General features: G+C 41.8%; 5 protein-coding genes across 6 annotated transcripts; 2 read left to right on the top strand and 3 right to left on the bottom strand.

The window, feature by feature from the left end:
• The first annotated feature begins 686 nt into the window (after positions 1–686).
• On the top strand, positions 687–15,997 carry slc39a13 (solute carrier family 39 member 13). The gene is made up of 10 exons (XM_070968717.1): positions 687–942; positions 2,117–2,482; positions 5,316–5,423; positions 5,859–6,001; positions 7,754–7,873; positions 9,188–9,277; positions 11,224–11,274; positions 11,426–11,558; positions 11,657–11,756; positions 12,990–15,997. The coding sequence occupies exons 2-10, from the start codon at positions 2,155–2,157 to the stop codon at positions 13,063–13,065; spliced, it is 1,149 nt and encodes a 382-aa protein (XP_070824818.1). The 5' UTR covers positions 687–942; positions 2,117–2,154; the 3' UTR covers positions 13,066–15,997.
• A 376-nt stretch (positions 15,998–16,373) lies between these two features.
• On the top strand, positions 16,374–26,646 carry tmem276b (transmembrane protein 276b). Its single transcript, XM_070959379.1, has 4 exons — positions 16,374–17,131; positions 20,624–20,737; positions 22,502–22,639; positions 22,857–26,646. Exons 1-4 carry the CDS (start codon positions 16,735–16,737, stop codon positions 23,102–23,104), a joined length of 897 nt encoding a protein of 298 aa, XP_070815480.1. The 5' UTR covers positions 16,374–16,734; the 3' UTR covers positions 23,105–26,646.
• Positions 26,647–27,729: 1,083 nt separating this feature from the next.
• Positions 27,730–37,818, bottom strand: gas2b (growth arrest-specific 2b). Its single transcript, XM_070966011.1, has 9 exons — positions 37,608–37,818; positions 36,351–36,460; positions 35,850–35,991; positions 34,641–34,704; positions 33,599–33,661; positions 33,494–33,548; positions 33,097–33,132; positions 32,891–32,998; positions 27,730–28,027 (listed from the first exon to the last, which is right to left on the bottom strand). The coding sequence occupies exons 1-9, from the start codon at positions 37,807–37,809 to the stop codon at positions 27,818–27,820; spliced, it is 990 nt and encodes a 329-aa protein (XP_070822112.1). The 5' UTR covers positions 37,810–37,818; the 3' UTR covers positions 27,730–27,817.
• Positions 37,819–57,350: 19,532 nt separating this feature from the next.
• slc17a6b (solute carrier family 17 member 6b) lies at positions 57,351–72,322 on the bottom strand. Its single transcript, XM_070961545.1, has 12 exons — positions 71,688–72,322; positions 69,889–70,144; positions 68,963–69,081; positions 67,106–67,220; positions 65,507–65,594; positions 65,305–65,391; positions 64,737–64,879; positions 64,462–64,611; positions 63,564–63,696; positions 63,064–63,174; positions 61,385–61,512; positions 57,351–60,720 (listed from the first exon to the last, which is right to left on the bottom strand). Exons 1-12 carry the CDS (start codon positions 71,759–71,761, stop codon positions 60,379–60,381), a joined length of 1,746 nt encoding a protein of 581 aa, XP_070817646.1. The 5' UTR covers positions 71,762–72,322; the 3' UTR covers positions 57,351–60,378.
• A 1,701-nt stretch (positions 72,323–74,023) lies between these two features.
• Positions 74,024–99,399, bottom strand: ano5b (anoctamin 5b). Of its 2 annotated transcripts, XM_070961506.1 has the most exons (21): positions 99,094–99,399; positions 92,927–92,971; positions 88,358–88,419; positions 86,487–86,594; positions 84,809–84,877; positions 83,855–84,139; positions 83,469–83,588; positions 81,785–81,900; positions 81,563–81,697; positions 80,629–80,734; positions 80,344–80,404; positions 79,741–79,892; positions 79,076–79,150; positions 78,697–78,922; positions 78,406–78,584; positions 78,148–78,245; positions 77,705–77,835; positions 77,313–77,518; positions 76,972–77,159; positions 76,408–76,513; positions 74,024–76,310 (listed from the first exon to the last, which is right to left on the bottom strand). In XM_070961506.1, exons 1-21 carry the CDS (start codon positions 99,167–99,169, stop codon positions 76,086–76,088), a joined length of 2,769 nt encoding a protein of 922 aa, XP_070817607.1. In that variant the 5' UTR covers positions 99,170–99,399; the 3' UTR covers positions 74,024–76,085. The 2 variants fall into 2 exon arrangements, with proteins under 2 accessions (XP_070817607.1, XP_070817614.1); XM_070961513.1 differs by lacking the exon at positions 92,927–92,971 and having other exon boundaries at positions 99,094–99,372.
• Positions 99,400–101,723: the final 2,324 nt, after the last annotated feature.

Below are 101,723 nucleotides of genomic sequence, written 5' to 3' on the forward strand. Positions count from 1 at the left end.
CAATTAAAAAAGAGGTATATATCCTTATATATCCTTATCCTTAAGAAGTAATTTGTTATTTATTTTATTTTAGTTCATCTTATATTTAATCTTTTGGCTGTAATTCAATTACACTGTCCTTAAATTAAAAAATAAGGAATCCTTTCTGGACTTTGTGAAATATGGACATCAACCACTTTATTGTCAGCTTATTAAGATAAGATAAGATAAGATAAGATAAGATAAGATAAGATAAGATAAGATAAGATAAGAAAGACTTTATTAATCCCTCAATTGGGAAATTTGTGTTTTACAGGCAGCAGCAGTTGCATCAGAAGTATAAAAAGACAAAGAAAGGAATAAAACATAAAATAGAAAATTTAAAAAAATCAAAACTGTATACATTTTATAGATGAGAGTACAGTGTTTTTCAGTATTGCACATTGGATAAAGAAGTATGTGGCGGTATATAAGATATTCTTTCTAATGTAATAAATAAATAAATAAATAAATAAATAAATAAATAAATAAATAACAACTTTAAAAATGTATGTATGTAATGTTTGAGTTTGGTAGATTTGCTCATTCGGCTGATTATCTCCACTTTTTTCCCCACTATAGCAACGAATTTGATGACCTCCTCATATTTGTCTCCTGGCTGCTCCTTCATGTGGAAAAAGTTTGTGAATCCTTGGGGCAAAGCATCCAGTTACTTCCTGGTCCTCTGGTGGGGCGGGATCCACGTCCTGGCTCTCCTCTCCTGCTTGTCCCCCTCAGCCTCCAGGATCCTCATACGTGGCTGTTTGGGAACGCCGCGGTGACCGGCCGCCGCTCTGCGCTGCAGCTAGCGCTTCCTGCCCTCAGCAGCTGGGAGTCTGTGAAACTCTGCGGCGGAAGCCTGCCATCATCAAGTCGGCCTGGATGGCAGGGACATACTGGTGTAAAGACTGCCGAAATCACAAGGTATTTAAACACAAAATGTCCCACTCGTGCATTAATTTGATGTTTGCAGTTTGCCGAGGTGTCCCGGCCCGTAACGTTAGCACTAACTTACTCAAACTGACAGCCGTTTGCGTCGCTGTGATTGTAGCTAATCTCTTTAGCAAAGCGCGAGCGCCTGCACGGCTTTGAGTATGTTTGGCGGCTAACGTTAGCTTGCTAACTTTTATCCACAGATGTGAGAGTTAGCTAGTTCAGTATGTCGTTGTCAAAAACGCTGTTTTTCACGTAACGTTATTTTGCCGCATTGTTTCGTAGTTTAGCGGTGTGGCGTTTTAATTTTTTATTTTTTTGTGTGGATATTTTAACGTTATATCGCAGCGCAACTGTAGGGAGTTAACTGGTACTGCATCCGGTCGACTTGCTAACAATAATAATCAATAATGATGAGCAGCGTGTTTAGATGCTTTCCAGTACTAACAAATAGTCTGTTGCAACCTTTCCGTTAAAGATGTGCTACTTTTCGCTGCACCTCTTAAGAGCCACGGCCAAATATTCACAGACCGCTGTCTGCAGGAGGAAAACACAGGAGCCTGGTATTTCTAGAGTTTTCTTTCTCTGGCACAACTTCACTTTAAACACAGCTTCAGCTGAGGCAGGTCAGAGTACAAACATCTGCACCTAGTTTGAGTTTAAAAAGTAGCTTATTACTTTTTGATTTTTAGCTCGGCCGTTGAAGGGTATCTTGCTGCTCCAGAAAGGTTTTGCTATGTCCAGTTATTTCTGAATGTCTATAAGAGCCAGACAAATGGACTCACTAAATGAGATCACAGATCACAGTATTGACCTGTATGATGGTATGGCTTCATCACATAGTTTGTTCACCAGTTTCCAACCATTTGTTATTCATCTATAAAATGTTCCACTCATTAAATATAACTTCTTTAAAAGACTAATTTAAGTTTAGGATTTAAGATTACAGTTCTTTGCAACTGTAAAGATAATCTATTAACTGTTGAAGTCGTCTTTTTCAAGCAAAACTGATTCCAACTTTTAATTCTCGTTTGGATTTTCTGCTTTTCTTTGTCTTGTGTGACAGAAAACTGAATATGTTCAGTTTTTGGACTGCCAGTTTCATACATCGCTGAAAAGATGCAGCAGAAGCCTGTTTGTGTGAACGTGTGCTCCTCTCTTGCAGTGTTACTGGTTGCAAGTGCTTTTTGGACCGTGGGACGGATGAAAGGTGGACGCTGTAGGAAGCCCAGCTGGGCTGTAGCTGCTCTGTGTATCCCAATTATCCTGCTGATGCTGACCTCCAGGGGGGCATCAAGCAGCCAGAAGATGTCACAAACAGCAGTGGCTCATGCAACAGCCACGGCTGCAGGACCAGGTCCCAGCCTGTCAGATGACCTCCCAGGCCTCCGGGCAGTAGCAGACTTCTTAGTCAGTGAACATGCTCATGTTTGGCTTCTGTCCCTGGTGGGCTCTGTTGCTGTAGGCCTCAGTGGGATTTTCCCCCTGCTTGTCATTCCTATCGAAGCTGGAGCAGCCCTCAAAACAGAAGGTAAGAGATGGCAGTATGTAACCTACACATGCCTGTGAATCTCACTTCAGGCAATAATGATAACACCACATGGACACTGGAATTTGCAGTATTTGGCAAGACAGATATTAATGAGAAAAGATGACCTTTAAATGGTAATGTAATTTTTTTTGAGAGGCAGGAATCATTGTATCAGTGCCTTGCATTATGAAGAGCTAGTCATTGTAATAAGTTATTTTTTTTAATTTATTTCAGCATTAAAAATTGGTTTAGTAATTAGGTTTATTCATATCCGTCTGCTACGTCATCCACTATTCTCACAGTCACAAAACAACCCCAGTGCATGAGCAAGTAGTTCAGCCCAGACCCAGCTGCAGCTTGTTCATAGTTTAGAACTGCAGATTGTGCACATCTTTAAAATTCCTGTGAAATGGGCATGTGAACTTCCTGGAAAACTGCAGCCTGCTGGAACAAAACATCTAGTGACCTTTTTTTTCTAGTGACGTTTTTCGGCACAAAACCTAAACATGCCTGCAAACATGCCTGTAAATAGGACTAAGGGTTTTGAAAGCAGGCCGCCCAGTAAGTGGTGTAAATTTAAAGATGCTTCAAAACTTTATTTTGACATGACAAAATCAGTATCAGAACCTGTGTGGTAGTTAAAAGGTCACCCTGTTCACACCAAATCCAGATGAATGGAGAAAGAAAAACATAAAACTTCAAGTTCCCGTGTAATTAAAAGCATTTTGTGTACAGTTGGTAGCTTTAAACAACAATACAAGTCAGCAGCTGTGCCAGCGGCTGTGTGAGGCTGTACTGAGGCACAGTGGTGCTTTGACCTGAATACACACATCAGCATGTGTTTACTATTCCACCATCTTAGCCGAATGTGTTAGCATGCTAACATTTGCTTATTAGAATTAGATATCAAGTACAGCTGAGGCTGGTGGGAATGTCGTTAGTTTTGCAGGTATTTAGTCATAAAACAAAGTATGAACAAAACCACAAGATGCAGTGTTTCCTCTACATTCATTTAGGAGTGGCGGGCCGCCATTCCTAAATCCCAGCCGCCACTCCTTCAAAAAAAAATTTTCTCCTTTTTCTTTTTGTTTTGTTGTCGCAAATACACCACCTCCGCATGTCTCCACCTTCACAGCAGAGTTCGACGTTAATTACTCGCGAGACCACGGCCTTGAAAGTGACATCACGGCAAGCATCCAGGCACCAGGTCAGAGAGTCAGAGGAGTGTCGTCTCGGAAAATAGGGGCTAGCGACTTACCGGAGAAAAGGTAGACCTATTAGCTTAAGATAACTCCTAATAGATTTTACAAGTTAAATAGACATTCGCAAAATATTGATGGCCAGCTAACGTTACATAACATATCCGTAGCTTAAGTTAATTGGGCCTGGTGCCAACTCAGTGTCGCTAACATGTGTAAACTAATTGATAGCATTAAGCTAATATCTACACGCCATGATGTAACAGCTGACTGCATTTTCAGATGAGCTTGTTCAAATATTTCTCTAAGAAGAGAAAGACAGCTGATGAAGATAACGCTTGTCAGTCGCGAAGGAAACAGCTCTTGAGTGAATGATCGGGGCCTCCTGCCTGGGAGCCGGAGCGGGAGCCGTTCTGTTTTTTTTTGTTGTTGTTTTTTCTCGACTTTTTTTCTGTTGAAGCCGCACGTGATTGTCAACTACATGATGTGTGGTGGCGTCAGTGTGTACGCACTGAGCAGGAGGGGGAGGAGCGGGGGTTGCAGACACAGCGCACGTGCGCACGCACACACACACACACACACACACACACACACACACATCCAGTCTTTAAAAAGCAATTTTCAACTGGCCATTCAATAAATAGGTTGTAAAAATAAAATCTGCAGTCAAGTGTCATTTGTTTACGCCGCCACGGCTCCCCGAACAGCCTGCCCCCGCTGCTGAAAGAAATCCTAGAGGAAACACTGTGATGATGTGAGAGAAGCGGTCAAAAAATCAACAAAGTCAGTGGGAGACACTGTCAGTCAAATGTCTGATTAAATCCATGTGGTCAATGTTCAGACACAACTGGATACGTGACAATTTTTAACCTGCTGGTCACAGTAGATAAGAAGTCAACGACCACCAAACTTTGTAGTGCTCTTCCTTTGGAGACCATGAATGTCTTTACAAAATTTCATACCATTCCCTCCATTACAAGTGGTGGTCACACCAACAATGCATAAAGCAACATACACACATACAACACACACTGTGGCAGACAGTAATACTCACTGATTATGTCCATAACAAATACTGTATCTCCCGTATGTTAATAGCCGTTTCATTTGATTGATTGTGCCTTTACTTACAGTTTGCATGAAGTTCACACAATTTGTGTTTCAATCCACCTGTTTTATGTGCATTTTTAGTTTGCAAACAGTCTTGAGCAGAAACTCTTCAGTGGCGCGGCCTACGTTACTGTAGGTCAGGCTGAGGCCTCTTGAGCGGCCCCACCCACAGGAACGTGGCATTCCAGATGTATTTTAGTCCGTGGGTTTTCAAGTGCAGTCCTGACCGGAGGGTTAGTCATTACTGAGGGAGCTCCTGAAGCATAAAAAAAATTCTGTGGAAGCCATTAGTCACCACTTTGGTTATTCATAGCCTGAACCAGATACACTTGGATCAGTGTGTGTGTTTGTCATGTTTGACTTGTTAAAAAATATGTATTAATCAGTAGAAAAGTAGAAAAAAAAGAGGAGGGGTGATCTCAAGGTAAACTTACAGATCACATGAAATTACTGGACAGTTTATAACAGTGGACCACTGTACAGTAACTGTCACTCTTTTTGTCCCTTTCCTTGTGTTTTCTCAGCTGGATGCCAGAAGCTGAAGCAGCTCTTGAGCTTTGCTATTGGTGGTCTCCTTGGCGATGTATTCCTTCACCTACTTCCAGAGGCATGGGCACTCTCTGGCTCTGCAGGTGAGTCTCCTTTCCACCTGCACCACATCACCACCTTTGAATGTTGAAGTATTTATTACTTCTCTGAGCCATTCTTTCCTCTTATACATAAGAATGGGATCATTGTAGTAGAAATAGGCAAATGATCTGTTTATTACTGTAATCTAAAACATTATTATTACTGTTCTTTCTTTACTAATGTTGCTTCTCACATACAACAAGAACTGGTAAAGTTTTTTATATATGATAGAATTGTGAAATATATTATCATGCATTACATTGTTTTCAATGCAAATATTTAGCATTAATTTATGTTAATTTTATGTAACTCCTGGTTTCAGTGACTGATAAACAGTGTTGCTGGTAGCACTACCACTCACCCATGTTGCAGCTCAGTTGTCAAGTACTGTATTTGCTTCTTCACATTTATGTACAGTATCTCTGTTTCCATCCTAGCTGGTAAACAAAACCACTACATGACTCAGGGCCTGTGGGTGATCGTTGGCCTGTTGGCCTTCCTGCTCCTGGAGAAGATGTTCCCAGACCAAGACAGTCAGGAGGATCCCACCTCAGATTCAGACCTGAATTCTAACTCTGCTGTGAGTATTTCAGCTGAAATAGTGTGTTTTTAGATGAATCAGACATGTCAGTACAAGCCTTCACATATTTTGTTTTCATAGCTATGCTTAGTACAGACGCCTTGTAGTACTTGCTCTGCATATTTCTGTCAGTGTTTCGTATGCTTGTAGTAGCAGATGACCTACTGTACAACCAGCCTCAGTGATCTCCTCACAGTTTAAAGGAACAGTTTGACATTTTGGGAAATATTTCCTTTCTTGTCGAGAGATGGATGAGAAGATCAATATGAATCTGACATCTTGTCAACGCTGCGAGGCTGTCGTCTGTCATATTAATCAAGACCTCGTCCTAATATTTTTTGTGCGAATTTATGACTGAATGCAATGATCACACATGTGATTGCAGCAATTCATTTTTTTTTTTTTAATGGACTGCTCTGTTTCATATCAACACTAACTGCTGTTTTATGTTTTCATTACTTTCACCAAAATAACCGCTGATGTATGACTAGCATCATATATTACAGTTCTGTTATGGTTTGTAATAATAACACTATTGCTACTATTAACCTCTGCATGACTTTGTCTGTATGGGAACTTGAGTTTTGTGATTGCTTTTTACACTAATTTCGATTCTCACACAACAGATTTCTTTTTCAATCAGGGATGTAAAATGAGATGCTAACCAAAATCAACATCGAAGTTAACGTAGATTGTTATGAAGTTTTGCATCATAAATAATCAACTAAATAAACAACTCTCATCCTCCCTCTCGTCTTTGTTTTGCTGGTGAGGGAGAAGATTGGGAATCCATGGCTCAGCTCCTCCACTAGAGTCTATTTATAGTGCCGCAGTGAAGCAGCTGCTTTAGCCATTTCAGCTTCCACAGGAGAGCACTCAACTTTTAGACAGAGGCACAATAGACAGGGACAGATTGTGACAGTGTGTGCGAGAGGCAGAGAGGGAAGTCATATGTGTTTTGTTCTTTAAAATGCTGCATACGGGCTAATCTGGGTCAGTGTTTTTCATGGATACATCATATGAGTGGAGAGATTTTATCACTTTCCTATTTTAAGTCATTTCAAATTAATCTTAAGCAAAACTCAGAAGGGGACTAAATGACTATTTAGCTCCAATCTGTTTTACAGCAGGAGGAGATTAACAGCCCTGAAAATACATCACACTTTATTAGTCAGTCATGCTTCAATCATAGACACAGAGAAAATAGTTCTTTGCCACAACAAGAAGACGGCAAGCTATTTCCCTCTCACTTAATTTGATTATCAGCCTACATGGCAATGTAAGTGGTTTCTGATTGAGGGAACAAGGAAGTTGGCTGTTCTCGGAAAACAACGGCTATAGCCTGAGGTGAAGTGGCCTCTTCTTCTATATTCAAAAGATAGATATGTTTGAACAGTGTTGGGATATTTGGGTCATCTGTTATGTCTGAAAAATAAAGCAGAAGTACTTTTCTTTTTTCTTGCTACACACAAAGTTAGAAAAATAATAAGGGCAGTGTATGAACCTTTTGACACACAGTAGGAGCAACAATAAAATGGCTGTTTATTGTACAATGGAATTCAGGTAACCATTAACTCACTATTTTTAGTTAGTGGGCAAGGTGGGTAAGGTGGTTTCCTCAGGGGAGACAAGTGGGTAAATGGAACATACATTCTTTTAAATGAAAAACTAAGTAAAAGAGGATGAGGTTACGGTACAAGTGGGGACAGCATGTTCATTTCTGCTCTGTTTTTCTTTCAATTTTCTTCACAGACGCAGTCTAATTCAGTTTTCAGTGGAAAGGCGGTGGTATCACTCAGAAATGGACACCATGCTGAGTCATGGAAATCCTCCAAGCAACAGAGTCTGCAGGAAAGATCAGAGAAAATCAAGGTAATGCTGACAACCAAAACATTTTCCAGTTAACAAAAAAAAAAGGTGCCAAATGAAAGAAGGCGACACCGCTGGGGGTGACCTCTTGATATGGGTTGCTTATGTAAGAGGTGCATTTCTTTGTTTCTTCAGTCCTCCATGTACTTTGTCACTTTGGCCAGAAAGATCAACTTGACGCAGTTTATTGGCTTTTTGAAATTGTACAGTTCATCCAGCTTCTAAGACAGTTTTTCATACAACACAACAATGTTTTTCTTACTGAAGGACTTTGCCTTTAGATTGGGGCCCCTGTATACCCTCAGCCTTGTCGAGCACAGTCTTCAGCAAATTCTTTTCAATGTGTTGCACAGTACATATTTGCACTTGTGACATATGCAGATGTAACTTTTTTCATGTATTTATATTTTTTATTATGCATTTTTATCCTTTTCCTATTTCCTTTCCATCAGAAAAGTGTGTAGGTTACTAGTTACCAGCACATCTGAATGTGATTTAAGTACCAATCTATAATAAATAAACAGCCAATCGGGTAAGAGATAATTAAATCAGATTAACATTGTTAACATTAAGATTATTGAAAAATTTGTATGTATTTAAATATAATTTCCCCCAAATCTCCATAGTAAAATAAATGGCAAAATGTTGACAAGAAACATTCAGGGGATAAATTACATCTAGTTAGCAGTAAATTTGAGAGTCAAGTCTGCCAAGCTGCCAATCATGTCAGTACAACTTCAGGATTACTGCACAGAAGCAAATAAACATGTCAGTTTAGATCAAGTGGATCAGCTGCCACATAATACCAAATGGCATAGATTAAGCTAATGTTGTTCACTGAATTTAGACTTCCACTAAAAGAAAGATATTAAAAAAATTGTCCATGTACCTATCCACTTTCGTTACCTGCCTCTCCTGTTCAGGGCTGCAGTGGCCTGCAGCCTGTCCCAGCACGCAGCAACAATAAAATTGTCCCAGAAATTCATGGTACATCACCAGCAGCTGCACAATTGTTTTTGAGTTCCTTTGTCTCCTTACTGTACGCTGAACTCAGATTCCAGATTTCCTCATAGAGACAACATTTACAGCCTTATTTTAGTGGCATCGGACAACAAAACTGGGAGCAACTTCATCTGACATCCCAAGACCTATGAAAGACCTACAACCTATAAAAGCTTACATACCAGATATTGAAGTATGACTAATCCAATTTAACCAGAACTAAATGCTAAAAGAGAATGCTGTGACTAATCAATGCAGTTATGACTGATCAAAGGTTATTGTGAGTAACAGAGCATCGTGTTTTATGTTTCACAGACAAGTGGGTACCTAAACCTGCTGGCCAACTGCATTGACAACTTCACTCATGGACTGGCAGTCGCAGGGAGTTTTTTGGTTAGCAAGAAGGTAAGAAGCTAACCGTTCCTTCACCCTGTGCCACATTTAGAGTACTATGCATGTAGTACGGAGATAATGAAATTGCTTGTGTTCTTTTTTCTCTTGGGTAAAGTTACAGTGTGGGATTTGAGGTTGTTAAAACTTTGTTTTTGACAACCTGAGATTGCAGGATATTTAATTCATGCTATTTCATAGAGTCAGTCTTTGAAGCAGAAGTTCTAACAGTGAATTTCACAGTGAAGAAAATGTCTTACTGCCTTCCTTAAAAAAAAACAAGCCCACCAATGAGGAAATTGTAGAACAGAAAGTGTTCTGCAGTTATGGACCTGGGCCTTCAGTTCACTGTGTGTAAGTGGAGCTTGTGCTAAAAACGTGTCCACCTCTAACCACACTAGCTTAGCAAATTACTCATGTGAGAATGTGATTACATTCCTCACCATGCATATTTATACACGGACTGCTGGTTTTCAGAAAGTGTAATTTCAGGTGAAGTATCTGTAGACGAAATTGGCTCACAATCATGAAGTGACAATCATTGCCATAACGGTGCATAAAGTGACAGCAGGCTGTCTGGTAAGTCAACTTATAGGTCAATTAGGATACTTGAGGTATAGAACTTAGTGGCAGTTGGTGTCATCACAGATTGATCCCATAATTATCACTTCTTGTTCACCATCTGCTAAAAAAACACAAAATTCACTCAATCTGTAATGATGGAGAACTCTAATTGCACACAGAGGTTGAGGTTGCACATTTGTAACCCTACCAGATACAAATAATTGGTTCAGGGAAACTGAAATCTTGCCCCCAAAGAGACTTGCTAACAATGTCCAAGGCCATCTGAGACTGAATAAGAGTCTTGTCGTTAAATGTCCATCCAGTGCAAATATTAGGCTACATCTGCTATATTACCTGTGCAGATTCAGTTGCATGCACTTAAAAGGTTTAGTATTAAGTAAGAGAGCTGCAAAATCGCAGGGCAATTGGGATGTATAACACCTTCCTTGTTATTACAGTGCTTGGCGGCGTATACAGGCTCACTGGCAGAGCAGTAGACCTGTTGTACCTTTCCAACAGTCTTAAAGTGGACCACTCATGGACATTCATTACAGGCTACAACAGCCTTTTTCTGTTTGAAGCGTGTTCTTGTCATATTATCTTTCAGGCTTGTTGAAAGAGGTGCACTTTAAACTGCAGTACCATGTATTTGTGTTGCTTCAGTTATATTTGTGGCTGAGGGAAGGAGAGAGTCCAGCTGGAGAGACATAAGGCTAGCAGCATGAACTATGGATCAGTGTGCCAGAGAGGAAGTTCACTAGATGTCTCAAACATACACATACAAGATATCTCACCGGTGTTTTCTGTTTACGCTCATGCATATTTATCATAATGTGTTTTGCCACAATGAAATGTATCAAGGTCCACAGTTTAAATGCCGTTTGTTTTCAATCTTTGTTTTTTATCTCAAGCTTTTTTTTTTTTTTTAGCTTTTTTAAATGTAATTTAAGTTGGAAAAAATGTTATTTAAAAAAAAAGCTTTATTATGCCTCATTATTTTTCAATGTTCCTTCTTGGAGAAAAAAAATACTGTAGCTGTAATTGTTAATATTATCATTTTAACTATAACCGATTCCAGATTTGAGCTTTTCATTGTAAAAAGTTTGTGAACTCAAACCAAAACATGCCAACATCTGACAGCCTTGCACCCACATGTGATGTGTGTGAGTGTGTGTGTATACTGTCTAAACTTTTAAGAGCTTTGCAGCTCTTTAAGAAGCTCTTAAAGTTTTTACTTTGTCTTTTACATTTTCTCTCTCTGTTCTGTCCATTGCAAGCTGAACACTCAGAGCTTTGCACTCAGCTCAGATGTTTCATACGTTTTCCCTGTTGATACTACAGAGCACATCTCTTTTATGGGGCAAGACAAAGCAGTGTTAACAAGACTTTTCTTGCAGGTTGGGTTTCTCACCACCTTTGCCATCTTGCTCCATGAAATCCCCCACGAGGTGAGATTACAGAACTCTTGGTTAAATTATCATTTCTAAATTTAGAGGGATTACTTGAAGGTTTTACATTTGCATAGCTGACAGTGCATAGGATGAATCAGACTGCTGCAGTGGCCGTAAACACGCTTCTCTGCTGTGTCATCGTCTGCAGGTGGGAGATTTTGCCATTCTGCTGAGGGCCGGCTTTGACCGGTGGAGCGCCGCTCGCATGCAGCTCTCCACGGCACTGGTCGGAGTCGTGGGAGCTTGCTTCGCTCTGTATGCTCAGTCACCACAAGGCACGGGTAAGATTGGACCAATTCTCACTACACGTACAATCATTCTCATTATTATTAAGTGGACATCACTTTGCAGTTGCCGCAGTCTTTCCTACTGTTTCTAGAAAATGCCACTGCCTGGATATTGCCTTTCACGTCTGGAGGCTTCCTCTACATAGCCTTGGTGAATGTGGTGCCTGACCTGCTTGAGGAGTCCAGTTTAAGGTATGTTGGATGTTTTTATATACTCATGCTCTTAAAGCGGGCATTGGTAATGTTGGAGAAACCAGCAAGAATAAGACAGATTTTGAAATGAATCCAACTGAAAAATCCCATCCCCTCCCTTCAGACATCCCAAAGCCACTCACCCAAAACACATGAACACACACTGCCTTGGTATTCACAAGAGAGTGTTGGGGAGAGTGATGGACGAGCGGCTCTAAATACATAAATAAACAGCTCTGTTAAATGCCACAGTCAACACAGGCAAAATAGCCGACATGAATGTATCTTTCAGTCTGAATCGGCTACCCGGCCTGACAGTTACTGCTCACTGCTGTGGATGTGTGCTCTGTGCTGCTGCTGGTAGCTGCTGAACAGCAGTCTGTCAGCTCCGGGGGTGTTTACTGGAGCACAGCACATCACTGTCATCACTTACAGTATCCAAATACCTCATGTCTCTTTCACATGTAAGAAAAAACCAAACATTAACATAATGAACACTAACAATGAGCATGGCTTTTTGATGATCAGGACTCTGAAACACAGTCAGATAGCATGTTAGCATTGGCAAATTTTGGCTGCACTGTCTCTGCCATTCTTGAGCAACTAGCTCACTATAGCTTTAGCAGTATATCTGCATAGCCTTGTGGAAGACTCCGGTCATGTGGCAGCGTGTGTGGGTAGGCAGGTACATAGGTAGATAGGTGGACATTGAATTGTTTCATACGGGCCTATTGAAACGATTGGATGGGCTTATTCCAGGCCTGCAACAGCCACAGTGACCAGATTTTTCTTTCCTTCATTTTGGTTGTTGCATTTGATTTATTGATTGTTGTCAGGATATTAAGAGAATTTCAACAAATATTAGAAAAAATACTTCTAAAATACATTACCTACTCCAGCTTTAATGGTGCCCTGTGGAGTTTTCTGTAAAGAAACAAACGTTAAGTTTATCCTGGCACTTGTATTCGCATTACAAACAAAAGAGGGAACCACTTCAAAAATATGGCTCAGTAGCGCTGCCGGTGGCCAAAATCTCCACAGGGTACCTTTAACCTGGTCTGTATTGTTGGAGTTGAACCATAGTGGCAATGTAAGAAGGGGGTTTACTGCAAAACAAAACTTGTTGTATCTTGTGTGAAGTGAGTTCTGTGGTGTGAAAATGGGCAGATGGCGTGTTTCTTTAATGTCCGTGAATGGGTCTGAATCTGTCACCTTTGTTGTTGGTGTTTTCAGGCAGTCTGTGCTGCAGATCCTGCTCATTTTCTGTGGCGTGGCTGTCATGGCTCTGCTCTCTGCCATCGTTGACTGAACACGGAGGAAACTCCCCCTCTCGCCTTACCAAACAGTAAAACTCAGCACTGGAGAGAAATCGTGTTCTCCACCCACACCTCATGTCTGGAATCCCTCGTTCATGGAAACTTCATCTTGATTGAGAGATCATTATTATCATGATGTCACACGTAAACATCAGAAAGAACGGCACTTTATGGATGGATGACTGAAAGGAAGATGTGCTGACAGGACATTCGTGTCACCGTTTTGTCATTTGATGGACTTAAATATCGAGGAAATTCAGAGGGTTTCTTTGGATAGCTGTTACCAAATTGTCTTAAATTGTTGATCAGACAATCATGTTTTGCACATACATTTCCACAGGTCTACCTGATGTACCTGCTCAACAGAACCTTTGTTATTGGACCTTCACCAGGACCTCCTCCTTTAAAAAGTATTCAACCCTTGTATGTATTGTTACTGATGTGCATCTCCTGTTTCTGATCGAGTTGCTGCATATTTATTGAAAATGAGACGAGCAGCATACAGCTTCATCAGACATGCACCACCACCACTCCTTCATTTTGTCTCGTCAAGAAATAAGCTTCAAGAAGTCAGGATGGTCTGTTACACCAGTGTTTGCGTCTTCCTCACAGTACAGTCTGCAGCTCTGCTTGTGCGAAAGTTGAAAGAAGAAGATTGGTACTGTTAATACTCAGTTTTGACTTATATTTGTTGCCAAGAATTTTATAAGACTGAGAAAGTTACCCATGCATCAGCATGTTGTTGATACTCCTCTTGGTGAAGAAATACATGTATATATAACTATGGAGAAAACTGCAAACTTTCATAAATGTCTCTTGATGATTAACTTTTTTTTTTTTAGCCCTATTTGGTTTCAGGTAATATTGTTTGGACAAACACGTCCCTCCAATCGTCATAAGCTTTGTTTGCTGCAGAAAAGATTTGTAAGATTGGCAGCTCTCTCAAACTCTAACGAGACGTCTGCCGCCCCCCCCCCCCCCCCCCCCAAAAGCTGAGTAGCATAAACATTCATTATATATAAATATATGTTCTTGCTTTTATCTCTACCATCATCATTTACAACTTCTTCAAGTTTAAGTCTTAAATTTATTCAAATAGTACCAGACAGGTTGATCACCTTCACCTTCCTTTATACTAAATGAGACATGGTCAGTACTCTCTCAGTTATACTTTACAGATATGGAACTTCAAAGTACTCATTATCAAGAGCTTGTTCAGAAACTCATTAAGTCTAATTATTTATTGATGTGTATATACAGTATATTTGTTTTGTTTCTTCTTTTTTTCATGTATTTCTGTCCACTGATTGGTTAGTTTTTCTGCTCATTTTTTGTGCTTCTTGTCATTTTTCTAAGTTATGTTTTTTTTAAATTGTTTTTGGCCCTTTTTTTTCTGTTGCTTCTTGACCTCTGCTGACACATCTCTCATTTTTTCATTATCTGTATTTTATGCAGTCTTATGTGTGTGCAAATAAATAAAGCTCTGCTGTTTATTTTCAGCCTTATGACATAAAGACTACGCATACAGACCAGTATAATGAACTGGAACGCAGGGTTCACAGTGATCTCAGTGGGATTAAGATATCCTGATATTGACCTCGCTGCACAAATGTCCACCATGAGCATAGTTTACTGCAACAATCCTATGCCTAAGATGTCATACGGGAGTGGAGGGACGGGAGGTATTGATTGTGTGTTCGCAGTTGTCCAACACAGTCTGTTTGGCAAGCTTCTGTTGCCATAACGACTCCGCCGCAGGTTGCCTTCCTTAGTCATCAGCCTGCGAGCTGCCTATTGTCTGTGGGAGCCTTACTCAGTCACAGCACAGAAGGACAACAAACAACCGCGATGTACACTGTGGTGGACGACACTGAGCAGGAAACGGTGCAAACACAAGTGACAAATCTTTCATTGATACTCTGCTGAACTCGGTAACTTCGGAGCATCAGATTCCTGGAGTTTTGATTAAAATATCTGATTGATGTTGTGGACAACAAATGTAACTGCTGAGGATGAGAGTAACAGTTGTGTTGTGGTAAATATTAAAAAACCTTCAATTAATATGTAGAGGGAAGTTGACTTTGAACAGTGGCCATTTTTATAGTGGACTTCACTGATTCTTGCCCACAAAATACTGAAATTCTCCATCAGCTCTTTGATTTAATGCCTGCGCTGAAGTCAACATTGTGCCAAGATGTCACACGCCCAAACTGAACCTCTCCTACACACAGACGTTGCAAGTTAAACACGCATGAAAACAGTCAGGCATATCAGTGTTTTATGCTGTAACATGGTCCGGTGTATCAGGGATCAGTTCCAATAAGCTCAGTAACAGATGGTGCATCATCACAGTGGCCGAGTTTCATTTTAGTGTGAATTCAGTAGAAATAAGGGTTTAAATGTGCAGGTGTGTAAGGATTAGGCTTCATTTGTTAGACAACACAGGCATTTAATTCAATGCAAATTTGCTTTATTGACACAGTTGTAATTAATTACAGTATTGCCAGAGCAGGCTGTACAAGTTTTACAGTGTTATTATAACAAGTCCAAATACATTATAACACCAGGAACACACACAGCTATAGACTACACCATGTGGCATATATTCACATGATGGATATAGTGCTGTAAAGTGACTTTACAACATCTGAGTGCACATCTTTAAGGTTAGGTGAGCCTTTATTCCTTATTATTCAGACGTTTCATTGCTGGTTTGATGTCCCTCTGATCTTTTACCTTCACTTTGTGTGTGTGTGTGTGTGTGTGTGTGTGTGTGTGTGTGTGTGTGTGTGTGTGTGTGTGTGTGTGTGTGTGTGTGTAGATGTTAGTTTACTCTCTGTAACACTTTTTTCTTTTATTGGCCTGTTTGCTCAGGGCCCCCAGGATCATTGGACCACCCTGTATAAATAAAGGTAGAATGAACTGAATGAATTTGCAGTGTTTTTTATATGCTGACCCTCTGCATGGGTAATTTATTAATTCTGAAAATTGTTTTGAACATTCAAACTTATGAAAACATGTAAAAATTGACATTTTATTCATATGTAAAAGCCTAAACTGCCAATAATCTATTATCTATTAGTTGAATTGATTGAGTCATAAAATCCACAATAAAATCTCCAGTAAAATTAGAACAAGCTTTGTTTTGCAGCTGTTCAATAAATCACACCTCTGGGTCGGAAAATAAATAGCCATTGATTTAAAAGGTTAATTGCACATGATTTAATTCTCCCTCCCTCGCACCTGTGCTTTACATGTTTACCAAATCCAAAAGGTGACCATTCAAGCATCACAAATGATCACTCCCCCAGAGCGGAGCAGCACATTCCCGTCCTCCCCATCCCGCAGCAACCTGGAGGAGAGAGAGCGCAACTACATCACTGCCCCTGCCTCCTCCTCACAGCGTTGGTCGCCATCCATCCCCTCTCCTCCTCCTGTACCATAACAGATGGTGGGAACAACATTGCATCCACCGGGTACCACAACAATAGACCGCAGCATCCAGTCCAGACGACGCTGGCCTTGCACCATCATGCGCCCAGTGCAGGACTGCGTGAGGCTCTGAGTGCCGTCGTGATTCATTTCACGCGGTGCCGCCGCCACCACCACGGCCACGGAGGAACCTTCTTGCGACTGTTTGGGCTCTCCATCGAGCGGGGAAGATGGCCGCTATGAAAATATTAACAGGCACAGGGCTCTTCTTGGCGTTCTGTGCGCTGGGGCTGCTCGCCATGGCGATCTGCACCGATTACTGGTACGAGACCGACGCGAGGAGACATCGAGAGAGGTGTAAAAACTATGCCAACAAGCGAAACGACCCAGGGTACATTTACATTTCAAACCACAACCTCCCCCTCCAGATGCCTCCAAAGAGCCTGGAGAGGAAAGATAACGGCCCAGATGCTGGTGCTCTCATCAGGGGGAAGCGGCACTTCCTGGCCGCAGCTTCTGCCATGGAGTCTCACTGCAGTCGGCAGTTTAACTCCACCATCTCCGGCCTTTGGAGGAAGTGTCACCGGGAGGGCTTCGACCTGGAGACCGAGGACCTTATTTACAAAGGTAAACAGTCTGAAGGCTGGCTTTTCTCGTGCGCACCAGGCCGTGATGCTCAGCGATGAGCTCACACCACAAACGCAGGATGGTACCGAGGCGCACGCTCTCCTCCTCACAGAGCTACATTTAAGGGTGATAAAACTAGATCAGGATGTCTTTTTTAGAAGCTTATGTCTCTAGTCTTTATTTGTGAATTTGGCTGGCCATGATGGTACTGAGTGAACCTCCTCTTTCTCAGCCCCTCTCTGAGATAATAGCCGGGCTCCTTTGCATCGATAAGAGACTAAACAACGTCTCCTAAAGGTTGCTGTCCAAAGAAACTGTGATGTCATAGTGCAAAAGAAGCTGGATCACTGATGGATCTGGGCTGAATTTTGGGACACAGCAGGGGAAACACTCAGTAGCTACAGCCATCCTCATGGAACAACAATGAGAAGCCATATTTCAGGCCTCACTCATTTACTGAATGCATTACCTGGTCCAGACCCAAGTCCTGAAACTGACCAGACACAAAGAGGGGAACCTCCCTGCGTGTGTGTGTGTGTGTGTGTGTGTGTGTGTGTCACAAGTAGCAGATGACTAGATGAGTTTTTATACATCAGTATACCTCAAAAAAGGGGAAAAAAAAGACACATCACTGATGGTTTTCTCTTCCATACATCGACTGAAAACCGTCAACTACAAAAATCAAAATCCATCTACAGCTTAGCCTGCATCACTTTATCTGCTCTAGAGATAATGAAAAAAATGGCACTTCTTGTCAAGTTTAACCACTGAAATCTGAATCTCATGTCTTTTCTAAAACTCAGATTCCAGATTAAAATCCTCTACAGCGTAAACTTTCAGTTCTGCTTTTAATAAGTATGAAATCTGTTTTTATCCACACACACACACACACACACACGCACACACACACACACACACACACACACACTGCACATAATGGCATCACAGTTGTGTTTTGTTCAACTGGCTGTACCTCTCAGTCCTACAGAGCTAGACTTTATGGCATGAAGACATCACTCCTCTACCTCTGCAACACATGCTGCCTTAATGAAGTCTGTTATTTTACCACTTTTGTCTCAGAAAGGTGTTGATTTAGTCTTATTTATATTCCAAGCTTCACAAAGATTTTGCAGTCTGACTGTATGTGTGTGATATTATGTCCACACCTTGTACTGTACATGCTGATAAACAACTCCAAAATGATTGTGGTCATATGACTACACTGTCTTTTAGCTCCAGCTCTTCTGGGTTATTCAAGATTCTGAGCTTCAAGCAGCCAGAATAAAGGTGCAGATTGAAATTTAGCTGAATTTCAAGTAAAGTGAAATTTATTCACAATTTGTGTTAGGAGCCAGAGAAGTAAATACTGGTTCTTATCTACTGTAAGTGAAGACATGACAGGATGTCTTATTCTTACGGTCATATTTATTCCTTTTTTGTAATTGCACTTAGTGCCAAGATTGGCTTTGATATCTGAGCAATTTGACATTGTATATAATTCATGTTTTCACATGTTATTTACAATCTGCCACTGGGTTTAAAGAGCCGGCTTTAATGTAAGGACTAATACATGTGTGTAGGAGAACAAAGTGGGAAATAAAAGGCTAAATAGATAGAGCTTTTCTACGTTTCCCATGTTTACTACATAGGAAATACATTTTCATGAGCTGGTGCATGTGTCAATGTGACATTTAAAAGTCACAGAAATGGCTTAATTGTCCTGAAAAAAACGAAAAGAGCTATGACGGTGCATGCAAACTGATAGCTTAACAGTGATCGTGCTCATCAGTCTGAAAGCATGAGAGAGGTCAGACGTCAACCACCAGGCAGATTTTTGTGGGATTGCTTTGAATTATAGCATGTCAGTACACTTAACAGGCCAACGAGTGCAGCATTGAACAAAACAGTGTTCAGGAATGAACTTCTCCGGCAGTGCTAACTGTGAACTTTGTGCACAGGTGCATAGGTGTCTGATGTTTGTCGACCCAAAACAATTACAGTCTCGAAGATGACATTCATGTCTGGAAAATAATAGTTTCTGTGTTAGACAATTCCTGCCGGTGTGGACTCCTATGTACTGTTAAATAATACTTAGCGTTTTGAACACATGCTGGTGATCTGTGCTGCAAAGTGAGTGTTGATCTTCACATTTCATTAGGTGTTCAAAGGAGCACATTTTTGTTCATTCGTATAGCTGTCACGTTTTGGAGGATGTTTGCAATACACTATCATTTAACACTGCACAGTGTTTTTGCACCCCACCCCATTAAGTTTTCACGTATTTTGGCTGATTAGACCTTCAGAATAAAGCTGAGCAGCGATATGATGGGAATTACAGGAAGTCAACAAACTCAGTGTATTAATAAGGATTGTCCTGAGATGTCCTGAGAAGATGTCCAATCAGGCAAAACAACTACAATCACCTGTCTGGATCTACTACAGGTGTGCAGGGCCAGGTCGCCAGCATTTTGTCAGTTATTGTAATTATAACACACAATTCCTGAAGTAGTCTGAGTATTGACTGAAGCCAAATTATCTTAAATCCTAATAAACATGCTCATGCTTTGTAGATGTGAGGTACTGATGTTCAATGTAAAAGATGCTACATAGTTTTCAGTTTCAACAGTTTTGATGTGCACTACATGCTTTAGATGAACCACAGACACATTGGCTTTTCTTCATCACATATGTCCGTAAGGAAAACATTAAATATTTGGATGTAAGTGGCACCCTGATATATAAACCTCTTTCTTCAACAGTAGCTTTGGGTGTCTCAACAAAGAGCATTCAGATCAAAGACTGGAAGATCACAGATCTGACTCTCAAAGAGTCCAAAAATCAGAGATTAACAAAGCTTGACAAAAAGCTTTGGCAAAAGGTCTGGGAATGTCATTTAATTGTGTTATGAAAACACTGAACTCCCGTTACAAAAGGAAGTATGTCTGCTGTGGTTGTAGCCTTCAGAACTGTGCTGTAGAAATAAGCCTCTTCTTTCCTAAAATGTGAAATGACCTTAGTGATGACTTCCTGGGAAATAGAAACATAAAGCTGCTGTATGTCTTTATGTATGAGGTATGAGCTGGACTACATGCTAGTTATACCAGACTGTGAATGATTATTTTGAATGCAGTTCATTGCACTGACCATCAAGTCAGTGTGAAGAGATTCACTTAAAATGGGCACAATCAAGGTTCTTTATGCAGCCATCGGTAGAATAATCCATATTCCATATTGTTTCCTAATCCCCCTCTATAACAGTGGTTGGGAACACGAGGTTAATAAGTCCACCTCAGTAAATTAAAACTCAGTGAGTGTGTAAAATAAATATGAGGCTTTTCTATCGTGGATGTATATTATTTCATAATCCCACAAGTGGGGCAATAGTTCAGAATGAGATTTTTACTTCAGCTCCTTCTTCGTCGCCTCTCTCTGCTCACATTAAACATTTTTGTGCTCCAGCTCTAATTGTCTCCATCATTTTCTTTTTGCCAGGAATAATTCAAAGATGCACCCCAGTCAAGTATCACTACTCCTCGTCCATCCTACCACGAAATCTACCCATCAACATCACAAAGACCATACGACAGGATGAGTGGCATGCACTCCGTAAGTCCGAACGTGTCTGTCCGTCTTTGTGGAGTTCATTGAACTCGTTGGTTTGCTGGTTATCTGTCCTTTGCATCTTTTGTGTTTATCCACACTTATTATATTTCTTCTGCTCTCTGCTTCTACTGAATTGAGTTGGCAGACTGTTTGGGCAATAACAAAGAAAACGATAAACAGAAAAGGTTGAGAAAATCCATAATCTGCTGTCTGATAATGGCTTCATTTTAGTCTTTGTTCAGTCACTGTTTAAAGATTTTATCCTCCAGACAAGCTCTTTGCATTCAGACGGTTTAGTTGACTCAGTTTTCTGAGTAAATGTGAAATTTGGCGTCCCCCAAGGCACAGCTTTGGGCCCTATCTTATTTTCATTGTACATGCTTCTTTCACATCAGACATTTTAAGTATTTTAGAATAAATCAGTTCTTATGTCTTGATTTTTCCATTTCAAAAATATTTATAAGATATTGTGCTTCTGTGTACAGCTGAGCTAGTGAAAGAAATTATCTCCCTGTGCTTCAGTCCTCTATAAATCGCTTCCATCAGCAGTTGCAACAGTAACGTTATTAACGTTGACAGATGAGTGCATTCAACCATAAAGAAACTGGTAACCTGCTCATTTCTTAATTGTTTGAAAGATTACTCTCATCACGTTCGAGGCACAGCTGCCCGTCGCTTCCTGAATGTATCACTGACCTGATAAGCCCTTTTCCCCTCATCCAGAGTCATGACCAGAGGTTATCGGGTCATCACTGTTACACAGCCGCGGGCTTTTGACTGGTTTATCTGAGGACAGATCAGTGTCTTCTTCTAAATCCCTCCTTGAAACGCTCGGATTGGCTTGTATTTCTTACTTGATATCCTTGTTCAGAGAGATTGACTGAGGGAGCTGTTTGACCTTGGATTGCATCAGCAGTGATTTTCAGTTTAACTTTTTTTTTTTCTGTTTTAAATTCAGTGTTGTGGATGTGCTGTGAAACAATCTTTTTTGAACATATGTAGCAAAACATTGTCTAAAATATTATATTATATATCTCTTTTTTTATGCACCACCTATATTAAATACACCAGATATCTCCTATTACTGTTTATATCATTATCATCCATTGCTGTTTTATCCTCTATTGTAGCTTGTTGGCACTATAGGGTGAAAAGAGACATCTAGTACACTTCTGATTTATTTAATTGTTATTATAATCGAGACAACCTTTTAATAAGTCAGCAGCAGGTGACCTAAATATCCAAAAATCTGAACTTTATCTTCAGATAAGTGTACGTTTTAGCATACATGGAGAATAAAGTTTCTAATCTAGAAAAAAGATTATTTAGTTGGGTTTAATCAGAGGTTTTCCATTAGCAGTTAGGCTGCAGACACATCAACTAAAGCGTCAGCCTCACTGGTTTTCAGTAATTTTTTGACATTCTAATTAAAAAAAGAATAATATTGCTGCCTATGAAGCCTTAAACCAGGTCATTTGTCGGGTTGTTGCATCACTCTTTTTCTCATTGATAATATAATTGATAGAATAATTTTCAAACGACCTGTTTGAGTGACAGATTCCAGCGTAAACACAGTGTAGGATGTTTTCCTGTATTTGTTGACAAGTATGAAGACAGTATTTGAATTTTCCTGTTTCTTTAAGCATACTGTGATCATTTGGGCTTCTGCATTCGTCCATAACATTAAGCTTTTAGAGAAGCTGACATTTTAAAGAAGACTCTTCAGTTTCACTGTTGGCTCAGTGATGTTTTCACTTCTGCTTGCAGATCTAAGAAGAATGACGGCCGGCTTTGTTGGCATGGCCGTGTCCATCATTCTTTTTGGCTGGATCATTGGAGTGCTGGGATGCTGCCAGCAGCATGACCTCATGCAATATGTAGCTGGGCTACTCTTTCTCATGGGAGGTACTGTGAGAGCACATATGCCAACATCCACATACAAGCATGCAGACAGAATTCAGATTTATTCAGTTTCTGTATTCTTTTGGTGACAGCTGAGAGCATCTTTCGGTTTACATGAGACAGTAGATTAATGTCCTGCAGTAATATGCTTCCTGCCCTGCAGTAAGACACATGAACATGGCATCCTTAAAATCACAGCTTGTCTCTTCTGCTCTCACAGGAACATGCTGCATCATCTCCTTGTGCACATGTGTGGCAGGAATCAACTTTGAGTTATCCCGCTACCCTCGCTATATGTACGGCCTCCCTGAGGACATTAGCCATGGCTATGGCTGGTCCATGTTTTGTGCCTGGGGGGGCCTCGGTCTCACATTGCTGGCTGGCTTCCTCTGCACCTTGGCCCCCTCCCTGAGCACACCCGCTCGCACGACGACCCACAAGCCGAGGCAGGAGAATGGAACCGTGTGACAGAGGCGTCGTGAAGCGACTGAGCCACCGAACGCACAAACCGCACCCTTCCAACCTTGATGTTTAACTCTGAAACAGTTTCTGTCTGATCACCATCTCACACCACCCTCGACATGTCCATCCCCCATCAGTGTTCAGTGTGCCTCAGAAGGAGCAACAACGCAACGACAAACTTCACACACCTTATCTCCAAAATGCCCAGGGGACCTCCAGGAACGCCAAGAGTAACACCCACAGTGACGTACGCCTGGGTCATGGCTCTCATAGCACAAATAAGACTTTTTTGTTTTGGTTCAGATGTTTGACACACTGACTTTACGGCGATCTAAAGGTGACTGTTTTCTCTGAAGAGAATTTGTCTTAAAATGGTGCTCTCTTAAATACATCAAGCCACATACTCTCCCACATAGCACACACACACACACACACACACACACACACACACACGCACCAGCACCTTCTTTTCCACACACACTTCAAGATGAATCATGGGAGAAATCCTTGGAAAGGAACAAACACACAAACATCAAGCCAGAGCATCATGTCAGCGTTCCTCTTTCAGTCGAGTGATGTGTGCTGTGTTATTGTCCGTAATGAAAAAAAAAAAAAAATCTGGCGTTGACTGCCCATTGCTTATCTTTAGTGTAGCACACTAACTGATATCAAACGTGAGCCCCGGGGGTTACGCCTGCAGTCTCTGCAGAGCACAAAGTGCATCGAGCAGCGCGGTCAGTACGATAAAATACACAGAAGTAAATTTGCATTGAAAAGCAAATTGTCCGACACTTCTTTAAAGATTCTGTATGTACAAATGCATCTCTGTGTAAATCCAGATCATCGTTTGTGTAAAGTAGATTTTGAATAAGAATGTTTGTTTTCTGTTTGTTTAGAAGTAACAACGTAGAGCGGATAAAGAGTTACAGGACGGTGCTGGGAGCCTGAATCCATTATTGGATTGGGCAACATAAAGGTATTTTGTGGTACCAAACTGACAGACCCGACCCAGTTGTTAACTGACAGCTGAGTCATAAACTGAGAGGAGCAAAAACAAGAAACCAAACTGTGGAGGAAGTGTTTGATTGCTTCATTGTTTACCCTCAATATTGGTCAGCCTTTTTGCATAATTCAAGCAAGTGAAGCAATTTTAGAAGAACGCCAGTGATCGGACTAAACACGAAAGCACAAGCTGCATCCCAAATCCTTCACCTAGTACAGTAACATAGTAACATCACACATTAGTAGAGGGCCATCATGTCTTGGCTAAAATTCGGCATCTCTGTCCCACAATGCAATGCACAGTGGCAATGGAGGAGCTGTTCAGTCTGATAGTTGTGTTTAAAAGATACGGACATCAGTGCAGTGGAAAAAAAATCAAAACCAAAAATAAAAACAAACAAAAAAACGGGTAAAGATTAAATAATGAATCAATTGACAGTTAAATTCCAAATTCACAGTTTAACTGACGTGTGGATTCACACACATCTTGTATCATTTCTCAATCAGTAAGATGCGAATTACTGTGTACTGACTTAAAGAATAGCACAATGTATTTTTATGTAGTAAGCGTAGGGACATGGGAGTTATACCTTTTCTCTTTCGCTTTTGTGATTCAATCGTTAAATAAAAAAAATACCTCCAAATCTGGTGTCAAAAAAAAAAGCACAAATAATCATTTAGAAAGACTCTTGACTCCAGACATACGTTAGAAACTGTATTCCAAATACACACCGTGTGCTCATTTTGTGTTTGACAAACTGGACTAGTTAAAATCACAAGCATCCACACTTTAATGAACACCATTGCACAACAATTACAAAAGCTGATGTGTTTTTTCCTTTACATGGATGCAGCTGCGTCTTAGTAGCAGTGAAAATAAAGTAATAAATTCACAGAAAAACATTTGGGATTTAAAATTGGAAGTGCTCCTTCAAAATGAACAGGTAAACACCTTGAAGTGTGAGTTAATAGGATAAATCAGTGAAATACACCAGTATCTGTGTACTAACTCCTAAACTGTACACTTCATCGTGTGTAGTCTGGGACGGGGCCATGCAACAAGCTGGTATGACTTTAGTTTGTTCAATGGAAGAAGAGAAGCTATTCTCTTGGCGACACGTATGGATGATAATAACACAGCAGCCAGTTTTCTGTTACGTAAATCTATATTTTTCCCCTCCCGGTCATTCTAACTAGTTTATTTTGAAGCTTTCAAGCTCACTGCAACTTCATGATATGAGAATATTACAGCCATGTGTGATGAAGTTTTTATAAATGTTGATTGCTGGAGATAAGTCATGAGATATTCTATCAACTATGTCAAATAACTTTCTTAGAAAAAAAAAGTGTTATAACGTGTATTGACAACACTGTGTGTGATGTTCAGTCCTTTCACCATCACCATTAACCTCCTCATGAGGCTACCACTTTCAGAAGTCGAGGAAATTAACCAAGGCATGATTGAAAACAGTTTCTTCAGTGTCTTGTTGAATCTTTGCACTTTGCTGGGTCTCATAAAAGTCTGTGAACCGGAAGTCCGAGCAGGTGGAGTTCTACATTATATGTTTGCGAGGCCACACATGGGAGCAAAAGATGATCAGAGCATGTACTAAGCACCCTGTTTTACAAAGAGTTTGGGTTTATACCATGTTGTGTGTTTAGGGTCAGTCGGTCTAGGCTCTTATTGTGAAAATATTTATGCCAGAAACAAGGACATGCCATAAATATAAAAACATTTATATCTATGGTCATTACACTGACTCCTGAGTCAGTGTTTTTCTGATGTCCTGCGACTCACAGAATGCTGTTTGGTGTTTTGGTTCTATAAAGTTTTAGTTCACACCCAAACTGAAACACAGTAATATAAGTATTACTGTTAGCAGTAAACTGTAATGTATAAGTACATGGTGCAAGTATAATGTGTTGTTAGGACTGAAGCACAATTGCACACAACTGTTACAAGTTTTTTGTGTATAATAGGTGGGAAAATCTGTGCACATGTGCAGGACTTTGTCAAAAAAGTATTACAAGCAAAAAACTTAAAATGCCCCCACATCAGAAAAATAGTAAGGATGCGAACACACGATGATGTCTGAATTTTAAAAACAAAGATTTTGCATTGATTGGATTGAGTTTCAGTAAAAAGAGCAGTAGCACACAGTAGCAAAATTTACAAAACAGTAAGGATAATGTCCTTAAGAGAACTCATGAGGTCAGCATAGTGTAACAGTGTATTTGAAATTGTTGTAAAAACTCTCTCAAGTGGCAACTTCCTGTGTTTCATAAGGAACTTAGAAATGCACTCTGTGCAGTGAGAGATGCCCTGTGAAAACGCCACCATTTAGAGTGGCACTTGTTTCAGTAGCACAGCTATTATTTTCTACAAGTCATTTATACTGGTTCAAACCACTGCAGATGTTACGTGGGGACTAAAAAGACATTACAGTCTTGCATGATCTCATTACAGTTAGTTTCTTTCAATATATTAAAACTTGTGTCCATTTTTAATTAATTTATTTTACTGAAATAAAATATGTAATTACTAATGTGTTGTGACTTTCAGTGTTTGTGCCTGACTTAACACACTTGTCTGAGAAGCCCCCCCACCCCCCACCCCTCCATTAATGTAGCGAGTAACTGTCCAAATCCTGCTGATTAGGCAGCAGTATGTTGTGTACTGTTATGTCTGTTGGCATGAGGTAATTCTTGTCCACATTGGAGATGAACATCCACAAGAGGTAAGACACTCATAACAGGAGTGTTGACAGCATGGAGACGACGCCTGGCCTTTTGTCACTGAGGACATGGTGCCATCTAGAGGGAGGACTCCATGTTTCGTGTCTTTGCCTCTTTCAGGCTGAGGTGCTAGACTCGCTCTGCTACAGGTAAATGATGGAAAAGTAAACGAGAAACAAGAAACACACAAGTGGTTTTTGCATCTATGGTGTAATACAGAATATTAAATAAATGACAAAATTATGATACATACTATAAGATCAAAATATTGTAAGCTGTAGTTTAGGTTGTACAAGATTTTCCTTCTTTAAAACAGCATTCAGACATTAATTTTTTCTGAAGTTTATTCTGAACAGCAACGTTTTGTCCAGTAAAATCAGAAACATGCTAAAAATAATTGCATACATTAAAAGTCACTATGCATAGATCTTTAAAACTTCTACTCAAACTGCTGCTTGATCGGAGGCATTCAAAACACAAAAGCTCAAACATACATTTAAACTACAGTACCATGGTGCTAAACACATCACAGCTGTATGCTTTCTAACTAAAGAGTACAAACTCCAATGACGTTTCTGCATACAGTGCTACACAACGATTATTGTCATTATCAATTTAACCTGCAGTCTAAAGATATTCAGTTTACTGTCATGCATGACAAAGAAAATCAGCAAATCCCCACAACATAGCAGCTTGAAGCAAATGTTTGGTATTTTTTCTTGAAGACTGACTGAGACAATTATTTGATTAGTAAAATTCACTAATCGTTGCAGTCGTGCAGCTTCACTGCCAAGTTCTATCAGCAGGTTTGAGGTGTCACCTAAGAAAACGCTTAAAAAGAGTCGGATTTCTTATAAAACTTGAGGTAAAAGGGATTTGGGCTCTGTGTTGAATCATTAATCTTGTACCTTTTGGTCTGATTAAGTGAAATGTTCACAGCTGCTGCCCAGAGATGGAAGCGAAGGTGAGCATTATGTGAGTCTACTTCTTCCCATGGTAATGGGCACCGACCACCATGTAGCTGTCAGGTGAGATGTTCAAACTGGGCGGTTTCGCTTTGTGCCTGTAGACCCTGACCTCAGATCTGCTGACCGGTCCTGCTCCTCTGCAGGGGTCGTGTTTCTGCAGGTAACTTCTGAAGGTCTCCCAGCCTCCGCCTACACGAACCATCACATGACGCTCATTCAGCATCTGCAGAGGTGACACCAGACAGAACAGTCAAGGAGGGAAAGCCAGGAAGTAAAGAGTGCATATATTTTCTGGCTGATATATTGCCAAGATGTTTATGAATTCTCAATTATATGAAAAGCAATCACCCCTGCACACACACACACACACCAATCTAATATTTACAAGCTTCTTGTTCATGTGTAGCGCGAGCTATGAAAGGCAAATGATCTCCCAGATAGCTTTGTCAAAATCTCATTAAACCAAATGAAACAACACCTCGTGGCACCAGCTGAGCACACACACCGGACTAATCCACATATGAACACGCACACACACACACATATGCAGTGACACACAAAGGCACACCCACATGGATCTGCTCACAAACACAAACCACCTAATAAACAGCATTTTGAATAAAATGATGACTGTAAAGCCATCATCTTTCAGCAGAAGTTGCAGAATAGGTCAGTTGTGTCTGAATCAACACATCCTTCACAGAGAGCCGTGCTTACAGCTGAAAACCAACTGCTGCCATGGCAACTACAGCCACAATATAAAGCCTGGGAGGAAAAAATGAAAGGAGAAATTGAGATGAGTTCAGCGCAGACCCTCAACTCCCAGCGGACATTAACATTCCCAGGAGGCCTTGCAAAGCCATCCGTTGTCCTGTCAGCACCAGCCCAGCCCTTCTTGCCTTATCGCCAATAAACCCTTCATTACGGAGCCATTAAGAATGTGATAATACAAGCAGATCCACTCTTCTTATGTGTGTGTGTGTGTGTGTGTGTGTGTGTGTGTGTGTGTGTGTGTGTGTGTGTGTGTGTGTCATGGGTACAGGCTAAAGAAATCAATGGTACAAGCGCAGGCACACGCAGGCGGCGACAGAGGAAAGCCCAGACGTGGTCCATTTCAGCTGTCATCCTGCAGATTAAAATGTTGAGGTTGACAGGGGTCAAGTCTGACATCCTGAATAAACCACTCTCCTGTCACACACGGAGGGAATGTAATTCTGACTGATCTTCAGTCTCAAAAATTCAGTCAACATTCAAAGTTGATTTTCTAAAGAAATAAAACAAATCCATCCTAACAACTATTATTTTTTGTCAGTGTTTGCTCTAAATTTTTTGCTTGCATTTTAAACCTTTTATCTGATGTTTTTCTTCTCACTTGATTGCTGGTTAGATGGTTTTATATATGTTGTGTCTGATAAAATGAAGTTGGCATTTGTCTTTATACATCAGAACTGCTTCAAAGCAGGGACTCGTGTTGGCCACCAAATACCAACCTGACATTTAATGAAGAACATTCTGTATGTTACTGTGCTGTGACTCCTTTCTGTACTGTAATATTGAACACAAGCCCTCTTTGTCAGACAGACTCTTTATTTCTGTCTCTACTACTTCCCCCTCCCCCCTTTACGTCTCTGTACAAAGTGTGCTCCGTCTGCAGCCCATAAACTACCGTCTGGATTCCCCTGTGTCCTCCCTGGCAGCTCCATTGATTCCCTCTCTCCTTTCCTGCTGAAAGATGCATGAGTGTACTCAGGGAAGAGGAGTCATTCACACACCCGCCAGTAGGAGGCAGCCTTTAGCCACATCCACCGCCTTTGATGCTATTGCTGGGTACAGTCAGTCCTTGTAAAATTTACAGTAAAGGGACCATCTAAGCCACATTATGCTGTATGAGCTGATGCAGGAATATGCGTCTTATCTCTGTTCATGTTTGCTGCAAAAGAGGTCTTGATCTCAATGAGACCAAAGTTACACACAATACAGACCGTAAGCTGGGGCCTGTATGTTTGCAAGCCCCTGGTACAGCGCACTGATTAGTCTATAGACAAACAATCGAGTGTTATATTGTTATATTAAGAAAAATGACTTGACTCATCGTGAAGGTTGAGGACAAAGATTTAGACAGCCGTGCACCAGTTTCCATGAAATGCTGCACAGACATTCATGGTCCCCAGAGGATGCAGCCTAACAACTTCGATCCACTAATTTTTCCATGATGAGGCACATACTGTGATATGTCATGACATTTTGTAGGGCTGTTCATGGTCCCCTCAGGATAATTTGTTGTAACAGGTGAATATTTTAGAGAATGACGTTCCCATCAGTCTCAGCTGTAGTTTGTTTTAATGCTAATTAGCATAACTTAGCATAAACGTTGAACATGGTAAACATTATACCTGCTCACCTCGTTCACATGCTGACGTTTGCATTCCGCTCACCACAGTCCCTAAGCGCAGCCTCACAGAGGCTAGCATAGCTAGCATGGCTGCTCACTCTTAGTTTATTAACATCATACTTGATATTTAAAATGGTACCTATAAGCTCAGGAATAATAATTTTTCATCCATTTCTCTTATAAAATGAGGTCAAAGGTCACGTACAGAAAAAAGCCCCTGGAGCTTCTAAGGGGTTGATGTCTTGCTCAAGGACACTTGACAAAGGAGGAGGATGAGGCAAAATGCAAGACTGAAGGTGACACAAATAAAAATCATCCTGATTTTGGTCCTGATGTTTCTCAGATGAAACCACTATTCCAAAAAAGAAGTTTTAATTTTTCTTGTATTTATTTATTTATTTATTTATTTATTTATTTATTTATTTATTTATTTATTTATTTATTTATTTATTTATTTATTTATTTATTTATTCATTAATCTCTTACGTAGATAGCATGATAAGCTGAGAATTTATGTGGCATGATATTGTGAGGTATCTGAATGTCTTTTCCCTCCACTGACACAGACAGTATCCCTGATACAAAGCTGAAGGAGAGCCTAATTGGGCACAGAGAAGAAAGAAAAGCCTTCCTCTTTTCTAACACCAAAGAATGGCAGAGCACTCCAGGGCCAGCATGATTGAATAGCCTCCAGAGGGAAAAAGGGGGGGGGGGGGGGGGGGGGGGTAGAAAGTTTACATGTGAGGAGGGGCGGTCATGCTCAGCCGCTCATTAACAAGCTGTCTGATTAAACCCCTCACTAATGACTGTGTCTGGGTAATCAATAGTATCTGCTCTTTAAAAAGGTCTGTACACACTGAATGGCACGCTCTCCTAGGAGCTGCACAGGGGTTATCATGGTATATGGTAATTGAGGATTATGGTGCGTCTCCCTGCACATACGTAGGCAGCTGTGAGCTTCAAGGTAATGGATGGAGTCAGGGTCGATGGGCTGCGGCGCTCTATTCACACAGCTGAGATGTGTTTGCTTGTCAGCGGTGAGGCGAAAAGGGAATGGAGCGTCCACAAACTAGTAATTATAGCTTGAAACTGACAGATGGACACAGAGTTATGGTGAAACATTGCATCTGCAAGGCGTCATAGAGGTGATGAGCACAAAAGGTGAACAGTTGAGGTAGAAAAACAGATTTGTGATGTATTGAAATATGAAATAAATATTTTCTTTTCTCACAGAAGCTATTAGCATGCTTTAGTTATCACAGTTTTACTGCCTCAGTGTGTTGCGCTGTTCAAACACGTGCCCTCGTGTGCTGAGGAGAAACAGGTGTGTTCTGTGACTTGAAAGGGTGCATTACTTTCTAAATGGGCAGTAAAAGTATGTGGTCCATCAGTTAAAATGTAGCTGTAACTCCCTTGTAAGCAAACTGACACTGACAGCATTGATTACCAGTTTGGAGAGTGCTGGGTCAATACAATTAACACCTGTCACCTGTGTGATTCTATTTAACATAGAAGACACACATTGTCTGTTTGAAAGTACTTTTTTATCGCTTTATGGACAACACATTATTAAGTTAATATGCTATATACAGTGTGTACTAAACATACTCTGAAGCTGTTGTATTTTCTCTTTGGAAGGACAGATGCTTCTTTACAGACAGCAAACTAAAACCTTCTTATAATCAAAGCCCTCCCCGCTCATATGTGGGCTTGAACTCCCGAGTGGGCTGCCATTTGAACCGCACACAGCGGTCATATCTCCGCAAAATCATCCTGAAAGAGACGTGTTTGTTTTTCCGTCAGGTTTGAACTCTTTGCTGAAGGTCTATGTACTGAATAAAATCATTGTCAGCCCAGTCTTATCCTGACCATTGGTTGCCAAGCAACCCTGCCTCCCAGAAGGCCGTTCCTCGAGCCTTTGTACAGACGCGTACGTGTGGTGCACGACTCCGGGAGGCTGAAAAGCACCTACGACTCCATCCCAAATGACTGCAAATCAGTCGCTCTGACATGCAGCACTTGTTGCTGACTCAGCTGTTGATTAATAACCTGAAGGCCTTCACACCTCATATTATTATGCACAGCAGCGTCTATGACGCATCTTCATCAGTTTACATTCACAAGTGATGGTATTAAAGCATAAAGCCAGAATTGCACACACCAGATTCCACATTGGTGTTTCTAATTTTACCTCACAGCGGGTTTCATTTAATTATTTTGCAACTTTAATATCTTATTAAACAACACATCTGCAGTATTGTCAGAAGAAAACCAACCTTGTCCTGCAGGACATACATTGATACATTAGTTTGTTTACCATATTATGTTTTGATGGGAAACACATTCACTGCCTGGATAATGTTCAGTGGCAGTGCTTACTCAAGCGTAGGAAGCGCTAAATTTATCATTTACATACAGTGTATGTCCATATATTTTTGCACTGCACATGCAGGGAGGAGGTGAGGGTGGAAGGTGGTCAAACAAAGTGCAGCACTTTGATACAAGAGAACATGGTTCACAACCTGAGGGTCGTCTGTTGTTAGGTTTAGGAAACAGAAAGATTTTGGTATTATCAGTACGTTTTCTCATTATCTTGATAGTAATGAAGAATATTGTGTCTCTCATTAAATGTATTTAAAATAATAGTACATATAAATAAATTCTCAAAGACAGGATTAGTGTGAACACACTTACTCGTATGTACAGAACTTTATCCCCTACTCGATAGCAGCCTTTAGGTTGCTTCTCCACCAGGAATCTGTTAGGACAGCTGCAGGGGGGATTTTCGATAATGTTTCTCACCTGGAACACATCAGACAGAGAAAACCAAGTCCAAACGTACATACTCAGCTTTAACAGCAAGATTCAAAAGATTCATTTCCTGGAAATTTAATACATACAATATCATCCAAAATGTTGTTGGTGCCTGCGCTCCTCTGGCTCGTGGATTTGCTCAGGAAACGAGGAGTCAGGGCTGCAGGAGGGGAGGTGATGGGAGGCGCAGCTGTGGGAGTGTGTTTGTTTATTGTATTGGAGGAGACTTTGGCAGTGGATACCAGCGCTTGGCCTGGTGAGGGTGCTGCCAGTGGAGCTGAAGCAGATGTGTTAGTGGTGCAGGATGAAGAGAACAAAGGTGTTTGTGTTGAGGCTGTGGCGGTACAAGGGTTAGAGGCTGAGAGGGAGGACGGAGGTGGAAGTAAACATGTAGGCACTGGGTTTGTTGTGGCTGATGGAAGATCAGAGGCACAGGAGGCAGGGAGGGTTTCAGACACACATGTTGTGCTTGGAGTGAGGGGCACGGGTGGAGGAGGAGGAGGAGGGGAGGGGGCTGGGGGCAGGGATGAATACAATGCTGTAGGAGGAAAAAAAGAAAAGGGCAGACGGGATGATGGAGATAAGCACCCCGCCTCCTCCCTCTCGATCTCTCTCTCCAACTTCACCAGCCCTGGAGGCTCCACTCCGTACCTGAAAGAAAGGTTTAACAAAAACATATCAGAAAATGTGTGGATATATTAACAGTAAATCGCACAATAGAGAATAATGATTCCCAACCGCAGGTACCTGAATCCCATTTACTAGGGAGCATGTGGAAAGACTGTGGAGTAGGCTAATGACCCAGTAATTTTGGTTTCTAAATTTTGTTTCTTTTATCTTCTGATACCCTTCTGACCTAAACATTGTTAATTCAATTGTATGAAAAATATATTGTAATAATATAAACTTTTATATAAATGAGCATTAAAAAGCACCCAGTTTAAATTAATTTTGAATCAAATTAACACATCTGGAACATGGTGAGTGGTGTCGATGAAGTGTTACCTCAGCTCATCAGTAAGTGTGCGAGGAGGATAGAAAAGGCATTTAACAGGTTGAAAAACCGTCCAAAACTGCTGCTTTACTGATCTGCATTGGTTCAAATGTTGAAGCATTTTGCATCTTTGGACATTAAAACCTGTTTTTAGATATTTTGTCTTCATCAGTAGATGAAGGACACTTTCTTTGACGTTGTGCTTGTTGTGGCACAATCTGATGTCGCCAATCGTGATGTTACAGCTGTGCAACTCGGTCAGAGTCTATTTCAACTTAAACCATGATGTTAGCCAAAACTTAACCAAACTGTGACAGAAAACTGAGACTAAGAGACTAAAAATAATAGTCATAATAAAGTCAACAGTATAATAATAAGTTCCAGACGTTACAGGTGAAAATCCTGTGCTTGATCCATTCATCCACTGTGACCTGCTCCCTATGAGGACTTTCAGGTGCAATGGTGATCCTGGATCAGCATTAACTACGATGTTGTTGACACCAACATGGCCATACCAGATAAACCGACTGTTGTGTGGTGAAAATTTCAGCCCACAGTTTTCTGTCTTTCAGCTATGATTTCCGTTTCAGGAGTGGCACCATGGGTGGGGCAGTTCTTTTCTTTTTTTTTTGTTACCTGGCTGCAATCCTTCCAAGCTCCATCAGGCACAGGCACACCTCCCGAGGCTGTTTATGGAGGACTTCGCGCAGCACATGCATGGAGTACAAACAAAGAGAGCGGGGTGGAAATAAAAAACAGTCACTCGTATGAAAGGAAAGATGTTTCCGGAGATAAACATCTGTCTGTGTCAAAAGAAAACAGGGGCTGCAGTCTGAACAGAGAGGGCACATTTCAGGAGGTCTCTATTGTGAACCTCGATCTTTGAAGCTGAGCAGGAATTCCTGATGCAGCTGAGGGCATAAGGGCATGAAAGCTTCAACAAGTCAGCTTCTTACCTCCAGTCCACCATGCAACATTAAAAAAGGGGGCTCTGCTCTGACTGCTCTGCCCTTAGTTCATTTCTTAAGATGCCCGTTGGTTGAGCACGCAAAATTTTAAAAAAAGTAATAAGCAGAGAGAACATCAATATCAGCTGCGGTATTTTATTTCCATTCACCTGCATTTGAGATCCATCATTGCATCCTGGCGGCAGCGAGAAAAGGACACGAGAGAAAAGAAAAAGAATAACCATCTGCTTCTTCATGTCACTGAGGCAGTAACATGAAGCCTGTCAAAGCACAGTGAGCTCACTCTCCCCATCACTCAATTAGTAAAGTGGAGTAGGTTAGTCTGCCTCTGAGGGGCTGAGGGTGCGGGGCACTTATTGTTGGTGGGGATTAACTTGCACATTATCATTCTCACGCATCTGCCTCCTTGCGTGGACATGCCCGAGTAAGAAGTGCATAAAGAAGAGTGTGTTTAATGATACAGAACCATGGTAGCATGTTGACTGCAACTGGTGTTCCCCTCAGGCACACAGAGCATCATACACACAGAAGCTGTAGGTGAGATGTGATACAGGGAGTCTGAAACACATATTCATCACGAGTCTGTCGCATTTGGAAGGTGGAATGAAAGACTGAAGAGGAAACATGATGTTCTCACAGAGCAAATAGACAACAGCTGATGGCAGATAAGCGGTGTTGTGACTTGTTTTATTATTTCTGCCTCAGTGAGGTGAATCTCAAAAGTCTAAAGATTTGAATTTAATCACTAACACACAACAAAGTGCTGCATGACTTAATTCACTTCAGGTAAGCTTCATCACTTCAGGCCTTTATTGGTGAAAGAAAAAGAAGAATAGTCCCAAGCTCCTGAACTCTGCAATCTCCGGTCTTAACTCACCCAAATCCTCGGACTCAAAAAGGTAAGCCTCGTCAACGCCAATCTTTCGACACCAGTAGAGAAAGTTGGCGGTGTTGTCTCGGGCGAAAAATGACCCAGAAGTTGCATCAGCTCGCCAGTGGATCACTCTTCTCATGAAGGGCTGTGATTGTTTTCAACACACGCACACACATAAAAGTATATATCCGCAGACACACACACACACACACACACACACACACACAGACACACACACACACACACACACGCTTGTACCCAGTGTTTTGTGTGTATGGAAGACAAATCAGGAAGACAGTGTTTTCAAAAGGCGATCTCGTGCAAGGTGAGGCTAAGTAACAGGAAACATGAACAGACATGGACGACTGCTGACTACACCACCAGACACGACATCACCAACCTCAGTCCTGACCTGCTTTGACCATTTAAGTTAGTTTATTATGAAAAAACTAACATCCTCATGATGACTTCAACAGTCTGTGATGTGTTGTGTTGTTGCAGCACCTTTCCATTGCTGGTGTGGATCATCTTCTCCTGCAGCAGCTGTGCTAGCTGACAGAGGAGAACGCCGTCATCCAGTCTCTCCATCAGACTGTCCACTGTGAGGTCCACACCTGAAGACCCACAAACACTGAGTTAAACACAGTAATTCATAGTCGCCCTATAAGATACTCACAGCTAATCCTCACGCACACTTAAAATATCAAGATACTTGTACTAGCTCAAGTGCATCAGAAGGTCGTTGCATTTCTGCCCCACTACAGTTTTCAGTCTGCAAGGTTTTCTAAAAGTGAGGAAGTAATGAGGTGAAAATGCAAAGGAGCTGGTGATTATTGCTGCCAGGTGTCTCCCTGACTCATTAAGTAAAGGTGAAACCACACATTAGTAAATTCCCAGAAATCTTTTGACCGTACTGCTACCATATTTATTCATCTCATAACAGCACAGTCTTTGTTGTTGAGCTTATGCTGCATAAACACATATGTGCATAGAAAACCTTTATATCAAAAGGAAGACTTTTTCAATGTCCCTCTTTTTAATAGCTCTGCAAAATATCAAATGTACCCCCAAGAATTCTTAGTTTGAGAAAAGCTGTGAGGCTGCAAATATCGAGGAAATCAGCTTTAATGTATTCGTCCTCACACATCCAAAGCTCTTTTCTGATTGTATAGCTCTTCGTCCTGCAAGTGACTTTGACATGCTTTCCATTTTTTTGTAGTAGCATCAGTCAGAGACTCATTCTGTTTGAGTCTTGTCACTTTCCAGACGCCGTCCAACAGGTTGGGGCATGTGCAGACCCTTTATGTTTCCCCTTACAATCTAGTAAAGTGGGAAGAAACATCCCTTTCCCTGGAGTTCCAGCCACAGTTCCCCTCATGCAGAGGTATTTGAAGGATTTGGGATAATAAGTAGGTTAATGTGCCTCCGTGTTTAACGTGACTGCAGCTTTTTAACCAGTTCTTCAAAATAAAAGCCCCAGCTCCAAACTCCCAAAGGTCATTCATCTTTAGAAACCTGAAGTGATATTTTGATGTGTTGAATATCCCTTATGCTAAAGTTTTTAATTGGCATTCCCTCCTTTAATGTAGCTTCACAGTCAAAAACAGCAGTGGGTATATGGTAAAAGAAAAGGCATGTTTCCAGTTGTCTGTTTCATAGACTTTTACAATCAGGTAACTTCTTGTGTTGGGAATCTTTTTACTGTCGATGATGTCCAGACAGTGCAGTTAACATGAGTTTGGCATCAATGGACTGTCTCACCCAGGAGGGCGTTGAGCCAGAAGGCTAGGTCTTCTTTCATGGGCAGCAGGCTGGCGTCGTGGCGGAAAGGCAGCCACTGGCTGTACTCCTGAGGACTGGAGAGGCCCGGACCAGAGTGTCTATACTTTGGACTAAGAAGACAGCTCATCCCCAACCCGGTCAGGTGCATCGGGCTCAGAGAACCGTCAAGGCTGGTGTTCATCGCTTCCACCTCACTGTCCATGCTTCAGCTCTGATCGGTGTTTGACGGATCCTGGTGGGCCAAATAACACATGTTTCGTTAAGTTTCGATTCTGACATTTTACATTAGTCTGTCTCATCCACTGCAAAGGAGGCAGTCTATATAAAAGCTCAGGGAGACGTGTTTGCCAAATCAACTGTCCTGATCTTTGAATTCTTTTCTCTTGTAAAACTGAAAAACACTGTTTGAAAACACTTCAGATACAGTGCAAATCTCATCTTTGTGTCACTTGCTGAGGCTTGTGTTTGACTGTGATGTCTCATTGTTGTCAATTGTGATCATCAAGAGACACCATCAAACAAGTCCCAGAGGTGAGCCTGCCATGGCTAAGGTTAAATTAATTAAATCACAAATACAACATTAAGACACATAACATTTGAAATGACAAGTGAAACAATGTGTTACTGGTGTGTAAAGAAATGTAAGATAAATGCACAACCACAAAAAATACAAGGTTTCAGCAGTTTGAGTTCAATTAAAATTTAAAATTTAATGGGTGCAACTTCCCACTTTCAGTTTCAGACATGTTGCCTTGTTGAGCTGTGACGGTGGATATTTAGCTTGTTCAGGCTGATGTGAAAAAATGCGAGTCTATCCTTTAAGAAAGCAATAAATGAATAAAACTTAATGGTTTTTAGACTAAGAATAGTGGGACTGCAAACACAGAGCTGTCTTACACACATACAAAAACAACAATACACGCTGAAACAGATTTTGCACCAAGCAATCCACACAATCATTAATCAAAGGGATTAAACTGACTGACTGCAGGCTTAATAAGATGTATAGCTACAGCCCCGAGCCAGTCTTCTGGTGCCGCTACATGGCTCATTTGTCCTGTTCCCAGGACAGTCTCCATCATAAAGCTTAGCCCCATGCAGAGACATGCTCTGACTGCCAGTAATATTCGCTGCTAATCAGCTGGAATTAAGACAACAACACATGCAGTGGGTCACTGGGTCTGCTGGGTAATGTACAGTAGAGGCAGGGGCCCGCTTCGTGCCAGATGACTGACTTAAAGTTACATGACTAAGCAGACATTCAGACTGAAAACAGCCCTGCATTAAAACAATGCAGGGGGCTGCAATGGTCAATTTACTGATGAGACATTACTATAATACTATAAAGCTGAATTTTACACTGTTGGAAAGCTATGGGGGTGGCAGTTATTTTATCTTTTGTTGCAACAATCACAGGGTAAACAGTGTGTTCACATTACAAAGTAATCCACCAGGACTGTGAGCGTAGATGTATTTGATTGGCCAACACAGTGCCTTGCTGGGTCACATCATGTTGTGTTGCTACATCTGCTACGTCTGCTGCGTTTGCAGACTACAGGCCTGCAGTTTTCCATGTAGGGCTACTCTTCGCTCTGAACGTGGCTTGAGAGGTGTGCTTTGAGCTAAATGCTAACATGATTAACAGTGCAAACATGCTTATGTTTAGCAAGGAAATTGTTTTATACCACCTAAGTTCAGTGTTTAAGCCTGCTAACATTTTCTGATTCACAAAGACAATGCACAGCTGGGACTGATGAGAATGTAATTAGTTATGTAGTCTTGGATAAATAGTTGCAGAGGTATTTCACTCAAAACCACAAATATTAACCTCATGTTGGTGCTGGAGGAAAAGCCAGAGGATCTGCAAAGTCATTGGGATTCATCCTCTGGGCACCATGAATGTCATGTCCTTCCAGAAGTTCAAGACATTTCAGCCTGGAGTGGCGGACTGAACGAGAGATGGCCATCCCTACAGCCATGCCACTGCTATGGCTCACTAACAAAGACTTTATCTTTAGTAAAACACTCAAGTGAAAGCACATCTGGAGTTCAGATGTTTGGGAACCAGACAGGCAGCATCACACCCAGCCTTTTGTGCTCAGTTGTATACAGTACCACCTGTATTTTTGCCTTAGAGTAGCTGTGGCTCAGTGCTCATCATCATGACCGGTTCTAGAGGATAGAGAGTAGTTTACCGTAAAGCTTCCTTACATCAGCAAACACCTGACAACAAACCCCTCTCACATCGTTACAGAGGAAGTAGGGCAAAGACATACATACAGTATGTACACGTCAGTGAATTCTGGGCTCAGGCTGTGTGAGATAAATGCGAGGATGTTATAGACATACGATTCTGACTAGAACTAGTGAAAAGGGTCTTTTGTAAACACATCGTGCAGATGTGGGACAGGTATATGTGGAGGGGGCTGCCTGCCAAGTTGGAGGCTGGTTTACAGGTTGACCAGCAGGGCATGAGAGCCTCTGTCTCTAACTAAACATCCAGGTGCAATATTCACACCTCTGCTACAGGATGCCTCTGCTGGGAAGGGAAGGCAAAGGTCACCCACTGGCCTAGCTCTCAGACACTAGCAGCCTTTATACGCCTGTAGGGCTGAGGGTCCATGTCTGTAAACACATCACACACACACACACACACACACACACACACACACACACACACACAGGCCCGTGCATGTATCAGTGTTTCTATTGCAACTCACTTAATTTGCACAACCTTTAATGTCTCCAAAGTAAGACTTGCTTCAGTGGTACTTCACAGCCTTTAATTGTGTTTTCTCAATAAAAGCAAACAGCCTAACAGCCGGTTGTTAGCGGGAAACAGCTATAAATTACACACCAGCCACGTTGAAAAATGTGTGCAAAATGACGGATCTGAGCTGAAGCGTTGGCTTGAATACCTGACCGTGTGCTGCATGTATGTAAGATGACAGGGTGATTGATGATTTGGTGTTCGTCTAACGCTGGTGTCTCCTGAGAATGAAACCAAAGCTCCTGGCTGGTAAACAACTAACTTCACAACTAGCTAACAAAATCCAGTTTCCTTACATGACAGCTGCAGCTCTCATGTTTACTTTGGAAAAGGCGAAAAAAGAAAAGTTAAAGGAGGAGATCTATCAGTGGAAGAATCATCTCTTCAGTCAGGAACATGCTTTTTATGAATTTCAGCATTTGCCTTGAGTTTGCTGTTCTGGTATAACCTGCAGGCTTGTGCATTCTGCTTGTGTCTTCACAGCCCCTTGAAAAAAAAAAACTACTCATAAAATATCAAGATTAATAACTTCAAGTGGATGTCCAAAAGCACTGCTGCCAGCAGCAGCTTTGAGTCAGTGATCTGCTGTCTCAGGTGTCAGCTGTAGGATTGTTCCTGCTTAAAAGAGGTCATGTAAAACAAGTGAGAGAGTAACAGGGGTTGAATGGATACAACTGCATAGCGGAGGTATAGTTTTCAGCTATAGTGGCGCTCTCACCCCATGGCTTTCCTTCAGCTGCTTCTAGACTAAATAAACCTCATATCAACACAGGATGGAAAGGTCTGTCGCCTGCTGCTGTTCATGCACCCTGAACAGTGGGGAGTCGCTGCACCCCAGCCCCAGAGAAACACAATAAAACACAATTTTAGCAGCAAGATTTTAAAAAGAATCCATAAAAAGTCCAAGGATCAAACAAACAATGATCACCTCAGGACAGTCTGCCCATTGAGTTCTGACTTTTTGCTACCGAGGCTGTGAAGGGTCAGACACCACGAGCATGTCGGAGGATTCATTTCTGCACTGACATGCTGGACGCTCGTGTTTCAGAACTCACATTCAAACACGTGTTTTCTTCTGACCTCGTTGCAAAATGACCATGTTTTAAAAAACTGCTTATTCTAGATATCTCCAAATGAAAGAAAGAAAAAGAGAGCACTGTGAGTTCTTTTTATCGTTGTGATGTTAGATTATGAAAAGCATAATTTGACGAGTGCTAAATCCCCATATAAAAACATAGAAGAACTGACTTCATGAGTTGTTTTTGAATAATTTTAAACTAGTTTTTTTTTGTTTTGTTTTTTAATTATGTAAGCCTCTCATAAATGAAATGGATAATAACATTTTACATCATCTTATAATGAAAAATTATGCCTACCAACCTGCTTTCAAACACCATCAACATAAAGCAAACGTTTGTAGAAACAGTGAAATCATCCATATTAATGAGGGATATGCAGTTTAATATTCATGTGTTTCTATCATCATCATCATCATCATCATCATCATCATCAGCGTGAAGAGCAGCAGCAATTCAAACTCCTATCAACAAAAACACAAATCCGGAGTAACTTTATGATGCGAAATATACTCACAAACAGCAACAGCGGGATTCCTCAAAAGTTTATCTTTTTCCTAAAAGTTTCCTCTCCGGATCTTCTCTCTCGTGTTGTTTCCTGTCACGCGCGCACATCAGCTGGAGCCAGATGTTTATCAGGTTCTCCACGTGAAGGCAGCTCTGCAACAAGGAGAGGCCGCCGTCACTCTTTAACCACTCTCCTGTTCACGCCTGCGAGTTTGTGGTGTCAGTTTACAAAGTGGGTGACTGCCTGGACATCATGACAGCGGGCTGTTCCTCACAAGGTTTTTTTTTTTTTTTTTTTGAGGTGAAAACTTTGTCTGTAATTAGAACCAATAAAAACAGTGAGCACAAGTTAACTTAACGTGTTTCTTTTTGCAGTAACATGCTGATGCTGACAGCTAATAAAAACACGTACTTTATTCAGTATTATTTTTTTTTTTTTTAAATACTACCGTATTACTACCGTAATACCGTGATCTGTCTCGCACCACTGTGGTTATGTTTGCTGTCGTTTTTGTTCAATTACGTTTCAAAAAAATTTTTTTTTTATATAACATCTTAATCTGCCAATAATCTGACATCTAATAACTTTGAAAAGGTGCACCACTAAATTCTGGCTTGGAATGTAAAGATTGGGCTAAAAATTAAAATAAATTATATTACATGTTTTTTTTCTAAGTTGCTTTAATGACGTGCATGTATTTTTTGTACATTTATTTGAATATTGTCACAGAATTTACCGGATTGAGGGAATGAAAAGAGAGCACATCAAGCACATACAATGCAGTAATTTAAACTGGTCTGAAGTTTTTTAGGACGTCTTAAGTTTTTCTCTCAGATCTGAGTCAGACAGTTTCACAAAATTAAGAAAGACTTATTTTAGCTTCTGAAGTGTGCCGCTCTATGGCTAACTCAGCACAAAGAGATGCTTTTCAATACGGCTGTCACTTTTTGTTAGAAATCTGAATATTTGTTCAAATGCAGGGGGAAAAAAGTTGATTTTGGAGCTGTGTTAGCCTGTTCAGGTCTACAAGTGCAGGAGACCATTTGAAGTTGTTTGCCTTGTGCTCCAGCAGAGGACGGTCTAAAAATTCACTACTTTCCTATCAAAGATGGCTGTGAGACGACTGCAACAGGTAAATGCAGATACCTCTCTGAAGTCTGACTATTAGATCTAAGTAACAGTCAAAATCTGTTTTTGTGAAACTGGCCCTTGGAAAAAAAGAGACAAAAAACACACCTGTCACATGTTTCGACTCTTATGCCCCCTAGAGGACTGAGCTAACCAACACATGGCGAGTGGTGGTATATGTGCTGCATAGACTTAAGATGTGCAAAAAGCACATGACTGTAGGATCTCTAAGGCTATTGCTAGGGGAGAAGGAGGTATAGCGACATGCACGTTATCTGTTGCGGTCTCACGGTCAACACGACCACCGGATGGCACCAAAGTGGGACATTCTCAAATCCTGCACATAGTGGCTTTAAATTGAGGCTGTACAGACTGTGGTCAGACAATGAAATTTATAGTTACAATGCTAACTATATCTTCTCTGCTTACCAACAATCGCCTGAATTAGTTCACGGCAGCATTTATTTAAAAAAAAAAAATTGATTGTTCAATGGTATGCTTTCACAGGCAGTATTCCTTTCAAATCACAGAAATAAAAGGCAAAACACTTTCAGATCCATCTTGTTCAGACTGCGATAAAATGGCTCATTGTCAGCACTGACAACTAATATCTCCTCTGTGATTTCTTCTCATTAATATTACTTCTGCTAGGATGATGTGGGTGTTAATTACACTTCCTCAAAGGGATAAAGCTTTATCCCACTAGTGCTTTTCAACCCCCCCTTTTTTTAAGTAGTAGGAATGGTATAATAGTAGCTTCAGGGCCTCAATCAATCAGGTTTGGTGGTGGAGGCAGCCACAAGCCAACCCCAATTTTCTTACCTCCTCTGTGTGTGTGTGTGTGTGTGTGTGTGTAGTCCCAGGTGTGGCTGCTGGTTCATTTGCAGCCCTCTCCCAGGGGACGAGTCCCTCATGTCTCTACGTCTATCAGACACTCCCCTCTCCCTCCATCAGTACACTTCTCTGCTACCCTCCTGCTCATTTGCACTGGTTGACATTCATCGGACCAATGCCGTTGTGAATGTCAATGCGTGTGTCGGTGCATTCGTCTCACTTCATGCAACATGCATATAAGATTAGATATCATCAAAACATTTTCTAATTTTTGACCCCCACCTCCGTCCTAATACAAACCACAATCAGCCACTGGAGTGGACTGTTGTTGTAGAGAAGCTTCTCAGGCTTTGAGTGCTAAGCTGAGTCACATCCTGTCCCTGCTAAAGAGGCAGGGTGTCTTTGAGCAGGTACAGTATTGTACAGCGGACATACTGATGATGTTTTAAAGACTTGTTAAACCAATTTAATAATGACCCACGGAGTTAATAGATAGTCCCTCGGCGTCTGGAACGCAGCCTGGATCATAAAAGGAAGCCAGACAACATAGTCAGGTGCACAGGTTTATTTTTTTATTTGTTTATTTATTTTCACAAGGCACAACTTGAAGCAGAGGTGGGGAACATCCGGGATCCGAGTCGTATACGGCCCGCGAGACCGTTTTATCTGCCCCGCGAGTCAATTAATACATCCCAAAACGAAATTACTTATGATAACGACAATAACATTAAATTGTCGATTGACCGTTTTTCCGAGCGGTCCATGAACTCCACACACGCGTCGCAGTTACATTACGTAATTGCATCATGGCGGCTAGCAGGAAAACTTGGGTAGATGTTGAGTGTCATGTCAAAAGACATGGACAAACCACTATTTTTTTGTTGAAGTAAAAGGCAAACCAGTGTGCGGGATGAAAAATATTAACGTGGAGCGTCAGTACAGCTACTAACATGCTAACTGGACAAGCTACAGGGACATATGCGCCTGGATAAAGTTCACACTCTTCGGCGGAGTTTGGAGGCCCAACAGGCAGGTTTCACCGACATTCAGACAGAGACAGTGTTATACAGGCAAGATTTATGGTGAGCGAGCTAATTGCTAAGAAGCAGAAACCTTATACAGAAGGAGAATTTGTGACGGAGACCCTCGTTGCTGCTGTGGAGCTGCTAGCATCACACAAGGTAAAACTGTTTCAAAGTCAGTTTGTTTGGAATAATTCGTGGAGGCGCTGATGTGGAAACCCATTGAGCTGCAAAGCAAAGACCGACTACTGTGAGCAGCTCTTTGCAAAGCTGCCTCTTGCTAAGACTCAGTTCTGCTCAAGACTGACGGACCCAAACCAGGAAAACCAAATATGAGTATCGTCATCCTCACTACCATATGACAGCTGACGGTTCGCCGAAGGGAAGCAGTTCCAGCCATCACAGAGGTTAGTGTCATATATGTGTTTAATGATCTAGTATGCCGGCTGCACGATGGTGCAGCAGGTAGTACGCGTGCCTCACAGCAAGAAGGTTGCCGGTTCGATTCCCGGATCGGGCCTTTCTGTATGAATGTTCTATATCCCGTGCATGCGTGGGTTTTCTCCGGGCACTCCGGCTTCCGGCTTCCTCCCACAGAGGAAGGTTTAGGTTAATTGGTGGCTGTAAAATTGCCCATATGTGTGAATGGTTGTTTGTTTGTGCCCTGCGATCGACTGGCGACCGGTCCAGGGTGTATCCCGCCTCTCGCCCGTTGACGGCTCCAGCACCCCCCGCAACCCCGAAAGGGATACGCGGTATAGAAATTGGATGGATGGAATTTAGTATGCCACCAAGGGGTCGGGGTGGGGAACACAATCTGTTCAGAGCCTTCTATGACTCCACCCTTCTCGTTAAATACGAGCTGACATGAGCTCTTGTGTTTTCACAGGAGGTGTGTCTGGTAGTGAGAAAATGATTGAATTAAAACAGTGTCTCAGCTACACGATGTGGATCAGCACACACATGACAGATGGCATCTCAGGTTGCCAAGACAACTGAACCCTAATCCGCCTGCCTCTTATCCCCGCTGCAGTAGTGGTGGTGGTGGTGGGGAGGGGGGGGGGGTCGATAATTCAGCACAGGGCACCATGTGCTGTGTACCACTCAAATTGGTCCCCTGGGTCAGGAGGACCTGAGGCCCATCAGATGGGGACACACTTATTAGAGACTCACAAGTGTTTTATCATTCTGTCAGATTACAGCCAATCTCATTTTGAGGAGGAACAAGCTTCATTCAAGTGAGGGAACATTGTGTGTGTGTGTGTGTGTGTGTGTGTGTGTGTGTGTGTGTGTGTGTGTGTGTGTGTGTGTGTGTGTGTGTGTGTGTGTGTGCTGCTGTTACGTGCAAGTGTCCATTTTCTGAGCTGACTTGTCTTTTATAAAGTTAAACCACACATTAACATTCCTTCATAATGACTTTACATTCAGCTCAAATGTAAGGGTTTCAATGCTTTTTCTTCACCCTTGCGAATGTCAGACACGCTCACCTCACAATACTTGTGATCCACCAAGATCACACATAAAGATCAGGTTGCTCGTAAAACAGATTTATTAAAGAATGTCTGTTGGGCCTGAAGACAGGTAGAGTGGACGAAGACAATTGTACTGGTTCCCTTATGAGAGATGTCAGATCGAGTATATTTGGTGCTTGGTCCACAGTATCTTGGCCTTTGTTGCATCAAGTCTCTTTTGGGTCCAACTTCACAGATGTGCAGTACTGAACACTTTTTCATTAACTTGGACTGGACTGTGATTGCATTGCACTTTGTTCATTCTGTTTATTTGAACGTCACTTCTGTTTGAATCCCTGAATACGTCCACGACGTGGGTGGTGTTTCATAAATGTGGAAGAAGGCTAGTTTTTACATGATACTTAAAAAATCCCCAAAATTTCCTGAACTCACAGTTTTCAAACATCCAAATTGCTGTTATTCCTTTGCAAATATCACCAACAATAGTCACTCAAGGTCCTTTGTATTACATGAAATGCTTTTGGACCTGACAGAAATTCAATAAAATGTGATTTTAAAGCATTCAAACTGGCAGCAGACATTTCTGTGTGCTTTGTAGCTCATAATATGTGCGAGCATCATCACGTTGTGTGAGGAAAGCCTCCACTCTCCCTGTTTCATCTCAGAGGAATTTATTGTGACTTAAATCATGTCATTGCATCATCTTAATTACCACTGATTATTCCTGCAAAGCATTAAGCCTGTCTCACTGTCGCTGCCCGCTGGTGGCTGTGACCCATTCATATAAATGACTGATAAATAATATGTCAGCCTCTCCTGCACATGACAAATGAATACTAGCTACCTCGGCTCAGGCTGGCAGGCCAGGGGGTCAGTAGCTGCAGGGCAGACCTTTGCTTTAATTAAACTACCTGTCACACTGAGCGTCATTAAATGTGCAGCCAGTCTGGAGTCAGACTTGACTTTACCTTCAAGTCTATAGCAAGAATGTGGACATAAACACCTAAAGACAGAATTACTTACACTAATTTTCTGCATATTGTTCCAGCTCTTTAAACCGCATAAAGCCCAACCAACATGTAATGGCAAGAGCAAAATGGCTTCAATGTAGTGTCAACAAACGGCCACCAGAGGGCAGCATAGTAACTTACTCATCAGCCCTTGATGCCAGACTAAAAGGGGAAACGAGGAGCCATCTTTAATTTTAATGGAGTGGGGCGCAGCTATTGTGTAGTGACTTCATGCACCTGCTTTTAAATAAAAAGAGCAAAGAGAGAAAAATCATTCCCGCTCCGTGCAGCTCCTTCTCTCCATCCTAAAACCGCAAACAGGAAACAGATAGCCCTCCAATGGCAACCAAACCCGGCTTTCTAAGAGTGCATTTCAGTACCTGTGTGCCTATGCAGCTCCATGGTTACCTGACAAAAGCTTAATGCACTTCAAAACATTAAGTCAGACGAGGTGAGGGCTTGACTCCACAGGCGGCCCGCCTTGCTGTCATTTGTCTCTCTGTCACTGTGATTCCAATCACTGTGATTTTAACAAGATTACCGGGAGCGAGTGGAAGCAATGGACTGCCAGTGTAACATGATTATCAAGTGATGGAGTGCCTGAAACAGCTGTATTATCACTGGCCAGTCGCTTAACCCCTGTCAACACGTGAAGGATCGCGCCCCCGCTCCCTGCGAGGCGATCAACAACGGTTTATCAGCACATATGAACATTTTTGTGGGTTCATGTTTTTGTAAACTCAAACAGCAGAAGGGTGGATGGGTGAATGGCTGTCTCTGTGTCTGTATGTCTGTGGGTTTGTGTGAAGTGATGAGTTGAAATAGGAAAAAGAAGAAGAAATATGAATGTGCTTCATTGTTGAGAAAACCTGAACCACACAGTCCACACACACACACACACACACACACACACACACACACACACACACACACACACACACACACACACACACACACACACACACACACACACTGCAGGCTCACTCTTTTAGCTTCAACCTCGTGGTCCTAGAGTGTCTCCTGACAACCACATTTCTCTCTGTTGCCACTTCCTTTTTATACAAGTATCCCAGTCTCCATAGCAACTCCTCTCAGTTTTAGAAACATGGACAAAAGACGCAGAGAAAAAAGAAAAATAGGCAAGGACATGCACAAGTAATACATGTAGACACACATGAATCAATAGAACATGCACACAACTGCACACTGCGTCTGCTGGCAGAAACGTGCATGAGCAGACATGCAGACACACAAACATCGCTCCCATGCCTCCAGCTTTCAGCAGTGAGAAAGCATTAAAAACCCAGAGGGCACAGGTTTGGATCTGGATAAGCTGATTTAAAACATTGCGTTTTCTTGACGTCATTTCCCGAGTCACTGATCTAATATCAACATCGCTGAGACGTTTTTTTGTCAGAGTGACATCACTGCAGCCCGAAAGCGGCTTGATAAGGTGACTTTGCTTCTATCTGCCTCTCTAATGAAGGTGCTGTGTCATTTAAATAGTTCGGTCTCCCTCTGTTAATTTCTGCACACTCATCCAAGTTGAGTCCCTGACGAATGATGAGATGATTCATGTTTTACTGAGTCATTTCTCCCATCACCGTTCAACTTTTCGGGCGGTCTGCGATGGCGTGTGGAGCTGCATGTTTAATCAGACCTCATGGATGTGAACGAACTGAACTTCTAGGATCAGCGTCACCTTCAACCCGTGCCCTCATTTATTTATTTTACTCTACTGATTTAACATTGGACTACTATGAGACACTAGAAAAGTTGCAAAAATTCAAATTCTTGCATAATGTTGCCTTGATAAATGATTTTTAATACTAAAATGTAGTTAAAGGCACTTTTAAGGTGGCATGATGGAACGGTGGCAACACTGTCGCGTCACATCCGGAAGGTCCCGGTTCGATTCCTGCTGTGGGTGCTGGTGGCGTGTCCTCCACTATGCCTTCGGTGCCTGCTGCTCGAGGAAAAAAGGGCCTTTCTGTGTGGAGTTTGCATGTTCTCCCCGTGTTCACCTGGGGTACCCTCCATAAAAATACCCCCACTAAAAACATGCATGAAGATCACCACCTGACCAATGGTGACAAAGAGGAACTGGTCCCCGGGCGCCAGTCGGCTGGCAGCCCACCGCTCCTGGTCTGCCGTGGAGGAAGGACTAACCAAGGATGGGTTAAAAGTGGAGAAGGAATTTCACATGTGCATGGTGTGTGCAGTTTCCCCCCCAACTCTGTATGTTGTGTTCATCGTGACAAATAAAGGATGTTTCTTCTTCTTCTTCTTAAGGACTTTTTAAGTCACGTTACACCTGTGTTTTATTATATTGTCATTAATTATCACCAGTCTCCATTTATGGGCGCCCACAGGAGGAGCTACAGTTATACATACATTAATAAACACATTCTGTATATCTGCTACGTCACTACTAAGTTATAGTGCATTATAAGCTATTTATTAAACATGTGCATGCTGACTGTATTTGTATGGGGCAGTCTGAAGTGTTGAACTGTTGGCCAGTTTGCGTCATATTCTAAACTGACCAAATGATCTGAAAAGCAACTACAGCCGTCAGGTAAATGCACTTAAAAGTACATTATTTCCCTTTGAAATGTCTCAGAGAAGAAGTTTCAAGCAGCATAAAATGGAAATCGTCGAGTTGAGTGAACCCACCGCTGCTTGTAGGGAGTTGTTGAGCTTGACTGACTCGCTGAAGCCCCTGAAACAAAGACTTTGCGTGTGTTTGTGTGTGTGTGTCAGGGCAGACAGTAGGCTGCGCAAATGGTTTAAAACTTAAACACCAAGTCGAGGAACTGAGCAGACGGGAGGTCGACTGACAGATGGACGGAGAACGTGAGGGGATGAAGAAATGCCTTGCTCCTCTGTGGAGCAGTGGATTGACAGATTTGCTATGTGTGCGCGCGCGTGTGCGCATGTGTGTGTTTGTTGTGCAGCAGCGGTCAGGGCGGCGTGACGGGGCACCACTAGAATCGGCTTGTTTGTTTCGACAGGAGCGTAGGTGCAGAGGAGAGAGATAAGCTGTGATTGATGCGTCGATCATGGCAGCTCACTGTCTGCAGAGTCTGAGTGGACATAAGTGTGTGCAGTCTGTCAGAGGCTCTGCCAATGTGTCGAAAAAAAAAAAACTTTTCAGAGACGGCCAGTGTCCGATCGGTGCGTGACTCATCCGATATATCATTCAGATGTAGCATCTCTGCAGTGTCTGAGTCACCATGCAGCAGTGACAGAGTGAGGAGGAGCACCAGGGAGGGAGAGAGGAAGGAAAAGAAGCAGATAACAAAGGAAGCTGATATGATGAAAGAAAGATCATGACATTATCTTATCCTTTTCATGTGACTCTCCTCTGCAACCTTCGCCCGGCTTACTTCAGTCTGTCACAGGCGTTATCTCGTCGTAGCTTTGTCAATCAGGAGCTCACAGGCGGTGCAGCCTTCCTGGATGATGGGAAATTGAGGAGAAATCGACCTCTGATTTAAATCACACTGTAATATTACTACAGCAAGTGTTGTGACAGTAGTGTCTTTCTATGATTGATGAATATTTTAGAAGTTTCTATGACTGACATGAGTTCATTTTCCAGAGATAAATAACAAATGGCATCAAAAATAACACTAGATTTTAAGCAGTTGTGATCTAAAACTAATGGGACTTGTAGCTTTTGCTCCCTGTTTTCATATAAAGCATCAAGCTGCTCATTTTTCCATCATCTTTCCAAAGCAAATGTCATAGGCGGCGTCTCCTGTGTGTTTTATCCTATTTGTCTATTGTCTGTCCCTTCTCTCCCACACACTCGTCCCAAGGTGTCGCCTCTCACGGGCTCGGCTCTTAAAGGCGCCTCGCATCAATATTTTATCAGCGCATTGACACAAAGCAAAAATCCATTAGCTGAATGCAAATATGTGCTGTTAAGGAAGGCTGCAGGAAGTCTGTAACAAAGACCGAAATAGATTCGGCAATTGTTTTCAATTGAGGAGCTGTAGTGTGCGGTTGTGCTCTGGATGGGGAGTAATTGCCTGCAATTGCAAAGCAATTTCTAACCCTAATGTGGAAATTGCAGGGTGTGAAAAGGGGCTTGGTGTTGTGCCATTCTTACCGGCAATTACAACAAATGTTTTAACAGGCGGCGATAAAAGGCCCATTTTTTTTAGATTAAACTTGTGATTAATGTGCTTTTTTTTTTGTCATTTTTTAACACAAGTGAAAGTTGTAAAGAACTGATTCACGATGGTGGTCCCGGCAGCGAGCTGAGCCGTCTCTCTAAACGCAGAACAAAAGGCCAGACGGCGATAATGTCGTCCTTGTTGTGTCCTTCACTATCCGATGTGTCACGAATGAGATTAGACGGACAAGTGCTGGTGACAACATGAAATCAATAAGTTATCAAAGTGTTCGTGAATGTGTGCTGTTTACCTCTATAACGTGAGTCTATGTAGACAGATTTTCCTCATTCAATCATCATTAGCATATTTTATCTATATAATACTGAAATAGTAATTCAATTAATTAATTAATAAATTTATTTATTCATTAACATATAATGATAAAAGGTGAATGTCATCATGATCACTGTTGTAATTTAAATTCTAATTTGACACATTGCTTGAACCAAGTTGTTGTATTATTTGTTTCCTGCAGTCCCATCAGACATGGAGCCCTCCCCCCATCTCTCACTTTTTAATGAGATTTGGAGTGTGTGTGTCTCCCCACTGTGAGGCCATCGGTGACAGGCGAGAGGACAAAAGGAGGCCTGATGCTCGGGTTTTGGGAAATACCCCCCTCCAATCCAGACCCGCGCACACACACACCTACCGCTAGCTCCCATCTGGTGACAGGGCATTAAGAGGCGAGCTTGAATAAAGAAGTAAGGGCACACACACACATGCATGTCCATGCACAGACATACACACCTCAGTCCAGGTGCTGTAGCTGCATTAATTGAGGGAAAAATGCCTCCCTCTTCTTCCTCCCCCATGTTCCTAATGTTCTTCTCTGCAGCAATGACCTGCACTGGATATAGAGGCACAGCTGGTAGATTTTTAGCTGAAGAAGAAAAAATAAAGTCGTTTTTGTTTGTCTGAAAACCAAAATAAAACCAAACGAGAAATTCAGTTTGAAACCCTGAGAGGAACAGGTTATTTTTTCTTTCAGCTTCTATGAAAAACAGTCACCTGAGTGTACTATTAAAGTCAAAAAGGCCTCATTACCAGAGTTCTTCCTGGCATCCCTCCAAGATATCAAATGTGTGTTTTCCTGGAGGAATGTGCGATCAAACCAGCAGCATCCTGAAAATAGTTCAGGTCGACTGTTTGTGACTGTGATTCATCCTCTTGGGGAAAAAAACACATTATTTTTATTTCTTTATTCCTTTTTCTGTCTGTTTTGTCTTGGAATTCCTTCGCTTGGAAACAAGAGCTAAGGAAGATGATTGTGTCTGTGTGCATGTGAACTCTTCACATACATGGCTCCTTAAGTCTCCGTGCATCACACCGTCGTGTTTAAAGCGGCGTTCTCTGCGTGTGTGATCTTGACGGAGGCCTGATGAAGGAGAGTTTCTGCCTTCGTAATATCAGAGTGCCTCGCCCCAGAGGCTCCCCCTTGACAAGCCTATGACGCACTTCCTGTCCAGGTGGTAGGAGGCTGCGTGTAAGGGGAGGAGAAGGAGGAGGTGGCCGGTGTGTGTGTGTGGGGGGGGGGGTGGGGGGTGTTGGGGGGGCAGCTAAATATATACGAGCTGTGGTGATAATGCTGAAGGCTGGCATGTGCAATTAATCATGCTTCCTGACTCGTGCAGGAGGAGGATCCTGCTGCTGTTTTCCGAGCCAATGGCCGCCGAGTCAGAACCTGTTGTGGGGGGGGTTGTTACCCAGCGTTCAGGTAGAAGTGCGACATATAGAAGAGGATCATTTAAAGTCTTGAATACCATGATGCCGTGTGCTGTATTTTATCTGCATTCTGCATATCTACATAGAGCTCAGCGAGCGCGCCCGCGCTCTTGTTACACAGTGATCCTTCATCGAGCACCATGGACAGCTCACGTGTGGATGTATGTGACTGCAGAAAGCAGGAGAGGCTGCAGAAAGTTACAACTACTGTATTTAAACCCAAAACTCAAAGATATTTCTCAATTTGCAGTTATTTTTAATGGAGCAACTCCTAAAAATGCTGCTGAGTGATTCAGGAAATCTTTTATTATCGTCACACCTGACGTGATCTTCATGTGTCCTGCTTGGTCTTAAGTCGATAAATCATCTGAAGACACACACTTTCTCATCATCCTGTGACTCGCTGAGAGGGGCTGGGGGCACATAGTGCAAATCAGGAGCTTATTTATGAGCGACACGGGATCTCAGGGGCCCAAGCACAACATGAGCACAGCCCCCGAGTCATTAAAGAGTGATTTTGGCATCCACTTCCACCCCCCCCCGCCCCCCAAAAAAAGCCCTGCTCCCATGAGGTTGGAGTGGCACCTGCCCCCCACCCGCATTTGAACAGGCATTTAAGATGCTGAACATATGCGCCTGCATCCATGCTGTCAGACACACACGCCCACATGCTATATTTATATGTGTGCTGCAAAAGATTAAAACTGAAGAGAACATTTAAAGAGCTGCTGCATGACGCAGTTCTGCACAAAGACTTCATCAGTACGCACGCACCAAGGCTGATGTTACCTTTTTAACCTTTTCCGTGCTGACAGGCAGCGGCAAGTTTTGTGTTAATAGGCGGACTGATGGTCGTAAAGGGGTTATGGGTCACCTCCCTCACTTGCAGCGGGACAGGGTGACGGTTCTGGCTGGTTGACTGTGAGAAAATACCATTTAGGGGTGGCTGGTGACACGTTTATTGAGCCTGTCAGATTAGCAAAAGCAATGAGCTGAGCAGGGACAAGGGTCGCAATAACACACACACACACACACACGCACGAATGGATAAAGGTAGAGGGGAAGAGAGCATACTTTTAATATCGCCTGATTCAGAAGTTGTGCATCAATCAGACAGTGATGTCTGTGTCACCTTGGGCTTTTCAGAGCTCCTGCGGAGTTGTTTGACGTCAGCGATGCTGGGAACGAGAATGCGGTCTGAATATTAGTTCGCTAATTCTGCTCCATAAAGTGCAGGAATCCATGCAAAATGTGGTTTAAAGACAGACATCTCGGGTAAACTACGTCAGAAAGAACTGAGCAGATAACAGTGCATCGAATTAAAAGTGATGGTTTAGCAGATCCTGTGCCTTTTGCATTGTATTGTATGTGGCTAGCATTAATTATTATCTTGTGCACGTGGTCTGTTGTAGTTTCTATTTATGAATGATATATCTATAGCAGGGCTGCACGGTGGCGCAGCAGGTAGTGCGCGTGCCTCACAGCAAGAAGGTTGCCGGTTCGATCCCCGGGTCAGACGGGGCCTTTCTGTGTGAAGTTTGCATGTTCTTCCCGTGCATGCGTGGGTTCTCTCCGGGTACTCCGGCTTCCTCCCACAGACCAAAAACATGCTCATTAGGTTAATTGGTGACTCTAAATTGTCCGTAGGTGTGAGTGCGAGTGTGAATGTTTGTTTGTCCTTGTATGTGGCCCTGCAATCGGCTGGCGACCGGTTCAGGGTGTACCCCGCCTCTCGCCCATTGTAGCTGGGATAGGCTCCAGTCCCCCGCAACCCCGAAAGGGATAGGCGGTATAGATAATGGATGGATGGATGGATATCTATAGCAGTTTTTCAGTTACTTAAAGATCCTGTTTGCACATGCGCCTCTGCTTTGAACAGCAATGTGTGTCTGCTTTGGTTTTTACTTTTTAAAAAACTCCTAAAATTACATCTACGCTTCGGCCCTCATCACAAAATCCAGAATCTGTGTAGAAGCAAATATTTTACACTCAAACAATGAACTGACGCACGATTTCTCCTACTCCACTAAAAAGTCCTTTCTCTGTATTTGTGCACCGAAGTTTCCAAGTTTCCACATCACACTTGTGTAAGTCGAACACCGTACCGTGATTGGCTGCCAGACTGGTTGTCACAACATCCTGCTTGTACTCGCACGTCATCCTTAGCTCAGATTTAAGGTGAACACAGAAACTTTTCCTCCGCCAGCAGTTTAAGATGGAGGAAAGTGAGCCGTCTAGTGTCAAACTCTGCACAGTGAAGGTCAAACATCCAAGAGGAGCAACAATAAGCAAAACACATTATTGACAGGAAGGGGCCTTTAATATTTCAGAACCAGGCTAACAGTTTATGACTTTCTGTTTTTTTTTTTAGTAGATCTGACAACTTAATCAGGCATTAAAGACCTGACTTAGCCAAGTCTCTCCTTACAAGAAGACTTGCATCTCATTGAGACATCTACCTGAAAGAAACAAATCTCTCTCTGCTCAACCTCAGAGGTAGTTTTCTGTTTTTTGCTGCACAGTATCTCCTCTGATGATCGTCTGCGAGAACTGCGTGGCGAAGCGAGAGCAAGGGGTCGGCTCCTAAATCGAAATAACACCTCCAAATGGCTCAGTAAGTGCTCCTCCTCCCTCTCATCTCCATTAAAAGGTTAGAACAGTCAATAGGTCCAGCCGAGCACTGGGGACTGACCCTATTGATTTCTCCGACGGGGGAAGGAGGGCAGCCATTAACTGTGCACTTCCTGTGGCCTTGGTGGAACAGCTAAAACTCACTCTGCTGAAATCCCGACTGTATCACCCATGTTTTATTCATTTTTTGAAGTAAACTGAATTTAGTTGAATTGATCATTCCTTTAAAATCACTAAACGCAATATTTAGGTTTATATTAATGATATTATTCTTGTGTCTTGAAAGCAGTGGGAAATTTTTTTATTTTTCGGAATATTTCAATTTACCCATCATGCTCTGTCACAATATGTAACAGCGAATCGGCCAGACATAAAGCAGCATAGATCTACATGTGGCATTATATCCTACATATAAGTGCCATTTTAAATGTGACGTTTACCCCAAAACAGTGTGGTTAAATCAAACCTCCTAAAAGTACATTAAACAGGTTTGCACACCTGTGTGTTCCTTTTATTCATTTTTTATTCATTTTTTATTGTCAGGGATCTTCTTCAGTGAGCAATAGTCCTTCAGTTTAACAGCCGAGTCCTTCTAACTTTTCACCAGTAATAAGTGTCAGTCAACCGACAGGAGCACCAAATGACGACAAGCAAACATACATCCACAAAACTATGTCCTTCCACTCGAATTTTAAATGAAGTTCTGTGCGGCTGAACAGTGTTTGGCTGGTGTGACGCCCCTCCCACTGTCTCGGCAGGCCGTTGGCTGACGCGGGAGGGTCATCAGCTGATCTGGTTCACCTGGGCCTTGCAGGCTATAAAAGCTGCCCCATGTGCTCACATTGCCTCTCTGCCTCCCTACTGCTGACACCCACCCTGCATCACCTTCTTTTGCTTTGCACCTTCAGCAACTCCACAGCACACATTCATGCATTTGAAGTAAATTACAATGACTTTGTCTTGACTGACCTGCTGGTGGCTCACTAAAGCTCACCAGGTTGACTTCTGGCTGTAGAGCTTAAGATGTTTTTTTTAGACAGAGTATTGTCAGCATCCATAAATATTGTATGAGCTTCTGTTGAACTATATTATGTTAATAGTTTCCATTTGTTTCAATATTACTGTCTCCATTACAAAAACACTCTTTTAATTTATTAAAAATTCAATTTCCTAACATTTGCTCAAAATCATAACTGTAGCTTTTTTGGGCCACTAATAATGATCATGTTGTGTACTGTATACATCTGGCAGAGCATTTAGCAGCAGACACCCAGATTTGAAAAAACAATGCCTTCAACACTGTCTGACTGGTTTCATTATTTGATCTCCCTTGTTGTCAATACAAATACTCGAGACACACACAGATTTGTTTTCTTTTTTCTTCTTTCTTTTTTTTTTTACAAAAAGGATTATAGAGTATTTCATTTTGACATCAACAAACCTCTCAATTTACACAGCAACAGAAGCCATAGAATCACACTGTAACTTCAGAGGCACAAAACAGGAAACTTTTAACTACTTCAGGTTGCACATTTGTCATTTTTGAAAACGGAGAATCACCTGTTCAGGTTTCATCCTTAATGTCAATGAGTGTTGTGACAATGAAATCGGGGTCGTCGGGGGGGAAGGAGGAGGTACATGTGGTTAAGTAGGGCGACGGGGGTCCAGCCACTGAGTCAAGAACATGAATCAAACTAAAATGTGAGGAAAGAGAGACAGAGAGAGGGAGGACACAACAGCACACAGTCCACGTGGACCACAGCAAAACAAAAAGAGAAACATGAAGAAGACGAGCGGCTGCTTCTCAGGCGCAGCTCGTTTTATCATTCTCATCTGGTGAGCAGCCCTGACACAAACTCCTTGCACTTCTTTGTTGTCAAAGATGTTTGTGTAGGACTCTATTACTATGTTTTCATACATATATTTCTGTTTTTTTTTCTTTACAAGTGTATATTCTCTACATTTGTTATCACAAAAAACACAGATTTTAAACAAATGCATAAAAAGACAGTTACGTAATGACTGTTTATGACGTTTGACCAGAACTGTTACTATGGGTTTATTGCTTTGTACACTGAGTAATGTTTGGTGCCACCTGCACACTGGGGGTCCGTATGCTGGGACCTCGCTGCTGATGGTCTGTACTCCTTTACAAAAGCTTGACTTGCAGCTAAAACCCAGCTCTGCTCTTCACCTTTGGTTAATTGTGCAAAGAAATTGAAGCATCAGTAACAGTTTCTGAGACAAAGACAAATAAGTTTGAAAGAAAAGGAAACACTAAAAGAAAAAGACAAACTACAAATTTCACTTTGTTCCATGCATAAATACACATCCACACACATCTACATTGTGAAGTGCTGACTTAAGGTCTCCACAGACAAGTGACAAATTAAATAAAATTGGCCCCTTTCAGACCTTGTCAGTGTAAGTGCAGAATGAGGACACAACAGATTCTGGAGGTTTGTTTGTGCTCAGGCGCCTAAAACACTTTTCATTACTAGAATCCTATAAGCAAAGACAGTCATTACATTGTACAGTAATGCATAAAATGTCTCATCTCACCTCCTTTCTGCACTGGAAATGGACAAATGGCAGTTTGTCCAAATTGCACACCTGTGTGATTGCCCCTCGTGCTGCATCATCTCTGTGACCGTAGAGAGAAAGTACCTGTTGTGCTGAGCTTAATGCAAAGTATAGATTTATGTAAACATTCATATACTTGTTCAGAAATATTCAACTTCTCTAATGTTACTTGGAAAACTCTTCTCCCTTTTTAAAGACCCTGAAAACATTATTTTTCTCAACAGGCTTCTCACTTTAAACCAGTGGTTCTCAAATGCACAATAGCATCAGCAAACTACCCCCCCCCCCCCATAAATCATATTAATTCTGCTTTGTTGACATATTTTCCCCTGGTCAGCCACACCCCTCCATACACCCCCAGAGGGTCCCCACCCCCCAGTTTGAGAGTCACTGCTTTAAGCAATGGGATGCTACATGAATGCTCAAATTTCTGCTAAAGTTGGAGCAGTTTTGATTTCTGCTCTTCTCAATGGTTTGAAGTGGGCGGGGTTCAGGTACAAAAAGCTGATATCTCCCTGCAACAATCAGAGTTTAGCTACATTTGAATCTGATGACAGCTTTCAGTCAAATCTGATCAAACACCCACACCACCCCGATGAAGTGTGTGAACTGTCTGAGTGTTAAAACTCTACATAGATTATACATAAAGAAGCTTTTTTTAAAATTTGCTTTTTTAAGTCTGTTTGATACAATAGAGAAATTACTCATGTAAACCATCTAAATATCTATTTTAAATATTCATTTTTTACACTCCCATTAAAAATTATTAGGTTTGCTGCTCTAATATAGTAAGACTCTCATACTGATTTTGGCTAGTCTTCCCAAAATATGTCGTTGCACAAACCCTTCATAAGGACAAGACCAGGAATCTCTCGGTCTAACAAAGTCTAAATTTAACCTATAAACTCTTATGCATCTTTACTCTCTAGTTATCTCTGTCGTATATACGTCAACAATGCATTGGTACAGCTAGACTTCTGTTGGCTTGACTGAAGTGAAATATGACACTGAGCATGGCTTCAGTCCTGCACTCCTGCACTACACTGCTGAGATGTGATGGGTTGCAAAAGCTAAAATCAAACGCTCAACTGCAGTGGTATGGAGTTACAAAATGGTTCACGTGTAGCAAACATCTGACGTTTTTTTACCTTTTATGCAAGTGTAATCAAACACTCATCACAAGTCAATTTGTCACTCGTCAAATCTCTACATCAGGTCACATACATGTACACACACAGAAGCCGGTGATAAGAGAACAAAAGTCATCATATTGTGCATTAAAAGGACACACTACTCTGAGTGCATTCAGGAGAGATACAGTATAATCTAAATCAACAGAGTGTCTAGTTTCTGTTTACGACGCTGTGCAGTGACACATCTATACACTGTAACGGCTGGCTTGTTGGACGTTGTACTGTCACTTTGATGATAAGGGGTCGGTTCTGATGGGCAGCTTCTATGTAACCCTACAGGCTTCAGTGTGCTCAGGAAGCCTCGGCTGATGGCATGAAAATGTTCACATTTATACACAATTGCACTCCAAATAAATATATCTATTATCAATATGCATAATAATACATTTACAGACTGCCAATTTGATATGTGTTACACCTCTATTAATCGAATATCTTTAAATCTTTTACACATTTTAGTGATTTTTACATGGATTTATTTTTAGGATTTGTGCAAACATTACAACAATGGACTGTAGTTTTTCTGGTTTCTCATTTGCTATTTGATATTTTTCATGACTAAACTGATTAACACTCGGGAAAATGAGTCTACACACGTGTCGGTGAATGTGTTTGGTCTAGGAGTATCCCTCATCCCGCCTGTATCCGTAGCCTGCTCCCTGTGCTTCTTCCTGGACGTACTCCTCCGTCTTCTCCCAGCCTGAAGCCCAGCCTCCATTCACCTGTGTGGTTGCACCGTAAGACTTAGCCGGACCTCCAAAGGCACCATAATTTTGAGTGATGTCGCCCGTCTCTTCCGCCAGCTCGTCCTCATCTATGAAGCCACACTTTTCCTCGCTGGTCAGTTCTGGGTCGGCCCATGGCTGTTTTTCTCCCGATGCAAAGATCCCATAGAAGACCACACCCCCATAATGCACCATGGAGGCAATCAGGAACACGTACTGCCACTCCTCTCGAGTCTGAGGAGGAACGGAAAACAAGAAGCTGTTTCTTGCCCCGTAAAGGAAAAGTCTGGACGTTTTTTCCTTATTGTTAAGAGATCTCATGAAAATAACTAAAACCAACAATGAATTGATCCTACTAACAAGTATTTTGTGAGTGTCTGAGACGTGGCTGTCCAAAAACTATAAAAACACATTGCGTTACATGTTCCTCCATTACAGTGAACATACTGTAAACCATCCTGCTGCCACAAAGACTCACTAGCACAGCAAATGTGTATTAATCTGAAGCTGAAATTGTCCCCAACAAATGCACAATGTTTGAGTAATAGGTTTGAATATTTTACCCCATGTGAACATCATATGAAGAGCTGCAACAAGCTGCTGCAGAATATATATGATACATATATACATACTTTCATATGGTGCCACTAATTATTATTATAATGGCAGGAGTCAACTCATTATCTGTTTATACACAGCCTCCAATTATGGATGCTTCACAGGAGGAGTTATAGTTGTTGACAAATACATTAATAAGGGTGTGTGTACATATAGTATACCATGTTTTCGACATTTGCTGCATTTACGTATTTAGCTCTCCATTAAGTCTTATTGCACACACGAACTGGGAGGATCTTTATTACTGCCTTGTTTGGGGCCTGAAGGGAGAGGATCTTACCTTGTTCTTTGTCATAGTGCCAACAATCAGTGGACACACCATCCCAGACAGGGTACCCACACCATTAGAGATGCCCATTAGGATACTGGCATAGCGTGGAGCGATGTCCAGGTGATTTACATTAAAGCCTGATGGAGACAAAAAAGAATATGAAAATATCGTTTTCGTAAATTTTACTTTGTATTTGTGCTTTATGACAAGGCCAAGCAACAGCTGAATCCCAAATTGTTGGAAACATTGACAGCATATATGCAGTAATAAAAGCATCAGAAGCAGGACACAGTTGTAGATAAAAGGGGCACAAATGGTGACCATCTTGTTGCAGAAATAGGCAGCAAGTCGCCACACATCCGCCTCCTCCCCCACTCTGACTGGCTGAATGAGTAAGTGTCCTCGCGAGCTGCCTTACACTGCCTGCCTGGCAAATCCCCGGGGACAGCTAGCACTGAATTATTAAACACTCCAGGAGAGAGCTCAAGAACAACGGCCAAGAAACTGATTTTGCACGCAGTCACAGACCCCTGCATCCTCTGGAACTAAGCATATACATGACAAGATGTCGAATGAGAGGCTGAAGAAAGATGAGGGGTTCATTTTGCCAGTTAAATGTGTTGCAAATAATATCTGAAAGCTGAGGTTTGAAGGAAGCCCTTCAGTATGCAGCTGATATTGATAAAGATTAGTGATGGTATATACATCCTGTATTATCAGGTAACAGCAAACATACTACTGCTGGGATGTTTGTAATTTCAAAATCATCTCAGTGATGTTTTTATAGTATTTCATAATCCCCCAAATCATTACTGTATATCAAAGAGTCTGGAGAGAAAATAAAATCTGACTATCACAGCTTATGTCAGAGTTTTTTTCTTTTACATGCCCTCAGTTTGTACGGCAACCCAAATAGCACAACACAATAATAAACAAGTTACTAAATAAAAAATATATGATCTGTGCTCATCATAGGCATTAGAGGATAAATACCACTCTCATATCTGTATGGTAAATATAAAGCTACAGCTAGGGGACAGTTAGCTTAGCATTACGGCTGGGAGTAGAGGGAAACGGCTAGCTTAAACTGCTCCCAGCCAAGAAACAGCCGGGCACCTATCACCCTGTAAAATCACAACTCCCTATTTTCACACTTTACATTAATGAAATAAACAAGATATGATTCATTAATTCATGATCTTTAGAGGTGCTGCTGCTTTGCGCACAGCTAGCTTTTTCCCTGTTCTCAGCCTTTATGCTCTGCTAGCCACCGCCTGGCTTTAGCTTCGTACAGTTATGAGAGTGGTATCAATCTTCTTATCTAAAGCTCTGCAAGAAAGCAAATGAGCAGTGAACAGTTTCCTGAAAGTGTTCACTGAACTGCACTTTTCAATTTCATTGTTCACTTTTTTTTAACAGAATCCTGACATATTTTCAAAATCATGCAAAGAAACAGTTCAGCAACACTAACTCTTATTGTGAAAGGTATTCAAATCAAATATTCATCCTCTTCAATTGTGCCTTATTAGCCTTCTCATAGACTCCCCAGATCCTGTTGTGAAAGCCGTTCAACATTAGATCCAGTGAAACTACTACTACTACTAAACATCATTTTAACGACAGTACATTAAATCCTAAATTGTACATATATTGTGATTGAGCTTTAAGTGTATTTTACTCGCACTAACCTGATATAGCAAATCCACTGAAGCCCACTGCCAGCACCAGGAAGGAGATGGCCACCCCTTTGCTGTGGGAATATCCTACCACCAGCAGCAATGTGGCCTCCATGCCAAATCCTAACAGAGACAGACAGCAGGCCACACACACACACACACACACACACACACACACACACACACACACACACACACACACAGCGCCCACGGGCTGGTGGTCATCACAGTGCCAATTGAATTAAGCATGATACGTGGTCTGCACTCAATTACGTGCGTGACGGATATGAAATCAATGCACAGTCACAATCAGCGAGTGTGTGTAAGCATTGAGCAGATAGATTTTTTTTTTTTTACAAAAATATAAACACAACCAGCTCTTAAACCCATCTGGCAGCGATGAGCAACCGAACAGAGAGCAGTATGGATCCAACGCCGTGAAAGTAACACCCTGTAGCTGTGCAGAGAGAGGTGTGGAAAATGATATCTCATCCTCGGCTCAGGCTTCTCACCTCCACAGTTCATGATTTTCCTGACAGTGGTAGTTGTCAGGATGTTCTTGCTGCGTAGGTAGTCGGCCAGCTGGCCGCCGATGGGCACGATGATGGTCATCACCAAATGGGGCAGGGCAGACAGTATGCCGACCTACAACCACACACAGAAAATCAACCAAATCAGCTGCAGTATGATTCGTATGTACATGGTCATTCAGTGTCATCACTGACAAATGCATCATTCCCCAAGAGCTCATTTTTGCACTGTGGGATTGTTAGTCAGAAGTAGTGCATTATGGGAATGTTTGAAGACACTATGGGGGATACATATCACAGAAATTAGCTGAATTTCTGAGTGTTAATCTTTTACTAAATAATGACTAAAGATGATTTTTCCTGACCTTAATTTGTGATTGTTGTCGTGAATATTTAATGTCTTAAACCATGAAGGCATGAAATCAAGTTTTTCCAGTATCATGTACAATGTAATGCAGACATGTTGCCATTTGATGCATTAACATAAGTTATTTTACACCTTTTGTTGCATTTACATGTTAATTTTATTTTATCCCAAATTAATCACTTATTCTGTGGTTACTTATTCTCTCACTCTATTGCAGGAAGCCTTTGCCACTTGACCTAAAACAAACATCAGTGTCTAATCTGTGATGACAGTCACTTTGACTTTTTTTATCTTTGTGACCTGATGCCGCCTTGTTATGTAATATATCGGATCATGAAAATGAACCACAGGCCACCAGTTGCACAGACATTGATTCTGATAATGATTCGTTTCAAGAGCAAAGTGTCACAGGCTCAGTTCTGAAACACCAGGGCTGTGAATCCATCATATATTGATCACACAGTTCATGCTCCACGTTTGTCACTTGTCCACTGATCTGTATCTTGAGCTCACCTTGCTTATCTCAAAGCCAAACACTTCCTCAAAGTATGCAGGCTGGCTGATCAGCAGCAGGTAGAAGGTCCAGCTCCTGCAGAAGTTGGCCACAATGATTGCATAGACAGGCATAGAGGTGAAGAACTTCCTCCAGGGGGTCTTGAATTTCTGGAGCAGATTATGATTAAGGATTTAATATTACCAAGGCAAAGGAACGAAGAGTATTGGGTGGAGTGAACTATACTTATTGTCTGTCTGAAGTGTAGATTGTTATCTGGAAGGCATCCCCTCACCTCAGAAGGACCCATTAGCTTGGCACTCTCTCCAATGCTCTCCTCAATGTAGCAGCGCTCCTCGTCAGTGATGGTAGGATGTTCAGCGGGGCTCTCGTAGGAAACGAAGATCCAGAACATATACCAGAGGATGCCGAAACATCCTGCATATCACAGAGAGATTGCATGTCATGACTTTAGACAATTACAGATGGAATACTGCAGTTAATTTTGACCTCAGGAGTAAGTACACAGAGAGTTTGGCAGCCTGATCTTTCCAAAATGCCTGAGAGGAAAAAGACCCAGACAGGAAAGCTTACTGTATTCAGTCCAGAGAGAGAGATGGGGGTTATTTATTGACACACCCAAACATCGGAGGGAGGAAATCAATGCAGTCTGCCTGGATAAATCCATTTGACTTTCACTGGACTCTCTGGGTGTCAAACTCTTAAGGTTTCCACCAAGTTTAAAAACACTTCAGCCAAATATTTTTCAATTGATTTCACCTCAGAATTATATTTCATCTCCCTTTGCACCATGCAATGATACACACACACGCAACATGTAAGCTCTCATCAATGAGTCTTACCATAGACGTAGAACACAGAGGACCAGCCTGAGTACTGAACCAGGATCCCAGCCAGAGGCATGGCTATCACAGCACCAGCATAAGAGCCTGACAGACAGCAAGACAAAGGAGTCAAAGCGTGGAGGGTCAGGCTGCTTAACCGATACATGCAACACGTCAATTCATAAAAGCCAATAGTAGAGAGGGAGAAATAAGCATTTACCACAGAATGAGATGGTGGCCAGACGACTCCTCTCCAGCGGAGGAGCCCACTTACTCCAGATGCCATGACAGGCCGGGTAGGTCACTCCCTAAACATACCACACAGAAACAGTCTGCATTAATCCACGGTGAAGAAACATGCTGAAACTGTCCACAACCGACTGGAACTCCGTGTTCTTTAGCTGCCTATTTTGAGCATTCTGTCTTCCTGATATGAACATATATGGAAATGTATGGATTTAATAAGAGTGGCCGATGAGCTGTCAGCCATTTTTGGCATCCCAGGAGCAAGTAGGGGTTCTCTCAAGCGCAATGATTTAAATCCAACGTATTCATGTGTTAAATATATTCATTTGTACAATTAGCAAATAATAGGCTGCATGCTGCATTAGCTTGCACCCATTTTTGATGGATCTAACGCAGTATTGTTGCAGTCTCAAAAGCCATGTATAAGAAGAAACAAACTATTTTCCACAACCATTGTAATGGCATTGTACTGCTTTACCTTCAAGTTGTATTTGTGGATTATTTCAGTTTAGGATGCCATGTTAATCTAGGAGAAAATACCCTTTTAGATGCAAACATGAAGCAATAGATATCTGATATAATAACTAACAAACATTAACATTTTCACCCTCGTAATTATCATGAACAAACTGCACGAGGCCATGAGCAAAGAGTACTCGATGAGCTGTTCATGGAGCAAAGCGGCCCTGCAGCTATTAAATGTTCATCAGCCACTAATTTGAACAAAGTGTGTTGATGTGAAAATACAATCTGCCTGGACTTTCTTGGGCGGCCAGTGCAGTGCCTCCAGTCTTTAAGAGATGAAATATGAGCTCATAATGTTCAATTGCTTTTATTCATCCTCCGCAAATCTATCACGCAGCCTTTGATAAAGATGTTACGTGATGCTGTTATATGATTGATTGATGCCGTTTGTCCAAAAACACTAAAATCAAATGAAAAAACCATCAGCCAGCATTCCCAGTGATGTACAGTATACACAAACCTCGCCCAACAACAGCTTTATCTCTTCATTTCATAATGTCTCCTATATGCAAGAACTGTAGTATCAGCTTTTTGAATTTTTCACAAGATCAGCAAACAACTTTCATCAACATGCCAAAATTTACTACACAGCAGGCAAATATTTGTGTGTCATGTTTCACTGCAAAGCCAGAGGAATGACTTGCTTCTGCCTGTCAGCATTTTCCTTCTCGTCTCTCTGTGCACCAGCACTTTGCTGTTGCGTTTCCAGGATACAAAATGTGACAGCAAAAATAGGAGCTGCATCCCACAAACATTCAGCTGTAGTGAACTGGATCAATATAGCTCGTCTCCATTTCCTGTGGACGAATATCCCGTACATGTCTTCCTTTTGCTTTCTCATGGAGTAAAATTTGCAGGAAGCCCCTTTGTATAGAGCATTATTGCAAATCCACTGCTGTTTATAGCCACAGTAACAGAAACACAAATCAGCCATAATGCAACCTTTATGTTCTATTAATAGTGGAAATATTACAATCTTACTGAAGGAAAGAGATGTTAAAATACCTTGATACCTTGAGATATACCTTGTAGCATAGCATCCTCTTACCTCCACCAGTCCTTGTAATATCCTCACAAAGATGACACACCCATAATGGACTCGGGCAGCCGAGGGAATGAACATGTTGAGAGTCGAGGTCAGGACAATGGCTGCACCAAATACTCTGAAAATGGTCAAATGTACCTTAAATTAACATTTGACATAGGCCATAGTGACCCACCCACCCAGCCCCCCGAAATTATTTCCACTAAACAGAATGTTAAATAATAGAAAATAGGAAAATATCATAAAACATTATTGATCATGCAGGTTTTTTACACTTTGCACTAAAAATATCCTCGATTCACATTTTACAATGAAAAGGCCGTTTCCGGTCACTTTATTTCCTTGTGGAAAAAGAAGAGAAATCTGTCACATTTCAAACCTCTGAAATGTATTATCATTGCACTCGGCGAGCGCACGCGCCGGCGCTGATCGAACGCTGTGTCCTCCGTGATTGGCCCTGCACCACACGCGCTCTTTTGACGTCAGTGAGCTAAATATTTCAAGCAGCGACGCCCCGTTTAGCAGTCACATCGATGCGTAAGTGTTGCTTGGCAACCGTTTTCACTTCGGAAGGCTACGGAAGTATGATTTTCGTAAAGAGTGACGTTTTAATTTGACGTTGAAACAAGATTTATTGGTAATTATTTTTACAGCATGCGTAGTAGGCCTGTTACTTGCGTATTATGTGTATTAAGCACCCACCTTAGGTGTCTTCTTCGTTTTTGTTGTTAAATGTAGAAAAAACGAAGAAGAACATAAGGGGGGGTTTTGTTTTAGTTTTTTCTATTTTTACCGTGAGGGAGACGCTGAGCAGGTGAACCCGGGCGCAGGGAGGACCAGGCCAGCCGTAAACACCGAGCTATTTCTCATTTCTGTCACGTTCTCCCACCCCTCTCATCTGCAGGCGGGGGGCAAGCCCTAATCCGGTCGAGAGTACTGTTGGGCACGAGACCAATTGATTCGATTACATCCTCGTGTCAATCAACGGCACGAGGAAAATAGAGGTTTAAAAACGGGATGGGCCTACATTAAAATTAGGCTGCAGGTGGATTTATAGCTGCCTCCTCTGACTGCGCTGTATTATTAAGTAGCTAATATTAGGATTTTGTTCGCCTTTTATTTTAAACATTCATTGTCGTAGCGTACAAATATAGGCGTCTAATGTTTGTTTTGTCTTTATACTGGCGTTACTTTTAACTTTTTACAGCGGTGTGCATCAACATTAAATCCATAAAAAGTGCATGCTAATATTATATCGCCTATAGTGTCTGTCTAATATAACCTAATTATGATGGGTGGCGCGTTGGCAGTGTTCATGTGAATTAAAGCCTTTGGCGACAAGACCGGGTCTGGTCTCCATGCCCTGAGAGAGCGACAGATTAGACGCGGCTCCCCCCAGGGAGCTCATTAACAGGTGGCAGAGAGCCCTGACACCGGGAGCTGCAGGCCTGCCAGCCCGGTGCCCTCCCTGCAGCTCTGCATCACTTCAGAGCAGATGACTGTCTGCTGCCTTTATAGTGAGACCCAGCCTGTAACTGTGAATTGTTCATCCGATTCATAATTCAGACAGGACTGACGCCATTTTTTTTTTAAATATCTGCCTTGGATGTGTGTGTGTGGGTTTTTTATTAGCTGAATTTATTCCAGTCCCCGTGTGTTTATTTTCGTTTCCTCCGTATTTTAAAAATAACAAAGAAATAAAACAACAAAGAAAGGGAGTAAGAGGAACGGAGAGTCACGCCAAATTTGCAGTTATTTCGTTTAATAGGCCAGAAAATATTTAAAAAAAAAAACCCATCACACTTCATCTGCCAAATGAATGTGTTGTATCTGTGGTGATTCACGGAGAGAGCCGCCTACCTGTTTGCTGCCAGCCTGGAGGATATGTATCCTCCCGGGATTTGTGTCACGATGTAGCCCCAGAAAAACGATCCGTGAATCAGTCCCACCGTCTCTGGATCCCAGTTGAACTTGGCTTTCTGGTGGATAATACGGACAACAAACCCAGTTAAAAAAGAAAAAGCAACGCTGACTTTGAATTTTCTGATTGGCTTGATCTAAAGCCAGGTCTGATTATTTAAGGCCTGCAACGGTTTATTTCGATCAAATGTCATTGATCTGATCATCGGGATCATTCATCTGTCCTGCACTGTCAAAGGAAAAAGAAGCTGGATGTGTGAAACACAAATAGCCGCGCGTGTTGGATGCACTGTCCCATTATTAGGTTAACATCTGATATAACAAAGATATGCAGCCATTTTTACTCAATATATAGGCTATTGTGAACTCATATATACGTAAAAATGTATGTGCCTTTTAAATCTGCACATGTTGGCACCTTTATGCAAAAAGACGCTGTCCAGGAAAAGACTGAACGACGTCACATTAACGCTAATTGTTCATCTCTTGCATGTGTTGGGCTTTGCACACAGGCTCTGCACAGGTGAATCTGATCTTTGTAAAACTGCATCATATCAATCAAAGAGGTAACTATAAAAGCACTGGCTGACGTTATAAAAAGGCTCGTGTCCATGGCGCGTTAATGATTTTAAATAGGCTTACACACAAATATCCAGTCAAATTTGGAAAAAGACATGATTATTGGGACCGTTCATGGCATAGGGATTGATTTTATGGCCTAAGTAGGCCTTTTCTATTCTGCATCTCATGCGCGGAGGAATTATTTTCTCCTCTTCTTCCTTCCTGTGAAATAAAACCCAGGTGTCTGAGTCGTGAGCAGTCTACGCTGTCTGTACGTCAGAGGCGCGCGGGGCCCGTTGCCACACCTCTTTGATGATGATCTTGCCATTCTGGTGGATGGTGCTGTTGTTGACCATGCCCACTATGGCCACGCCCAGGTTACACCGGATCCCGAAGGAGATGCAGAAGCCCAGGCCGCTCAGGATGGCGATGATGTAGCGGCGGGGCAGACCGCAGCAGTTGCACTCGCACAGCGGGGGCTTCTTCTCCGCGGCCTCCCGGGGCCGCCCGTCCTCCGTCAGCTCGATCACATCCCCGGTTTTCTGTCTCCTCTCCATCGCCCTGCAACAGCCAGATGTGGACAGTGTCTACAGAGTGGCCCCGAGTGAAATAACATCACATGAGGTGGCACACCCTTCAAAGACGTAAAAATCCATTCTATAATGGAAAATATTTTCGAAGAGGCCCATTTTTATTTCTTTTTGGTGTGAATATATCATTATGGACCTGATGCAAAGGAGCATGGGGTGGTTTGTGGACCACCTAGATTTTTTAAATTAATTAATTTATTTATTTAGTCATTACGGTCGGCATCATGCAGTAGGCAAGTCTTGCAGAATCACCTCGATCATCAGCTGAGCGAGCGATGAGGCCTCCGCTCTGTATTCTCTGTATGACACACTAAGGAGCTTCATGTCTGTGAGGTTCAAGTCAGCTGACTCAAGAGAGACGCGAGCAACGAATTAAAATCAAACATTTGCGCTTAAGAAACTAAAATGAGAGGAAAATGAATAAACTTGGCCCGTGGGGCCGAAAAGAGGCGAACATGTCCGTGACTGTACCGCATTGCAGCAGCCCGCTCACTTTCACACTCATTAGCATTCACGGGACCGAGCAGCAGCTCCAGCCTCCAGACACACGTCTGTGGGCATCCCTCAAACTCTTTTTCCTCCCCCTCCACGAAAGTCACATTCAGTCCCCGCGCGCTCTTTGTCCAGATTCAGGGTGTAAAAATGAGAAAAATCCAAACATTTAAATCCCTGTGTTGTGCATACGGATGAAAAACAGCAGAGCCAAATAATTATGACAGAAAAGGAAACGAATACAATGCTGATGAATGGAGAGTGCGCCTGTAGTGAAACCAAAGGCCTGGTTTTTGTTGAGAGAAAATACAGATCAATCGCGTCTTCCTGAAAGACTCATTGAAACCAAACTTCAGCTCATCGTCAGTAAATTTACACATTTTTTTTAACTGGAATTCTTCAGATTTGAAGGAATCGAGAAAGGCAATGCCCCCAAAACAGGCATCAAAGCTGAATTTCCAATCTAAATGTAACTGGAGGTCTGCATTTTAATTTATTCCACCACAGATTGAGAAACAAGCATAACATGAATCCTGTCGGTTTGAACGGGCAAAGTCACTGCTTCCAATTACTATGAGACGCAGGCTGTCATGACGCGCGTGTCACTGTTTTAAAAGATAATATGAGATGAATTACAAATTATGAATGAATCCCCGAAAAATCGCGCGTGGCCTGCACGTCCCGTATAACCTGTCTGCTAATGAGATTCACGCACAGGCCCCGCATCAGGATGGACTGTCTGTGTGTGCACGCTTACACACACACACACACACACACACACACACACACACACACACACACACACACACACACACATCTGATTGCATAATTTTCTTCTCACTTCTAGAGGCGTGACTAGAGATCCCTGCAAGTTGTAAAACAATTTTCGGTGACCTGCAAACCTGCACGCCAACGCGACTCGTGTCTGGTTAAAATCAAGCATGCAAATAATCACACTTCAACGCGCGGAATTAGGCACGCGCCAGTCAAGATGAAAAAAAAAAAAAAAAGCCTGCTCTTACCTGTGCATATGACCCAAGGCCTTCCCCGCAAATTCCTTCACCCCCGCCGTGGCACTCGCCTTCATAGACTCCATATCCAGTTTCTGTGTTTCAGCCTATTTCTCGATATTATTTTTACTGCTTAATCGTCATGTTACGGCGCAGGATGGCCGACTGCTGCGGCTTCAAGGAAAACAACAAACGGAGTTAGAATCAGTCTGAGTCCAGGGAGGCGACGATCCCAAAGAGCGAGTCTAATTTTCACAATGAAAGCGCTGAAGCGCAAACACCCTCGCGTAAGGAAGGGCAATCAAACGAGCTGCGCGCCTTCATCCACCACCAGCTCATCTCCTGCCTGGCGCCCAGTAGCCGCGCCAAGTGCCATCACGACGAAAACAAAAAGGAGTGAAAGTGATGGCCAGCGTCGCAGAGCGAGATGGACCCGTGTCCGCAACAATAGAAAAGAGAGAGAGAGGGGGGAGAGAGAGAGAGAGGGTCTGAATGGAGAAATTAAAAAACAAAAGCTCAAAGTTTAGAAAGCAGAAGTGGGTGTTTGGAGTGGCTTCAATAAATCAAAGAGGGAGTGAGGCTGGATCGTGTCTCCTGTGGAGAGCGCAGGTTCATCTGACGTCGTGTTCAGCACCGAGGTCAGCGACAGCAGCTCCGCGTCCAACATCTGGCCAGCTGCTAGGCTCAAATGCAGGCCAGAGTCAAATGTAACACGCTAATGCATATATATATATAAATAACTATATACATATGTGTGTGTGAGTCTCTTTCATAAAACACCGAGGGGAGAAGAGGAGGAAATGTTTTCGATCCTCCGCTTCATGTCGCAGCCTAAATGGCGGGAGATACAAACACAACTCTATTTTATTTACATGTTTTTATTTGGTGGTTTTTTTTTTATGCTTAAAAGTATTTAAAAACCAAACAAACGAGGGCAGTAAAACCCCACATATGAAAGCTGCAGGTCTCCCGAGGGCGGTGCTATGGAAACCAAATGAGCAGGAGTGGATTTCCCCCCATCACACTCCTCTCCTCCTCTCCTCTCCCCTCCTCAACGCAGGAATCCATCAATAATTTAAGCGTCTCCCATATTTTCCACCACATCTTCCCACAGAGGCAGGAACACGTTTGTGTTTAGAAGTATTGTTTTTTAAAATACACATATATATACATAATCTGATAAATACACTTCTGCAGGATTTGCATACCATATTTAGTCAAATAATAAAAGGCTACAACTCCAAATGCATATAATAAAAACAAGAAAATGATATAATAAGAGAAGTTTAAGATAAATCTCTCAGATGTGTGATTAGAGGACGAAAGGAAAAAGGAGAAAAACGAGCAGTGTCTGTCTTGTCATTTGTTGGTATTGGGCGCCATCTGGTGGACAGTCAGGACACTGCACCCTGCTAACTGATGAGTGTTGAATTCTTTTCATTTTCTTTAAACATACTTGATATGTATTTCGCTAAATCATGATAGCTTAGTTTTTTTTGTCCTTTAAGTCCTTCTCCACTCAAAAAAGTGTGTTGATTAGTGTCAATTCACTCGGATGTCTGACCTTGCGTGCAGAATGATGCATGTGCAGACTTTGGTGCTTGAAGGCTGTTTTTATATTCATCTGTTGGAGGAAAAAGTCTCTCTGTGAGACTGAAGAGGACGTGCGGATACATGGATGATTTAATGAAATCACAACTGGTTTGGCAGCCAATCGTGGTCCTGTATACAACTTACACAAATGTGGCTACTGAAAAACTGAGAATGAACTTTACAGTGAAGTTGGAGGCAGTAGTTAAATAAGGCAGAAGGCATAGATGTCCCTTTAGAAAATGTCAGTATCATATGCATCTCTTTAGACTCTAAACCTTATTGGACACAAATGATTATTTAAAGCTATTTTTTCAGATGTGATCTTTAAGCTGGGGGAATTATATCATGGCTTTTTCTTGACCTTGTTTGTCACATCTGCTGCGCCAGGCAGGCGAACAAGAGGCAGAAGGGAAAGAACCCAAACACGAGAACAGTTCAGGGATTTATTGACAAAATGCAGTCACACAAGCTTGCTGGCATGGCCTGAATTGAATGTGACTGAGAATCCAGAGGTGAGCAGGAGTGAGGCAGATAAAAGATGCTGACGGGCAGCAGATAAGGGTTCAGGTACTGGTTTCAGACTGGAAAGCCTGATGAAAGGGGGAATATGGCTGAAAGGAGGGACAGAGAGGCAGGATGAGCACAACACACACAAGTTAGGCAGATACTGTGACGTACCTTGGTTATCTTGTTTTTTGCTGTTGTACCTAGAGGTCACAAGCAAATAAAGCTCACACCCAAAATAGTTTTTTATTCATTTATTGTGAATATTAATAGCTTTACGGCATTTCTGTACAGTCGGCTACAGCGAGCTTAGAATGTTTACAGACAAGATATTTACATAACAGACATCCATGCACATCAAACCAGACAAAACAGCTACTCTGCAATGGCTAGCAGCAGCAACACATGATACGAAACAGGTTTTGGATTCAGATAGGAAGCTTTGTCTTTACAAATTATACAAAAACAAGTAAACACAGACGTTTAAGGCATTTGTTTGTTGGGACATACATCATGCGCCTCGCAGGGTCATGCTCGAACCCCCTGTACACATCTGCATCAACAAGTGATGCTCAGCAAACATTAGCAGATGTTTAATCCTGAGATAGGAGAGCGCCAGGCTTAGCTTTTGACCGTCAGATATAATTTGCTGATAGCTGGAATCACAACTGCATCATTTACAGTGTTCATTACAAAAAGGTTTCGATACAAAGACAGAAAAATCTAAACGCATATTAAGCTTAACAGGATTTTACAAAAAGCCATACTGCATCTTATAAATGAAGTATTACATCAGATCTTTGTCTGCCACAGAGTCCGTCGCAGGAGTTTTTTACTTGTCTGGTCCCTTGAGAAAAGTAGTGACTTATAGCATAAAATGTACTAATGTACTGCTTGATGGCCGTTTATGAGGCGAAGGATAGTACAAAATATGATATCAGGTGCTGATAAGAAAGATCTACCGAGCAGAAGCAGATCCATAAATTAATTGCACTACAACCCATTTAAATAGATCACATTCTCTATTTACAGCAAATCTTGCAATTCTTTTCACTCAAATCCTCACTCACATGTCTCCCACCAGGGCACGAGCACTGAAATGACACTTACAGTTGTTTATGCCTACAGTACTGAATATGGAGACACCAGTAATGCGAAAAACAGATATATAGGTCATTTATTATCCACGAGTAACAGGAGAAGGAGTGATGCCAACACGATCAGCCTGAACTCGCGCACACAAACTGATTGTATTAAAACAGAAGATCTGTCGAGAGATCTTCCAACATCTTCTTCATGTAGTCTTTTCTTTTGATAGAAATCGTATAATTGGTCCCGCAGCAAGTTGGGAAAGCATTTGGAAGATGAGACATGAGCCTGCAGCTGCTGTCTCACCACATCACTGTAGCAGCCCCTCGCTCAGGGCGGAACGGGTGGAGTAACACCACGCGTCTGATCTCGCTGCTGTATGATGGAGGTACTTGGTTCTCAAATGCACAGTTTTTAAGAGCTTTTCTCTAAACATGAATACACTCAAATAACAGGAGCGCCAGTCTTATAGCCCAGCTATAGATCAGTGGAGCTAAACATTACGGAGCTACCAATTAAAAAAAAAAAAGATTTGAAAAGAAGCGTAGTGAAGCCGCAATAAGCACCGCATTATTAGATATATTTGAGACAATTTGACTGTTTTACATTCAGAGTTAAATGACAGTAAAATGATAAGTGATGTATTATAACATTCATCCCCAACATGATATGAATTTTTAACCACAATTACTATTCAAATGTTTCTTTTTTTTTACAACCTTTACATATCTCTTGCCTAAACAGTCCCTCATCTTTTATTCTCATTAGAAGAATCACATGCAGCAAATTAGACGGATGAGATCATAACTAACTCTTTAAGGGATAATTACACCCAATGTCACATGTTCAACAGCACAAACTTCAACTCTATCAGCACATACAGAGATTATAGTTCGCGGTCATGACTTTGAAGGCAGTACACGGGGAATGGTACAAAGCTGCCGTTAGTTTCCATCCCAGCACCTTCCAACACTTTTATGGCACAGAAATGTTTCTTCCACTCATGAAGCTCATTTCAAATGAAGTCAAACATCGCGCTGGACTTTTTTTTCTGATGCCTCATCTCAGATCCTAATATAGGAGCCCATTCAGCAAGAAAAGCAAATAGTGTTTTTATCCCAAAGACAGAAGCCCTTGTATATGGATGTCCTCAGTGAGGAGAAAACTCCCCGACCCTGTCATGTCCATCCTTGGCTTGGTTAGCTGGAGGTGTTTAGCGAGAAGCTACAGGCACTCGGACAACACTTCGTGCTTGTCTGTCATGGAGGACGTTTCTGTCTGTGGCTCGGTGATGAAACTGGCACTCAGCTGGAGTTTGAGCTTCTCCACCTCGTAGTTATGCAGATATTCTTGAATCAGGTAGCGCTCTCGTTTAATATGCGCCTTCACATCTGACGGGACGTCCGGGATCATCCACGCCACGAAGAACTTCACCACAAAGACCACGTGCTGATGGGGAAAAGTCAGTCATTAGGGGCAAGATGAAATCAGTTTCCTGCATTTATTCTTTGAGGGAGAAGTTGGGGAAAAGGCTGTAATGTCTTACTTCCATGATAATGATAAAGGCCATTTTGGCTGCCAGGATGTGCCAGAACTGCATGGTGTGTGTGTACTCCCTCTGGTGGCCTGGAGGGTAACGGTAGTCACGGTATCTGTACAGAACAACACGCACGGTGGTGTCAAACCGTCAGCTATGTTTCAGTAATGTAATCATTAAACAAAATGTTCTGGTATCCATACACATTAGTACATCATATACGGGAAAAATGATCTGAAACAACAGATATAAACACCTGTGATTCAAGTTCCTCAAATTCAAGCAAATTATACTTATTCAGATGATAAGTTGCCCCTTTCTGACCAACACTGATTAACATACTGGTTATAAAACTTTTTGATCTCCTCGAACTCTTAGTTAGCTGCTAAATGTTCCTCTAACTTCACTAACATCATCTGTCTGTAAATTTATTTTAGTGAACTCTGGGTTCATCAAGTCATTTGACCAGCTGTTCATATAAAAATATTGATGGTGCAGCTTTAAAGATCCTTAAAAATGTAAAAAATAATCAGCTCCAGCTGGATGCACAACAGGCCCTTTATGCTCCAATACCTGCAGGTGGTGGTCGAGTTATCAAACCAGTAGTCTTGTTCTTCTGGCATGTTGTCCTTGGGTATCTGTGAGATGTTGTATATCGACAGGCTGTTGTTCACGTAGCCCCTCATGCTGGTCCCATTACCGGAGGTATACAAGTAGACCATACGAGGGATCATGTCGGAGGTGAACGCCATTATGAAAGCCTGGGATGAAACAAGCACCAAAACCTTTCAGTGAATGTTTGCGTCTGAAGTGATGCTGCTGCAAAAAGGGATAGTTTGATTCATAGTGTCATGGCTGCTGAATGGGCTAAACAGCACTAAATACTCACACACCGCTCCACATATAACACTCACATTGGTAACAACAGACAAAATGGCCACTGCGTTGAGGATTTCCTGCCACGCGCCGATGTTTCGGGCCTTGGATGCCACTGGTCGTCTGAACTGGGTGGTGAATTTCCAGGCGTCCACCCTGATCTCCAGGATGTTGTTGAACAGAGCAAGGAGGGGAGCCAAGGGGAAAGACGCCACGAAGAGAGTGATGAAACCAAACTGGACCACTGAAACAACGGAGAAGACGGAGAGACTCAGTGATAAAGAGACAAGAGAGCGGATGACGGAGAAATGTAATGTAAGAATAGAAAAGAAGACTGTCTCATAAATTCATGCTGTATACAGTCCATCCAATAATCTTGCTCTCCTGTCCGGATGTGAACTCTGCGAACAAGGTGGGCGAAGTAGCTCACCCATCTCCAGGTACTCGTAGAACAACCCCAGCTGGCTGAAGTTCAGCAGGACGTGATCCTGCTCCCAGCGGCTGTAATGGTTCTCAGGATGGTGCCGTCCCTTTCTGCTACTCCACCAGTTACGCATCAACCTATCAAGAAACCCATGAAGAAGAAACAGATGTCAAACTGCCAAGAGCTTACAATAAGACACTGAAACGATCCTTCTCCTTCTCTCAATATTGTTTTAAACTGCTGCACATACTCTTGCTACCAAAATGAGGAAAAAACTCAAGGTACCTCTCACTTTATCTTCAACAACATGGCCGAGTTTATGGCAATAAATGAAGAAATGACCGAGAGAACCCAACTATTGATGAGCACTTGATTTTACACTGATTGGATGTGACTGGCACTTGCTCCTCTCTTGCTTGTTTACGAGGAAGAAGAGTGGATTGACTCACGGCAGCAGGGCCTCCTGAATGTTCCCCCACAGCTGTTTTCCTGCCATGACAATCACCAGCTGTGTGGTCAGCTCAATCAGACAGCCTCCGGGGTCACACTAGGACAGCAAGAGGTTTTTAGTTTATATAACACACTTTCATTTGACCCACTTTCTGCCAGCAGCGCCAGATTATGAACCTGAAGAGGCGTGGGGGTGTTTACATGAGGAAGAACACCTCCTATCAGTACACAAAGTAACTTTAATCACAAAAACTCACCTCCTCATTCCTCAGTTTGCTCCACTTGCCGAACATGTATCTGTAGTCACCAGGATACCCCACAAATTTGCCTTTGAAGAAGGCCACATAGAAGCAGGAGGAGTAATAGTTGACAAACTGGAACAGGAACATCTTCATGGTCAACCTATTCTCATACTCCAGGTGGGTCTTTGGGATTTCTGCAGGAAGCAGATGATGTCCTCAGGTTAAAATCAACGCCGCACCGAAGGCGAGTGTTTAATACGATGAGACTTTCTTTGATTCAGCAGATGTCAGATTTCATCTCTTTACCCATATCAGTGATCCAGACGGCCACCCTCTCATAAAAGAAGTTGAGGATCATGATGATGACAAAGTTGATGCAGGAGGCGGTGACGGACGTCGCTAGCTGCGGAGTGATGAATCTGCCCACCACCTGGATCTTCCTCATGGGGTCTTTAATGATACTTGCAAAGGCAGCATACACGGCCAGCCTGTATGCGATGACTCCAATAATACAGGCCACTATCAGTGAAATCTGTGGAGGAGCACACACACACGCACACACGTAAAGCTGCTGACAGTATGTGACATCACATGGAAAATGAATCGCTGTGTATTATTGTAAAGAGCACACACACACACACACACACACACACACACACACATGCACACAGAAACATTCAGTTACCCAGAATAAAACCGTGGTTGCAGAGAGGCAGAAGCGAGCACACTTGCTGGTGACGGGGAGGTACGGCTCCATTTCCTGAAAGAGTTTTTGTCAGTATCATTATTATTTATTGTTTTTCAAGTAGCCCAGGTCAAAAAGTAGTATACTTTAGTGTAGTAAGAATATAATTTAAGTGTAGAAAAGTCATTACAAGTACTTTTACTTTCCGTGCTTCATTTAAAGTATGTTTGACAAGTGTACTTCTAAATAGATGAATTCAAAATTAATATACTAATTCTGCAATACTTATAGTGGTATTTCAAGGTACTTATAAAAAGTGCAATTTATCATGTGTATTATAAATTGTACTTATACTTTTTTAAAAAGTGTACTAATTACAAATACTTTTCATAGTAATGAAGTGTACTTATGTAAACTATACTGATTTTCAAGTCCTCAGTATGCTTAATTAAAGTGTACTTTAATTTCAAGTATATTTAAGTAATATTTCAGATAGCATCCTGTTTACACTTCAAATATACTCATGTATATGCTTGAGAATACTTGGCTACAAAAAAATAAGTGTACTATTTTTTCCACCTGGGAGGCTCCATGTTTGTGAAGCAGAGTACACAGTATTTATTTGTGTGTGTGTGTTTGATTCCAGTTAGAAGGGTCTGGAGCACCTGAGTGATCTTGTTGAGTCTCCTGTTAGTGCATCGGATCTCAAACTCGGGCCGGATTTGGAGCTGCTGCTGCTCCTCCTCAAAGTCCACCAAGTCCCACTCGTACTCCAGCCGGGCTTGACGCCGTTTCCAGAACTCCAAAAACAGAGTTACTGCCAAGCAGATTGGATGAAAAAAATGTTTTGAAATCTTAGTTTGGGAGTCACCAAATAGATTTTGTTGTACAACTTCAGAGTCTTTGTGCAGATGTGTTAGTGTGTCTGTCCAGATTTTGTAAAATCTTTTATGAACTTCATCGTGTTGTGACTTCTTGACTAAAACAGAGTGTGTGTCTGCATTTGGTTTCAAGAGTTTAATGTGTTTCAGCTGTGCTATGACTCGCACCGCTTTACGGCTAACTGCTGTGCGCGAGGCCAGTTCTTAGGCACTCTTGGCTTACGCTGTGCTGGGCAAGCTATCCGACTGCTTGAAACAGTGTGGATAAAGGCTGGCGCTTCAGTGTGAAAAGGCTTTAACTGTGAAAATCTGTCTCATGAGAGGGGGGGGTGATTGGATCTCCTGCACAGGTTAAACACAGGGAGGGCGGCATTGACTGACACTTACCCCAAATCCCCATAAATATGGCAAAGAATATCGTCCCCTCATTATCAAACAGATGGGATTGCTGGAAGAGGGAATATGGAAAAGAATAAGTTCCTCAGAGAAGCCGGAGACACGCTGGGCATAAACAGGGTGACATACTGCTGACCCAGCAGGAGGCAATTCACTGCAGATATTTGACACTTATTTCACACACGTCTGTAGTACAACTCAAGCTTGTGATATATTTGTAGGTTATCGCACAATATAAAATGGTGTTGAATTAACATATGAAGCATAATATTTTACCCAGGATGAGAGACATGTAGAGTTGAGCTTCCAGAAAGGACATTTTTTATCACAAAGTGGACACATCACAATACTGCCTCCAACATTGGCGTCACATATTTCCTTGCTAGAAGAAGAAAAAAAGAGCATATAAAAAAAATTCATCAACAGGAGTTAAATTTAAGGCATAAGAGTTAATATATTATATGGCCAAAAGTATGTGGACACCTCTGTCAGCTCATACTTTAGTGTACTTTTGGTTTGAGGCTGTTTTTTGTGGTTTGGCCTCTTAGATGCAATTAATGGGAATTTCAATGCAACAGCATATGATGGTATTTGTAGCAATACTGTGATTAAAGCCAGTTAGTAAGACATCCCTAAACTGCTTACAAGTGGGTCAAAATGCTGCTGCCAAACCCTCCAAATGGTCTCACGTGGCACCATTCCTCATGTCTTTACACTGGCTTCCTATAAAATTCTGAATCCAGTTCAGGATTCTTATAATTTCGTTTATAGCATTGTGTGGTCAGACACCTGCCTAATTAAAGAGCCACTGCTGCCATATAACACCAGCTGGCATCTGAGGTCCTCTGATCATGGTTTGTTGGCTGTTTCTCGCTCCAGGCTCAAAACAAAAGAAGTGCTTTTGAAGTTGTAGCTCCGACACTTTGGAACTCTCTCCCATTGGATCTGTGATCTGTGGACACTGTTGACACCTTTAAAAAGCAGCTTTAGAGCCATTTGTTCAGACTTTTTTTTTTGTTTCTGCCTCTTTCTTTTGCTGGTTTCCTGCCTTTAATATCTGTTGCTCTGTCTCTCATTTGCTTTGTTTTTCTTCTTTCTTGTTTCGTGAAGCATTTTGTGATGTCTGTTCTTGACACAGACATTGTTATTACATCCATATACTTTTGGCCATATGGTTATCAGCTCTCTGATGCCCTCTGCTGGCTCTAACCTTGATATGTTGTCATCATAACTCAGCACTCCGTAGGTGAAACATATAACGCCCATGACGGCTGCAAAGAACAACATCTCTGTGTAGAAGCCCAGCCAGGCAAAGTAGATCCCAATCTTCTCCCCATAGTACTTCCTACAACCACACAATCAAACAGCACATTTATAAATACATCTTGTGTGAAAAAAGTGTGATGACAGCCTTCAGGTGCTGCTTGTTTACCTGATGAGGTTGAGAGGTTGCTCTTTGTAAAAGCAGAGAAATCTGGCCCAGTGCTTGTAAAGGTTGTAGCGTTCACTCTCACATTCGGCATTTCTTGCCCTTTTCCAGTATCGACACTGAAAGGAAGAGAAGCAATGCAGTATGTGATGCTGAGTCAGACATCTTTGGAAAGCAAACAAAATGTTAAGAAAGTGAATAAGCGTGTGTCTTTAAGCGTTTCTTAATGCTAACATTTTTGTAACAATAGGAGAAGTTTTGTGCTACATGTTGTCATTTGTTACTAACAAACTACCAACATCATGGAAAATAATCCCTTACGTCGGCACCATGCTGATCAGTGAGTGAGGCCAATTTCCTACTGCAGAACCTTTTTTTTTCAATAAAAATTACAGTAGTAGTCGTAGTAGCATTAACATTAAAATATTAATTAATTCTAGAGATCTGCTCCTGTCAGTGTGTTAATCATGTGCTAGAATTAGTGCTGTCAAAAATATCGTGTTATTAACGCGTTAACCCAAAACATATTATAACGGCGTCATTTTTTTTTATCCTGAGATTAATGTGCGTTGTGACCTAGTGCACTTGTAGTTTTTTATAAGCTGTGGCCACTGCTAGTAACATAAGAAAAACTACAGGATCCGATTGCAAACCGGAAACAAAACAATAGGCACGTCCCACGCACGTGTTTGGTCTTGCCTGCTCGCTCGCTGTAAAAGAGTAGGCTACCGGTTTGTGTGGATGTCAAGTGCAAAACGCCAAATTGGATGCGAACGAGTTTCTGAATGGAAAGTTTAGTTTCAAAAAGTTGCCAGATGGGTTGACTGACAACACCAAAGTTATCTGTGTGTACTGTTGGTGTGAAGTGAATTATCACCGTAGTGCATCCAGTCTGAAATACCACTTGATGGCCAAACATACGGTGAATTCTCCGCTGCCTCCTTGTCAAAACCAGGCGACAATGGATGGCTTTCAACAGAGGCATATGGATGCTATTATGCTCAAAGGAAACTTATGAAAGGAAAGTTTAAGCCATGGTTTAACTGCACTATAGCCTGAGTCCTAGTTTACAATGATGTGCACTTTGTAACTCTATCTTGTGTCACCCTGTTTTTATCCCTTAGAAAGGGTTGTTGAAGGGGCTTTTTTGTAACCAAGTATTTATTTTTTGTCATCTGTTTACTGACAGTGTTAAATTATGTGAGATTTGAGATCATTCAAATGTGAATGTTAGTGTGAAATATAACACTACACGTTGTTGTAGCCATTAAAAAACATTTGCACAAAGCAAGCCTATCCACTTTTCCATGCTGATAACAGTATTAAAATGATAATTCAAGGGACATTTAGATAAAAATGTAAGATTAATTTGCGATTAATTGTGAGTTAACTATGACATTCATGAGATTAATTGCGATGAAATATTTTAATCGATTGACAGCACTAGCTAGAATACAAGCAGCATTTTAATGTGTGCGGCCAAGTTCTTAATATGGAATTGGGTTACTCGTACTCCGTGTACTCATATCATAAATCCTGCATGTCGAATCTCAACATGTATGTAAGCACTGATAAAAGCGCCAGCTGGAAACTGAAGCGCCATCTAAAAGTTGTTTTTTACTTGAGTAAATGTACGTTGATATGTTTGACCTCTGCGTATTCGTGCTCTTCCTTCCATGTGTCTTACGTCATGTAGTGGAAAAGCTCCTGTGTACGTCCCATTGCTGAGCAGTCGCTTGATTCCCGTCTTGTCTTTATCTCTCTGACCCTCTTTGTAGTACGGACACCTGGCCAGGATGTAGAAGACCTGACAGCGAGGAAAGGGTTTAACACAGGATTAAGGGATTTGGATGAACTCTTTAGTAAAATGCTTTTTACATTTGGCTTCATTGTTGTGCAAGCTTTTACTAACACTGCAGAGTAAAACATAAAACTTCTCCTTTAAGTTCTCCAGGGTTAGCCTGTCCAGATGAACAGTGAGAGGTAAACTGGGTTAACCTGTAGAAGCACTTTTTCACTAAAATATTAGTCATTCTAACACATGAATTCTGATTTTAGAGACAAAATACTCACAATTCTGTTTCTTGTGGAAGGCGGGAAGAAGGTATCCTTATCGGTGATGAGGAAGAAGTCGGTCTTGGTCTTGTCGAATGGGGAGGTGAAGTAGTCGGGTTGAGGGTGCATAATGTGTTCTGGCAGGCGGAAAGGATGTGAGAGCCACTCCAGTGGGACGTCCTGACCGTGGGGGATATCGCTCGGCTTGAAGGGGACTTTGATCTTTAAGACATCGGCATAGGTGGCCAGCACATCCCATGGCGCGTGGATCTTCAAGAAATATGTCTTTTGGTCTTTGGAGTCCTGATGCAAGTCAGAATGGAGGAAAAGACAAAACAGTAGGCTTTATTGTAACTATGTGTGAAGAGTTTTTCGCAACTTCTTTAAAATACTTGAATGGATGGCTGTAACATGTGCCTACATCATGAGGTCATGCGATAATATTAGTCCAGTGCTAATCGGCATCTGGGTGATTTGTTTTTGTTGTTATGAAATTTGTCCCCTGGTCATAATAAGGTGAACAGCGGTCGACAGCTGTGCTGTGAGACTGATGTTCAAAGTGAGTGATGACAGAGAAGCAACACTTGATCTTGAATGAGCTGCTCACGTGTATTTATGCTTGTAACACATGCAGGAAGTGAGTAAAACAGCTCTAAACTATATTATTCATGCGGCAGCTGAAGAACTGTTGATGTTATGCAGTCTTGACATCATATCTGGGGGATAATATCAGTAAATTCCAGTAAAATATAGACTTGTTCAGACGTGTTTATCACGTGTGAATGCGACACATGAAATACAGACATCAGGGGTGTAATGTCTAACTCACAGAGGTTCCTTGTTAACATTACAGTCCTGGGTGAGTAGTGCATAACACCAAGTCATCCCTTTAAGAGGTTTTCTGTAGACGATGTTGTGCCTCAGCAAACTATCCACTAGGTGGCGCAGCTGCTCTTTGGTTGAATTTCTTACTGATTTGTCCTCCGTCTCCAGCTCCAGTCCTGCTTTCTCAAGGTTGGCCTCAAACTCCCTCCTCCTTTCCTGTGGATAAACACAGAAACCACAAGCATGAGAGCCTCACGCAGGCTGAGCAGGTTTCCTCCTTTACCCATCCTTATAAGAGACATTCGACTTTGTCTCTTTGTTCTCAATCTCAGACTCCTACAAACGGAGCCTGGTCAAACAGGAGGCACGAAGTGAGCGTGATACTGGGTGTGGCTTCTCACACAAAACTACCATTAAAAAAATACTGTTACAACTTCCAAATGAAGAGGGCAGTTCATGCCCCTACTAACACACACAGGGGGGGCCAACCCCTCAATTACTGACCTTGTTAAATCTTGTGGAGGGACGGGGAAGCACTTTTATATTTTAAATGTAACCCTGTACAGTGGTAGAAGGGTGACCCCAGAAAAACATTGCAGTGTCGATCGGCCACAGGATAATATGTTGATAACAGCTACGCCGATCTTTCAATGCAGTGAAAAGGGCTGAGCTTCAGTTGTCTGTAGCTGTTTCTTACAGTCATTGCATGTTAGATAATTATATACAAGCTTTTCCACAGTTTGAGCCCAATGTAACAAAGAAACTAAATGACAACAGCAAAATGTTTTGACCTGTGAGCAGGACTTGATCTTTGGTTCTGTGGTTGAACTGTGCAGCCTCCAGGTGTGAATGTGAAAACAGCATTAAGCAAAAAGAGTTTTGTTATCAGTAATATTACTGATAACAATTATTAAGAGTGGAGCTCTGAGTGAAATCTCCCTGGGTAAACAAATTTTTTAAATGTGATGCTTTGACTGAGGACCAGGAGAGGCCACTGACTTCTTCGCTGTAACCAACTGTAAATCTGTGGAAACTGTGATGGACAATGAATTCAATTATAGTCGTCAAATCAGAAAAAAGAGAGATTTCTTAAACAAAAGTTATCTCAAGGTTTGTAAAAATGAGCTGAGACTGAATTCACAGAAAAACTGTCAAATTACTTATGTTGTGATTCATGCTCAGAAAAATCACTCATGGAGGAAGTCCACACGAGTACCAGAGTCCTTTAATATTGGATATCCGTTAATACTGAGTCTGATCTGATGCTTATATTTACCAAAAGGTTCATCTACACATCCAGCAGTTACAGAGCAACATTATTAACATTCATTTGGAGTTTTGTTTCTGCTTAGAAACTCTCTTTTAGCTGTTTTTGGTCTCAACCAACTCCTGAGGGAAATATCTTTAGCTGCTGTAGTTCATTATTACAAGTGAGCCCTTTAAGGCTGTCACTCTGTTGTCGCGTTGCTATTTTATATGTTGTACGTATGTAAATGAATCTACGCCTCTTTCCTCCAGTCACTGTCAATCCCATCGACATGTGACTGACGACACATATGTATTTTCTGTCATGTGACAGACTCACCATGTTCCTTCTAAGTGGGACACCAACTAAATGAATCAATTGAAAATCGGTTCATTTCAAAACTTGCTTAAGGTCACAACAGTCATGCATCTGTGGTCATCTGAATCTCACTTCCTCTTTGTAGTACCACATATTCCTGTTCTGGATATGAATTGTGTAATAACAGGATCACAGTTACTGGCCGCCCAATGAAATGCTGAGTCGTCGACTCACAGCCATTTCTCTCTTTGTTACACTTACTTGTTTCCTTTCTCCATCTTTGTCATCTACATAAGACAACACAAAGTCTATCCTTCGAACTCCATCCCTGAAGAACACGGTGTCTCTATTTGGTTGTAGCTTGTCTGTCTGAAGGAGAAACAACAAGTATGAAATAAAAGTTTTAGTTTTCTTACAAAGAAACAAAAGCAAACAAACATGTGATACCCGAACAGAGGACACGCAAAGACAAAGCAAGAAATGAAACTGCCAGAATCTTGAGGACAAACATGAAAGTCTCAGACTTTAACACTGATAAAATATACAGTATTATGTAGAGAGAAAACTGCATCAGTTCCCTGAATAATATATGTAATTTAGGTAACTGTACGCTACTGATCCCAGGGATCAGACGTTCGCTTGTCACTCAAAGGAGAGTACTGAAAAGCATTTTCCATAGAATGTTTTCTTTGGAGAAAAGTTTAGAGGGAGGCCATGATGAATATAGAAAAACCACATAAAACAGGAAATTTTGGACACTGTACAATCACAGCCTCTCATTACATAAAAATAGCCGATGGTGGGGGAGAAACATGCTCTACATGTTCTATATTAACTCTGTAATTTCACTCATTGTCATCTTAAACTTCTTTCACGTTAGGTGTTTTCCCACTAAGGTGGAAATGTGTTTTTTTTTGTCGCGACTGACATTTAAGGAAGTTAGATCAAATGATCTCCAGTATGTGTCTTTATGTGTATATCTGTTACAATAAAGAGGATCAGTACACAAATGTGTACTGTCTCTCCAAACCTTTAATTAGCCTAGACTTTCTGATACTGCTTCAAACCATCAAAACATAGTACCACAGTAACGCAGTACCCAGTATCTTCAGTGGTTCAGTGAACCCCACCCAGCTTGTTTATCAGACCCTAACATCCACTAACAGACCTTCCTGTACTGCTGGGGCGTGGACACTGCTCATTATAATGTTATTTAGTCATGTTTAGACCTAATGAGGACATTAGAACATGACTGATAGATCGGCACTGATCAGAAAGTGTTCCACTCCCATCCTCGATCCTGGACTCATACATCACAATATAACATGATCAGTGTTATGAATGAACCATCTGCTTGCTGGCCTCGCTGCTCGGGCAGTGAACGTTTATTTCCGTCTCGCTGTCAGAGTGCTGAGACGAGCTTTTGGAGTCACAGAGGTCTTGTGATTCAGCGATGTGAGTAAACAAAAGGTCAGTCATCTAAGCCTCCAAAACTACAGAAACATAAACACTGACATACATAATCTCGTGGCTCTGAAGAAAAGAAAACAGGCTTTGGAAGTATAATGAATGTCACCTCCATTAGTGGTTGCTAAAAAGGTAACAATTAAAGGGACAGTTGAACATTTTAGGAAAGGTGCAGTGTTCAGTGTGACTCTTACGTTAACCAGCAGCCAATTATCTTATCTGAACACAAAGACTGGAAACAGGCGGAGTCTTGTCATCGATCTGAAGTTGCCAGGCAACAAGCGGAAAACCAGGAAGTCACTGCGCTGTTCAGCTGTTAACTCCCATAAAAGCAAAACATTTTGATATTTTGTTTTCTGTGTGGATCAAAAAAAACAGTTATAACGTGTTATTTAGTGAGCTTTAGAGGCTGATTTTAAAAAAAAAAGTACATTCAGGCTGAACCAGCTCGCTGTTTCCTTCTGTTTCCAGTCTTTATGCTAAGCTAATCTCAGCGCCTGATAGCTGTAGTTTCACATGAACCATACAGAAGTAGGAATGCGATTGATCTTCTCATCTAACTCTTAACAAGAAAGCACAAGATGTTTTTTTTCCTCAGAATGTCAGAATTCTTCCTGAACAGTTTGTGAGAGCTTGGAAACACAAACAGATACATCAGAACTTACTTCTGCATGTCCAGGAAGCGTTGTCCGTTCTGATAATGGGACTCCATTTCCACTATTTTCATCTGCAAAAGAAATAAAAAATTTAAATAAAAGTAAAATAATGCCTTGTTTAGTTCAAGAAAAATAGAAAATGTAACAATCATGTGCACAGAAGCAGGCTGAATATACAGTGTTTTCAAAGCTGATATTTATGTAAATGAGTAAACAGGCTTCATACTGAGTGCAGTGACAATACTTTGTCTTCAATATGTAATAGTTCCATCAAAAAACAACCTGTGCAACTATGACTGACACTGTATGTTAGTTCGTCATTATACAGTATGTGTGTACAGCAATGGTCTAACAGCTTAAAGGTGGTAGTTTGAGGTTTAATGAGTTTGAACTCTCTTTGCCTGAAGTCTCAAAGTGTGTTGATGGGCCATGTAACCGGAGTATAAACATGACCTCAGTCAGTGGATGTCTACAGGATTAGTTAGCATCTGAGCTCAAACAATATATTAACATCACTGGTAAATAACAAAGACCCAGAGATTGAAACTAAACTTCCTGTAGCAAGAAAAGTTCTTTCCGTTCTGCCTTCTTGTTTACATGCACCCACTCCCAATGAGGGAAAACAATAGCTCCAAAACAAAGTCATTAGATTAGATTAGATTGTCTTGCGCTTGTTTAAATACATTCATGCTAGCCGAACAAGCAGCCAGTGCAGTATTAAACCCTCTCAGCAATGCGGCAGGTATTCTTCTCTACTCATCCCACCAGCAACCAATAATTTAGCTAATCTAAATTAAGCTCTGTTTATACTGACGCAGGATTTGTGCAACACAGGATAATAATAAGGTTCATATAAAACCAGACTATCCCTTTAAGAGCAACCAGCCGGCCAATAGTTGTTATGGCCGTGCATGAATCTTAGACAAACTCAGTCCAACAAGGGCCTAATGAAAATCCTACAGTCTCTTGGCAACATCAGCTACAGAGTCTTGCCATTTATAAGAACTGAGAGAGAGAGAGAGAGAGAGAGAGAGAGAGAGAGAGAGAGAGAGAGAGAGAGAGAGAGAGAGAGAGAGAGAGAGAGAGAGAGAGAGAGAGAGAGAGAGAGAGAGAGAGATGTGAGAAACACAAAGGCAGCTGCAGATACACACATACACATGCATACACACACACTCCTCTTCATCTCTCATACAATGACAGACAACATTCCAGCAGTGCCTCCCTCGCCCTGCGTGGCAGACTCTGGCAGAGGGAATGTGCTCATGTAGCACAGCTCCGCTCGCCTTTCATCCCTGAATGGTGGGAACGCGGCACTTCCTGTGGGGGAGACTGCATGAAGACATCAGTGAGGGGGGGGGGCCCCCGGTTCACGGCTGAACCAGAAGTCTTACCCCACAAAGGACACACAAGCCACACAGGCAGCCAGCCGCCTCTGATTAGACGCAATGATCTGACAGGCAGCAGTGTGGACCAATGAGAGCGGGGCTGCGGTGTCTCTATGTGGCAGTTCAGTGAGAGGCCTGGAGACTCACTAGGAAGGGATAGAAATATGCCATATGAGTTAAACCACAGAAATCCCCGAGCACAAAGTTCAGATGACACCGTGACTCTTTCCGCCGGGCTCGTGGGAAGCATGGTTGACTGTACGGCTGAAGTTTTCTTTATTCTTAGCAGCTTTTTCCTCTTTCCTTTTTTGTCTCACTTTTTTTTTGGTCTCATTCCAACTGTGAGCAGCCAGTTATCAGAGCCTGGCTTGAGCAAACAGAAGCAAAGGGCCAGCAGTGTGTTTTAACTGCTTCCACAGAGAGACACACAGCCCAGGCAGTGACTGGCACACATGGGCATGAATGTTCATTCACTGAAAATAACTACGGTATATCACATTCATTCTTGCATGATTACCTCTGTAACTGTGGCTTTTGAGGGCGCAAATGAACTAAATTACAACTCATTTAAAGTAAAATCTCATGCACTGTGTTTTCTAACATACTTTCCACCCAAGCAACCCACTTACACTTCAGCTGCTGTCTATTTACAGGAGCTGAGACATTCTCCTGTGATCATGCCCAGCAGCAGAATGCCAACTTACTACAAAAATATGACAGCAACCTCTAGTGGGCTCTGATTCAAAGTGACACTTTAACAGCCACCTTAGAGGGAGCAAGAGTCCCAGATGGTCAGAAGAAATCCACAAGCTAATGTCTACGAGCAGGCAGCATGAGTGAGACGTTCCTCTTTTGATCTGATGCCTGCTGTTTGATAGAGAGCCACTTGACATCCTCTTATCAGGATTCCTTCTTGTGAATGTGACAGACAACTTGGTAGCACAAAAGACCCGAATAGAGATACTGTTGAACTGGAGTGTAAACAATCCACAAGGCAGTGAGACGAGGCTGTGAGGCTGAACCGAGGACACAATCAACTCTTTTCCTAAATGCCCTCATTTTATCCAGAGACACGTGCAAAACACATGCATATCCGGTCACTGCACATCCAACCGCTGCAGTTCTGTAGAGCAGAGTAGTTGGAGTTGGCTACAAGAATCACAGAAAAAGAGTCCGCATGCTGGACTCGACTCTTTCCACGATGCAAGTTGTTTGAGTCCTTGCTTTTAATAACACACCTGCATCTTTAAAACTCCACTGCCAAAGACTGAAACACTCTTTAAAATGTGTGGCCTCCAAAGCCAAAATAACTTCTTTGAACTTGGTGATTTTAGCACGATTTGTTTTTCAGATTTTGGAAAGCCCCCCCCCCCCCCCCCCCCAAACCCACAGAAGATATTGTGTAATTGTTTCCCCAGGCTGAGTGCTACTCTCATTGAAAAGTCATAGTATCTTCATGCATAAGTTCCAAGGACTTCCCCTTTAAGGACCATATCAGGGTTATAGGCTACAAGGCCAGTGACAAGAATGTACTAAAAGATGGCACATCTAAGGACGTAGAAACAGGCCTGGAAACAGGTAATAATATCCCTGCCTCTCTCACAACCATAAGCATCTTCTTCTCTTCAGTACACCTTCTGGAAAAGCAGTGGAAAAGCATGACTTGCGTCTTACCCCACTTGTCCTCAAATCTTCTCTTGAAGTTAGGCAAGAGTTGGATGACACCAAGCGATATTCCCATAGTCTTCAGCCAGAGCAGTGACAGCCAGTGAACAGTGATCAGATTTAGGGTCAGACAATTCTCCCTCTGGCTAATTAAAGCGTTAAATCAGTGGAGGTGATCTACAGTACGGGCCGACATTACATCAGAATAGGAGGCCACTCACTGCAATATGCTGATGATGCACAGAAAGAAAAACAGCAGAGGTTGTGCATTCTCTCCCGACGCAAACAAATCCACTCCTGACCAGCCGAGCCGTGCCAAAACCTAATTCACTACAAGCTGATGAACTTTCCATTCCCTGTGACGGTGACTGCCTGCGTTCGGAAAATACGCCTCTGATTTCAGCGCTTGAACGTGCATAGCCCCAAGACGAGGCACACATTTAGTGCTCCGCAGGTTCATTCCACATGGCGGCATGTGTAACAGGCAGGGGAGCTGCCCTCTTCAGTGCACCCTGAAGTGAGTCATCAAAACAAATGTTACGCAAGGGAACCTGCATCTTCTGATCCAGCACCCAGGGTCTAGACTTCGTCAGACAAGAGGATGTGAGAGGTTACCTCAGCCACGCACACACCCACTTACTTTTATCCTGCTTTATATTTCTACTCCACTGCATTTCGGGGGAAATATTGTCTTTTCACTGCATTAAATTTATTTGACAGATATATGTTACTATTTACTTTGAGGATCCAAACCACACATTACGTACTGCAAGTAGATTTTGTACTTCTACTTAAGTAAAAGATATTACTTTATCTTCCACCACTTTACACCAGCTGTGCACATCTATGAATTAGTGGGCAACATAGACAAAGTTACTCCGGATAAAATAGTATAATGTCATATAGTAATTTATCTGTGAAGTCAGCAGAGTAGCTGTTTATGGATAAAATAACCAGACAGTCAGAAACCTGTTTTTTTTGCACAGACAGACAATTAAATAGACATAAAGGTATTAAAATCTTGACATCTAATCTGCCCTGCTCATTGATTTCCAACATTGCTCATGATGACATAACACAAGCAGAGATATTCAAGAAAGAGCTATCACAGATTAGACAGCATAGCAAATTCTCTCAAATGTATATTTGCTCACGGTGTACATTGCCAAATCATCCAGCCCTGTCTGACACTGTAGCACGTTCACAGCCTCTGTGCAGTACATGAGTGCATGCATCAGCGCAGATGTAACACTCCAGCCATGAAAACAGGCTAAGCATATTTTATTACCAGAAGCCAGGTTCTGCAGATGAGATGGGATCTGAAAGAGCAGACAGACAGACAGACAACTGGGTCTGATAAGCAGACTAACCGGAAAGCAGTGCAGAATTAAGAGAAACAGAACTATGCTCCATTATTGAGGAGAGTTCAGCATGAAGAGAGAGCAAGCAGATGAAAAGAGAAAAAGCAGAGGATGACAATGGGAGGACGGACAGACAGGCGTCACATACAGCTCTGATCTGCCCGTACCTGAGTGCAGGTTAATCCTGAATGCAGTCAACACTGCGGGACCATCTTTAAAAGGACAGACAGACAGACACAGGTTAGTCTCAAACTGTAGGTCAGGAGAGGTGAATGTGTATGCTGCAAAGTGCTGAGACACTCTGATTGCTTATAAGAACACTGGAAAGAGATTTTCTTGTAAAACAGGGCCTACTTAGACAAACCAGTGCAGAGAAATTTAACACCATGAAAGTGTAGCGCGGCATTTTATCAATTAAGACAATCAGCACAGCAACTAAACAAGCAGATAACCTGAAAATGATGCAATGGGTAGGGTACAAGTGATTCAATCAAACCTAATTGTTTTTCAGTATGACTCAAAGCAGGCTGCGTGGGTGTGTACTGTCTGAAAAAAGCACCAATAACAGCTCTTGTGTAGCTCCACCACTCGGCTCCACCGCCCTGCTTACGCCTCTCAAACACATACACCTACAGGACTACTTTTGACTTGATTTAAAACTCGTCAGATCATTGCCTTGAGCTTCAACAAATGCTGCCCACTAACCACAGCTCTGGATTATGACAACGAAAACCTTTTCTGAAGGGAAGTGATACAAACATGTCACAGATTGCCCTACAATTTACCTTTGGGCCGGAGTTGTATGTAGATTTCTATGAAATATTGATGAGATAAAGGTTGTTGCTCTGATCACACTGAAAGTCATCCACTGCATCGATGAGCTGAGCACCTTTCTTGATTGTTAAGGTGCCTGAGGCAGATGTGGCAGGCACTCACATATGAAACGCTAAAGCACAAGACTGAAATATTAAATTTTATACCAACACACTTGAGTGAAATGAGAGCAAGTGGCATCACACAGTGAAACCACAACATCCTGAACCGGGCCTAGGTCTTCTTCGACAAGACATCCTCTCTATCTCTCTACCCACATTTCCTGTCATGCCGGCGAACTCTCCGCGAAAGGAAAAATTCATGAACAGTCAAATGTGAATTTCGTCATTAAAGCCAGAGAGTGACAACACGAGCCATTAAACACACATTAAGAAACTGTGGAGCAACATTTTTTAAGAGTTAAAAAAAAAAAAGGATCAGGCATCAGGATCATCATTAATCTCACCTCAAGGCTGATTTAACAGCTGTTCTGGAGCTTTCAGTCAGATCACCTGATTTCCATCAGCAAATTTCTGACTGCTTTCTGGACTTCTTGTTCACGTTGCTTTGGATTCAACTTCCACCGACTGAAGAGGATCATGTGATGTGACTGACATCTCCAGAACAGCTGCTAAATGGACCCTGATGTGAGATTAATTTGTCAAACCTGTAAAATAAAACCAGACAATACCAACTAAACATAGAGCCTGCATTCATGACTAAGTATTTTTAGTAAGCATTGTGTTGGATCGTGTTTGTGTGTTTACTTCAGGCTTGTATTGTCATGAGTAAAACACACTTTCTTTGTTATCACCAGGATATTATGGCTCCCAAAGGAGAGGTTTCCTGACACAGCCGGAAGGCTTGAACAGAGCCAAAACACCACAAAGGTCATGCGCAGGGCAGAGGGGATAATGTATTATCTTCATAAAACACAACATGACACAGTGAGAAAAAACATGTTTCATATCTTTGGTGGTGTGCTGCAGGAGGCATGTAAGAAAAGAGCGCTTGTCAACACTGATTAGGACATTGGAAGTCACTCTCTTGCTTGCATGACTTGTAACCTTTGGCCTGGCTGTTTGGTTGTGACATGATTCCCATGAGATGGTAACAGAGTACAAGCTTGTCCCTGTATTATTAGTTGCCTTATAGCCAGAATAGGCAACTTTCATTAAGAGACAGTGTACTATACGACATATGCTTCATACAGTTCCCCTGTTCTAAAAACAACTCACATGCATAAAACATCATTTAATGGCCTGGAGTGTTTGTTTCCCTCGTCTGTTTCATGTCTGTGTGCCCACAGGTCAAACAAATAGGCCGACACAGAGAGGAGGTATATGGGGTCTAAATTTAGACCAGAACATTTTATCTTAATCTGAAAAATAAAGACTGAAATTTGATTTGGCAACAGAAAAAGACAAGCACAAACAACTCCTCTAGTTCGCTGAGAGGAAATCTCGGCTCTTTTTTATGTCTAATTTAGTATCATGCCTGCAATAAAGGGGGCAATGTAATTACAAGGCCTGTTTCTCTGGTAACTCTTTGGCTCTCTATCACCTCTGACTGGAAGATGACTTCATCGGCCAGGCCGCAGAGAGCAGATCACCTTAAATGGAAGCAAATCCCTTAAAATATGAGCAATCACTGTTGAGAGCACTTTGAGTCGTTTGATAAGAATTATTGCGCCTCTGTCCCTTAAAAGCTTTGAGTGGAATTAAAAAGCAGGGTTTAGGTGCTTTTAGTTTAGACAACCATCCATACCAAATTGTATATCACCTCAGGGCTGCAAATAACCGTTATTTTCGTTATCGATTCATCTGCTGATTATTTTCACAATTAATCGTTTAGTCTATAAAATGTAGAGAAAAAATACACGCAGAATTTCCCAAAGCGTCGTCTTCAAATTGTTTCTTTCGTCTAACCACCAGTCTGCAGTTCAAAGACTCTTCGTGTACTCTCATAAATGACAAAGAAAAGCAGAAAATCCTCACATTTAAGAAAGTGGAACCAGCAAATGTTTGACTTTTGCTTGAAAAATGACTGAAATGATTAACCGATTAACAAAATGGGCGTCATTCATTTTCCTGCGACGGACCAGTCGTTGCAGCTCTGACGCCGGAGCGTATCTGGTGTTCATCCAGTAGTCGGAAGTCAGTCGTGACTGTCTAGAAATCAGTGTTTGGGCAGCTGTGAACGAGGTAGACCAATCCAAACACATATATACCAAAGTGAGGACAGAGCCCTTCCTCTTCTGTCTGTTTCCTCTTTCACATGTGGCTGAAGGTCTGCCTGATAACAGGCCCACAAAGCCTGTGCAGAACGTCAGCAGTCTATTAACCTACAGCTCAGTGAAGATAAACAGTGTCTTTATCGACAACTCGCTGATTCACTCAGTTAAGATGTGGAACGTACATATGGAGAAGAAAGGCCTGATTGAGATTTCATGATCTTCACCCAGCACACAATAAAATACCTCTATGTCCTTTACCTGAATGATCTGTCAGTGATGCAGTGTTGTCAGTGTTACTGGGTGATTTAATCCAGCTGTTAGGTAAGATAACGAGACAGGTAAGCGATACATAACATTACAGTAAAGGTGCTGAAACATCAACACACTTAATTACATTCCTGGAAAAGTAAGAACGGAGCGTTCCACTAAGTGATTTCAGATCATCGCATACAGTACAGCTAACTCTCTTGAGATGTCTAAATATATTTGATTTGGTGGCTGTTTGCGAATCAAAATGAGGTCATCAAGCATACAGAGGAATGTTTTGAGGAGGTTAAGTCATTTTAGCGGCTGTTCATGCAGCAATCACTAAAAAATGTGAAATTCACTTGACATTACTTAAATTATTTCCCTATAGCAGAGACGAAAGGATCTATATCTTAAAATCACATTCGTCACATTGCAGTAACTACATCTCAGTGTATCAACCACCTCTAAATTTCAGATGCACTTAGACTATTACGTCATATTGATCCTGAAAATGGATATCTGGACTTCTATATTTGATCATCCGTTGCAGCTCGATCAGGAGTAAATGCAAACTTCAGTCTCTCATTCTCAGACTCATCGTTATTAAAATGTAGCGCAGGTCTTATCACATCAGCACCAGACTTTTCCAATGCAGGAGACAAGCAGGGGTCAAAAGACAGTAAGCGCCATGCACCTCCAGTATCTTAGAGTATCTTCCATGTGTGCCTTGCTTTTCATGTTATGGATTCCCAGCCTTCAGGTTTCTGTTGGATGTCTCCTGACCTATTTGACATGATACAGTTATTGGCCTTCAGACCACAGGCTGCAGATGTCTGTGCTTCAGCTACTGCAGTCTTCAAAATGATAGTTTACCAACTGCACTTTTGAGTATGGAGTTTAAAATGATAAAAAAGAGTAAAGGGCGTATTCAAATGAGGAATTTTAAGTGAGGAAGGGATTATGTAAACAGGGATACAACTGCAAGCACATCAACTCGGCATGTTAGCGCAGAGACTGTGTTAGCCAGACACTTGAGAGCCATCACTTCATTACTGTACGTCACACTAATCTGCATCCTTGTTAATGGGCGTAAAAAGGAAGGTTTTGGATTCATGCATTGTTAATTAGAACATTTAAGTGAGCCGCACATCATGGCAGACCGATCAAAGTGGCCTTTTCCATCGGTCCACACTTTCCATGTATGACATTTCAAATATTGGGGAGAATAAAAGCATTTATATCCCTGATCCAGCCTTGAGAGAAAACTGTTTCCTAACACACACTGAACTGTCATATAGCATACAGATTAAATGTAAGCAGTAATCCTCCGCATTTTCCTCTGTTTGGTGGCTTTATTGCGTAAGAATGCCACAACAGCAATGTCGTCTGTGGCATGCGGGAGCTATGCGAGACATAAATCAGGCCTTAAAAGCCCTTTATTATTATGACAAATGGAGCTCCGTGGAAGTGGAAGCTATTCATTTAACTCATTTTCTGGTGTCCTCAGAGATCTTTGTACATGCAAACAACAAGTAACAGCAGACCAATCAAATCCCATCACACTAATGACTGAAAGCATATCCACGACTGCTGTCCAGACCGTTCACCAGCAGATGGATTCTGGTGAGTACGCTGTTTGAAACCACACACTGAAAGCGGTTTGCTGTTGAGTCAGTGAAGCCTTGGAGGCGGTAATCCCATTAGATGTGGACCCACATGCTAAAGCTTGACGGAGCCTGACAGGAGTGAAAATGGATTTGCTTCACTTCTGATCATTTCGTCCTTTTATTAATGTTACCTTCATTATATTAAAAAACGAAAATGTGGAGATGAAGATCCTTCTTTGGCTGAGATATTCTGAAACAATATCTTCTCGGATTTCACAGTGATGATGTCTGAGTGGTGTGACTTCAATTCACATAGACTGGTTTGGGAAATACCTGCCAGTGCAACCTCACTGCCCCCACAATGACCAGTTTTGAGGGACATTCCTGCAATGCAAAGCAAGACAAAACGCCAGAGATACACGATACAAAACTGATGTCTGTCCAATACTGACTCAAATAGCTGGACTGGGATTGGATTATATGTAATGGTACTTTTAAAAATAACAATTCAGTACATTTACGTCTATTTATTTATTTGTTTGTAGGAGAGCAATGTTTCAGTCAAGCCTGGTGTTGCCTTACACATGACAGAATGATGGCAGTGTCTTCCACACAGTGAGGCATACAGCTTATTGATGGTCTCGGGTGGGTACTTGGTATCAGTGATACCCAGAACTCTGACACTGGTAAAAGTCAGAAAAAGTCATTTCAGTGCATCCTCTCTAAATACCCTCACAAACAGCCAGCATTGCTGCTGGGATCTTTTTGCCTCCTGGCCTGTCATGGGATCACTGCTAACTTGCTGTAAAATGTCAAAAACACATCAGCAAGAACAAACAGCTCTATGTGCCGAGTTTTTAAATCATTATTATTATTTTAATGGTGGGCTTATCCTCCGGCTACAGCAGTCACTGAAATTTGCAAACCCTGACCCCTGACTGAGATGAATCTAATTAATCTCAATCCTTCCCAAGCCCTCCCTGTTTATGCGCACATATGACGCAGCTAATTGTGCGCAGTCTCAGTCCTGAAACCAGCAGCCAAACTGAAACCAAGTAGATGGTACTTTAAAAAAAAAAAAAATGCATACCTTTAGAGAGTTATTTCATTAAGCTGTTGGCAAAACATACACATGTCAAGCAACCAAACCATATATAGCTCAAATTTTAAACTTCTTTACTGTATGCACTAAAACGACTAGAAAAACGTGTATGATTTCATGTTTATAGTTTTCTATATTGCTTTTCTACTGGCTCTAATTTAGACATGAGGATACAATCTGAATTTTTTAATTGGATTATCTGTTTGTACCATACACTGTAATGTTCCCAGCAGAAGTAAAGCCAGCTTTCATTTGTCACAAGACAGACACCTCATCCTGACCCCCAGACGCTGTTAAAGCTTCATGAGTGCGCCTTTCTTTAATTACCTCCAGTCTGAGAATCGGTCGCGCTCTGCAGCTCGATCAAAGTTTCATCCTTCGCCTTTCCCGTTATCCGTCTCATCGCGGCTGGCGGCGTTATTCTAAGGGCGAAAGTGAGGTGAAGGCGGTGGGGATGCCGCTGAGATCCAGTCGCGTCGATGGAGGCTCCACCATGCAGGTATCGGCTGAACACGCTGCGAAATCAACCCGTTCGATTCATATTTCTGGACGGTAAATGGATTATGTTTACGGTAAAAATGACCCTTGCTGAAGCTGTACCCTGCTGGGTCCCAGGCGCTACCCGAGAAGACCAGGCGTACATAAAGGGGAGTGGCAGGGTTTTTTTTTTTTCCGTCGGCAAAATTGTGTGTGTGTGTGTGTGTGTGTGTGTGTGTGTGTGTGTGTGTGTGTGTGTGTGTGTGTGTGAGAGAGAGAGAGAGAGAGAGAGAGAGAGAGAGAGAGAGAGAGAGAGAGAGAGAGAGAGAGAGAGAGAGAGAGAGAGAGAGAGAATGTGGAAACCATGGAAACATGTATTAATGGAGGGGCTTGTGTGATGATGTGGTGGGTCAGATGCGTAAAATATCAGCAGGACACACTCATACTGAGGAGAAGCATGTTACCTGTGTGATCTTAAACAGAAAAAAAAAAAAAAAAGAAAAACACTCACGAGGAGCTGAACGCGATGAGGACATCTTGTGGTCATCTTGCGCACATGCACTGAATATAATCGTTTTAAAAAATATATGTTCTGATTTTGTGTTTCAAAGCGCAAAGTGTGTCAGGACACTAAACTATTACTTCATCATTTTCACAAAGAGAAATCAACACCACTTTCCAATAAGACACCCTTTTAACAAGCTGTCATTCCAATGATCGACTGATGCTTCTTTTTTTTTTTTTTTAAAGACGTTATTAAGAACAATATTGGGTTGTCAGGTTTTGAAAAATCTCCCTGGCTGCTGTTGATCCTCCCTCAGCTGGACACACACCAAAGCACATTCAGAAAACAGATGAAAAAGAAACAAATATCACAGATCAAAAGAAATATGACAATAAAAACAATTAGAACCAGTGTGTGAAAAAAAAAAACTATAATATGTAAAAGGTTAAACACAAAAACAATATGACAGTAACGCAGTGGATATAGTTGCTAGAGGTCAAATTAAGTGATTTTATTTATTTTTGCTCAGGCATTAGTTCATAGTACTTGGACTAATTGAACTAACATCACAATGGCTTATTAGAAAATGAAAAACTCTGGACCCTTCATTAATGATTTTATTAACAGGTATAACTGCAGAATAGTTTCTAATTTTTACTTACTTATTAATATTTATATCTGCAGACATTATGGCTTATTAGAAAGTAAGAAACCGATGAGTATCAATGACTTGACTATTGATGACTCATCAGCAAGAGCTTTTCCAGAACCTGGGAACTCAAATGTTGCTCTCATTAGTGGCTCTTAACTGATCAATGGAGTATCATAGTAAAGTATTTATTAATTATTAATTAAGACAGTTACAGTTTATGAAACCTTTATAAATGGTGTCTTACGAGGAAGTGATATAGAGATTTCCATCTCTATTGTCTCGCAGTATTTATAACATCTGGGTAAACTCAAATGAATTTCAATACAACGGGTAAGGTGCTGTTAGTGTTTTGTCTCGGCCACTGAAAGGTCTGTGTGTGAAATTTGTGGTGGGTGAAATGATCTTTGAGTGTATGGCAATCCACTACGAACATACCGCGAACTATAGCCTCAAAAATGGATTAATAAGCATTATAAGTTTCAAAATCATGGCAGGGTTACTGCGTTGTATTCCATCCTGTGTGTCATTCACTTTATTACATCTAATTCATGTCCATTATACTGCAATTCAACTTCAGATTATATTTTGCTTACAACATCTGAAAAGATCCTTTTAAAAAAATCGCCATTATCACCATCAGCATAATCTCTCTCGGAACAGCTTTGGGATTGCACCGACCAGCTCCACAACCCACAAACCACACTGTACCAATTATCAGAGGTTAATGGCTAGGCTGGCCTTTCTTGTTTGAAATGCTCCTCTCAGCAGATTAAACAAATTCCAATGATGGCCTTAATTGGTGTACCCTGTCTTCAACTAAGATCACAGCTGCTGTTTTCAGCTGATACTGAAGCTTTCTTTATGGCTTAATGGAGTCCCTCATGGTGGATCTCAGACTCCCTGAATAATAAGGCAGACTATTACACAAAACATGTAAAATTCCCGTTAGTCTCCTAAAGGTGTGTTTAATGTGTGGTTAATGTGATAAGAAAGAAAAAACAAAGATACACAAATCTATTTTCATTTTTGAGAGTTTCTTTTAATCTTTTTTAAGGGGGTGAAATATTGGTCGACTTTTCCTGTTTAGATGAATTTTTTCCAGTTACTTAAATAACACCATCTCGGAAGTCTAGGGGATAAATCTCTATCTGTAGAGACATCTGAAACAGAAAAAGCCCAACAAGCCCAAAAGTTGAACTTGGGAACAACTGCTTCGTCATGAAACAGTGTGTAATAAGCTCATCCAGTGTCTTTATGTAGAAACTACACATATATAGCTGTATAGCACAGTAAAAATATAAGTTGCAGTACAGTAGAAGTAGG

Source organism: Chaetodon trifascialis, chromosome 1, assembly GCF_039877785.1.
Source record: "Chaetodon trifascialis isolate fChaTrf1 chromosome 1, fChaTrf1.hap1, whole genome shotgun sequence".
In the NCBI taxonomy this organism is placed as follows: Eukaryota; Metazoa; Chordata; class Actinopteri; order Chaetodontiformes; family Chaetodontidae; genus Chaetodon; species Chaetodon trifascialis.

What these genes read in the sequence shown, in the direction of transcription:
- tmem276b (XM_070959379.1), top strand. Translation starts at nt 16,735, where the DNA reads ATGGCCGCTATGAAAATATTAACAGGCACAGGGCTCTTCTTGGCGTTC. An exon ending in CGAGGACCTTATTTACAAAG is followed by an intron (nt 17,132 to 20,623) that starts GTAAACAGTCTG and finishes TCTTTTTGCCAG; the next exon opens with GAATAATTCAAAGATGCACC. An exon ending in GCTACTCTTTCTCATGGGAG is followed by an intron (nt 22,640 to 22,856) that starts GTACTGTGAGAG and finishes CTGCTCTCACAG; the next exon opens with GAACATGCTGCATCATCTCC.
- slc39a13 (XM_070968717.1), top strand. Translation starts at nt 2,155, where the DNA reads ATGAAAGGTGGACGCTGTAGGAAGCCCAGCTGGGCTGTAGCTGCTCTG. An exon ending in ACCTGAATTCTAACTCTGCT is followed by an intron (nt 6,002 to 7,753) that starts GTGAGTATTTCA and finishes TTTTCTTCACAG; the next exon opens with ACGCAGTCTAATTCAGTTTT. An exon ending in AAAGATCAGAGAAAATCAAG is followed by an intron (nt 7,874 to 9,187) that starts GTAATGCTGACA and finishes TATGTTTCACAG; the next exon opens with ACAAGTGGGTACCTAAACCT.
- slc17a6b (XM_070961545.1), bottom strand. Translation starts at nt 71,761, where the DNA reads ATGGAGTCTATGAAGGCGAGTGCCACGGCGGGGGTGAAGGAATTTGCG. An exon ending in TATTACAAGGACTGGTGGAG is followed by an intron (nt 65,595 to 67,105) that starts GTAAGAGGATGC and finishes TGGTATGTTTAG; the next exon opens with GGAGTGACCTACCCGGCCTG. An exon ending in TTGGCTTTGAGATAAGCAAG is followed by an intron (nt 63,697 to 64,461) that starts GTGAGCTCAAGA and finishes GTGTGGTTGTAG; the next exon opens with GTCGGCATACTGTCTGCCCT.
- gas2b (XM_070966011.1), bottom strand. Translation starts at nt 37,809, where the DNA reads ATGAACACCAGCCTTGACGGTTCTCTGAGCCCGATGCACCTGACCGGG. An exon ending in CTGGCTCAACGCCCTCCTGG is followed by an intron (nt 36,461 to 37,607) that starts GTGAGACAGTCC and finishes GTGGGTCTTCAG; the next exon opens with GTGTGGACCTCACAGTGGAC. An exon ending in TCCACACCAGCAATGGAAAG is followed by an intron (nt 35,992 to 36,350) that starts GTGCTGCAACAA and finishes AAACAATCACAG; the next exon opens with CCCTTCATGAGAAGAGTGAT.
- ano5b (XM_070961506.1), bottom strand. Translation starts at nt 99,169, where the DNA reads ATGAGACGGATAACGGGAAAGGCGAAGGATGAAACTTTGATCGAGCTG. An exon ending in CATATTTATGGGGATTTGGG is followed by an intron (nt 79,893 to 80,343) that starts GTAAGTGTCAGT and finishes TCTGCTTGGCAG; the next exon opens with TAACTCTGTTTTTGGAGTTC. An exon ending in TTTTGTCTGTTGTTACCAAT is followed by an intron (nt 77,160 to 77,312) that starts GTGAGTGTTATA and finishes GTTTCATCCCAG; the next exon opens with GCTTTCATAATGGCGTTCAC.